The sequence below is a fragment of the Marmota marmota genome, unplaced genomic scaffold (assembly GCF_001458135.2).
Source record: "Marmota marmota marmota unplaced genomic scaffold, marMar, whole genome shotgun sequence".
NCBI lineage: Eukaryota > Metazoa > Chordata > Mammalia > Rodentia > Sciuridae > Marmota > Marmota marmota.
This window is the reverse complement of record NW_026000057.1, coordinates 15,396,327-15,512,796: the sequence shown is the minus strand read 5'-3', so window position 1 is coordinate 15,512,796 and position 116,470 is coordinate 15,396,327. Positions and strand designations below refer to the sequence as shown.

The 116,470-nt window shown below is 36.3% G+C and overlaps 3 protein-coding genes and 2 pseudogenes across 5 annotated transcripts; 1 reads left to right on the top strand and 4 right to left on the bottom strand.

The window, feature by feature from the left end:
• Window positions 1-14,694: 14,694 nt before the first annotated feature.
• LOC125619873 lies at window positions 14,695-14,793 on the bottom strand (annotated as a pseudogene).
• Window positions 14,794-31,901: 17,108 nt separating this feature from the next.
• LOC107141122 (cyclic AMP-dependent transcription factor ATF-4-like) lies at window positions 31,902-35,635 on the bottom strand (the record flags this gene model as incomplete). The annotated part of the gene is made up of 2 exons (XM_048813845.1): window positions 31,902-32,492; window positions 35,628-35,635. Coding segments are annotated over 2 exons (504 nt in total), but the record flags the coding sequence as incomplete, so codon positions are not given.
• Window positions 35,636-43,594: 7,959 nt separating this feature from the next.
• Gask1b (golgi associated kinase 1B) lies at window positions 43,595-103,269 on the top strand. 3 transcript variants are annotated; one of them, XM_048813567.1, is made up of 5 exons: window positions 43,595-43,764; window positions 44,982-46,125; window positions 69,258-69,472; window positions 95,847-96,073; window positions 100,297-103,269. In XM_048813567.1, the coding sequence occupies exons 2-5, from the start codon at window positions 45,216-45,218 to the stop codon at window positions 100,502-100,504; spliced, it is 1,560 nt and encodes a 519-aa protein (XP_048669524.1). In that variant the 5' UTR covers window positions 43,595-43,764; window positions 44,982-45,215; the 3' UTR covers window positions 100,505-103,269. The 3 variants fall into 3 exon arrangements, with proteins under 3 accessions (XP_048669524.1, XP_048669525.1, XP_015340006.1); XM_048813568.1 differs by having other exon boundaries at window positions 43,595-43,851; XM_015484520.2 differs by lacking the exon at window positions 43,595-43,764 and adding an exon at window positions 44,084-44,299.
• On the bottom strand, window positions 85,724-87,741 carry LOC107141289 (60 kDa heat shock protein, mitochondrial-like). The gene has a single exon (XM_048813565.1). The coding sequence runs from the start codon at window positions 87,696-87,698 to the stop codon at window positions 85,977-85,979; it is 1,722 nt and encodes a 573-aa protein (XP_048669522.1). The 5' UTR covers window positions 87,699-87,741; the 3' UTR covers window positions 85,724-85,976.
• LOC107141089 lies at window positions 90,126-94,897 on the bottom strand (annotated as a pseudogene).
• Window positions 103,270-116,470: the final 13,201 nt, after the last annotated feature.

Sequence of the window (116,470 nt, the reverse complement as noted above, 5' to 3'; positions counted from 1 at the left end):
AATGTGAAGCCAGGCTTGAGGATTATATTCTATATTTATATTATGTTCTATATTTCATTGCCTGTAAATTGCCTGAAGAATGGTTGAAAATGTTGACATCTCTACATAGATTTTTAAGAAACATTGCTTTAGTTCTCTATTGTCCAATATTTAAGTAGCCACTGCAACATGTGGTTATTATTTAAATTAGAAAAAAAAAGTAGAATAAAAAAAATCCAGTAATTCACTTGCATTGGACACTTCAACTGCTAAAGCCATGTATGCAGATTATAGGACATTTCAATCTTGCAAAAGCTCTACTGGAAAGCATTGTTTTATACGGGCCCTGGGAGTGTGTAGACAAAGTCCTAACTTCACGTAGGTTTCAGTTCAACAAAGGACACAGACATGAACTTCAAGTTCAAAAAGGGGAAGTACTAAGTTCTATCCCAGTCTGAGTTTAAGGAAATCCTCTTTGAAATTAAGTGATATTTAACTGAGACCATCCAGTAGTTGTTGATGGTTATGCAGTTCACAAAAAGAAAAACCAAACCAAACCAAACCAAAAAAAACATTAAGGACCATTCAAAGATGAGGTATCCTGGAGATTTTGCTTTCAATATTGCTCACAGTCATAAACTACAGTGTTATAAACTAAGCAGATGCAAAGTCAAAGTATTATTTCATTTTAGGTATTTAAAGAAGCTAAGACTTTTCCCTTAAAGGAAATGATTAATTTAGCAGTTCAGAAAGATTTTGAAAAAATAACATCCCTTTAGCAGGTGGACATACTTACTTAGCACATCTCTGTTTGTTGTGCTTTGCAGATATTGTATATTTTCACAAATTGAAGTTTTGTTAAGCAAGTCTGTTGATGCCATTTCCCCAAAATTATGTGCTCATTTTGTTTCTATGGGTCACATTTTGGTAATTATCATAGTATTTCAAACTTTTTTTTCTTTTTCTTTTGTACTGGGGATTGAAACCAGGGGCACTTAACCACTGAGCTACAATTCCCAGACCTTATTTTATTTTTTATTTTAAGACAGGGTCTCCCTAAGTTACTTAGGGCCTCACTAAGTTGCTGAGGCTGGCTTTGAACTTGTGATCCTTCTGCCTCAGTCTCCTGGGCCACTGGGATTCCTGGCATGTGCCATTGTGCCCAGAAAACTTCAAATTTTTTTCATTATTCTTGTATCTGTTATGAGATCACTACTGTGATCAGTGATCTTTGATGTAACTATTGTAATTGTTTTGGGGTACTATGAACTGCAACCATAGAACACAGGCAGATTAATTGATAAATGTGTGTATTCTGACTGCTCCAGCATCTGACAGTTTCTCTCTTTGGACCTTCCTATTCCCAACAATATTGAAATTAAAGCACTTAATAACCCTGTAATTGCCTTCAAGTGTTCAAGCAAACATAAGAGTCACATGCCTCTCATTAAAAAAACAAACAAAAACCAAAAAGAAAAAACTAGAAGTAATTAAGCTTAGTGAGGAATGCTGGTTGAAAGATCAGATAGGCTGAAAGCTAGGCCTATTGTGTCATACAGTAGAAAGTGAATGCAAAGGAAAAATAGTTGAAGGAAATTAGATGGGCTACTCCATTTGCATTTCTTCCTTTAAGAAGCGTTTCTTCAGATCTTTTGCCAATTTTTAATTGAATTACTTATCTTCTTATTGTGAAGTTTCATGAGTTCTTTATATGTTCTGGATTTTTAACATCTTTCAGATGAATAGTTAGAAAATATTTCCTCCCATTCTGTAGGTTGTTTCTATATTCTTTTATGTTCTTAGTTGTGCAGAAGCTTTTTAATTCAATGAAACCCCATTTGTCAAGTTTTGCTTCTATTTCTTGTGCCTTTGGGGTCATCTCCAGTAAAACATTGCACTGAGGAAAAATTATTGTCTTGAAATAGTTCCCCTGTCTTCTTCTAGTAGTTTCAGAATTTCAAGTTTTGCATTTAGATCTTCCATCTATTTTGAGCTGAATTTTATAAAAAAAAGTTCTCAGTATCTTTAAGTCATTGGAGAAATGCAAATCAACACTACAATGATATTTTATCTCATCCCAGTTAGAATGGTCTTTATAAAAAAAGGAAAATGCTGCCAAGAATGTGGAGAAAAAAGAACTTTTATATGCAGTTGGGGGGAATATAAATGAATACAGCCACAGTGGATAATAGTATGGAGTTTACTCATAAAATTAAAAATAGAACTGCCATATGATCCAGGAATACCACTCCCAGGTATATATCTAAAGGAAATGAAATCAGCATACCAAAGAGATACCTGCATGTTCGTATTTATTGCAACACTATTCACAATAGCTAAGATAGGGATTCAGCCTTGTACCCCTCAAGAGATGAATGAATAAAGAAAATTCAGCCAAATTCAGAGAAGAATCAAATCATGTCATTTGCAGGAAAATAAGTGGAACTGGAAGCCATCATGTTAAGTGAAATAACCCATATACAGAAAGACAAGTACTGCATGTTCTCTTTCATATATGGAAGCTAAAACAAAGTTGGCCTTAAAGTACACTAGTGACTACTAGGAATTGGGAAGGGTGGAAGAGGGAGGGACTAGAGATAAGGATTTGATCAGTTCATGCTATCTGCATGTAAGAAATACCACACTGAATCCCATCCCAAAAAGAAAATTTAAAAAGTGCTGTTCCAGTGAAAAACAGAATGGTAAAATGAAACAGCTTTACTGCTGATATGGAGACATTTTAGCCTCCATATTTTTAAGTCTTATTATTTTTAGTGGTCTAAAAATTCTAATAATTTTAGCTTTCTAAAATTCTAAAATTTCTGGTCTAATAATTTCAGCTTTCAACTCTTATTATTTCAAGTCTTATTATTTTTAGTGGTCTAAAAATTCCCACAAGCCAAAGCCTAATTCAGAGAAAAGCTCTAACTCTCTTCAAGTCTATGAAGGCTGAGAAAGTTGAAAAGGTTGCAGAAGAAACATTGGAAGTTAGCAGAGGTTTGTTCCTGAAGTTTAACAAGTCATCTCCATTAAAAAAATTTTGCAAGATGAGCAGAAGGGCTGAGGCAGAAGCTGCACCAAGTTATCCGGAAAATAAGAAAATCAATGAAGTTGGTTACACTAAACAACAGATTTTCAATGAAGACAAAACAGCCTTATCTTGGAAGAAGGTGCCACCTAGAACTTTCATAGCTAGAGAGGAGAAGTCAATGTCTGGTTTCAGAGCTTCAGATGACAAGCTGGCACTCTCATGGGGGGTTAATGCAGCTGGTGACTTCAGGTTGAAGCCAAAACTCATTTACCATTTGGAAAATCCTAGGACAGTTAGTGTATTGATTTGCTCTTCTTGTGCTCTAAAAATGGAAAAGCGAGTCTGGATGACAGATGTCTGTTTAAACATAGTTTACTGGATATTTTAAGCTCACAGTTGGGACCTATAGCTTAGGAAAAAAAAATCTTTACAAAATGTTACTACTCATTTACAATGATTGTGGTCATTCAAGAGCTTTGACAGAAATGTAAAATGAGATTGTTTTCATGCCTACTAACATAGCATCCATTCTGTAGTCCATGGATCAAGGAATAATTTCAGCTTTCAAGTCTTATTATTTAAGAAATACATTTCATAAAGCTATAGCTACTATAACTCACCACTTCTCTGATGGAATTGAAAACTTTCTGGAAAGTATTCACCATTCAAGATGCGATTAAGAACATTTGTGACTCACAGGAGGAGGAGGTAGAAATATGAACATCAAAAGAGATCAGAAGACGTTGATTCCAACCTTCATGGATGACTTTGAGGGTTCAAGACTTTAGTGGAGGAAGTAACTGCATATATGGTGAAACTAGCAAGATAATGATGAGGAGTCACTGGTTTGAGATGAACAAAGAAAGGGATTTCTTGAGATGGAATCTACTCCTGGTGAAGATGCCAGGAATACTGGTGAAATGACAACAAAAAATTAAGAAGATTACACAAAGCTTTTTGATAAAGCAATGAGTGGCAAATTTTGAGAAGAATGACTCCAATTTTGAAAGAAATTCAAAATTGCTAAAATGCTAAAACACAGAGAATGCTACTGAGATATTGGTGAGAAAAATACCAACTGATGAGGCAAATACCATTGCCACCTTATTTTAAGAAATTTCCATAGCCAGCTAACCTTCAGCAGTCACCACCCTGATCAGTCAGCAGACAATGGCATTGAGGTGAGACCCTCCAATAGTAAAACAATTACTACTCACTGAAGGCTCAGAGGATCATTAGTATTCTTAACAATAAAGTATTTTTAGTTAAAATAGGTATGTACTTTTTTTTTTAGAGATAATACTATTGAATACTTAATAGGCTGCAGTAGAGGGTAAGTATAAACTTAATGTGCACTGGGAAACTAAATAGTTCATGAGACTCACTTATTTGCAATATTTGCCTGATTATGGTGGTCTGGAACTGAAACCTCAAAAACTCTGGTGTATGCTTATAGATACACACATATACCAACATGCTTCCACAGATAAAGGGCCTTAAATCTAATCTAGAATTGTTTCACTCTGTAAACGGAAAAAGCCTCAAAGATCATGTGATTCATTATTGCTTCTGACTCACATTGAAAAAACAGATTTCTACTGTTGAGGATTTCCTAAAATCTGAAAGTGAGTTGGGGTTGTGTCAGATCTGGGAATATTTATTATTTAATATCTCAGTCCAGTGCTTTGTACATTATGCCACAGAGGAATCCAAATATGAATAACATTGCTTAAATTTTTTCTTTCAAATTTTTTTCATATGCATTAATGACTAAACATAAAGGTCTACATATTAGAAGAGTCCTAGAATGCACTAAAGGATTCGGGTTCTAATTTGGGCTTTATCTACTAACAATATTTCTCTATAAAAGTAATTTAATTTCCTTAAACCTCAGTTTTCTTATATTACCATATTAAATGTAAGAAATGTGATCGAAAGGGACCATATATATGATTAAACCATTAGGACTTACGGTTTCTGCTCTGACATTTGAAGAGCTTGAAAGTCAAGTCTTCACTCCCATCATGACAAACCAAATCAACAACTTCTTAGAGAAGTGAGGTTATGCCTTGAACCACCTTCCTGAAAAGTGAGGAGATAAATGAATACAGAGAATTGTTAGAGTCTGTAAACAAGTCAAAATAACACCTGGCATTTTGCCAGGGGAATGTTAAAGTTCGTAAACAAGTCTGGATGGTGCCTGGCAAAATGTCAGAGGGAGTGGTTTGAGAAGTAACAAAACCGAGCCATTAGGTGCAGAGATTCCTTATTGGTTGACTGATGTATCTAGTTTATGCTAATTAGATAAGCTGTGTGGAATGTATAAATACTGCTCCTGTCCTGCAATAAACGGCTCCTACTCCTGCTGTATCAACGTACACAAGTTATTCGTCACCCTCCGCTTATTTTGCCCAGCCAGCCGGGCTGCGGCAGAGAATCACAGCTTATCAGAGAAGCAAAAGATGCTGGAGCCAGTAATAGGGCTGGGGAACATAAAAAATAATCATTAAAATGTGCAGGCAGACTGTGGACAAACTAAGAGTTAAAAACTCTGAGAGGGTAGGGTCCGGCCTTAGTCTCACTTTCAGAAACCCCATCAGATTCTGAAACTGAAGATAGGAGAAAAATTTCTTCCTTCTGCTACTAGAAAGAAACAATGAACCATTTGAAATACATCCACAGTGTTTTGCTTTCTGAAACAAAAGCTTACCTGCAAGGCAAACTTCACCAGAACTTTATTGCAATTATAAAAAGGGCAATTCGACAAAGCAATCCTTAGCAAGAAGAGTGAAGCAGGTGGCATCACAATACCTGACCTTAAACTATACTACAGAGCAATAGTAACACAAATGGCATGGTATTAGTACCAAAATAGATTTGTAGACCAATGGTACAGAATAGAGAACACCGAGACAAACCCACATAAAGTACAGTTATGTCATACAAGAGAAGGGTGCCCAAAACAAAACATGTATTGGAGAAAAGATAGCCTCTTCAACAAATGGTGATGGGGAAACTGGGAATCTGTATGTAGCAAATTAAGAGGTTTTATCAGAAGATTATAAAAATATTATCCATTCCTCAATATCTTATGACTACATCAACAGTGCTCAAGTATAATGATTGAGAGAGCCTTAAGACACAGACTCTATTTAAGGACAAGTTTGTAAGAAAACTCAAAGACAACAGGAGAGAACAAAGGGAAATTAGAGGAAATTTAAAATATAGACCTGAAAAGATGCAGCAAGTATAAATAACATGCCTAACTTTCATCCAGGTAAACATAAAATATAAAAGTCTATATACTTTATTTCCTATTATCTAATAGCTGGCTATCATGGCTGGCTTTCAACAAACAATTGCAAAGCATGCTATGGGCAAGAATAAAGTTTGACAAAGCAAAACAGATTAAGGTATGTCGGAGAATTTGGAATGATTGGTCTGTACATTTAAATCTCCATGATTAATATGCTAAGAGATCTATTTGAATAAGTGGACAACATGCAGAAACATATATGTAGTATAAGCAGAGAAATGAAAACTCTTGAAAGCAAAAACACCACAAAAGGATCAAATATAGGTCATGGGAATACCAAGAGGAAAAGAGATAAAGAAACAGAATATATTTAAAATGTCAATGGCTAGGAATTTTCCAAACTTAATGCCAAACACCAATCTATAGATCCAAAAATCTCAGAAAATATCAGATGGGATAAAGAAAAACCTATATTTCATTTCCAATTGCAGAAAATCAGACAAAGATAAAACATGAAGCTAGAGGAAAAACTGCACCTTACCTATAAAGGAATAAAGATAAGAATTAAACAGACTTATTGTTTGCCTGGTTAGGCAAACAAAGAGGAGGTAGAGTGAAATATTCAGATGTATTCAAGAAAAACTCTACCAACCTAGAATTCTGTGCAGTGTAATTATCCTCTCAAAGAGAAATGAAGACTTCTCCAGACAAGCAGTAATGAAGGGAGTATATGACCAGCAGAACTGTCTTGGAAAAAAATGTTAGAAGAAGGTCTTCATGTAGAAGAAAAATGGTAAATATCAGAAACTCAGATTGACATGAGGAAGAATAGAAAAAAAAGAATAAGTAAAGATAAAACTATATCTTGTGTTTTTCTTTTTGTGGTGCTGGGGATTAGAACCCAGGGCCTTGTGCATGCAAGGCAAGCACTCTACCAACTGAGCTATATCCCCTTGTGTTTTCTTTACTGATCTGTTTTTCTTTACTGATCTAATTGTTCAAAATAGTAATAGCAGCAATATGTTGAGTGATTTTAGTGTATAGATATGTGAAATGAACAGCAATAATGCTTCAAGGGACAGGAGGGAGACACTGGGAATAGTTAATTAGATGGCACATGCACTATTTGTGAAGCAGTATGGTGTTATTTAAAAGTTGACTTGGACTATTTAAAAATGTCTACCACAAACTCTAGGGAAATTCCTGATTTAAAAATAGATGCATATTGATATTCAAGAGAAGAGAGAAAATGGAATTCTATAATAAAATACTCAATTAAAACTAGAGGAGTCAGAAAAAGAGAGGCAGATAAAAATGCAGAGGAAGAGGAGGAGGAGGAGAAGGAGAGAAAAGAAGAAGAAAAGAAACAACTACAACAACAACAAAAGAGTAACAAAAAGAAAACATTTACTCTATTGGAGATGTTATTCCAACTCTATTAATAATCACTTTAAATGTAAATGGTCCTAGTACGTCCATTAAAAGACAAAGACTGACAGAATGAATAAGATACAGAACCCAACTATATGTTGTTGACAAGATGTCCACTTTAATTATAAAGGCTCAGATTTAGAAACATGAAGAAACATATACATGACACCTTTAGCCAAAAGAAAGATGGGGAACCTATTTTAATTTCAGACAAAACAGATCATTCTAGGAGACTATTAGATATAAAGAGGGCCAGTATATCTTGAAAAAAGAGTTAATCCTCCAAGAAGATGTGAAGGTGTATGAACTTTACAGCCCAATGTCAAAATATGTAAGAAGAAAACTGGTAAAACTGCAAGGAGAGTGGTTATAATGAGGGTCATCACTATTCCTCTGTTTGCAATCAATGGATTCAGAAGGCAGATAAACGTAAGGATTTAGAGACTACATCTAGGTCTTATACCTTATACACTGATCAGACCCAATGCACTGTACAACAGAAAGAGTGAACTCCAAAGTAAATTTTGGACTAGAGTGAAGAATAATGTAACAATGTTGGTTTATCATTTTCAAGAAATGCACTTTTTTTTTTCCTAAGAATTGAAGCAGGCTAAGGCGAGATGCTAATAATAGCATAATTGAAGGGGAGAGCTGTATGGGGGCTCTTTCTTATCTGCTCATTTTTTTTGTGAGCCTAAAACTGCCTTGTAAAGTAGTCTATAAAATATTGTTTTAAGTTTGAGATTGTTTTCCAAGGGTTAAATTATTTCTCAGCCTGGGGAAATAAACCAACCAAATCAGTTACCTTGTTTCATCTTAATCCCTATCTCTACCTCCATCTCTATATGTATATAATTTTCTTATTTATTTAACTATATATTTAAGCCATTTGAGAATCTTTTTAAATAATTTATGAAATGTAACAGAAGCACTTATAAAGTAAATAGTCTACTGTCAAGTTATATTTTATTCTTTTCTATAAAATCAAAGCCAATATTTTTCACATTTAATCTCTGAACACCTGTTTATCACCTTATGACCTTTTGGGGTATATAAGTGTGGAAGTTTAAAAAAAATTTTTGACTACTTCCTTTCCTCCCTTAGTTGCTAAATTAATTTACAGACTGAATGATCTTGCTTCATATTTTGAGGATCTCTCATTATAATGAAAAATTATGAATTATATTCCTGCTGATTCATTTGATTATGTAATCATGCATGTTGTATTTAAAAGAACTCTTCTTCAGTTTTTTGTTGAAAGGAAGGAATCAATTTAACACATAATTTTCTTTATTCCTTCATTTTTTTCCCCAAATAGGATCCTGCCAAAATTTCTACAATGATTTGGTATAGGAAAAAAATAGTCACTGCTCAGGAAACTGTTCCTTAGTCCATAATTTATACCATGCATCATCCTACCCAGGCACTAGGTCAAATATTTCTCACTGTAAGTCTGATGAAATGAAGTTGAGACTGTTGTTGCTATCATTGCCCATTTATAACTATAAGCATAGAAAAACCAAGAGAGGTACCAGGGAATACTCTATTTTCCTGTCTTTATAATCAAAGTGTTCTTTGGTTCTTCATAGTGGCCAGCATAAATTATTCCATTAATAAAGTGACTACTTTCTTTGGCATATCAATAAATCTTTCTCTGTGTAGGTTTGTCTTCTGCTTCCCCTCATGCAAAGAACAGAGTTTCACTCTTAACCTTGGTTCCACAGTTGCCAATAGTACATATTAGTTAGGTCTTGTAATCATTTGCAAGATTATGTGATTTTTCTCTTGGAGAATATACTGTGTTTTCCCACTCAGGTTGTGCTCACTCTGATCCTTGTTACTGGTTTGGAGGCAATGAAAAGAGAAGAAAGACATCTTGAAACAAGAAGCATTACCTTCCAGGGAATTTGCCTTGAGTTCTCTAAAGGCATCCAGGTAAGGGGAAGCTATAGAGAAGGAGATGCTTCTGCCATCCTCAATGGTTCAAAACACCTGGAAGTTTAGGATTTTCTAACTTGTCTCTCTAGTTGTCCTTGTTTCAGGTTACATGGTCCCATTGTTCCTGTTGGGGTCCTGACTTGAACAAATGAGACCAACCTCTGAGATCTGTGACAACAGCTCTGCTACTATTACAATTCCATGTTGGACCTGGTTTCCACATCTGCTTTGTGGATGCATGATGTAAGAATCCCTTTTCTTTTATTCTAAATTTTGAATTGTCAGTTTGCTAATCTGTGTCTTTTTTCTTTTTTTTTTTTTTGTGGTGCAGGGGATTGAACCCAGGACCCCAGGACCTTATGCATGTTAGGCAAGCACACTACCAACTGAGCTATATCCCCAGCCCATGACTGTAATTTTGTTTATTTATCTGCAGGGATACCTACAGCTATTAATAAATACCAGCTAACTGTAATATCTTTTATTATATAATTTTATATATATAATTTTCAAGAAGAGTCTTATCAAAGAAGCAAACAAATCTACCAAAAACAACCTGATATTAGGAAAAACATGCTGTTTTAGTGAGAATTGATGATGCTATGTTAAAAAGTGTTCCTGCCCTCAATGAGAGCATTTTTTCCACGCAAAATGTTTTGCAATGAAGGGTTACTCCAACAATTAATAACATTATCAACTCTTGTTAACTTTTAAAAATAGGTTCACAAAAATTTAAAGCTTCATTCCTTAAAAAGTTCACTATTTTATAATAAGCCAAACCAAAGAGAGTGTTAATCACCTATTTTGAGCTTAAGGAAATGCTAATATTGTTTGGGAATTTATTTGTACAGATACCTCAATATAGAGGCCTTGAGATATATTTGAAGGATGGCAAAGAGGTCACTTATGGCTGGATCTGAGGTGGTAAGAAGGAGAATAGTAGAAGACAAAGTTAGAAAGGTCCTGGGGGGTAGGCAGGATGAGAAGACTTGTGGGGTATCAAGAAGACTTTGGCTATTCCTCCGAGGGAAATAAGAAGTCACTGAAGTGTTTTGATCACAGGATGCATATTAATTATCTATTTTTTGTAACAAATATAGCCACCCAAAACAGTAACATGAAAGAAAACTAAACATGTATTATCTCCCACAGTTTCTGTGGGCAAAGAATTGGGGATGGATTGGGTAAAGAGTTGTAGTCAGATATGGGCTGGGGCTCTCCGCATCTGGAGATGTGAGTGGGCCTAGGGGAGGCACCTCCTAGGTGGCTTACTCATGTGAGTCCTGAGCTGGCTCTGGCTGCTAAGAGGAGCCCTCAGTTCCTCTTCATCTGGGCCTCATCATAGGACTGCTTGTGTGTTCTCATGACATGGTGCTGGCTTTACACAGGGTGAGAAGTCTAAGGAGAATGTCATTGTCCTTTGTGACCTAAACTCTGAAATCACACACTTTCGCTTCTTCTGTGTTCTATTCATTGACAGTTTGTCTCTGATTCAGTGTGAGAGGAAACTGCATAATGGTGTGAATACCAGAGGGTGAGGGTCACTGGAGGCCATCTTGGAGGCTGACTCTCAGGGAAAAGAAGGGAGAGGATTACTGGAATGATGTCCTTGCATGGACATAAATAGCCTTTGTTAGGCGCCCAGAGAAGCCATCAATAATAATAGCAGTTACAGGAAGTTGGGAAGATGTGGTGGTAGGAATTTGTGTACATTCTCTTCAACATTTTTCTGCCTCTTTGTGAAACAGGAAATAGATCATAAGTTGAGTGAGGACCTGGAATGAGGTATTAGAAGTTTGTAAGAATTTAAAAATTTCCTATAGCTTTCAAGTGATACAGTGGCCATTCTCACTAAACCTGCTTGGTCAGATTATCAAGGAGAATAAAACCCTTTTTATTATTGTTCTCCTATAAGTGGCTCATTCTCTCTGTTTCATTATACATTTATTTTAACTCTTAGTTTCAATAACTTTTTATGTTTATAGCATGGGAACTTCTAGGCCATGAGTATCCTTTGGTTTGCAATTAGACTACCTTGTTAATGCTGCTTATAGAGCAGAATAAAATATAGAAAATTAAGGGTACTCACAGGAGGCAAAATATTTAAAAAAAATATGACATAGTCTTATCCTCTCCCAATCAGCCCAAGATCACTAGGGACAAACTGTAGACCAATTAAGTTAGGTTAAATGAGTCATTGCAATATGGATGACTACACATCACAACTGTGGGGTGCCTCACCAGATGAAGGAAAAGAAAATTAATACAGAACATTGTGAAAGAGTGCAGTTTAGACACAGTGCAAATGAAGTTGTGTTTTGATGGACTCAGAGCAAAGTAAAGTTATGTGTAAAGTGGGTCAGCACTAGTTCGGGACTGCAAAATGGAACTTAGGTTCTGTTTTCTTGGAAACTACATTGAGAAGTAAAATGTTGGGCTGGGGATGTGGCTCAGTGGTAGCGTGCTTGCCTGGAAAGTGAGAGGCCCTGGGTTCAATCCCCAGCAACACACACACACACACAAACACACACACACACAAGTCAAGTGTTTTATCCAGGGACACTCTGTCTCTAGGCGACTATATATCAAGGACAGCTTCACTGTGTCATAATGACTTAATTTCTCTAGAGGAGAGTGGGGCATTTAATTCTTACTAAAATAATTTCAAAGAGCAAAATTGTTTCCAATAGTTTATGATTTCACAGAATAAAATTTCTCAGTAAGAAAGTAGTAGCTTTCCAAGAATTGGATTGCTAAGGCATTTTATGTAGTGTATACATGGGAAAAATGATGTGTTGAAATAAATCTGTACATGACTTTATCCACAGCTCTGACTCTGGACTGATGAATGGCAGGGACATTTTTATTTTTTTAGTCCCAGAAAGTCTTCACTTACCATCGTTTAAAATATTGATGCATAAGTTACTCTCCCTTCCTGAGAAATCTGAGTCACGGCACATAAACAGCTTGTGTCTCACACTTTTAATGCCCAAATTGCAAAGCCCCCTGCAGCATGTTTATCAGACCTCAGCATCCAAGTGTCTCAGTTAAGCTTGCCAGTTTCCAGAGGGAAGTCTCACACTCCCATTGTGCTACTCTCATGTTCTTTCTTGTTCTAAGCTTGCCCTGGCTAAGACGACTGCCATCACAGTAGTCTGAAGAAGGCCTCCTGTTGCTGCAGCTGGTGGAGAGTTTGCCACTCCTTATGCCCAAAACTGCATCTTTCCAGGGGAGCAGGGCATTGTTGGATTCTATAAGAACCTCAGACAGTCTCACTACAATGTCATTTGCACCTTGAAGCAGTGTGCTCATGTTCTCTCTCAGTAAAGCTGCTTCTCCTGTCTTCTGCAAGCAGGCCTCAAAACTTTTACACAAAACCAAAACCAAAAGCAAAACAAACAAACAAAAAAACACACAGAGAGAAATCAAAACAACAAACAAAAATCAACTGATCAAACATAAAGAAGGAAGACAAGAAATGATATTTCATTTCCCAGAGATCCTGCTCTGATTCTGCTTAGACAATGATCAGACCGCAACCCTTAGCCCCAGCACTTGTTCATTAGTCTTTGGTCAAAAAATAAGGGCCTACCTTAAATTTGAATAAAGATCATCAATTTTCTAAAAAAATGGGAACTACCTATTAAGGTAATTTAGAGTCTCCATGTTATTCTTAGAGGGGTGAATGTAAATTATTGCAGCCATTACCAAAATCAGTATGGAGTTTCCTCATAAAACTAAAAATTGAACTGATATATAATCCAGCTATACCACTTCTTGGTATTTATCCAGAAGAATTATGGACAGAATACTTTGACAATGTGTGCATACGACATGTTTATCAGACCATGATCATGAGATCATGATAACCAAGTTGTAGAATTAGTAGAGATGTTCACCGTTCAACCAACAGATGAATGAATAAAAAAATGTGAAATATATATATATATATATATAATAGAGATTTATTCAACCATAATGAAGAATGGAATTGTGTTATTTGCAGGAAAATGAATGGAACTGGAGAGCATTATGTTAAGCAAAATAAGCTAGACACAGAAAGACAAATATCATATATTTTTTCTTAGATATGGAGGATAGAAGGGAAAAAAATAAAAAGGGTGTCATGAAAGTAAAAATAAAACCAATAAAGTATAGGAAGGGGAGCACAGAGGGGGGAGAAGAGGCAAGGAGTAGTGTTGGCGAGTACTACTGACCAAATTATTCTATGTATAGGTATGAATATTCCACAGAGAAGCCCATTGTTCTGTATAATTAGTATGCACCAATAAATAAATTTTAAAAAGAGTCTGTCTTTAGAAACCCACAACCCCCCCCCCCAAACCAAAAAATAACAACAACAAACAAAAACCTCTCATCCTGTCATACTTAAAGGTTTTACTTGATTTTACTCATTAAAATTTTTAAATCTCTTAGCAAGGCACTTACAGTCCTAGCTACTTAGGAGGCTGAGGAAGGAGGATTACTTGAGCACATGAGTTAGTTGAAACCAGTCTGGGCAACATTTTGAGACCCTGTATCTAAAATATGAACCAACAAAAACCTTAGAACTCTGGAGTATCATCTTAGTGAGGGTATTCTATTGCAGAAGTAACCCTTAAATGCCTCCAACAAACATATGTGGCCTCTCTCACTTCGCTTGTTGTCATGACCATGTGATTTTCTTTTTTTATTGATTTTTAAAAAATAAATGACAGCAGAATGCATTACAATTCTTATTACACATATAGAGCACAATTTTTCATATCTCTGGTTGTATATAAAGTATGTTGACCCGCAATTCGTGTCTTCCATACATGAACTTTGGATAATGATGTCCATCACATTCCACCATCCTTGCTAACCTAACCCCCTGTCCCCTCCCTTTCCCTCCACCCATCTGCCCTATCTAGAGTTCCTCTATTCCTCCCATGCTACCCCTCCCTACCCCACTCCAAGTCAGTCATCTTATATCAGAGAAGACATTCGGCATTTGTTTTTTTGGGGATTGGCTAACTTCGCTTAGCATTATCTTCTCCAACGCCAGCCATTTACCTGCAAATGCTATGATTTTATTCTCTTTTTAAAAAAAATTTTATTATTAAACTGATAAGAACAGATACTACACTTGATCTTAGCCAAAAGGCCGAGAAGCGATAGCTGTGAACAGTGGTTTCAATATTGAGTGCTTAGTGCTTCCTGTGCTCCCTGGTAGCTGCATGAGAATGGTTTGCAGAAGAACAGTGTGCTGGCTACTGCAATTACCCAGCTGGCTCAGTGATGCTTGGAATACAGTACCTGTGAACAGCCTGAGTTTTCTAACCCAGACTTTCTGGGTCTGATTTTTCAGGGTCATCTAGAGCCCTATTAGCCTCATAAAAGCTCTCAGGAAGAAAGATTGCCTTTTCTTGAAGATCAAAGTCCAAAGTCCAAGGGCTCAGAAAGAAAGGGATTTGGGACAATGCCAGAGATTCTGAGTAGCCTATTTTATGACCTCTGACAGGGCAGCCATTTATGACTGTGCAGGTTGTATACTCTGCACAGATTCAGAGTGTACCATTCATATCAGAGTACACATGAATGTTGCCTCCTGAATACAACATTCCTGCTCTTTCCTAGTTTCCTTTCAAGAAAAGACTATAAACTCCATGACTCTCCTATAATCCCAGGGTTCAAGAAGAAACAATGATTAAGGCTATATCAGGCCCTTTATCTCTCTGGTCTCACCTCTTTTGCAGCCCTCATCCAGTCCTAGGTATTCTTTCCTCATTCTGCTCAAGAGGTAGCATGGAGGGGTAGATATAAGGGAAGAATAAAGTCTCTGTCATGCAGCCACCTTGGCTTGCAAGTGCTCCCCAGACTTGTACACCATACCCCAAATGATACCAATATCTGCTCAAATAAAATGATACATAGAAGCAAAAAAATATTATTAGTTGTTCAAACCATTACAAAGCTCTTGACATATCATATTTCATACATATGATTCAAGTGGGTTATGAACTCCCATTTTTACCCCATATACAGATTGCAGAATCACATCGGTTATACATCCACTTTTTTACATACTGCCATACTAGTGTCTGTTGTGTTCTGTTGCCTATCCTATCCTCTACTATCCCCCCCTCCCCTCCCCTCCCCTCCCATCTTCTCTCTCTACCCCATCTACTGTAATTCATTTCTCCCCCTTGTTTTTTTCCCTTTCCCCTCACTTCCTCTTATATGTAATTTTGTATAACAATGAGGGTCTCCTTCCATTTCCATGCAATTTCTCTTCTCTCTCCCTTTCCCTCCCACCTCTCGTCCCTGTTTAATGTTAATCTTCTTCTCATGCTCTTCCTCCCTGCTCTGTTCTTAGTTGTTCTTCCTTGGAAAGCTGGGAATGGAACCACCATTTGACCCAGCTATTCCCCTTCTTGGACTATTCCCTAAAGACCTTAAAAGAACATACTATAGGGATACTGCTACATCGATGTTCATAGCAGCACATTCACAATTTTATTCTCTTTTATTGCTGAGTAATATTCCATTGTGTATATATGCCACACTTTTTTATCCATTTATCTACTGAAGGGCATCTATGTTAGCTCCACAGTTTAGCTATTGTGAATTGTGCTGCTATGAACATTGATGTGGCTGCATTACTATAGTATGCTGATTTTAAGTCCTTTGGGTATAGACCTAGGAGTGGTTCCATTCCAGTTTTCCAAGGTATCTCCATACTGCTTTCCATATTGGCTGCACCAATTTGCAGTCCCACCAGCTATATGAGTGTATCTTTCTCCCCACATCCTCACCAACACTTATTGTTGTTTGTCTTCATAGTAGCTGCCCATTCTGACTGGAGTGAGATGATATCTTAGAGTAGTTTTGATTTGCATTTCTCTAATTGATAGAGGTGATGAACATTTTTCTATAGAACCCTAAAGAAAGAAATCAAAGAAGACCTCAGAAGATGGAAAGATCTACCTTGCTCTTGGATAGGCAGAAATAATATTATCAGAATGACCATACTACCAATAGCACTATACAGTTTTAATGCACTTCCAATCAAAATCCCAATGGCATTCCTCATAGAAATAGAAAAACAATCATGAAATTCATCTGGAAAGATAACAGATCTTGAATAGCTAAAGCAATTTCTTAGCAAGAAGAGTGAAGCAGGTGGCATCACTATACCAGATCTTAAACTATACTACAGAGAAATAGTAACAAAAACTGCATGGTATTGTCACCAAAACAGACTGATAGACCAATGGTACAGAATAGAGGACACAGAGACTAACCCACATAATTATAATTACCTTATATTAGACAAAGGTGCCAAAAACATGCATTAGAGAAAAGATAGCCTCTTCAACAAATGGTGCTGGGAAAACTGGAAATCCATATGCAACAAAATGAAATTAAACCCCTATCTATCACCATGCACAAAACTCAACTCAAAGTGGACCAAGAACCTAGGAATTAAACCAGAGACCCTGCATCTAATAGAAGAAAAAGTAGGCCCTAATCTTCATCATGTGGGATTAGGCTCCAACTTCCTTAATAAGACTCCTATAGCACAAGAATTAAAATGTAGAAATAAATAAATGGGATGGATTCAAACTAAAAAGTTTCTTCTCAACAAAAGAAACAATCTGTGAGGTAAATAGAGAGCCTACAGAATGGGAGCAAATCTTTACCTCTCATACATCAGATAGAGCACTCCTCTCTAGGGTACATAAAGAACTCAAAAAGCTAAGCACCAAAAATCCCAAAAAAACCCAAAAAACAAATAATCAATAAATGGGCCAAGGACCTGCATAGACACTTCTCAGAAGAGGATATACAATCAATTGACCATGTGATTTTCTTCAACCCTCTTCCACAGTCAATGGATTTACAAGTGAGAGTCCTATCAAACCTGTAGTGGAAGGACAGAGAAGGGACACCAAGGATGCTGATGAGAGTGTCATTGATGAGATCCAGCAGAGGCACTAAAGGTGGAGAAATAGGTGAGGAAAGAAAGGCATCGATGGAAAAGCCTTCTACAAGAAAGCCCTCTCAATGGTGCTGATAACACTGCTCATAATGAATAATCACTGGAGCATCTACTATGTGCAGGCCTTGCAGAAAGACCTTATCTTGTTCAATTCTTAGAACCACTTAGTCAGTTACAAGCCCTTATAGATTTTATAGATGAGGATGCCAAGGTTCAAGGAGTAACATGCTCAGATCACATGGCTTATCAGTGATAGTGCTAGTTCTTAAAACAAAATCTCTGATTTCAGTGCTTGTTATTAATTCTTTATTTACTTTCTGTAATATTGTGAGATATATGCCTTATTAAATAGAATTGAAATATACATACAAATATCTGAAGCAGGTAAAAAAATATCATGTGTCTTTACCTGCATGTTCAGTAGTTCTCTAGGTCTGTATCACCCACTGCCAATCAAGTACATCTTGCATTTTTTTGTTTCTCATTTTTGAGTTTTCCAATTTTTACCCTGTTTCTACTACCTTTATACTTTTCAGAAAAAAAATTCATTTTCAAACTTAACATTCTGAATTCTCCCTTTAGGATTTCATCTGGAAATATTCAATTTCATATATCAACAGTAGGAGATAGCTTTAGAGTTGCCAAATAATTGCAAGGAAAAGATCAGATCTGCTTGAAAAGCTTTTCAGCTATAAGCTCTGAATATGATATGGGAAGCTTATTAGTGAAAATATATTGGAAATTCGACCCCCATGTAGGTCAGAAACTGAACACAGGCAACAAATCCAATATGAAGATACAATGTGGCTCCTTTAGTTTTATTTTATATAGTTGATTTGTTTTTTCTGTACCCCTGCTGATAAGAAGAAAAACTGTTAACTTTGGTTGAAAGCTTAGTCCACTGTGCTAATTTAAACAAAGGCTTTATTCAGTATTCAGTCTCTTTTGGCGAAAATTAAAAAAAAAAAAAAAACACAAAACACAACTAGTGCTCAGTTTATCAAATGACCTCAGAATTCCCCAGTCATCTCCCTCAGATAGTGGCTCTGTGTATGGGGGAAGGATATGTCTTAAGATTATGAACACAGATGAGTCAGAGTCTTAAGATGCTAGATGCTATGTCTTTTGAATTCTCTACCTTTCAGGACAATGTCCCATCTAATTTCTGTCTCTGCAGCTGGCATTCTTGGCTACTTCCTGACTCTTGCCTTTTGCCCTCATCATTGCATGGAAACTGTCAAAATCACCCATGGCAGCTGTGTTACTAAAGCCAATGATTAATTCTCTGTCATTATTTATGTGACTTTTCTGCAGCATCTGTCGCAGTTGACTTCTCCCTTCTCTTTGATGTTTTTCACTCACATGGCTGCCAGGACACCAGTCTTCTGATTTTTCTCCCAAACTCTGAAGGTTCTCCCATCTATCTCCTTGGATGGTTCTTTCTTTTATTCTTGACCTCTAAATTTTAAAGTTTGCAGACTGCTTTTCTGAAATCCAGTCTTATCTTTCTAAGAGCTTACTAGTATCTCAACTTGGATGCCGGAGAGAAAACTGAGATGTACCCCCAAACTTGCTTGTGCATAATTTTCCCTTTCTACTGGCAATTCCATAACCCCAGTTGTTCACATCAAGGTGAGTCAACAGTCTTTTCTTTTGCCTTAAGAGGGAGAACATAGATTAGGATTTTTTTTTTCTTAAGATTCTGCCTTTGCAGTTTATAACCTTTTCCTTTAATTCATGATGTCTACCTTTCTAAAGTATACATTATAATGTGTAAATTTTATTTAAAAAAACTAGAAACCTAGGGGCTGTAGTTGTGGTTCAGTGGTGGAGCACTAGACTAGCATGTGTGAGGCCCTGGGTTTGATTCTCGACACCGAATATAAATAAATGAATAAAGTAAAGGTCCATCAACATCTATCTATCTATCTATCTATCTATCTATCTATCTATCTATCTATATCTATATCTAGATATAGATATGCAAAAACAACAACAACAACAAAACTAGAGACCCAGCCAGGCACAATGGTGCATGCCTATCAGCCCAGCAGCTCAGGAGACTGAGGCAGGAAGATCACAAGTTCAAGGCCAGCCTCAGCAATTTAGTGAGACTCTGTCTCAAAATAAAAAATTAAAAGGTCTGGGGATGTGCTTCAGTGGTTAGCACCCCTGGGTTTAATTCCATTACCAAAAACAAATGAACAACAACAAACAAAAACAACACAAAGCGCCCCCCCCCCAAAAAAAAAAAAACCAAACAAACAACCCAAAAAAAAAAAAAAAAAAAACTAGAGACCAGAGTAACTTTGGGATAAAAGTATATGCAGAATTTGAAGTTCATAGTCTAAGACCTAATTCATCTAAGTCAAATTCAAAAATTGTCTCATGGATTTGAGTAATAATTTCATGTAATCACATTGCCTTAGCTTTCTTTTGGCTCTTCATATGATCTCACTTCAACATGTTTAAAACACCGTCTCCTTGTAGGTGACACCATTTGCTACGTTTGGAATTTCTCTGCTTCTTGCTCTAACTTTGTGACTTTCTTGAACATCATCATTTTCATACATGACCCAACCTCACTCACCCCCACTGGATTGGTTTAGGGATGTCAACATGGTTCAGCCAATTATTTCAAAACTACAATTGATTGATCCATTAGGTGGACACAATGCAGGTCAATTACAATCCTTCCTTAAATTGTCTGAACTTGGAAGCATAGAGAGTAACATACAGTTCCCCTCTGGAGATAGAACCGATGAGAAGCAAAACTCAAGAGCTATTTGTGACCACATTTCCAACTGTGTGAAGGAAAGAAGTCTGCTGTGATACCAAATGAAACCAACATCCTGAGTGTTACAGATGAAATGCAGAGGACTAGACCATGGTGATATTTCTGTACCTGGATCTCATTTTTTTCCCAAGGTCCATTTTTTTCCCAAGGCCTTTTAGCAGATGTTAATGAAGAATCTTATGCTTTATATTGTGGAGAGCCATTGTTAACTAGCTTAAGTGGGGGGTGGTGGTGGTGAACAAATTTATTTTCTTATATGGTTGGAAAGGATATCAAAATAGCTAACATAACCAAAGCAATATCTTCAGTAACCAGGTCTCCATTTATACCTATAACTGACACTTACTTTTCTTTTTTGATCCATCCCTCATTTCTGCTTCTCTTAGCTATTAGTTCCAGTCAGAATGCATGCTCTTAGGCATGATCCTAAATGGTGACCCCTCAAAACAAAGCCTCTAGGGGATAAGTCTGTGCTAAATTACATGTAAAAGTCTAAAAATGGCTGATTGGTGTAGCTCAGGTCACACGTCAACCTCTGAACCAACCCCCTGGCCAAAAGCATAGGGTATGGCAGTCATATGCTATTTCTGTGGCTATGGGTCAGTGAGACATACATGAACTAAAAACAGAAGTGCAGGACTGTTACCACAAAGGATATAATACTCTGAGGATACAACACTCTAGCTACCACAACCCACTACACCACTTTTTGTTGGTTTAATTCTTTCTTGGTTTCCTTGCCTAAATTTTCTGCCTAATCCAGTTAAATTATTTTTTCTCACTTGCAATAAAAGTCCTGAAGAATACACCCTTTCTTATCTGTCTTTTTTTTTTTCATAGAGTCCTATTTCCCTGGATGTCTCTGTTTGCTGAATCACCCTAGTTAGAAATGTGAGAATCTTCCTTAATTTCTCTGCATCCCTCCCTCTCCATATCCCCAAATGTAGAAATTATTATCAAGTTTTGCCTATTCCTTCTTCTCTGTATCTAATCAGAAATTCTATGTCAGTCCAAACCTTACAATATCTCTGCAACCAACCTCATTATTCCATCTCTGCTGTCACAGTGGTTGACAATGCCTTCACCATTTTTGCTTCATATGACTCCTTAATTATTTTTTCTACTTTCAGTCTTGCTTCTTTGCTATCTTCCACCCTGTGGTAAAAATAAAATGATCTTGTTATCTCCCTGAATAATATTTTTATCTTGGCATCCATTGCCTTTAGAATAAAGTTAAAGTTTTTGGTGATGGGCACAAGACCCTCTGTAAATGTTTACTAAGATACTTAACTTGTCTCATAATATTCAGGTCTCAGCATCTGGTTTCATTTGTGTACCTTTTACCTTGCTGCTGTGCCATCTTTGTACTGTCCCTTTGAGTCATTGTTATCCTGACCCTATCCTCTAATCTCATAATTAGGTGTCTTTTATTTGCTCTTATACTCCTTGATATCCTGACTCCTTCTGCCTTTGATAGTAATCAGGTTCTCAACTGCATATTGTATATAAATCACTGTTGGAGCTTTTAAGAATGTCATGTTTTCTTGGCCCACCCCACAAACAGTGTATCAGAAGCAATTTTTAAAAAAATTACCTCCTAGAGATTCAGAAGCAGATGGTTTGTAGAAGCAGTCATTTAGCCAACACTGTGTTTGAATATCTGCTCCTGCCTGATACCAGAGTTCTCTGATGATGGTTCTTTTTACTGCCTGGATTTCTTCCTGGAGCTACTCCTGAGAAGTCTTCTGATTGGCTGGTATGACTTTGAAGTCTCTTCAGATGTATATCCCAGTCATCTCTGCTCTGGACCCTTGTGCTAGAATGCAGAATCACCTATTTCAATTGTTCTACTCTCCTATAGTTATGCAGCCCCCTCCTTATTCTGCATCTTTTAATTTATTCTGTCCTTCTTGTTTTATCAGCTATCAATCTCTTATTCAGACTTAAATAAATTTTCCTGAATACTTTGGGTATGTCTCCAACCATAAATTGTCCTTCTCACTTGGCAACCTTGAACTGCCATTGCTAGATGTACACTAGCACTTAAAAATTGTTGTAATTGCTCTAGATGGTTCTCTACTGCAGTGAAGGGCAGATTGTGTGTATCTCTTTCAACTTCATATTTTAAAAAATCTCATTGGTTGTTTGAAATTGGATATGTGTAAATATTTGCACCACAGAAATAAGGAGACTCAGAGAATGTAATTTTTTTTTTTCCTGGAAGACTGTTAAACATTTATCAAGTACCACTGGCTCCAGTAGACAACGGAACTGTGGTAGCTTTAGTGCCAGCCTGTGCTAACAGGTAAAACCCCTGCAGTTAACAGCGCACATCCTGGACTAACACCACCTGAAAACACAGGTGAACTGAGCCTGACAGATGACTAACTAGTGGCTCTAGACCTTAAAAAAATCCAAAACTAAGGTCCTAACTCTGCTCTAAAACTATTCTACTCTGGCAATGATCCATCTCAATTAATTCACTGAGAACTTGCACAAGTCATTTAAGCAACCTGTGTATCGACTTTCTCATCTGTAAAAAGGACATGTTGATAGTCTCTATCTCACGGGGCTGTGTTGAGGATTAAATGCATTGTGAATGGTAAAGTGCTTAGAATAATGCCAGACACAATAATGCTTTCCTGAAATATTATGTGTTTAAATAATTGCTGAGACCCAAACCATTACAGTCAGCCTTTCCTCCATCCCTTCTCTTACACATCATCCCTAATCTACCAGGAAATCTTTTTCCTTTGACATTCAAAATATGTATCTGAATCTGACCTCACTTTACCACTTCTATCATGACCTTCCTGGATCAAGACTCTGTCATGTCAATCTGAATTAACGTGATGGCTCAAAGATGCTTTCCTTACTTTTACTCTTGTCTATCCACAATCTTTTCCTAAAATAATAAATAAAAGTGATCCTTTCTGATCACTTTTAGACTACGTCTACTCCTTAGCCAAAAACTCTCCAGTGGTTCCCCATTTCCCTAAGGGCAAAAGTCAAAATTCTTACAATGACCTTGTTTTAGTTAGCTTTCCTTTTCTGCTATGACCAAAAGATATGACAAGAACAATTTTAGAAGAGAAAAAGTTTATCTTGAGACTCACAGTTTCAGAGGTCTCAGTCCTTGGACAGCCAACTCTATCCTCAGAGCCTGAGGTGAGGCAGAACATCATGGTGCAAGAGTGTGGCAGAGGAAAGCAGGTCTGGACATGGCCACCAGGAAGCAGAGAAACAGAGCTCCACTCAATAAGGATAAAATATACGCCCCTAAACATACCTCCAGGTACTTACCTTCTCTGGCTATACCCTACCTCCCTATGTTTAGCATCCAATTAATCCCTATCAGGGGATTAATGCACTGATTAGGATAAGGTTCTCATAACCCAATCATTTCACCTCTATACTCTCATGCATTGTCTCCCATATGAGTTTTTAGGGGACACCTAATATCTAAACTGTAACAGACTTAACAAAACCTTGACTCAACTCTGAGCTCTCCTCTGACATCATCTATGATATTCCTTCACTCAAGCTAGTGTGGTTCTCCTACCCTTTCTGGAATGAATGGGTGAGGGTGTATCATAGGATCGTTACAACAAGAATATACAAGAAAACAAGAACAGGCATGGGGAAAGCCACGAGGACAGGGGTGGAGGTTATGGTGTAAGTAATAAAGATCAAAAAGTAAGAGTCAAGAGACAGCGGGAACAGTTTAGGAATTTTGTTCAAATTATAACAGGTAAGAACAAGATCTGTACCCAACCTTTTGGAAATAGTCCTAGTATGAAGAAGACAATAAAACAGCTCCAACAAGAGCCCTACAGAGAATCTGGCAACCTTTAGCAACCTTCAGTCCTAGGGATGTGCCAAATGTGGTCTGGCTTTGTTGCAGAGGTATTCAGTGGTAGGAAGCTTGTGAATGTTTACATAGAAAAAAGGTTATTTCCAAATTTGGTGGTATGTGAAAGCGCCTCTATTAATAATATAGATCTGCTTCTCTTCTAGAAAAACAATGAGATGGCTTAAGATAATTGAAAATTTCTTAGGAACAGCTGGGATGTGGTTAGGACAAAGAGCAAAACTGTGGCAGCTAAGAAAAGTGGGAGCATTAACCTTGATCTGGCTCATGGATAGCCTTCGTTTTCACTCAGAGACAGAGAAGGCAGGGACCAAGAGCAGACATACAGAGTGTCATCTTTAAAATATAGCCTTGCGCTAGGGGTGGAGCTCAGTAGTAGAGCACTTGCCTAGCATGTGTGAAGTCCTAGGTTTGACCCTCAGCATTGGGAAAAAAAGAGTATAGGGATAGAAATGCAAAACAAAGAAGCAGATAATAAAAAATGAAACAAAACCCAAAACAAGTATGTTGATCACTCAGTTTAAAACATTGGACTAAAAAATCCCATAAAAATTCCACGACAATCTATGGGGTGGAATCCCGACTATTCATTCTGTAACCTGTCTCATCTCCTGCCTCTTCCTTTTTTTCTGGTACTGATCTCAGTTTATTGACCCTGTTCCAGTCTGTACATGTACCTGTCCAGCTTTGTTTCTCATCTGCTCATTGTTTCCTTCCTGTTCCTAAGATTCAATACTCCATTTAGGATTACTTGGCAGTGGCTCTTCTACTCACTACATCTGCTTTGCTTAGGTCCATGTGCTTTAGGTTCTGGTTGACAAAGTTGACTCTAAGATTATAATCTTCCCTTTTCCCATCCACTGGCCCCTGTGTAACATGTATCTGCCTCATCCTGGTTTCTTCTAGATCACATCCTTGGGTTAGTTCAGTTTACTCTCAGAGATCTACAGAGTATTCTGTGCAAGCATCTCATGATGTGATAGAAAATGCTGTCATAACATATCCAGTCACCAAATAAAATATCCTGTTGTGCTGAAAAGGCCAAACCTTAGTCTTACTATGAAAATTTGTTCTACTTGAGATTTAAAACCAACTCCACTTAGAACTAAATTCCATGAATTTAGAACCAATTATTGACCCTCGATGAATCAGTTCTAAAACATCTCAATAAAGGTGATAAAAAGTTTGGTGATGGATAATTTCTACTATGTGTGTCTGTTGCTTCCCTGCAGAATGCCAGTGTAGCCCCTGTACAGCTGTTGAAAGAGCAGAAGCTAAGAATATAGCAACTGCAACTGTCTCCAGAGAAAATCCCTTGGGTGACAGGAGCTGCCTCATCCAGTGTTGATTGGTAAACTACTTTGTTTTTCCCTCATTAGTCCACCTGGATAAGATTTCAAGTCCCAATTTTTGTGCATGGTAAAACTGGAGGAAAAGATACTTCCTTCCACAAAATCACCATACATGGTTCTGGGAGAAGGGCTCCTAGTCTGTGGCTTTGTGCTTTTGAGTGGTACCAAATAAAATTATTCTCCCTCCAACCTTTCAATAACATCTACCTTGTGACTTTGCATTTTTAGTCAATTCAAGCATTAAAATGTTTCTCCCCCTCTGATTAAAGCATTATTTCCAGATGGGAGCTCTGATACATTTTCTCAGACAAGCTGTCAAACCTATGCTTCATCAAGTATGCCTTCCTCCAGTAATGACTTGCATCTTTTTTGAGTAACATATCTGCAGACTTGTGAAGTACAGGTAGGAGGTAATATGTTAGTTCCTCTCATCAAACTGCATTGATGTGAGGCTCTAGAGAGGCATTGGATTCTGTTTCCATGGCAACTGCTTCACTGCTCAAGGGGAAAACAGGACAGCAATTGAAGTCTGTGTTAATGGCAGCTCTAAAAATAATCAGTAATGTGTTGAAATCAAGTGAAAGACCTAGGAAGCAATAGGTAAAAATTATAACCATGCAAGGTGGGATTGAACAATAAGGTATTGTACAAATATTATTACAAGTATACTATGCTTCAGGAGTTACAGGAATGGTTGGTGACAAATATATTTTCAAAGAGAATCAAGTATTCTTCTATTTTTTCATTCATTCAGATGACTGTTGAATATGGATTACATGCCATATTGTAATGAAGAAGGACCTGAGAATGTAGAGCTGAGTCAGTACTGTCTCAGTCTTCCAGAATCTCATGGTTTATTGGTGCACTATGCGAGAAAATCCACCGTGATTACTATAGACATTTTGTTTGCCTATCCAAGAGACATTCTAGCCATTCTCCATTGTTTAGCAAGTAGGAAACTAAGGATTTGTGTGGGATTGATCACACAGTAAGCTCCAGGGATGCTTAAAAATCATTTATAGCAGGTAAGTCGTATAGCAGTGAGAATGTAGACCAAGGTACAAACCTGGATGACACTCTTATCTGTAGAACTGACTTTGGCACAAAGCTCATAAACCTTTGGGGCTTGTGAAATATTTATCATCTCCTTTGCCTGAACATGAAAGAAGGAGACTACAGTGTCTGCTGCTTCAGGAAGTCACTGTGTGATCAAGATGTAAATCAGTCTAGGGATGAAGCCAGAACTTGGACAAGGGCAAAGCCAAGAAAATCACAGAAAAACATAGCAAGACTTAACTGCATGGAAACTTACTGTGCTTCTGGATGGTCTTGTGACATTAAACCAGTAAAATTGCTTTTGGTGGAGACTTGAGTTGAGATTCGGATGTTTTCTGTTGCCTGAAACAAGCAAAACAAAAAACTTTCAACTAATAACCTTAGAATGGCTTCCTGTGTTGTGAAACTGAGAATTCAGCTTAGCTGTCTAGCATAGCTCCCGATTGTCCAACTCTATGTAATTGTCAGGCTGCTGGTAAAATGGGCCTCTTTTAATCCAAGCTCTTTGCATAAGTAGATTTATTATGAATCTAAGAAAGGTTAAGTTCAAATGCTCCTTGGTCACTCTGCATCTTTTGGTTTGGTGTGGGAGTAGCAGCTATAGTTGCAAAGTAGCTTCTGGGCTGTGCCAGCTTAAAGGTCAGTCTTAAAGGTGCAGTGGTGTCTCTAGGTTGTGAGTTGAGTGAGAGTGTATCTTTAGCACTATTTCTACATTTGACTGACCTCCAGTAACAGGTCCTGGTATACCCAACTGAGTATTTGTGCCTCGTCTTTAACCCCAAAAAGAAGGATATGAAATCCTCCTTGCTCTCCTCTTTGGGAACTAATAACAAGGTCTCATAACTAATATAACATCACAAATCCCAAACCTAAAAGAGTGAAGAAAATAGGTGAAACCTTGATGAGCTGGAGGAGCCATTTATGTGTGTTGTGTGTGTGTATGTGTGTGTGTGTGTGTGTGTGTGTGTGTGTATGTTGGGTATAAGCATACTGAGCTATATTATAGAGCTACAATTTTCTGGGGGCTTAATCTCTGACAAAAAAGTCACCTGGTTGAGAAACTGGAGGAATTTAGAAGAAGCAAAATTCTATAATTAGTTGTGAAAGTGAAAGGAAAATTTCTAAACCTCAAAAAATAGTAAAAAAACAGATTTCAATAAGCTATATTAAAGACTAGATTATTTTTCTATCCTCTTTAGAGGTATTAAAAATCATTGCCATATTAAGAACTTATCAAAGAATATCTGCCAAAAAATATAGGATAGATATTAGCTGTATCAGGGAGTTATTTGATAATATTAATAACAATAATTTTAAAAGTTTTTGAATTGATGTTGTTCGTAGCATTTGTCAACTTCTAAAAATGTGTAATTGATTTTTATGTCTTTTCTAGTATTCATTTTAAGATACAATTTTGTATTCTTTTAAATTTAAATATAATCTCCTAACTTGTGTAACTGTCAGACCCACAAAATCTGAATATGCCCCTTGTTTGTATGATTAGGTTATCTTTAGTCTTCTTCAGATGAGTAGGTTTGAACTAAAACTTCTCTTTCTAGCATTTTCCTGCAGTCTTTGGGAAGTAGGAACATGGTCAAGTACTTGTATATGTTTTCTTTCAAAACCATCTGCCTTGTTAGGTACATGGTCTGACTCCTAAAATGCAATAGGCAATGTTTTTACCCACAGCTTTATTACTGTATGCATTAGTTTCCTGGAGCTGCTATAACAACTTACCACAAGGTAAGCAGCTAACAACATTCTGTCACGTTTCAGATGTCAAAAATCAAGGTGTCAGCAAGACTATGCTCCTGATGAAGGCTCTAGGGAAGAATCCTTACTTGCCTCTTCATAGATTTTGGTGGCTCTAGCAATCCTTTGCATTCCTTGGCTTTTAGTTGCACTACTTTGATTTTACATTGCCTTCTTTCTTGTGTCTCTGTACGTTCTCTTTTTATAAGGATATCAGTCATTGGATTTTGGACCATTCCAATCCAGTATGACCTTAATTTGCAAAGGCCCTCTTTGCTAATATGGTCACATTCTGAGATTCCAGGTGGACAAGAGTTTTTAGGAGACATTATTTAAACCAATACAGTACATAACAGGGATGTTAAATACCCAGACGGAGATGGAGGATTCTCACTGTTCCTATTCCATCTTGGACTCAGCCAGTTCCACATAGTAGGGCCTACACTCCACCGGGTTTCAGTTTTAAGTACAAATCTTTGCATCAGATGAAAATTTCTGAATTTCAAGGGATTGAAACTCAATTTGAGCTTATCAGGCAAAAGTGTATATTTATAGGCTTACCTTAAGAGTGGAAAAGGCAGGGAAGATGGAACATAGAACTAAGGCCTTTAATCTGTGTCATTTATTCTCTTCCTTTTCCTTTACTTATTTTTGAAAACTGGCTTCAATTTCCTAAACTGGCTGAGATAATGGCCATTATCAGTTTCTGGCTTCATGATTAGAAACTCATGGATTCATGACTAGAGAGTGAACATTTTGAACTTAAGGCCATAATGAGAAGCCTAATATTACAAGCTTGAATGAGGTTCCCAACCCTGGACCAATGGTTGAATAAGAGTGAGGTCTATGGTTTTTGTCATAGCTGAGTCATATCATCTTTCTCACATCCAGGGGTGCAGTGACGTCTGTTTCCAAAATAAAGGAGGAAAAGTGTTAGGTCAACAAAAGTTAGACGGCTGCTATCAATAAATTACAGTTCCTTTCTCCATTCTCTCCTTAGTCCTTCCTCTTTCAGAGCATAGGGACTGGATTAGAAATTGCATGGATCTCAAAACAAGTAATTGTTAAAGCTAACAAAAAGTGAAAGAACGGTGGTTTTGCGGTGCTCAAAAGCCTTTTGTAAACAAAAACAACAACAAAAAAAAAAACAAAACTGAAAAAGCTGAATAAGACAAACATTGTCACTTGAAAGTTGAGTGACCTAAATTTTAATCCTTGTTATATCTCTAAAATTATGTGATCTTGAACAAGTGACTCACCTAATACTACTTTTTCTCACTGTCAACATGTTAGGCAATATATAAAAGTCAGCAGGAAAGCTTTAAAAACAGTTTAGGAAAATTTCTCTTTGAAATGGTAGAATGATCTATATCATCTGATAATGATTCTGACATAATAAAATCAAATGAGAGAAAATTTTGAAGTGAAAAGGTCATTTAATTTGAATTCAAGGTTTCTGATTCTGGCTGTGCCTGGTCTGACTTTCCTTAGGTAATTTACCTGTATAACTCTCAAGCTGTTCCCTCTATAAAAATCACTGAATTTTATTAGTTCATTTCCCAGAACTCATCCAGTTCTAAGATCTTTTTTTTTTAAACTACAATTATACCTCAATTGTTCAAATTTTATTTTGTTTCCATTTTACAAAATGTTTGCTTGTGGCATTTTTTGAACATGAAATATTCTTGGCCATTTTCTTTTCAAATATTATTGTTGTTCCACTTTTTCCTCTCCTTTCTTTCTGTGTCACATATAGATCTTTTCACCATGTATGATGTCTCTAATGCTCCTTTCTCTTAACATACTCTTAACTGTTCATGTGTCAATTTGGTCGTTTTTCTTTTGGGCAACTTTTCAGATTACAATTCTTGTTCTAGCCGTATCTATTTTGGTTTTTAGAAAGTTAAAAATATGAGGTGTTTAGTGGTAGTGTTCTTTGTAGTTAACTTACATTGACTTTGATGATTGTCTTGCATCATTGATATCTTTTAATGTTGGAAAATTTTTTGTCATTGTCTTTTCAAATGTTTCTGCCATATTGTTTTTCTTGTTTCTTTTGGACATCTAATCACACATACCATTGATCTTTCAACTATACCCAGTGCTTTTCTGCAATAACCAGTTCTATTTTTTTCTCACACTCAGTGCTATTTATTTTTCTCTTTGATATTTAACTTTTATATTTTCTAGGTCTTGTTTCTGATATCACAAACCTTGTATTCTGCTTTGTCAACTCTGCCGAATTTTTAATTTCAGATTTTAAACAATTTTTCAGATTTAGAATGTCCATTTGATGATGTTTCACAAGTTCAATATTCTGTTGAAATTCTTTCACTCCTCATTTTTTGTCCATACTTTCATAATTTTTATATATTAAACACATTATTTTAAAGTCTGAGTTACCTGAGCATCTCTATCTCTCTGTTTAAGCTATTATTTCTATTTTATAGAATGTGAAAACTAAGAAATTTCATGAAAAATTAAATCCTTTGTAGAATACATAGTATAGTTTAAAATCTTGAAAAAGAACTCCTATCTCAACCATCATATCTCACATATAGTCAATGAGCATTATTTCTCATTTTTGTTGAAGAAAATTACCTGTATTAAATGTACTGAAAAGAAACATCATTAAGCACCATTAAATGAAGAATAACTCTAAATCTCTTCAATCTATTTGCATTCATTAACTAGCACTCTAGGGTAAAAATAATTATGGCTTTTGTTATGGCTTTATATTCCTTTAAAATACTGACTAAAGTAAATTTCCAATTTGGGGACAGATAAGAACTAATGCCATTTAGTTTTAACAGGATTTTAATCATAAAGCTAAAGACATAAATGACATTATCACTTAAAAGTTACTCCACTTTACTTCCTGTTCACCATTGAATCAGACTCTCTTACATTAATTCCAACAGAAAATCTAAGAAATTCTTGGATCCACCTCCAAAACATATTAGGTAATACCCTGAAAAGTCAGAATAATGGCAGAAGAACATCTTATTTTAACTTTTGAGATAATAACACAAAAATATTCTTTTTGCTAAGTAGATCATTACTACTTTTAACTGTGGCATACTATAATATTTGAAAATTAAAATAAGCAAGAGAAAACCATAATACGCTCGAAATAAGACTGTATTGAATTTTCACAGGCACAGTTTCAAGCAAGACTAATTAACCCTCATTATTCACTAGGACTACTTCATGTAGGGCAGCTTACAAATAAGGAAGACTTTACAAACAGCTCTCACTTCAATAGGTCTTAAGATAAACATTCTATTTTTTTCAATAGTTATATGGGTACCACAAAGATACATCTTATCACTACTACTTGAAATTTCTTGCTGTTCTTCATGATTTCTTCAACTTTTTTTTTAATAGTGGATACACAATTTTCTAAAAAGTCTGAATATTCTCAGTATAGCTCATCTCTCTTTTTTTTTTACTATTACTTTAACTACAAAATAATTTATTACAACACAGCTTCAGCACGAGAGACATATGTACAAGCATAGCACTCCTGACTACCCTACTGAAGGACCCTTATTTCCCCTTTGCCTTGCGGACCTCTTCTGTCAAATCTTTCAGATATTGGATCTCCTTGGCCAGAGAATCTGCCTTCTCTTTCAGAGCCTCATTCTTCTTTTCTAGCTCTTTACACTTACCAGTAAGAGTTTCCTGTTGTGCCCTCTTCTTCTGGCGGTACCTGGTGGCTACTGTCTTGTTTTGCTCCATTTTTTTCAACTTTTTATCCATCTTCTTACCTTTTACTTTTGCTATAACCATTTTATCTCCAGGAAGGTCATAAGCTTTGGGGCAGTTAGACCCACAAGGGCTACCTGGAGATGGCAGGCTGACATTAGCAGAGCCTCTGGAGGTGGAAGGGCTATGCTGAGGAGAGCCCAGGTAGGATTCTGGGTTCATACAGATGCCACTAATATTATCTGAGGGGGCATCTTCCTCCTTGATACATTGAGGGATCATAGTACCATAAGCAGCAGAGTCGGGCTTCCTCTCTCCTTCAGAAATTTCCACTTTGCTGCCTAGCTCTAAGCTAAAGGAATGATCTTGAGTAGAAGAAAGAACCCCAGGGGGAAGGGAAAGAGGTTGAAAGAATGTGAAAGGGGCAACCTGGTCTGTTTTTGTTAAACTTTCTGGGAGGTGGCCAATTAGGTTCACTATCTGGGGTGGGGGGCGTTCCATATTAGTCTCTTGGAGTAGAGGGGCAAAGAGATCACTGAGCTTCCTGAGCAATGAGGTGTTGGCGGGAGACTTGATGTCCCCCTTTGACCAGTCAGGTTTGGGGGCTCAAGAAAGCCTAGGTCTCCTAGATGACTACCTGGAGGTGACCAAGCACTTCAAACCTCATGGATTCTCCAGTGACAAGGTGAGCTCCTCCGAATGGCTAGCTGTGGATGGGTTGCTCAATGCCTTAGTACTGCTCATCTCTACATAAAAATTGGAGTTCTCCACAAATTAATAATATGCTTGGCAATCATCCTTTCCTTTCTAGTGTACAATCAAGTAAAGTTGTGCAAGTCAGAAGGGGGGGGGATGTTTTCATATTTCACATAACTTTAAAAAAGTTTATTTCATAGAACTGTAGGGGTGCCAGCAAGATAACTTTTGAATGATACTTTCAGTTGATCACTGGCATCCCACCACCTCTGCCACATCCTGGGAGATGTCAGCAACTTTCACAGGCAGCACAAAAATGAGAGTCTTTCAATAGAGGTGGCCTATGGTGCTGATAAATGGCAGGACCCCGGGAGTCCAGTAGCTCAGTGCTGGAAGTTGGCCTGGAAGTCAAGGTGCATGCACAGGAACAGGAAGTGATGCAACAGGAAGTGACACAAATCTCTGTGGAGGCTGATGCACAAGATTCATGTGCAGGCTGAAGGGCAGTATGCTGACCTCCTGGAAGACATGGCAGATGACGCATTGGTGTTTATTTTATTTATTTATTTTTTAATTTAAAATATCTTTTCCTTTCTGTTTATTTTGGTTATTTGCTTTTGTTATTTTAAGCTTGTTTTATAATCAGTTTTCAGATAAAGACTCTGATATTCCCACAAAAAAATGTTAATTTTTGTTTTTTAGTAATAAAGGGTTTCAGTGGATGACCTGATCCAGTCAAGACTTGATTTTAAGCTTTGTTATGTCTGACCTATTTCATTTTTGCTAATTATAGGATGTGATCATTTCTAGGACATGTCTTTTCCCAAGTCTCTGGGTTTAGCAAGTCTTCTCCACCTTGATTTCTATTCTTGAATTTCCCCAGTGTCCTTCAGCTGCGGAAATCATGGCATTAGCGTTTTCTGTCTGCTGTTTTCTATATATTTCTTAGAGGCTTGCTTTGTCATAGCTCAGATGTTGATTAACAATTTGAGGGTAAGCTGAGTGCAGAGATTTGGGTGCTTTCCCATATTCCTTTCACTTCAACAGTTTGTTCCTTAAATCTCAGCTCTGTTAGAATCCTTAACTCCAGCCCCTTTCCTTAGATGTATGGGACTGCTGCTTTCTTCTTGGGTTTTCCTCACTTTCACTACAATTTGGAAAATGCCTTGAGGAAAATTCCAAGGTCAAGGTTAATACATCTTGTATGCTTTCCTTTCTCAAGGATTCTAGCTGCTCAGTGTTACTTGGCACAAGTCTCTAATGCCTTCAGAGGATTGTTTATATGTTTTTCCAACTTTTAAAGTTATTTTTGGTAGAAGAGTTAATTCAGTATATGTTACACTCATGGATCCAGAACCCAGCATTTTATTCACTGAATTTTAATTTCAAAAGTTACTTTTATCATTTCTAAATGTTATTTTTACTGAAGGAAGACAAAGTGAACATGCGAAGAGAATTAAAAAAGGACATGGTACATGTTGCAAGCATCCTTTGTCTTCCTTTAAATATTGTATATGTGCATCTATAGTCGAATTCTGTTTATCTTTTTCTTTGTACAGTTTTTTATAGTAATTTTTATGTTCATCTCATATAAACTGATGCCAATTTGTGGAAGTTTTAAATTTGAGAATCTTTCATTTTTAGGAACTTGCAAATGATTTATTAGATGCATTTTTCCTTATTCATTATGAGTCTAGGCTTAAAATAACAGAGCTTTTGAGAATTTCAAGACTGGCACACTGAAGCAAAATTTATACATTTTAATTTTGAATTGTTTTCTCCATGGTAAACTTGAAAAGTAATAAAAATGTTTAATAACCTTAGATTCACCAAGTTTCTCCCTTATAAGCTGTACCTACAGAAATTCCAAGCCCATCTTATTAAACATTTTTGTTTATTTTATAAAACATGGATTTTAGAAGGAAAGCTGTTAGCTCAAGTTCAACCAAATTTAAAGATTTTTTTTCTCCCCCCGCTTTTTTTTTTTTTTTGTACCAGGAATTGAACCCAGGAGTGTTTAACCACTGAGCCAAGTCCCCAGACACCCCCTTCTTTTTTTGCATTTTATTTAAAAACAGGTCCTCTCTAAGTTGCCTAGGGTGGCTTTGAACTCATAATCCTCCTGCCTCAGTATCCTGAGCTGCTGGGATTACATGCATGCCCCCCATGTCTGACTAGGATTTTTTTTTCCTTTTTGAGGAAAAGGAGAATGTCTTTTTTCCCCTAAGATCCAGTGAGCAATATGTGAAAATAAGCTTTGGTTCATTTAAAACTTATGACAGATTGATGAATGAATTATTTATCAACTAAAGTGAATTATCTACACAACTGTTTAAACCATTCCAGTACTGTCCCTTGGTAGATGACAAATTGGTTATGATTAAAATTATTGTATTTGAGGCTGTATATAGGTATGATATACTGAATTATAATTAAATAAAAGGAATTGAGACCTGAAATGGGATGTTTCTGTGAGGTATGGGCTCATTCTAAGGGTGGTAGATGGGGGAGAAGTTGGGGAATAGAATAGAGTAGAAAGTGTTAGCAGAAAGAGACCACAAATCCCTTGACTGCTAGGCCATTGTTTATCTCTTTTACTGCTATATCCAAAGTAACTTGACAGTCTATCACACAGTAGTTGCTCCAAAAATATTTTTAAAATACTTTTTTAGCTGTAGATGGACACAATACCTTTATTTTATTTATTTTTATGTGGTTCTGAGGGTTAAACCCAGTGCCTCATACATGTGAGAGGAGCACTCTACCATTGAGCTACAACTCCAGTCCCACTCCAAAAATATTTGAACTGAAAATATTAAAGATGGACTTCAAGACATAACAACAAATACCTCTGTCTGTGATAGACTGCCACATGTTTCTCCATAATAGGAAGAGATATTTCTAGGAGAACTGGCTAACTAAAAAGATCTAATAATTGGTTGACCTCTCCCCTTATCAATGGACTTGAACAACTGTCGATCTCTTATTTTTGGGTCATAATAAATGAATATTTATGAATCCTAATTTTCCCTTCACAGTGTTCTTTCTGATAATAACAAAGTTAACTTCTTTTCTGTATGATGAGGGCTTTCATGTATTCATGAATTTCATGTATTCATAATAAGGGCTTTTATATATTAATTTATACAACATTCATATAAACCCTATGAGATAGGTGCTACTTAAGAATAGTAAAGAATAGTAAAATTAGTATTAATCAATCTAATTTACTACTGTTGTACTAAATATTTTTTGTTTTGGTAATATTGTCAGAGGCCTAGGTAAGTGTGTATAATCAGCCTGAAGAAGTCAAACCACCCCAGAGGAAATTGTCTAATTTCTGATCTACACTTAATATCTTTTTAAACAAATTCCCTGGCTTTCCCTTACATTGCCAAGGATCCACTTTACTATAGTTTCATGTACATTACCATATACCAGTTCTAAATTTCAAAAGCAAATAACCAAAGATTTGCATTCAAATTAGCATGCGAGATACACTACACTTCTGATTATCTTTTAAGTCTTTTAAGTATAAAAGAAGATGGTGAAGCAAATTCTGGATAATTTGCTGCACAAGTAATTTAGTAAGTTGACAACTATTTCATGAACCTGAAATTGTGTGCCGATCAATTAGTTTTATCTGTCAATGCCTTCTTGTGGTTTCCTTATAGAGTACTTAGGTATCAGCAGCATCTTTGCAAGAAAATGAGGACAAGTGAATGAGCAATTTCTTACAGACTATCAAACACTGCAGAAAGTGTTTGATATGTAATGAGTAATTTAATTATTAGAATCACTCTGTGAACTAGATATAATCCTAATTTTTCAGATGAGAAAACTGAGCAGAACGTAGCATATTGTGTATTCTTTTAACCGGGTTCTCATGTGAATAAATTGTGTAATTATTAAGAGATGATTAATAACCTTAAAATACTTGTCATTTCAAATATAAGTCAAATATAAGGCATCTTTATGGATGCATAACTGGTGATGGCCTGTAGAGGTTTGATTTCTTCTGGCAGTTTTCCTGAGGTAGTTCTTCCACCCAGCCACAGTGCGCCAGGTTTTTATTCCACAAGCTGTGAATTGTAGTCTATCTTAAATTTCTTCTTTCCCAAGCTAAGATTTTTTTTGTTTACAGATTCTCAATTGAATTGAATTGAATGCAAATTTATGGTCATAAAGACTACATTGTCTGGCTATTTCTATGTGGTAAGCAATTAGTGCCAAAATAAAACAAGGAGTTGCCTCTGAGCTGGTGATTACCTTAGTCACGAATGGCTTCATTCCCTAAAGAACTGAAATCCAATGTGCATTCTTTACTAAAGCATTGGTCATTTCCTGTGGAAAACTAATTGGGGTGTGTTCTATTTAGAAAAATGATATATTCATTCTTACAAAAATATTTAATTTTCTTCTGTTGTACTCTTTTGTATATTTTCTTCTTTTTCATTTTAGAACCTACTCTAGGCTTCTAACCAAAAGCTTTTAGGCTTATAATTTTTGGCTATGCTACAGGCTTCATGACCATGGGAACCTGATGACTGCCCTTTGGAAAACAGTGTGATTTTACTATAAAAGGCATCTTTATGGATGCATAACTGGTGATGGCCTGTAGAGGTTTGATTTCTTCTGGCAGTTTTCCTGAGGTAGTTCTTCCACCCAGCCACAGTGCGCCAGGTTTTTATTCCACAAGCTGTGAATTGTAGTCTATCTTAAATTTCTTCTTTCCCAAGTATCTATACACCATGAACTTGCTCTGAGAAAGGGGCTTGAGTCTGTAGGGCTGGGTATGTGAGGGTGGGTGGCTGGACAGAGTATGTGATATTGACACATTGCATTTTTGTCAATCCAATGGCTGAAATGTCAGCAAAGAAACGAAACTCTCACAAAGAGGGTTAGGTTTAGAACAACAATAGATAAATTGCACATGCGACTTTAAATCTTCTTCTTCTTCTTCTTTTTTTTTACTTTTTCTATCCTTCCTCTTTTGGCATTTTCCTGTTTTCCTTTTGGCTGGCCCCATTCTTCTTGGGTTTTCTCATTTAGGTAGTTGTTTTCACACTTTTGATCACCTGGAGGGCTTGAGACAATACAGGTTATGGAGTGTTTCCTCCAGAGTTTCTAATTTAGTAGATCCGAGGTGGTGATGGAAGATTTGCACATTTTACAAATATCTAGGTGCTTGGACCCAAAGCATCAGCACTACTGATGCCTTGAGAACCACTGGTCTAGGGATTAGGCTTTATCTCTTAAAATTTTCATTCATTCATTCAGTATTTATTGGGATACTACTGAGCTAAGCAGTGCCTTAGACATTGAATACCTTTCATGGAACCCACCTTTAGTGATTGGCATTTAATAAAATTTTAATAAATGTTAAATGTCTTTTCCATCTATATTTCCCCAAATCTGACTAGCTTATGGATTCCAAGCACTGTTTAGCAGGAATGATTCAAATTGTGCTGACTCTTTCTCTTGCATGAAATGAGACCTCTAGCATCTCAATGAAACATTCAATTTTATCTCAGGGATGCCAGAGCTTGTCACTCATGTGTTTATAACCCTAGTTCTAGTTCCCATGCATAAGCCTCCCTCACGGCATGTTTTCTGTCAGTGCACCTGCTTCAGGGCAACTTACTACTGAACCTGCTGTTGCTGCTGCTGCCTTCTGTGGGACCATGACTTTCATGTTAGAGTGCTACCCAGCATGCTCCCAAAGTAGCAAACATAGCAGTGCCTGGTTAGCGATGGAGGGAATAAGATGCTGCCAGACACTGCATTCCATTTCCTCACCTGAAAATAAAAGTATGCTGCTGTTTCCTCGGTATCTCACAGAATAATATATGAAAGTATCTTTCTCACTGTCTTTCTATATTTTGTGGTACTTGAACCTGTTAGTTCTGGGTAGGTGGGAATGGGTGGTTGGAATGGGTATGTGATATTAACCCATTCTCTCTTTTCTAACCAGTTTCCCTGTTGATTCATAAAATATGTGCGTGGTTAACATACTCCCAAAAGTTATCTGATATGCCATGTAGTTTGAATCATACAGGGTGACACAAAGGAGTCTCAAAACTACTATACACAAATGAATAAAAGATACAAACTTCTCTCTACCTTCTTCTCTTCACTTTTATGGTATTTATTTATAACTCCAAGGTATTTCTAATGTGCCAGATTTAAGCTGGTACAACCAGGGGTCTGTTTTAGTAAGTTTTTTCACTTCTGTGACTAAAAGGACTCAACCAGAACAACAGAGGAGGTAAGTTTATTTAGGGACTCATGATTTCAGAGGTCTCAGTTCATAAGTGGCTAGCTCTCTTCCTTGGGGCTCAAGATGAGGAAGGACATCATGGTGGAAGAGTGTGGCAAAGGGAAGCAGCTGACATGATGATCAGACAGCAGAGAGAGAAATTTCCACTTGTCAGATACAAATGTATACCCCAAAGCCATGACCCCAATGTCCCATCTCCTCCAGCCACACCCCACCTGCCTTCAGTTACCACTCAGTTAATCCCACCAGGGGATTAATTCACTGATTGGGTTAAGTCTTTCACAGCTCAATCACTTCTCCTCTGAACCTTCTTGCATTGTCTCACATATGAACTTCTGGGGGACACCTCACATCTAAACCATAACAGGGGCCTCCTTTCCTTGAAATGTAACACTACAGCTTATTTTGTTTTGTATAAACTGTACCTTAAGTGAGGAGAAAAGAGAGAATTTGCTGCTTGGTGCTAGTAAAGATCCCAAGGACTGAGACAGATTTGTCTACTACAATACAAAGGCACAAAACACTGCTGTATGTGTTATTCTCTCTAGACCAAAAATGACCAGGGACCAGCATGTCCTCTGTGTGCAGCTTGGTAGCAAGAATGGCAGGCAGGGGAATGAGGACTCAGTGCCCTCTTCTGCCCACTTGCTTAGTTGTCTAGATTGTTTGGGGGCGCTGAGTGGAAGCTCAGGCCAACCACCAATCTACCTATTTTACTTTTAACTCTGTGATGGCTGTATGAATTATTCTTAGAACTATGAGAAAATGCTAATAATTCTCATGTGAATAAATTGTGTAATTATTAAGAGATGATTAATAACCTTAAAATACTTGTCATTTCAAATATAAGTCAAATTGTTTGTTACACTTTTTGTCTATTTATTGTTTTACCCTCTGTTCAGTTTCTGGTCATGTGGCAGAATCATCCTAGCACACATTTTTAAGGAAATTGAACAGACATTCCTAGGGAGATGAGGCTAACTGGTTTATTGCAGGAGATTTCCATACTGGTAAAAGACAAGGAGCCTCAGTATTCTTTTAACCGGGTTTAAGAGTAGAGAGGAAAGAACACCCACACAAGCAAATGCAGGCTCTCATCCCCTGGAGTCATTCCTACTTGTTGCTTTCTTGGTCACATATCAGAGATTAAGCTATGGCCCTCAGTGTTGCTTCATGGATTTATAGCTCTGAAATAGGTGAACTTCTAAAGTGCTTCTCCTACTGCAAATGTATGTATAGATCAACAGGAAAGATGTCCTTAGGGTGAGCAATCATGAGTCATATGAATATGCACATATTTTAATAAAACAATGCTATATGAATTCTTTTACATACAGTTTAAATACATAAACCAGGGAGTATTATTTGAAGCATTGAAAACTCCTTGGTATCATTTAAACACCTTTATGACAAAAGATTATTAGGAGAAGGGCTTTTCAGTGGCAGGACAGGGCAGTTTGGTGCTATCCAGGCCATATGTTAGAATGGATAGTAGAAGTATTAGCAAATTTCATATGGCACACAGGACAGAGGTTATATTAGGCTAAAGCTGGGATTATTGTTCTAGAAAGGGGTGTGGGTTTAGAGGTCAGTAGGGTGGTGAACTAGGGTCAGGGACACAGTGGAAGTTTCTGATCAGCATAGAACCAGGTTTCCATCTGCAGGTTTGTAATATGCATAACAAGCATGGTCCACAACAACAGGGGAAAACTTAGTACTCAGCTTTCCAACAATTGGAGAACTTATATATTTTTCTCACTTTCTGAATGGCTTTCAGCAGGTAGGCAAAGTTGAGCCACACAGCAAGTGATACAGTGGGTGGGGAATATGAAGGCTTACTGTCTACTAGTCTAGGACTTTTCCCAGGCTGAAGGCAAAACAGCCTTTACCACACTTGGGTCTTAAAATTGGAAGTCTTGAAAGATTTACAGATTTCATTGCCAGTGAAACCTAAGACTTATCATTTTACTGTAAAAAGAGGCTAATTCACTTTGGGAACAAGCTATTTTAGCTCTTAGAATAGTGAACCATCACCCTGAACATTGTAAGTTTTTAAAACTATGAATTCCTGGGGTCTACTCAGATCAATTTAATTTGAATCTCTGGGAAAGTATGTGGCCTAGGCAACCATATATTTTAAAAGTTTTCAGTGATTTTTTCGTTCTTTATCTCTAAAATTTAATTTTAAAACAATCAAACTAATATGGAGTATCCATTGCAAATAAAAGATGTAGAAGACTTTACTCTCTTCTCCTCTTATAAACATGAATACAATTCACAGAGTATAAACAATATAATATGAATACTGGTTTATTCACCAAATCTTTAAATTTTATTGAATGACAAGATATATATGAAAATATGCAAATGTGAAGAAATAGCCTATTACCACAACCCCCAGTCCTCACTCATATTGCTTCTTTGTGACTATTCATTCCTTCCTCTTAAGATGTATTAGAAACTCCCCAGGTAAGTATAATGAGCTGTACCCTGTCTTATTATATTTATTTATTTATTTTTGTATGGGGGATTGAACCCAGGGGCACTTAGCCACTGAGCCACATCCCCTAGTCCTTTTCATTTTTGATTTTGAGACAGATGTGTTAAGTTGCTTAGGGTCTTGCTAAGTTAATTGTCTACTTTTTGACCTTTTTTTTTGTAGATGATTTTTATGGAAAGTTAAACTAATAATTTCACCTCTGAACATTCCTCTATTAGTACAGGAGCTTTTAGGAGACACCTCATATCTAAAACATAATATGGGTATACATATATGTATATGCCTATAACAATGACTGAAGAACCTAGAAGAAATCTAAGTGTAACTAGAAAAGTCAGGGAACCTGCCTGAGATTGCATCCAAGGGTACTAAAAGAGCTACTAGGGACTGGGGACTTAGCTCAGTAGCACAGCATTTGGTAATCACTTGTGAGGCTTTGGGTTCAATTCCCAGTAACACACACTCCAGATCAGGTTTGGGCAGTGGGAGGAGTGATAAAATTGGATAAATTCCATTCTTGTTCTCAATTCTACCAAAATACCTTGGTGTAGGGAGAGTCTTTGAGAAGTTCGATAAGGTGTGTGGATTGTGGGGGAGATAAACACTTTGCTGACTATTCCAAATGACCCCTCCCTTGCCATTATCTTATTTTAATCATTACGAGAAATCCATGGGCTGAGTGCTATTATTCTTCTTCCCTTAAAGATATGGAGACAAAAGCTCAGACACATATAATTACATATCCCAGGGCACCACCTATAGCAAGTGAAGGAGGAAGGAGAACTTGAAGCTGGGCTTTCTCCTCTGCAGCCCATTTTCCAATCATCATATGCTTTAGCCTCCTCTGTAAGAGGAGGCAATGTATTTCTTTTTTTCTAATAGAGACATTTCTGAGGGGATTCAATCAAATTTACCAACTCAGACAAATCTACCTGCTTTCTAGTCATTTCTCTACTTAAAAAGTTGCTTTAAAAATAGTTGGAGGAGACTTCTGCTTATCATCATCTGGACTTTACCAAAGACTTTTTATTTTTTATCTTTTGTGGCAGTAGGAGTGGAACCAGGACCCCCACCTACCAGGTAAGTGCTTCACCACTGTGCTATAACCCCAGCCCCCCCTTTTTTAGTTATAGGTGGAAACAATGTCTTTATTTTATATTTATGTGGTGCTGAGGATCGAACCTAGTGCCTCACACATGCTAGGCGAGCGCTCTCTCTGAGCCACAATTCCAGCCCAACCCCCAGCCCTTTTAATTTTAAAAGATTCAGGTCATTTCTTCTTCTAAATATGTGAAAATTATAAGCTAGTTATGAGAAGCAGCTGTACCATGGTTTCTTTTCAAGAAATTCATATTTACTCTCTAGAAAATAATTCTGTGCTTATGGAAGTGTGTGCTTTAAAAGTTTGGGCTCATACGGAAAATGGCTCTGATACCTGCCTTCTCTTGAAGTTAGTAAAAACCTTCAGGTACTTCTAGGCTACTGTCAATATTGGAATTGTTCTTTCCCTTTTCAGTAGGAGAAATTTTAAAAAGGAAAAAGGTCTGAGTTTAAAAAAGCTGAAATAACAGTCCTGTTATAATTTGTGGGTTTTTTTTTAACCACTTTGACATTTTCTCTTTCCTTCTCTACCTATTCCAATTCCTAGCACTTCTTCTTCTTCTTCTTTATTTTTTCATTGTAAAATATAGAACTTTTAAGACCTTACACCATGCTGTAATCTCTTTCTCACTTTACTTCCCAGTGTCACAACCTTTATTTTAGTTTTCCTTTGTGCCTTTTTGACTTCTGATTCCCTTTGCCATACAAGCAAATAGAATAAGCCAAAGTGAGAGCCCAAGGTCATCAGCACCCCCGCCTTTGTACCAAGACATGCAAACAACCTAGGCCAATCCCTAACCTGTTTTTTTAAAAAAAGCCTCCAATCAGAGAGGCCCCATGACTGCTTTTTGTGAACTGCTGCACCATGTAACTGCTCACTATAAATGTCTCTCCCTATCTCTGCACTCTTATCTCACTGTTCTATTTCTCTCTCATTCATAGTAACCCTTTCTTAGCTTTTCTGATCTTCTAGACCTTCTCTTCCCTGAACTGGGAGACAAGTGCTATTCTGCAAATGGCCAGGATGGTGAGGTAAGTGCTAGGTCCTGGAACCCTGGTGCTCCACTCTCCAGAAACGTGGGATGGACAGAGGGGCAACGGCATTCTTCATTTTACAAGGTATTTATTCAGTATGGGCTGCTCCACCAAACTAAACAAACACTCCAGATACTTTTTAACCTCACAAGACTGACATTTCTGAGTCTGTTTGCAAACAGGACACTAGAGGGCTCCCAGAGGTTAAAAATAAGCGGAAAGTTGTTAGAATGAAAACTGATTCTGTACGGCATTTTTTTTTTTTTTAGAATATAAAATTAAAGTTTATTTTTCAAATCTTCTTTACCAAATCCCTGGATGTCTGAAAACGTCAGTAGCTAGTTTACAAGTATCCATTTTGCTTTGCCATCGGTGATTTTTGAGGGAGTTTTAAAGCTGAGCTGAAATGTTTGAACTGTGGAACACTCTTGACCATGAAATATGTTCTACTTACATGCCTCAGCCTTTAGAAGTTCTTTGCATTAGAGTCAGGGATTACATTCTTCCTGGAGCCAAGCTTGAGTCCAGCTGTGTAAGTAAGATTGCTTACGAGTTTCTTCTTTTCTAATAATGTGAAGAGATTGTACTAGAGATTCTTTTGTTTTCTTTCAGCTGACTTTGGTGGAAAGAAAATAAATGAAAAGTAGTTGGATTTGTGTCTGGTGTGTTTGTGTGTGACTGAATAAATGTAAGTGCTCCCGTGCTGTATAGACATTTATGGCTTTATATTATAGTAACATTTAAAATAAGATAATGGAACACATTGTGAAGAAAAATCTGTATAACATTAGATTAAGATAATATGTTCCTGAGTTTGAATGTTAATACTTTGTGCTCCTGCCTAATTAGTTAATGCATGATTTTTGAAAATAATGTAGGATAGCTATAAATTTTTAAAAGCCATCTGTCTTAAGTTATTTCTGCTGTGCAAAAAGGAAAAGCCCAGGTTGGTCAAATTTTACTGCTTTGCTTCAGAATCAAATTAAAAAACTCTAGCTACAAGTCATAAAATATACTTGGATTTTTCGTGGCTTGTTTTCACAGCTTTAAACTGAATATAAACCTACACATCTATTTTGCTTTCATTTTTTAAACTTTACGTATTTAGTGGTAAAACTTATGGAAGGAAAGGGTTACTTTTTTCTTTCCTCTTGTAGAGGAACTGAAATGGTTTGAGATGTGACTCAGTTAACTCTGTTTCCATTCATTCCCAGAATCAACTCTCATTTCTCCTTGGGGAGGTTGATAGAAGTTTAAAAGGTTTGTTGTGGCGAGTGTCAAAAACATTCTCAGCTCTATCACCAAGACTTCCCTTCCACTTCAACCCACTGGAGACCACTTAGATAACCAACCGGACACGACAGCTGAATTCAGGAAACCATGCATCGTATCAGCAGGAGCCAACTGCAGACCTTAAACTCTGTTCAACATGTGGATACAGCAGAGAAATGACCTGTCCAGACAAGCCAGGGCAACTCATAAACTGGTTCATCTGCTCCTTGTGCGTCCCAAGGGCGCGGAAACTCTGGAGCAGCCGGCGTCCCAGGACCCGGAGGAACCTTCTGCTGGGCACTGCCTGTGCCATCTACCTGGGCTTTCTGGTTAGCCAGGTGGGGCGGGCCTCAATCCAGCACGGACAAGCAGCCGACAAGAGGCCACCTCGCAGCCGCGACTCTGCAGAGGCATCCTTTCCTGAGATCCCCCTGGATGGCACCCTGGCTCCTCCTGAGTCCCAGGGCAATGGGACCACCTTGCAGCCTAACGTGGTGTACATTACCCTACGCTCCAAGCGCAGCAAGCCTGCTAATATCCGTGGCACTGTGAAACCCAAGCGCAGGAAGAAATATGCAGTTGCATCTGGTATCCCTGGTCAGGAAGCATTGGTTGGACCATCCTTTCAGACACAGGACGCTGCAAGGGCAGCTGATGCTGAAGTGCTTGGGTATGCTCAGGGAGGAAACCTGGCCAAGATTGGAGAACCATCCTGGAGGCTGGTGCGGGGCCCTGGAGTCCGAGCTGGGGTCTTAGACTTCCAGTTGCCCAAGGCCCGAGAGAGCAACATCAGGATCTACAGCGAGAGCGCCCCCTCGTGGCTGAGCAGAGAAGACATCCGCAGAATGCGCCTGTTGGCAGATGGTGCGGTGGCGGGAGTCCAGCCTGTGTCCTCAAGGAGTGGTGCCCGCCTGCTGGTGCTGGAAGGGAGCACAGCTGGCTCACTGCCTCAATGTGGCCCTAGCCCCTGTGGCTTGCTCAAGCAGCCATTAGACTTGAGTGAGGTGTTTGCCTTCCACCTGGATAGGATCTTGGGGCTCAACAGGACCCTGCCATCTGTGAGCAGGAAATCAGAGTTCATCCGAGGTAACAGATTCACATGTTTCGTTATTTGCAGCTGTTGGGGATTCGGGTTCCTTTTCCCTTTTCCCTTACTTTTTTTTTTTTTTTTAATGATTTCTCTCCACCCACGTTTCACATTTGGACAGCAGCAGCAGCAACAGCGTGTCTTTCCATACGCTTGGCATTCATTATTTTCCCAGCCTGGGAGGATATGAGAGTTCCAGAGAAATGCTGTGCTGGACATGCAAGAGTAAGCCCACACTGTGTAATCTTTGCTCTCCATTTCCCTGCTGCACTTCCCAGTGGCTTATTAAATCTAATTAAAGCCAATGGCAATTTGCATGATGAGGAGAGGAAGCCAGGGTGGAGCGGTGGAGGCACAAAACTTGCTGACAGTCAGGCATGTTATTATAAGATACTGTGAAAGTAGAATTTTTTTTCCTTTGGAAGTTTTTAAAAGTAAGAAGGAAATGAGTTATCTTTCTTCAGTAGACAGAATCTTTTCAAGAGGTCCAGAGCCAGACCATGTTAGACTCAATGGCTTGATTTTTTTTCTCCAATGGATTTAAACACTTTTATTTAACAAATAAAGAAAAAGAAGCAAAGACATTTGATGTTGTTCAGCATGGATACTAACTAGCCATTGGTTTCTTCAAGCTTCATGATGTGGTTTATTGAGTCTGATTTACCAGATTATCTCTACCTGGGAGACACATGTTTTGATACATTATAGGATAGGTAGCCGATTAACTACAGTTGTAGATGAAAGTATTGATCTGTGGTCATGCCACACCACATAAAGGATATTCTCTGAATGTTGAGGTTATTCCACGATTTGAATCCAAAATACAGCAAATCAGTGGCTTGTGTTTGAATGCAGAATCATCTCAGAAGTTCTACCTGTGAATCCAGGTTGACCTAAGAGGCTGAGAAGGGCCCCAAAGAGATTGTAAACTTGAAGGATGCTCCCTTTCTTCCTGTTAGCATCACCTTTAGCTTTTCAGGAAGGTTCCCAGGGAGCTTGGAATGGAACAAATTAAAGTTATTGGGGGTAGCTGAAAACCAAACCACTATTCCTTTGGCTTTGGGATTATAATTTAGTTTTAGAATGGATATTTCTTGACATACTAATGATTTGCTTACTGGCCTTCCTTACACTGCTTCATGGCTAAATGTTCAGGATTTACAGGTACATTTTGATATCTCAAGTTCATAAAGTGGTTTCCATAATTATGTCAATGTTGTTCATATCAAATATTTAATTTAATGTTGGTAAAAGCTAAATTTTGTTGAGTGCACCATTTACTATGCTCTATGCAAATTGATTCATGTAATTCATACAATCATGGATCCCTATAATTCTCATAATGATTCTATGAGGTAAGTGTTATTGTTATTCCGCTTTATTGATAAGAAAATTGAGACTTATTCAGGCAAAATAGTTGGCCTCAATTTACACACCTAGTACTCGGCTTCACTGCAATTGAAACAAGGTCAACAAACTTCAGAACATAACCTCTTAACCAGTAGACTTAGGTGATTGTATAATTTGTTTGTCAGAGAAAACATTTGGCATTTGGTTTTTAGGGATTGGCTAACTTCACCTAGTATTATATTCTTCAGCTCCATTCATTTACCTGCAAATGCCATGATTTTATTATCTTTTAATGCTGAATAGTATTATATTGTGTATACATACCACATATTTTTATCCATTCATCTACTGAAGGGGATCTAGGTTGGTTCCACAGTTTAGGTGTTGTGAATTGTGCTGCTATAAACATTGATGTGGCTGTGTCCCTGTAGTATGCTGTTTTAAGTCCTTTGGGTATAGACTGAGGAGAGGGATAGCTGGGTCAAATGGTGGTTCCATTCCAGTTTTCCAAGGAATCTTCATACTGCTTTCCATATTGGCTGCACCAATTTGCAGTTCCACCAGCAATATGAGGGTGCCTTTTCCCCCACATCCTCACCAACATTTATTGTTATTTGTATTCTTTATAGCTACCATTCTGATTGGAGTGAGATGAAATCTTAGAGTATTTTGGTTTGTATTTCTCTAATTGCTAGAGATGTTGAACATTTCTTTCATATACTTGTTGATTTTTTATTGATTTTATTTTTTAAATACACGACAGCAGAATGCATTACAATTCTTATTAAACATATAGAGTACAATTTTTCATATCTTTGTATATAAAGTATGTTCACACCAATTCATGCCTTTATACATGTACTTTGGGTTTTTTGCATTACAATTCCTTTTATACATCTATACCACCATTTTTCATATTGCTGTTTGTATATAAAGTATGTAGACACCCAATTTGAGTGTTCATACATGAACTTTGGATAATGATGTCCATCACATTCCACCATCCTTGCTAATCCCCTGTCCCCTCCCTTTGCCTCCCACTCCTCTTCCCTATCTAGAATTCATCTAATCCTCCCATCCTCCCCCTCCATACCCCATTATGAGTCAGTCACCTTATATCAGAGAAAACATTCAGCATTTGTTTTTTTGGGATTGGCTAACTTCACTTAGAATTATCTTCTCCAGTGCCATCCATTTACCTGCAAATGCCATGATTTTATTCTCTTTTATTGCTGAGTAAAATTCCATTGTGTATATAGGCAACTTTTCTTTTATCCATTCATCCACTGAAGGGCATCTAGGTTGACTCCACAGTTTAGCTATTGTGAATTGTGCTGCTATAAATATAATGTGGCTGTGCCCCTGTAGTATCTTGTTTTTAAGTCCTTTGGGTATAGTCTGAGGAGAGGGATAGCTGGGTCAAATGGTGGTTCATTCCCAGATTTACAAGGAATCTCCATACTGCTTTCCATATTGGCTGCACCAATTTGCAGTCCCACCAGCTATATGAGTGTACCTTTTTCCCCACACATCTTCTCCAACACTTATTGTTGTTTGTCTTCATAATACCTGCCATTCTGACTGGAGTGAGATGACATCTTAGAGTACTTTTGATTTGCATTTCTCTGTTGCTAGAGATAATGAGCATTTTTTCATATATTTGTTGATTGATTGTATATTATCTTCTGAGAAATGTCTGTTCAGGTCCTTGGCCCATTTATTGATTGGATTATTTGTTTTTTCAATGTTTAACTTTTTGAGTTCTTTGTATACCCTAGAGATTTCTATCTGATGTGTGAGGGGTAAATATTTGCTCCCAGGATGCAGGCTCTCTGTTCACCTCACAGATTGTTTCTTTTGCTGAGAAGAAACTTTTTAGTTTGATTCCATCCCATTTATTGATTCTTGGTTTTAATTCTTGTGCTATAGGAGCCTTATTAAGGAAGTTGGGGCCTAATCCCACATGATGAAGATTAGGGCCTACTTTTCTTCTGTTAGACTCAGAGTCTCTGGTTTAATTCCTATGTCCTTGATCTATTTTAAGTTAAGTTTTGTGCATGGTGAGAGATAGAGGTTTAATTTCATTTTGTTGCATGTGGATTTCCAGTTTTCCCAACACCATTTGTTGAAGATGCTATCCTTTCTCCAGTGCATGGTTTTGGCACCTTTATCAAATATAAGATAATTTTAATTTTGTGGGTTAGTCTCTGTGTCCTTTATTCTGTACCATTGGTCTACCAGTCTGTTTCAGTGCCAATACCATGTTGTTTATTTAACTGTTGTTCTGTAGTGTAGTTTAAAATCTGGTATAGTGATGCCACCTGCTTCACTCTTCCTGCAAAGGATTGTTTTAGCTATTCTGAGTGTCTTATTTTTCCAGATGAATTTCACTCTTGCTTTTACTATTTCAATGAGTAATGCCATTGGGATTTTGATTGGAATTGCATTAAATCTGTGTAGTGCTTTTGGTAGTATGGTCATTTTGATAATATTAATTCTGCCTATTCAAGAGCAGAATCTTTCCATTTCTAAGGTCTTCTTTGATTTCTCTCTTTAGAGTTCTGTAGTTTTCATTGTATAGATCTTTTACCTCTTTCATTAAGTTGATTCCCAAGTATCTTATTTTGTTTTGAGGTTATTGTGAATGGGGTCGTTTTCCTTTTTGCCTTCTCAGAAGATTTGTCACTGATATACAGAAATTTTGATTGATTGTATATCTTCTTCTGAGAAGTGTCTGTTCAGTTCCTTAGCCCATTTATTGATTGGGTTATTTTTTTTTTTGGTGTTTATCTTTTTGAGTTCTTTATATACCCTAGAGATTAGAGCTCTGTCTGATTTGTGAGTGGTGAAAATTTGCTCCCAAAATGTAAGCTCTCTATTCACCTCATGTATTGTTTCTTTTGCTGAACAGAAGCTTTTTAGTTTGAATCCATTCCATTTATTGATTCTTGATTTTTATCTTGTGCTAAAGGAGTCTTATTAAGGAAGTCGGTGCCTAATTTGACACGATGGAGATTTGGGCCTACTTTTTCTTCCAATAGGTGCAGTGTCTCTGGTTTAATTCCTAGGTCTTTGATCCACTTTGAATTGAGTTTTGTGCATGGTGAGAGATAGGGGTTTAATTTCATTTTTTTGCATATGGATTTCCAGTTTTCCCAGCACCATTGTTGAAGAGGCTGTCTTTTCTCCAATGCATGTTTTGGTGCCTTTGCTTAATATAAGATAACTGTAATTACATGGGTTAGTCTCTGTGTCCTCTGTTCTGTACCATTGGTCTACCAGTGTATTTTGGTGACAATACCATGCTGTTTTTGTTACTATTGCTCTTTAGTATAGTTTAAGGTCTGATATTGTGATGCCACCTGCTTCACTCTTCTTGCTAAGGATTGCTTTAGCTATTCTGTGTCTCTTACTTTTCCAGATGAATTTCATGATTGATTTTTCTATTTCTATGAGGAATGTCATTGGGATTTTGATTGGAATTGCATTAAATCTGTATGGTGCTTATGGTACTATGGTCATTTTGATAATATTAAATCTGGTTATCCAAGAGCAAGGGGGATCTTTCTATCTTCTAATGTCTTCTTTAATTTCTTTGTTTAGTGTTCTGTATTTTTCGTTGTAGAGGTTTTTTGTTAGGTTGATTCCCAAGTATTTTATTGTTTTTGAGGCTATTGTAAATGGTGTAGTTTTCCTTGTTTCCCTTTCAGAGGATTTGTCACTGAGGATATACAGAAATGCCATTGCTCTATGGGTATTGATTTCATATTCTAGTTCTTTACTGAATTCATTTCTTAATCTAGAAGTTTTCTGGTGAATTTTTTTGGATCTTCTAGGTATAGAATTATATTATTGGCAAATAGTGCTAACTTGAATTGGTCTGTCTAATTGCTCTAGCCAGTGTTTCAAGAACTATGTTTAATAGAAGAGGTGAAAGAGGACATTCCTTCTTGTTCTAGTTTTTAGAGGGCATGATTTCAATTTTTCTCCATTTAGAATGATGGTGGCCTGGGGTTTAGCATCGATAGCTTTAACCATGTTGAGATATGTTCCTATTATTCCTAGTTTTTCTAGTGTTTTGAACATGAAGAGGTGCTGTATTTTGTTGAATGCTTTTTCTGCATCTATTGAGATGATCATATGATTCTCATCTTTAAGTCTGTTGATGTGATGAATTACATTTTTTGATTTCCATATATTAAATGAACCTTGCATCCCTGGGAAGAACCAGCTTATGGTGCACTATCGTTTTGATATGTTTTTGTATCTGATTTGCCAGAATTTTGTTGAGAATTTTTGCATCTATGTTCATTAGAGGTATTGGTCTGAAGTTTTCATGTGTCTTTGCATGGTTTTGGAATCAGGGTGATACTGGCCTCATAGAATGAGTTTAGAAGTGCTTCTCTTTTTCTATTTCACAAAATAATTTGAGGAGTATTGGTATTAGTTCTTCACTAAAGGTCTTGTAGAACTCAGCTATGTATCCATCTGGGCCAGGGCTTTTCTTGGTTGGTAGGCTTCTGATGGCATCTTCTATTTCATTGCTTGAAATTTATCTGTTTAAATTGTGATTATCATCTTGATTCAATTTGGGCAAATCATATGACTCTAGGAATTTTTTGATGTCTTCAATATTTTCTATTTTATTGGAATATAAGTTTTCAAAATAATTTCTAATTATCTTCTGTATTTTTGTAGTGTCTGCTGTGATATTTCCTTTTTTATCAATTATGTTAGTAATTTGAGTTTTCTCTTTCCTTCTCTTCATTAGCATGGCTAAGGCCTGCCAATTTTATTTATCTTTTTCAAAGAACCAAGTTTTTTTTTTATCAATTTTTTTCTTTTGATTCAATTTCATTGATTCAGCTCTGATTTTAATTATTTCCTGTCTTCTATTAATTTTGGTGTTGGTTTATTCTTCTTTTTCTTGGGTTGAGATGTAATGTTAGGTAATTTATTTGTTGACTTTTTCTTCTTTTAAGGAATGAGCTCCATGCAATGAACTTTCCTCTTAGTACTGCCTGAGATTTTGATATGTTATCAGTGTTCTCATTTACCTCTAAGAATTTTGTTATCTTTTGCAACCCATTGTTCATTCAGTAGAACATTATTGAGTCTCCAGGTGTTGGAGTACCTTCTATTTTTAATTTTTATTTTATCATTGATTTCTAATTTCATTCCATTATGACCTGATAGAATGCAGGGTAGTATCTCTACATTTTTATATTTTCTAAGAGTTGCTTTGTGGTATAATATATAATCTATTTTATAGAATGATCCATGTGCTGCTGAGAAGAAGGTGTATTCATTCATTGAAGGATGAAATATTCTATATATGTCAGTTACATCTAAGTTATTGATTGTATGTTGAGTTCTAGGTTGTATATTGAGTCTCTTTGTTCAGCTTTTGTTTGGATGATCTATCCATTAGTGAAAGAGATGTGTTAAAGTCACCCAGAATTATTTTGTTGTGTTCTATTTGATTCTTGAACTTGAGAAGAGTTTGTTTGATGAATGTAGATGCTCCATTGTTTGGGGAATATATATTTATAATTGTTATGTCTTGTTGGTGTATGGTTCCCTTGAGCAGTATGTAGTGTCCTTCTTTATCCCTTTTGATTAACTTTAGCTTGAAGTCTACTTTATTTGATATGAGGATGGAAAACCCTCCTTGCTTCAGCAATCCAAGTAAATGCTGTGATTTTTCCCAACCTTTCACCTTCAATCTGTGGATGTCTTTTCCTATGAGATGAGTCTCTTGGAGGCAGCATTTTGTTGGGTCTTTTTTTTTTTTTTAATCCAATATGCTGGTCTATGTCTTTTGATTGGTGAGTTTAGGCCATTAACATTTAGGGTTATTATTGAGACATGATTTGTATTCCCAGCCATTTTTGTTATTTAACATGACTTGGTTTCTCCTCTGATTAGGTTTTTCTTTAGTGCAGTCCCTCCCTCTGCTGATTTTCATCATTGTTTTTCATTTCCTCTTCATGGAATATTTTGCAGAGGATGTTCGGTAGTGTAGGCTTTCTAGTTGAAACTTCTTTTAACTTTGTTTATCATGAAGGTTTTTATTTCTTCATCAAATCTAAAGCTTAATTTTGATAGATTTAAGATTCTTGGTTTGCATTTATTTTCTTTAAGAGCTTGGTATATGTTGTTCCATGATATCCTGGCTTTGAGGGTCTGAGTTGAAAAATCTGCTGAGATACAAATTGGTCTCCCCCTATATGTGATTTGATTCTTCTGTATTGCATCCTTTAAGATTCTAACCTTATTCTGTATGCTAGGTATTTTCATTATAATATGCCTAGGCATAGATCTGTTGTAATTTTGTACATGGTGTCTTGTAAGCCTCATTTGATTTTCCAATTCATTTTTAATGTTTGGGAAATTTTCTGATATTATCTCATGAAGAGATTGTGCATTCTTTTGGTTTGAAACTTGTGCCTTCCTCTATCTCAATAACTCTTAGATTTTGTCTTTTAATGCTGTACCATAATTCTTGGATGTTCTGTTCATAGTTTTTTACTATCTTCACTGTGTGGTCAACTTTATTTTCCAGATTGTATTCTTTGTCTTCATTATCTGACATTCTTTCTTCCAAGTGATCTAGTCTGTTGGTAATGCTTTCTGTTGAGTTTTTTTTTTAATTTGGTTTATTGTTTCTCTTATTTCAAGGAATTCTGATTTTATTTTTGGAGTGTGTATCTCTTTCTTGAAGTAATCTATTGCTACCTGTATTTGCTCTCTTATTTCTTTGTTGGAGTGATCAATTTTTGCCTGTATTTGTTCATTTAGGTCATTCTTCGATTCAGAGATCATTTTAATTATGAACATTCTGAACTCCTTTCCTGACATTTCATCAACTTCACTGTCCATAGGTTCTGTTATTATAGTGTCCTGGTTTATTTTGGGCATTTTCCTCCTTTGTTTTTTCATGTTGCTTATGTGTCTTCCTTTCTTGCAGTGTGTATCTGAGATACAGTTTCTACCCAGTAATCTTGTAGTTATCCAAGCAGATTATCTGTACCACACCTTGATGCTGGGCTTCCAGACCCTGCAGGTGTCCCATGATGGATGTGACTGTAACCGAAGGTGGTGGTGGCAATAGGGGAGGTAACATGAGATAGCAGTGGAGGTGTCCCAAGATGGATGCAACATCTTTCAGAGATGGGGTTAAAAGGGTAGGCATTACACTGGTTTTGGGATGCAGCTCCAAGATGCAGTTGCTTCTAGGCCCAGTCTGTTGTCAAAAGGTAGAGGATATTATGTGGGAAAGTCTATGGCAATGTCTGCAGTGGCCTAAGATGGAAGTGGGTTAGGCCTAGGCTCCCAGGTTTGGGAGTGGTGATGAACCTGGACCTACCCTGGGTCTGGGTCACACACAGGTAGGCAGAGACAGATCTGGGCTGGGCCTGAGCTCCAGCAGGTGTCTACTGGTCAGAAAAGGTGGTCCTGTGCCGGAGCCTGAGCTCCAGTAGGTGTATGACTGTGATGGGATGGACCTGGGCTTGCCATTCATTTTTATATTATAAAATTTTCAAAGAAGAAAAAGTGAACTTTTGGATATATCTCAAGGCTAGATAAACTGATATATCCTTTGAGCTTCCTGAGGACCCATTTCTTGGATGGAAATTGGGAGAATAAAGTAGTAGCTAGGAGCCTGACTCTGGACTTGGATTTCCTGGACTTGCATTTTACAGCTGTATTACCTGGAAATGTCAGTTTCTCTCTTTGCCTCAGTTTCCTCAGCTTGACAAAACTGCCTACCCTGTGAGGTTGTTACTTAGCTCAGACATGGACAACACTTGGTTCTTGGCACAGAGTTAACCTTCAATAACTCTTGGTTAGGGTTGTTACTATACTAAGCACAAAAAGGACCAAGTTAATTAAATTTCTCACATAGCCTTCAAACCTCAAAGACTATTTCTTTATGTTAAAAAAAGACTGAAGCCTTTGTTTCTTGACTGCTTAATTAAGATTTTTGTTACCAATATTCCTTTTAGATTTCAGATATTTAATTCTGTGCTCTTAATTTCCAGCATCTTAGAGAATAAAAATTCAATTTGAAGAAGGGGTTTATAAATGGAGTGTTCCTCTTTCCATTCATAAAGTAATGGAAATGATGGAAATAAATCAATAAAGTCACAGTGATGTGACTCAATTTGAGTTAAATCTCCAAGATTACACGTCAAACAATATCAGACCTTCCTTTGTTTTCTTTTTGGCATCTTCTCCCATTTAGTTATTTAGAGTCATGAACTCAGGCCAGTTTCCTCAAGAACCTATGATGATTTACAGACAGTTTTAAACACTCTGCACAATATAATTCTATTCATTTAGACTGCTACTGTTAGGCAAAGTACACAAATAGACCATTTCTGGTCACTATGTAGACAATCATAGGTTCTCAGTACCTCTCTCTACCCACTTTTTCCTGGACTCTTCTTGATTTGTGTCTTTTTTTCTCCCAATTTGCATGAAAGTATGATTTTTTTCCAGAGCCCTCCTACTTTTCTCTTAGTCCAAGCTTAGCTTCACGTAAGCCTCTCTGTCCACCCAAACAGGAGATCAATCTTATCTATCACCTATTTGTGGCTCATTCTGTATCATCATATTGCATAATACACATTTTTATCATAATTGCTTGTTTAATCATCTTTTCCTTACCACTAGTCTCCAGGTACATAGATATTACCTGTATTCTTTATTGTTGTAATTCTGGATCCTCATGGAGAATCTGGTACATAGTAGGTGAGATATATATATATATATATATTTTTTTTTTTTTTGGGGGGGGGTTACCAGGGATTGAACTCAGGGACACTCAACCAGAGCCACACACCAGCCCTGGGTTTGAACTTGCAATCTTTCTGTCTCAGCCTCCCTAACTTCTGGGATTACAGGTGTGTGCCACCGTGACGGGTTCAATAAATATTTCAAAGAAATGCAGAAATGGATTCCAGCTCCCAATACTCAGAACAAGTACTATCATTTTTAGTCTGAAATCCAGGCTGGGATTTCTCCTAGAAGACTCATTAAAATCATTCAACATTGTGGAGGTAATGACAAATGTCCTTGGCTGCCTCCTTATAATGCTATGGTCTGTTGGCATTGTACTGTAGTATAGTTTGATAATGGGCTTTCTGTAGAAGGAACAGTAGGATTTAATTTAGTATATATTTATTTGATGATCTGGCTTGATATAAAAGTATATCTTTTCATATCAGGGAGAACAGGGAGCCAGCAAATTCTATAAGTAACATGGACTAAATGTTGTTTCTGTTCTTTGGCTTTTAATGTTTATGAAAATCAATTCATGACCATTACAAAAAAGGTAGCTGGTCTAAATTGCAAAATGAACATTAACTGTTTGAGATACCTCAGTTTATCTTTCCAAAATCCTATGCAGTAGACATGTAAAATCATGTCATTTAGAGATAAGAGAATGGCAAGCAGACTGCTCACATTCACACAATAAGTTCAAATTCTTGAGTCCACCAAACACTCATTTTCTAAGTTCCAAGTCTTTCCTCTTTTTTTTTTTAATCAATTTGCTTCTCACAAAACATCTTTTAAGGGGCCATGGAGTGTGTCTTCTTTCTCCATGATCACAGCCTGTTTGTATATCTGGTTATTAATATAGTGATTCAGATAACTAATAATGATGTACAGACATAGAATATGGGCACCTCTCTTCTCAAGGAGACAACAACCTTGGTCATAACTGAGAACTACTGAATGCTATTATGTACAGGCACCATTCTATTCTAAGATCTTTGTTTCTGTTATCTTGTTAAATCTTCATAAAATTCTGGAAGGTGTACCTAGGTATCCTAGAGCCTGGAGGCTCTATGACAGGCATTTTGTGGAAATAGAAATTGAGGCCTAGAAGAATTAGGCACCTTGCTCAAGATCTTACAAATTGCCTGGATATTAAAGGGATGTATGTGATATAAATGGAGATATGGGAGAGAATCAAATGCTACGATCTGAGTGTCTGGTTTGACCTCTGCTTCTCAGGTTAAACTTTTCTCCATTGATTCAGTCTAAATGTACAAATAGACCAAGAATCCCTATTTCAGATGCTTCCTTACTTATCTTGGGTTATGACTTGATAAGTTTTGGAAGTTGAAAATGCACTTTATGTACCTAATGTTTTAGTCAGCTTTTTTTTTTTCTGTCACCAAAAGACCTGACAAAAACAACTTTAGAGGAGGAAAAGTTTTTTTGTGGGGGCTCATGGTTTTAGAAGTCTTAGTCCATAGATGGTCAACTCCATTCCTTGGGGCCTGAGGTAAGGCAGAATCTCATGGAGGAAGGGTGTGACAGAGGAAAGCAGCTAGGATCATGACACCAGGAAGCAGAGAGAGCTCCTCTCACCATAGACAAAATATATATTCCAAAGGCACACCCTAAGGGGCCCACCTCCTCCAGTCATCTCCTACCTATGTGCAGTTACCACCCAGTTAATCCCTATTAACAGATTATTTCACTGATTGGCTTAAGACTTTCATAACCTAATAATTTCACTGATAAACTTTCTTTCATTTTCTCATACATGAGCTTTTGGGGGACACCTTATATCTAAACCATAACACCTAACTTACTGAATAGTGTAGCTTAGCCTATCTGATCTTAAAAATGATCAGGCAGCCCACATGAGCTTAGATGGGCAAAATTATCTAACACAAAGCCTGTTTTATAATACAGGCTTAGGCACACACAGAGATGGGCATTTTGTGTGCATTATGGGATATGGAAATCAACACACAGTATGCAGAAATGCTAGCAATGCAGAACACTGTGGAGTATCTGCTGTCTGTCTTGGTGATTGTGTGGCAGAATGGGGTGCATTGCCACTGCCCAGAATCACAGCTGAATATACATGATGTGTCATCATCCCAGGGAAAGATCAACATTCAAAATTCAAAGCACACTCTTACTGAAATTTGTAAGTTGGATCATGGTAAGTTGGAACTGTCAGTATACAGTCCATCTTCAGGGTTTTTATTTTCTTAATTGATAAAACTGATATAGGTGATCCAGTTATCACAGTGTCTCTAGCTAAGGTTAGTCTGGGGCAAGTTCTTGGTTTTATGATGATGAATTCTAGATGATTTTTCTGGATATACAAATAGACATTTGAAATTGGTGGTCTAACCAGTTTCATACTTTGTACCAGATCATTTTCTAACAGGTGTTACTCCAAAGATATCCTGGAAAAGAAATGTATACTTGGGGAAGGACAAGGTTGTAATTAGGTAGGGAGTGACAGCAGTGTACCACAGTATGAAAGCCAGCAATCACTGGTGCATATTCTCAAGCTCTGTGTATCTGTAAGGCACATGCAAAACTGAAATAAAGCATCAAGTGTCCTTTGTTTAAAAACAATTCCATATTTTTTTTGCAATTGGATTCAATTGTGAATCTATAAAGAATATAGTGTTATGCATCAGATAGTGACTATACTATATTTGATGTCTTTTGTCTATTATGCTCTAATAAATCTGTATAGCAGATGTTACTATTATTTTAAATACTGGAATGCTAAGGCTCAACAAAACCATGAAAATATCCCCATAACCTAGCTAACCAGCAGAGGAATGGCAATTTGTATCCTACTATTTCATATACTAACATCTCAACCTGTTGCTTCTATTAGCCCACACCATTTCTTAAATATAATGTGGTGTAATTATGGGATACTGACAAAAATGGCCACATTTTAGCATGGTGGATTTTGATTTTACCAGTATGCCAAGATTTATTTTTAATTTCTTTTTTCAACTCAACAATATAACTTTGCTAATTTTCTTACTCAAGGGACTCTGAACACTGCTACAAGTAATTTTTTTTAATGCAAGCCAATGCTCCAATACTTAACAGATTTCTTTGTTTACCATAAACAACCATATGTATGCAAATGTGACTGAATATATCAGTTTGTTTTCTGCCTTTCTGTACTTGTACGAGTCTCAAATCATTGCAAAAGCCACCAGACATTGTGTGGTGCTGATACATTTGGATAATCTTTTTGAACAAAATAGATGAAAGTATTTGTTTAGGAGAAGACAAAGCAGACTATGTCCATGTAAAAGTCAAGAGCATGAGAAAAGAAAATCCAGTACCCTTCTGTGATCCTTGATTTAGTATCTTTGCCAAAGCTTCCTTTATCGTTTTCATAGTCACAGTAATGTGAATGAATCTCGGGGGACACCATTTGGGTAGCATTTAAGCATTGTACTATTTTTCATGCCCAGCATGGAAGATGCATTATGTATATTTTATTTTTAGGAGACTGCTTTATTGCCACAGAACTGTCATACTGAATTAAGGTAGCCTAGTTCCAGGAATTCTGTATGGCAGGCTGCTTTGATGACAAACTACAGGCACCCCACAAACTTCCATTTAAATTCATTGTAGATCCCAAGTCGCTCACTGTTTTCCAAGTTGCATTGCCTCTTCTTATTATAGAGTAGGAAAAAGACACTGTGTATTTTTCACCGTTTTTTCAAGTCCATTTGAGCAGCATTGTGAATTCTGGATGGAGCAGTTGCCAAGGCCGAGGGATGGGATGGCAGCTTGGCAGTTTATAGTTTCTGTCTTTCAGGTAAGGAGAGAGTCCAAAAGGGAGCAGGGAATTTTGAGAATAACTCAGATACCCCTACTACTTAGAAACATGCTGGCTTCCAAATCTTAGAAATCTTTGATGCATCTGCAAACTTTCTTAAAATATTTGTTTGGGGGTATAAAAACATGCTTAATTTTGAAAATTGGGATTGAAAGCATATTGTATTCTTTATCAGAGAGGCCCCAAGGCTATTTCTTTAGCAATAAAATTGAGCTGGTCTGCTTAATACTTGCATTCATCAGTGAACAAAAGTCTACTGAGCATCCATTCTCAGCAGCCTCTGCCACAGTGAAATCTTGTTTGCTCACTACATACCTTTATGGACAAACTGCGGGAGCCAAGCAACCTTCTCTGCTGTGCTTCTGGAATTTGTCCCTTGATCTCACACATGGCTGGGAGAGAAGGGGCAATGAATGGTTGTCACAGTACCCACAGTGTAGAGAATGTTTGTGCCTTAACTCCACACAATCTGTTTTTTTTTTCTATACATCACATTTATCTTTATCACTTTAACATATATTTATTGAGCACCTGCTATGTCCCAGACACTCTTCTAGTCACCAGGATTGCATAAATGAACAGAATAGTCAAGAATCCCCACCCTCGTGGAACTGACAGTAATGGGTGCTTAGTGAGTTCAATGGCCTGAGGGGAATCTTACTATCACTGATTTCAGAATTTACTCAGTACATCTTGAGCTCAAGGACATGACCTCTATCAAAGAGGACTGACTCTGCTGCAGATCTGGCTTAGTTTAAAGACCAGGAGACTGCTTTATTGCCACAGAACTGTCATACTGTACAGTAGGACTTCCTTTCTAAGTTAATGGGCAAATATTACAATTTTAATCCAATTCAGTTGCAATCAGTTCAGGAATAATGACATTTACTTTTATGTGTTAGTAGAAACCACTGTAGTTTCTAATTTGTATAGTTATGTAGTTAAAGGTGTGAACTGGCAATGTAGGCTCCCTGAGTTTGAATCCTGATTCTCTCACTTCTGCTTTGTGACCAGAAGCAAGTTACTTAACTTTGTACTTTTGTTTTCTTCATTGGTATAATAGGGATGGTGATAATAACCTTACTTAGATGTGTTGTGAGAATTGAGTTAGTATGTATAAAATATTTGTAACAGGGCCTAACACATATTCATAAGAGTTACCTTTTATTTTCATTCAGTTTGAAGCTGATTTAGCTCTTTGTGATATGTTTCTTTAGATTTTATTAGTTTATTTATCTAAATTGATGTTTACTTGCACTAAATAAATGGGCACCAAAATGTTTTATTTAAACAAAGTTCTTGGAATAATGAATAGCAACCTCTCAGTTGTTGAGTGCTAAGCACTTTACATTCATTATCTCATTTAATTTCACAACAGTCCCATACATCAGATATTCTTGTATAGATTTCTGGTAGGAAACCTGAGGCTTGAAAATTTACATATGTCCTCCAAAGGCTCACAGGTAGTGCACAGTGGGGCTGCGCTACAGACCTGAGTTGGGAAGAGTCAGTAGTCTTACTCTTTCTCACTGTGCCTTACTGCCTCCCATTGTCCCTCACATCCAAGAATTGTGCCTGTGGCCTTTCCCTGTTAATCAGACACCCAGATTACAACCTGCTTTCCCTCATTTCTGTAGTCTAATTCCTGAATATGTCTCTGATGTCTTTAACTCTTCTCTGTCTCATGATAGTGACCTTGGGTCAGGAGGTGAGAGGCAGGAGGGATGCTCCCACCACTTTGATTTTCCTTGTTCTAAGTCTTATAGAATTATGGATACATAGGAATGAATAGTTGAGCACAAGATGGACTGAATGAGGACACGGAAACATCTCTACATTCCTGGATAAGTTTTTCAATTTTTTCCTCTAATCCTTCTCAATTTATTTACAGTAAGACCATTGAAATCACAGATTTCCAGGATGTCACAACAACAAAATTTTTATTCTGGGTCAACTGGTCATTGCCAAGAACATTGTGGGGTTCTGAAAATTTTATTCATTCATTTATCAAATATTTTGAATGTTCACTCTGGTTTAGATATTGCTCAGGACTTAGAGATGCAAAGATGACTAAGCAGTGGTGTCTGTTTTTACAAGGCTCCCAGCTTGGAAGACAAGAGACAGCTAAGCAAACCCACCATCCTAGAAGGGTATGATAAACTCCTCAATGGAGATATTTTTAGGAAGGCCTGGATGCCCAGAGAGCAAGCAAGATAATTTAACCTAGATTGTATAAATAGACTTTTGGAAGGGGTAATTGGCTCTTAAAGATCAATGTGGGTGGAGTATGAGAGGTGACAGTGTAGGCAGAGGAGAGAGAATAGATTGGAAAACTTGTGAAGGAAGCATGTGTTCAAAGTTGCAAATATTTCTGAAAAACTGGAAATTGAGGTTTGTGGGGATGAAGTGAGATAAATCTATGGTAAGTAGAGAGTGAGTTATGTTTTATTTTTATGTAAGGAGCACGAACTTCATCTTGCAGGTGATGAGGAATCACTGGAGGGTTTGAAGAGGGGAGTGATGTAATTGGGCTTTGCATTGTAGAAGGTTGCTCTGGTCAGGAATTCATGGCTCCTTGAACTACAGTAATACATACTAAATCCTGAAGGAATAAATCCTTCTAATATACCCATGACTTTGTCTGCAAAGATTGCTTGTTTCTGTATTCTGGCATAGTCATCACATCGTCACCACCCAAAGTCAAATTTGATTCCTGTTTTTTTTTTTTTAAATGGAACATTGAGACCGGAAGAGTCTGGAAGTTTCCATTTATATAGCAGAAGTCTTTTGTAGTGGATGTCCAGGTCAGGCCTAGAAAGTAGAAGTTCTGCCCATTAGTCAAAAGTTCAGAACAAAGAAGGATACTCTTGGTCAGGCGTGGTGGTGCAAGCCTGTAATCCCAGCGGGCTGGGGAGGCTGACACAGGAGAATCGCAAGTTCAATGCCAGCCTCAGCAAAGGTGAGGTACTAAGCAACTAAGTGAGACCCTGTCTCTAAATAAAATACAAAATAGGGGTGGCTCAGTAGTCGAGTGCCCCTGAATTCAATCCCTGGTACTAAAATAAATAAATAAGTAAATAAATAGAAGGGCACTCTGTTTTTAAGGTAGAGCTGATGGTTTAAGCATTTCACTGTTTCACTGGGTTGTCAAAAGAGCCTGCCCAGGTGGATTTAAAAGATACTTTTGTTTCATCTTGGGGAAATTAGTGCCTTTGTGGAGACAAGTAATAATACCAGAAATAGAATCAATGACTTGTGACTCCTTTCTTAACTCTACTCACCCCAAACCAACTCTCAGTTCTCTTTCAGCAAATGTTCTTCCCCTTATGAACCCTGGCGTCTGACCACATCTTGAGACACGGCATTTCTGGATCTCTTGGTTTAAACACAAGAGCTCCATCTTTAGTTCTTCACGTGTTTCCTTCAAAACATTTGTTCACCTGGTGGACATCTGTGTGTACCTGTCTATTCCTACTCAACTCAAAGGCTTTGAACTTGACTGAGAGTAGGACCTTATAAGGCCACATTTTTAACACAGCTGTCTGAATTTTTTCTATCCCAAACCTGAGAATCAAGCAGGCCCAGATAGGTAGCAAGGAATGCTTGTAGATCCTTATAAGTCTATAATACCTAATGAATAAATGAATAATACCTAATAAATAAATGAATTAACAACAATACATAAAATACTGAGAATATATAAAATTTTATCTAATTTTCAAACTCACTCCTCACATACCTTGCATTAGTCTTCTGCTCTCCCTCATACTTGCTAATTTGCTTATGTTCACCAACCTCATGCCAAGAGATCTTACTCTGCTTTTTCATACTTCAGTCTAATACTTCTTTAATTGCCAAAATCCTATCATGGTAAATGTTTTAGTTAGATTTTTTTTTTTTTTTTTTTTTTTTTTTTGCCACAGTGACTGAAAGACCTAATAAGAATAATAAAGAGGAGAAAAAGCTTACTTTGGCTCAGGTTTTAGAGTTCAGTCCATAGATGTTTGACTCCATAGCTCTGGGCCTGCCATGAGGCCATAAACAGAAGGTTATGGTGAAGGAGAGCACCTAAAGATGGGGCTACATTAAGCAGAAAGAGAGAGCTCCCCTCACCAGGGACAAAATATATACCCCCAAGGCATGCCCTAGTGACCTATTTCCTGTAGACACACCCTTCTTGTCTGCAGTTATCATCTTGTTAATCCATGTCAGTGGATTAATCTACTAATGAGGTTACAGCTATTGTAATCTAATCATTTTTTACCTCTGAAATTTCTTGCATTGTTTCAAAAATGAGCTTTTGGGGGATATAACATATTCAAACCATAATATAATAAGCATAGTAGAAAAGGAGAGCTGATATTACTTAAGGGATCCCTTAACACTTAGATGCCTGCCACAGTATCGTGAGGGTTGATTCAATGTTAATAATTGCCTTTTCCAAAAGGAGACCTGTAGCATTGAAAAATTTCCCTCAAAGCATTGTTGATAGTTGTGATGGAGCCCAACAGAATTTGTTTCCTATAGCAAAGATGCTCCTCATTTTGTCTAGTCTTTGTTTTCTTTAATGAGTTTTAGAAAGTTGTTTTCAAAGAAGGTGAACCATCTGAGCTGGAACGTCACTTCCTTTATATCTTGGTCAGGGGAAGTCTTGGAAATTGGTCCATACAATAAAAAGGACTTTTGATTTCAGAGCTTGGTAAATTTTTACTTATTTTTGCAAAGTAACAAATACTGACAGACATTTAGCCCTCTGCCCAACATGCTTAGCATTCACTTATAGTGCAACGAAACCAGTCAGCCAATGTTCAAAGTGAAGGGCATTTAATAAATCTAGACAAAGAAGATTGTGCAAAGCCTTTATTCTTGGTTAATTTTCATGTTCATCTTTTCAGAAGGATGTCTTCTTTGTGCTTTTGAATAAAAACATGACTTGAGAGAACATCAAAATTCAAGGGAAATATTCAGATATCGGATAAAAGTTTTACTGGCAAGTCTCATTTTTTAAGACAGCTGTGTAACCTTTAATTCACATGAACACTCACATATCTTTTAAAACCTGCTTTCTCACCAAACTGACAGTTAGAATTTTATCTCTTCACTGTTAAAATTTCTCCAGAGAGTACAGTACTGCATCATTTTGACAAACCTGAATGTGAAGAGATGAATGGTCCTCATCCCCCAAACACTTCAGGGCAAGTTGCTTTAACCAGATACCTGTTTTCAGAGGTGATTTTTCTGTCATCAGTTTAAATCTATCAAAGTTCATTTAATTCTTTTAAAAGCCATATTTCATATAAAGTGGAGTTCTCTTCATAGTAGTGAGTACTTCTCTGTGATCCTGAGCCATTCTGACTACTACTATTCCCTGCAAGGGCTGCACATACTCACATGTAGCAAGAATACCTGGGGAGGAATGTCTGCACATTGCTGTTCTCCCCACGTTCTTCATATGCTTTGGAAATCCCTTTCCTGAGGTGCACAGATTCCTGCCAGGCCAGGAAAGAATGTCTTTATGTGGTAGTCAGCATTCAAAATATTTTGCTGAGGGGACATGGATGGTTATAGAGAAAAATCACAGGATATTAATTGAAAAGCAATTATTCTTTCAGTTGAACATCAGCTTTGGCAGTTTGAGAACAATTTTTAATTGCTAGTACAAAAACTGTACCACTCAAAGAATCTAATGAGGGCTGGATGTGTAGCTTAGAAATAGAATGCTTGCCTATGTGCATAAGGCCCTGGGTTTGATCTCCAGCACCCACTTTTCCCCCCCAAAGAAATTTGCTGTTCTAAAGTAGAGAAATGGTAAAGGAACCACAGTAAACTCACATTTAGTAGGGAATGTAGGCTAAAGATGGCCTAGTCCTTATTTTTATTTTATGAATTAAGAGTGGTTTCTGTAATTTTAAATGATTGAAACATATCAAGAAAGTAATATTACTATTACACTTGAAAACCATATGAACTTTCAGTTTCAGTGTTCATAATAAAATTTTATAAGATAATTCCAAGTGGTAATTTTTCTTTGCATATATTTTGTTTCTTTTCCTTGGTAGAAATGTACACTCCATGAAAGCAAAAATGTATTGACATTTATCTTATTTATGTGTTTAAATCCGGGTTCTAGAACACTAATGGAGAATATGCTCAAGAAGCAATAAAGATCAGTTGAAGACTGATGCATTATGTGACTGTATAATGTATGTATGTGGTAATAACCACCACAGAATATATCTGGGGATGCATTTATGTTAGGCACCAGGTTAAAAGCTTTATGTATTCTTTTTTTTATGTTTTTCTTCTTATTTGATACATAAAACATAAAAATATACATATTAATAATAACCATGTAGTGTTTTGATATATTTGTACATGGCATAATGTTCAAATCAGGTAAAATGTATCTATCATATCTGCCATTGCACAGCTGGTTGACTATAGGTAACAATTATATACTTCAACAAGTTAGAAGAAAGAATTCTGAATGTTTCCACCATGAAGAAATGAAAAAAGTTAGAGGAGAGGATTTTAAATGCATGAACTCATTTAATTTCAACAAGTCAGTTATCAGCCCCATTTTACAAAAGAAAGGAGCAAGGGTTAGAGGGATTATATAACTCATCTGATGTGACAAATCTAAGTGACCATAATTCAAAAAGTCTGTTGGTTTCCAGAATTTGAGCTCCAATCATAAGCTATTCCTTTTTCTTAAATTTCTAAAAGCTTTTTACATATTCAGGTGAAAAAGAAAGGGATAGGAAAATACTGGAGGTAAATATACACATAACAGAACCAATTACTGGGTTGTAGATGGTTTTGGTTTTCTTAGCTGTACATTTTTATGTTTTTCCACATTTCCTAAAATGAGGGTATTTATGTTTAGTTACTTTTACAATAAAAACTGGATATTTCTAAAGGGAGAAAGAGCCAAGGCTTAAACTGTTTATGCAGAGCATTTCCTGTTCAGCTGAGGGTCTTGTGTGAATTGCTAAGGAAACTCTGTGGTCCTGTTTGTCCTGTGTATTGATCTGTGTTGTTGAAGTTCAGTATTGGGTTTCAATTCCTTTTGAGTACTTCCAAGCCCCTAGAATAGAAAGTACTTTTTGAGTATAACTTTGGCGGAAAGACACTGATGGAACTTCTTGGTGTTTATTTATTTATCTATCAGTGCTGGGGATCACAGTAGGGTTAGAGAAGCATTTTTTTTTCATTTCTAAACTGTATAAAGAATGAGAAGCCTTATTGAAGTCATCATAAACAAGAAAGACCATCATGGGGCACACTGAATAAATACTTTAGGCTTCAAACCAGTAATGTCATTCCCAAGGCCCTGTTTTAGCCAAATAAAGTCACAGAGATGGAGTTGAGAGGGCAGGGCTCTACCACTGTGTCCCAGCCCCCACCCTCACTCACTGGTTCTCATCTTCAGATACCCCAAGCACAAGTCTTGGAAAGCTGAGTTGTGTTTTCTATTCATATTTAGTTACAGTGATACAGACCTGTCTGCAACCACACGCTGGGCTGATTTCACCTGGAATTTATTCTTTCTCCCTTTTCACTGGCACAGTATTTGAGGTCCACGTATTTAACATGATTTTATATAAGAAAACAATTAGGTCCCAGAAGCTCTGAATCACTTAATAAGGTACAAAGACATAGAAAGGAGAAAAAGAATCTTATAAGTGAAATTCCCTAGTGATGGCTCATGTTTCTTTCTCTGTTTTCTCTTAATTGTGTGTCAGTGACTGTTGGCATATTTTGTGCAATTCAAGGGATGTTTCACATGCCCTGGCCTCAATTGCAAAGTGAAGGGAGAGCAAACTTCCTTTTAAATAAAGCTGGAATGTAGGTGATTAGAACGATTAAGTGAATGCAATTAAAATTATGGAGGGTAGTATGGCACCTAATGCAAGAATGGTTAGTGAACAAGACTGTTTCTTATAGATAAGAATGTCAGAATAAGGCCAAAAGGTGGTGAATTAAAAGTTTCCAGCAAACAATGAATGAAGCTATAGGTTGAGAACATCTGAGGCTATTTAAAAGGGCTTTTAAAAATTCCTGGGGCATGTCTGGACATTCCAGCCACAATTTCAGACACCTCCGTTGTTCAGACCTGTTAAGTATGCTTTTTCAGTTCTTTGTAACTCAGTTTTTTTTTCTTCCAAGAGCATCACACTGATTTTTGAGTTATAAGCAGAGCTGTTCAACTCCATCTCTTTGTGACTTTATTTAGCAGAAATGGGGCCTTGGGAATGATGTTATTGGCTTTAAGACTGAAGTGTTTGTTCAGTGTGCCCCATCATAGTCTTTCTTGTTTATGATGACTTCACTGGGGCTTATCATTCTTTATACAGTTTAGCCATGAAAGAGATTGCATCTCTTCTATGAGGAGTGAGTGAGCCTGACACAATTTGACACATTTGAGAAAAAATCGTGTGTGGTTATATACATGAAGAAATGACATTTTAAAAAATATGCTTTATGAGATTATGTGTGGATAAATGATCCATTACCCAGAGCACCGTCGGGCTTACACTATTTCTATCAGAAAACAAAATAAATAAATAAATAAACCTCTTGCTTCTTTTTTTTTTTTTCCTTCTCTGGAGATTATAGTGATTGGTGTGGACCATACAATTTCATTTGGAAATTTTTGACTTCTAAAAATTCTTTTTCTTCCTGACATCATAATGTGGCCTCAGAAAAATAAGACAGTTGTTATTACAAATAGAGAACAGCTCCACTCAGACATTGAATAGACAATTATAAATGTCTGGATTCTTTCCTTTTCTGTGGTGGCTGCTTTTAGATGTGGAATAAAACCACATTAGCCAGAGGACGTTGTTATTGGTGGTTAGTGACCTATTCCTGCCACATCTATAAAATATCTTGTTTAAAAAAATTTTTTTTCATTGTCTAACAATAATTTTCCACTTTGTAAGATTTGTAACAGGAAGCATCATTGCGGTATAAAAAATATTGAAATTTTAGAAGACAAAGGGACCATAAAATATGATGAATCAATCTCTTGCATTGGACAGGTGAGAGAGTGAGGCAGTGTGAGTGAATATCCTGCCCTAAGGGCAACCACAGGGTCAATAACAGGATTCTGAAAGTTTATTTGTCCATCTGATTCCACAGATGGCCGTCCATGTCCTATCACTCTCTGGGACTCATCTTTATCTCCAGCAAGTAATGATACCCATTCTTCAGTCAAGCTCACCTGGGGAACTTATCAGCAGTTGCTGAAACAGAAATGCTGGCTGAATGGCCGGATACCCAAACCTGAATGGGGCTGCACTGAAATCCATCACCATGAGTGGTCTAAGATGGCGCTCTTTGATTTTTTGCTACAGGTAAGTTTATCAAGCCAGCAATTGGTTATCTAAGACTGACACTTAGTTATATAAGCCTGACCCTAAGAAATTTTCAGTGCCTGGAGATTTTATGAAGCCAGAGCTTAAGTTCTATAATGCTGTATTTGGCGAGTGTAGTATGCCCATTATGAAATCTTACATTCTTTTGGGACCTAATCATAAATGTGCCTTGGTCTTTTCATGAGTTTGTGAAGAGGCAATTTACTGATCATCCTGCAATAGTCGTGCTCATCATAGCTACAATTTATAAGACTATAGGGAGTAGTCTTATCCATTTGGAAGGTGAGTAAACTGATGTTTGGTGCCATTCATTACCTCATCCAAGTTCTCACAAGTACAGAAAGCTAGAGCTGGGATTCCCTGGGACCTGTTGGTGGTATCAGTTTATCTGCTTTCCATCATCCCACACTGTGTTTCAGCAGCCATCTAGCTTACAACCACCAATTCCCTTATTTTCTTTTCAGTATTATTTTTTGGAAATATTTTATTAGTATTTGACATTGGAAAATGATAAATGTTGACCATCTATGTAACTGGGTGACTCTTCACATATAATATGTTACTTGTAACTATTCTCTGTTTCAATGAAGATTTCATGACTCTCTCTCTACTCCCTCATTTTGATTACTGTCTTTCCATTCTCCCAGTTTTTAAAAACTGGTTTTTCTGTTGTTGTTCTGTTAATGAGTATCTCTGGAAATTTAGGACTGTAGGACATTTGCAAAACATTCTCCTTCTGATAGTTCCGTGTGTGTGTGTGTGTGTGTGTGTGTAAAAGGAAGGGATACAGAGGCCAAAACTTAGGAGAAAGCTAGCATAGTGCAGAGTCTAGGAAACAGGAACTGTGATGAAGGAGAGAAGGACCTCTGGAGTCAGTGTTGCAGAGTGACCCATGAGAAGTGAGCTGGGAAGCAGGTGAGGAGGCAGCCAGTGGTCACCAAATACTTCCCCCTTTAAGAGCAATTGGAGACCAGGTGTGAGGCTTAGACTGGTTTTAAATATTTCATATGAATTATCTCATTTTTCTATTTTATTAACATATTAGCTCTGTGATCCAGTATCTTCTCTCCATTTACATGTAGAGAAACTGAGGCATAAGTTATTATCAAGAACTATGAAGAGTGGGGTTTTACTTGGTTTGCAGGTTAACAGCCTACCATAGCCTACCACAGTTTAATAGATGGTATCCTGTGTTGGAAACGCATGATTTATTACTCATGACACAGTGAGTGGTATGTGCCTTATGCTTTCCTTGCTCTTCTAGTTCCATGGGGGTGATGCAGAATGGTTGTGGTGAATGTTTCATATAACGTGTTTGTGTCAGTGATGAGGAATCTGAAGCAGAAATGCCACAGAGAGAAATACCTTTCAGTAGTTACCTAACTTGTTCTGTGTTATATAACCAGGAATTTCCTAAATAAGATCTCAGCAAGTCTAGCTAACTCTAGATTATGTATTCTTTACCTTCATTGCATAATAATTACTAAATTATCCTTGGGTTAATGAAACAAATTGGTATGATAAAATATAATAACAATAAAATGTGGTACAAATGAAGAGACTGAGGGTTAAGAAGGTAAACAAACTTACTTTGAGGTCAGATATTTGGGGAAGAAGTTAGCATAAATGTTACAGTTCCTGAAAATGATGACTGGAGGTATAAAGGAGAAGAAGTCTATGAATCAAGTAGCAAAGTCTATGGATAGTAATGGCCTTGAAGTTTGAAACTGATGAACTAACCTGTAATGAATAGATAGCAAACTCTGGTTGAAATACTTTAATGACATATGTTTTTATTCTGGGACCCTCAATTAAATCTACCCTACTGCCTTCATAATTCTCCTTTCTGTCAGAGGAAATTATTACTAAACCAATAAAACATATTTATGCAATATTTACTATGCATAATAAGGGCCAGGGGTGTAGAACACCAAAGTCGAATATGATGATTATTCTCTCTACCACACTCCAGGTTTTTAAAAAAGTATTTAGTTGGGAAAATATAATATATGAAACAAATGATAGCTCCATTTAAGAATGATTGGCTGAATATAAGTTTTAATTGTCCTGAGGTCAAAAGGGGAAGAGTACTTTGCCATCAAATAGCTAGTGAAGGAAGAGGAATTAGAGTAGGATCATAGGGCTCTCATAGATAGAATAGGGAAAGCAAGAGGGAGAATATAGGATTGGTGATGCCCATTTAGTATTTAAGACATTCTATATATAACATTTGAAGTGGAGAGTTGCTTTAGGGAGCAACAGTGCTTCCTGCCTCAAAAGCTTATGATGGAACATGAAGGAAGAGACCTATTTTCACAAGATGATCTTCTGTTCATTACACGGCCTGTGCAGGAATAAATTCCAGGTAATCTCATGGATGGATGTGGGCATGTGAAATCACTATGATGAATTTTTAACAAAGAAAAATATTTCAAATCCCTTGAAATAATACTTTTAATAATCTAATATTCATAGAACGTTTGCTATGTGCCAGGCACTCTCATAGGCACTTAGATTCTAAACACTAAAATGATAACATATATGATCCTTCTATCCACCCTATGATATTAGTACTATCATTGTTAATATTGTAAAGTTGTAGAACCTGAGGCAAAAAAGAAATAGGTAATCTGATCAGGGTTACACAAGTAATATGCAGTAGTGGTAGAACTTTGGCTTAAGAAACAAACTCCCTTGTGCATGTATGAATATGTAAAAATGAATCCTACTATTATGTGTAATTATAATGCACCAGTAAAAAAAAATTAAAAGAAAAACTAAAACAAAACAAGAATCAAGCTCCCAAGCAATGCTGCCCTCTGTTCATTACATGGGGGAATAATAACTTCATAATTGAATTTTCCAAGTCAAAAAATTTGGAATCATATAGGTAGTCCTGTAATACCCCCTCATCTATTTGGTGACCAAAATCTTGATATCTCTTACCTCCATCTTCTTTTGTTGTGGGGCAGGTCACTCAGAAAACACACCAAGTCCCAGTCTTTCTTTAGCCTGCCAGCTGGTGACTGCCCCCTACAGGACCCATAACTGTCTCTGCAAGGAATGGCCCAGAGCCTGAGCATTTTAGGATATTTACAGGCAAAAACCACACCTGGGTTGACGTAGCTGCAAGCAAACAGGTACAGAAACTGAATTGGGCAGTTAGCGAGACAATACAGTGGGTACATTGGTATTTCCCATGGGACTTTCCAGGTTGGCATAGCAGCAAGCAAGCAGAAGAGAAGTGGGTTAAAATGACCCTAGTTCAGAACAAGTTAGAGAATGATTACTAACATCTAGACAATCAATCTCTGACAAGGTACATTTCCCAAGAAAAATGGAAACCAAAGAGAACAATTTTACATTGTATAAGAATTGCTATTTTGTGTTGCCAAGTATGTTATGCTAGGTAACTATTAAGGGATACAGAGGTGGGGCTTTCCCAAGGGAGAAACATTTCTTACATGATATGGAGTCTCAGGGTAAAATGGAGTCTGTTTGGTCATTGCCCATATAGCCTGGCCCATAACACTTTTAGGAATAGATATGCCCCTGTCTTATTTTATGTGTTGCCCTTTCTTACCTGGATGACTCCCTACAATTCACTCAAACTGGGAGCATTTTCTAATTCCATGAGTAAGGTATGAAAGTGCCTGTTTCCTTCTTTTTTTTGCCAACTCAGGGAAGTGGAAGGAAAATTAATGTTTTTGTTAATCTTATGGACCAGGGGTTTGAGGCTTGTTTATAAACTTTTAGTTTTTCATGTTGAGTGAGATTGAGAATATCATTTTTCAAATATGTATTTTGTTTTCAGTGAACTGTTTGTTCAAACCATTGCCATTTTTATTTCATTTTATAACTTTTTCTTATTGTTTAACAAAAAGGTTTTATATCTTATGAAAATCAGCCTTGATCAGTCCTATAGGTCTGCAGTAGTCTGCTTTTTGTCACTATAACAAATACTTGAAAAAAATCAACTTATGAAGAGATAAAGTTGATTTTGGCTGACTGTTTTACAGATTCCAGTCTATGATTGATGGGCCCTGTTGCGTTGGGCCTTTAGTGAGGCAGCACATTATGAGAGAAATGAGTGGTAGAACTTGTCTCATGGCTAAGAAGTTAAAGAGAAAGAGGAAGAGCCTGGGATACCATAATCCCTTTGGGTTCACATACCCAGTGACTTGAAGACCTCCCATTAGGCCCCACTTTTTAAAGGTTCTACCATCTCCAAGTAGCACTACCCTGGGGACCAAGACTTTAAAAATATGGGCCTTTAGCTGGTATTCCAGATCCAAACTCTAGTGATTCCCCAGAATAATTTTTCTTAATTTGTTGTTTATCTTTTGACTCATAGATTTTACTCCAAGGTGTTGCACTATTATATAAGATCACATCTTATTTGTATTTGTTTTGCCTCTGTATTTAGCATTATAAAATGTTCATAGAAATATACTAATTGAAAAACTTTATTGGACAAATGAGTGCATCAACAAATAGGTCATTTTTCATGGTTTCATGGTACATAGTTATTATTTTTTTACAAAATACTCTGTCTCATCACTGACACTGAAAAATTTTATTTGAATGTCAAAATATATGCTTTTTTCAATGATATTCAGGAATGTATTGGATGGATTTTGTGAACAATCTTAGACAAATTATCCCCAAAGCAAAGTAAAATCACTTCCTCTGTGATACTCGCAAGGGCTGGGGAATACAGAAACCAGTTGTTACTTTTCTGTATACAGCATTCTTTTTGTTTCACCCAATTAATGAATCTACATTCACAAAGGCTATGCATGCCATTTACTGGCTCTGTAAAATGTGAGAGACAAGTAGTCTTTTATTCTTGAAGCTTGGGGGTTATAAACTGCATAGACTAAAATTCTCCACTGTTAGGAAGACAAACAGAAGGATTCTAGAGAATGTTTGAATTTCTAAGATTTGGTCAAATTTCTCAAGATTATATAAATTGACAGGAACAAATTTGAGATGAAGACGATTGTATTTTGATCTAAGGGACATTGTAGTATGATAGTTAATGTAGACTCTGGAGCTGGTCTATAGGTTTGAATCCTGAGTCTGTGCTAGTAATTCCTTACTTGAGAAGTTGCTGTAACTTCCTTCTGCCTTGGTTTCCTCATCTGTAAAAATAGGATGGTTATAATGCATATATACAAGGTTATTGGGAGGATTAAATACTTTTTTACACATAAAGCATTTAGAATAATGCTTGGTACATAAGGTTGCAAATAAATTTTAACATTTATTAAACAAATTGGTCATCCAGAAATAAGAGTAGCAATAAATAAAAATTAAATAAGCTATTACTTTTATTTTTTAAATTGCAAGTCATTCCCAAATAATTTTATTTTTTAATTCTCTTATGGTTTTTTATACCTATGGTAGGTCTCAGTTCATTAAGGTTTAATTATATTTGACTAGTCTGTCTTCTCCAGTAAGCTGTGAATTTCTCAAAGGTAAGACCCTGTCTTACATTATATTTTCCAAGAATACATTATTATTCAATGAGAAATTAATGGCTGTTCACAGAGAGGATGAACAAAACCATATCCTGGAAAATACTTGCTTCTACCATCAGCAAAGAGAATTACATAGTTCTTTCCACTTGAATTTAATAAACTCTTTTAGGTTCTTATTTGTTCTAGATACTGAGCAGTTTTACTTTTGGTGATAAAAATATGAATGAGACCATCTCTCTGCCTTCAAGAGTTATACAATCTAGGTATAAGAGACAAATAATGATACACTATATCAAGCACCATTATTAAGTCTAAAATTTTGCAGAAAGAAATAAGGTGTTGTCAATTCTTGTGGAATTAGAGGTAAGAGAATGTGAACTGAGAATATGACACTTTGACACTTAGCGTGAAAATGAAAGAACACATGGAAATTATGTGAGTCCAAGGGACAGGAAAAGAGTTTTAAGAGAGATTGATCCTAGCAAAGAGCTAAAAGTGTGAAAAAGTTCATTGAATGGGAAAAAATGATGTTTACAGAAACTTCCTGTTTCCTAAAGGTAGTTTTGTCTCAGATGGTTGTGAGTAATAAACTTATGTTCATATATTCAGCAAGAAACCACAATATGAACTGGTATGCCTTGTCCCTTAGAGTGGTCTCTTTTCTGTTACCTCTCCCTTTCTTTTAACATGGCTTGTAAAGATTATTTCCTGAATCTAATGAATTTGATTAAGGAATGTTAATCTTTGACCTCTTCCCTTCTCCTTTGATCCTATGGGTTATTTTTTTCCGTTTAATACTAGGATAAAAATAAAAGTTAAAATTTCAACCAACTCTCTTTTAAATATGAGGAAACTTATTATTTTTTTTCCTAAAATGATATTTGTTTCTTCAGGAACATTCTATATGTTAGTTAAAGAAAGATTCTGATTATGGCCTTCTTGGTACATTATGAAATTCTCCCAAGCAACCCTCCCTTTCTCCCTTCTGCTCCATGATAAGAGTCTCACTTCTAGCTTTCAGAAGCCAGTGAAGAAAAACACAGACAGGGGCTCTGTCAGCAAGAGGCATACTGCTTCAGAGTCTTGGACATTAGGATTTCAAATAGTTGGGTCAGTCTTATTGTTTCACAGAACTAGAATATTGCCAATCGAAATGACCTCCAGCTATGTACTTATTGATTGATCCAAGCAAGAAACTGCTATCATTGCTCATTTATTTCCCAGTGAACAATGAGAGATGAGGTAGTCAGATAATTTCTTGGCTCCGAGTAGCCAAGAGATTCTGGATTTAGCTTTGGCAATATTGGTCAGCTTGATGAAATGGCTGGGATCTGATGAGCAAAGATTGCTGAGGATCAGAGGGTTTAGAGAATGAAATATTTCTGCTTTTTACTTTTTTGTTGAGGTATCTTCCCAATTTCTTTGTGTGGAGAGAATCAGAGAATCTGAGTGGTTTGCTTGGTTACAGGGAGTTTCTTACTAAGGTAAAGGATCTGGGGACGGTATGATTCTAGGCATCACAAATGATAAACTTAAAACTTTGCAGGTGTGGCCATGCTAAGCACTGAAATGTATTTTAATTGTTATAGAATTTTCATTGTACACAACAAACTTTGTCCTTTGTCATAAGTGAAATTGAAAATCATTTCAATATTGATGATGCTAGTTAATAAGATCATGTTATTTCATCTAAAAAGGCCTAAGAAGACCTTTAAAATTATGACACCATCATTTCATTCTTCTGAGTATTGCTTACAATAACCGAGCAAATTGGCCCAAAACTTTGATATTTATTCTTATGAGACGAGGAAACAGATTATTGCAGAGAAAAGGGTGTAAATTAAAGGGCTACAACATGCCAAGAAATTGTTGTTATTAGAGAAGGATTTGAACTATTTTAATTTTAAATCCAATATTTGTCTTACTTTTTATTTAATTATATTTTATTACAGTAAGTTTAATATATAATACTTCATTTTTAAATGAGTCATCGCTTTTGAGTAAAAAGCCACAAAGGTTATAATTTCTATGCATGTATAGCTAAACAATTTCCTTTAAATAGCATTTGGTCATTTCAGCTGCTTCAAATTGATGTCTGGAAGCAAATCTGTCACCTCATCCCCTAATGATTTGCCCTCTTGACTTACCTATTTCTATTCATGACATTTCTATTTTTAAATTTGCCAGGTATGAAAATTAGAGTCACCTTTTAATCTTCCTTTGCTTAGTGCCTCATAGTCAAGTAGCAGCAAACTTTGACAGTTCCTCATAATCACCCTTGTCATATTTTCCTTTTCATTCTTATTAATGCTACTGGAATTAATAAGACTTTCATCAATACAGTCAGAATGTTGTAGGAGACTCATAATGGATCTCCTTGGCTGTAGTCTTCCTCATCTGCCATTTAATGTGCAAATCATTCTCAATTGATCTTTCCTTCTTCCCTTTTAATCACATTGCCTTTGTCAAAACAGAATCTCCAAAGACTTCCATTTGTTTGGAAAATAATGCATTAAAATTATTATAGAAGCTTAGTGATAGAGCATATGGTTAGCATGTGCAAGGCCCTGGGTTCAATCCCCAACACCACCCCCCCAAAAAAAGTGGAAAAATTAAACATAACAAGATATTATGATGAGCTCTAATGTACCTATCATCCAATTGCAACAATCATCAGCTCATTACCAGTCTTGTTTCATCTCTACCCTGTCAAATTCCTGTGCCCATGTTAATTTGGAGCAAGTCATTGACATCAGGTTATTTTATTTGAAAATATTTCAATATGTATCACTAGAGGATGAAACATATGAGTACATTATTACACATAAGCACATTATAATACCCCAAAGAAAATGTAGCAACAATTCCAGTCAAATATGTATTTAGTGGTCAGATTCTTAATTATTTTATAAATGCTATATATTTCAGTTTACCTGAATCAGAATCAAATTAAGCCTACCCCTGTGATTGGCTGGTCTGTCTTTTAGCTTATAGAATACACTTCTCTTACTTTCCCCCAATTCCATTAACTTATTGAAGAAACTAGACTTTTGTTTAATGGAGGTCACACTCTGGATTTTGCTGGTTGCACTTCTTTGGTGACTTTGTTTTATTCTCATGTATTATATTCCATTATTTTTTCCATGTACTATATTCCAATATTTTTTCCATGTACTATATTTTTGTCTTTATTCCATGCACATTGATGTTAAATTTAGAGACTTGATAAGATTTGCCTTTATTTTGTCAAACCTTCATAATAGATAGTGCTGCATTCTTTTATTAGGACACAATTAATATCCAGTTAATCATTTTCATGATATTAACAGTGACAGACACTCACAGTGATCCATCAGTTCGGCAGGCATTGGAAAATGGTGATAGCCTCATTCTATCCTACTTCTTCACTATTAGTTCATTTATTATTTTTCTTTGAAGACAAATTTTCCCTAATCTCCTGTTTGATTATCCAGTAGAACTGTTTATACAGAAAAAAAGACAATTACTTTTAAGAAATGCTATAACCTGACCTTTTAACTTCCTTTCCATCTTGTCACCATTCCTTTGCACTGTGTGTGTGTGTGTGTATGTGTGTGTGTGTGTGTATTGTAGAGCATGGTCTATCTGCTGTCACATTCCTGGCGTATTCTCCACTGCAGCACTACTCCTGCAAAGCTTTCTGGGACTCACTTAACTGGATTAAGTACCCTTCTTCTTCTGGACATCTCATATAATTTTAAAATAAGTTTATATTGTATTTAATTTATAGAGAAGTGACAGAATATTGCACATGTAAAACAGATATGAGTTCAAATTCCAGCTTGTTTAATAGTAGAGAGTTCATAATTTTTCTGAACTTTAATTTATTATTATTATTATTATCATTATTTTTTTTTTGGTGCTGCAGATTGAACCCAGGGCCTTATTAATACTAAACTACACTTTACCACTAAGCTACAATCTATTCTTTTAGTGGGAGAATAATTCTATCTTCTTTACATATTTATTATGAAAATAATATAAAGTAATGCACACAAAGTACTTATAATGCCTGGAAGATATCAAGAACTCAACCAGCATATCTACAACCGCTCCATGTATAAAGATTTGAATTGCATATATGTATTTATATGTATATATAACTATCATAGCTATGATTTTCTGAGTCTTCAAATATGGAAAGCCCCTTAGTAGTAGGGATTATATTGGTATTTCTTTGAATTTTCTACAGTGTAGGGATGCCTATTACAGCATCTGGTGCTGCAAGAATCCACAAGACCACATAAGATCAGTTTCCTTGGACCTGTCATTCAGGTCAGATTGGGACAGAGACTGTCATTTTTATACAGACAAAGGAACTGCAGAGTACTTCCTTAAGTATTTATTAACTGTGGGGTTCTCAGCCTACAGAATTTGCAAACTCATTTGAGATTTTATTCCTAGATTCTGTTACAAGGTTTCTATTCCTTTTATTCAGTCATAAAAAAATACCAAAGCATAAGAGTAACAAAACAAATACCATATTTCTCCTATCCAGAATTATTCTGTCAATGTTTTTTTCATTCTTGCATTCAGAGATATAATAATAAGTTGAAGTTCCCTTTGACTCATGTCACCCTCTGCTCTTCTCCTGCATTTTCTCCCCACAAGTCATCCCTCTAATGAAATCTGTACACATCTTTCCAGTCAATTTAAAGATCATTTTGCATGCATGTATGCATGAATCCATGCATAATAAGTGGATATCTGTGTGTATTTTAAAAATTTACCTACTGTAAAGGCAATTGACTATGTATTTTTCTTCAACTTGCTGCTCCTAGGAAAATCTTAGTTTAGCCAATATCTAGTTTGGTTATGGCAGAAATAAGGGTGTGGTAGGAGGTAGATAATAGAGAAAATCTATTCCTGAGAACATATGTCTATAAGGCAGCAGCCAAGAAATATTCTCCAGACTATAACCAGAGTCTTAATGTGACAGATACTACAGATTATATATTTCTTACTTTTGGACATTTTAACATCATATAAAAAGCTTTGTTTGGCTTTGTAGGTGTTTAATTTGAGTAGTTTGCTTTATAATTATTTGTTCTATTTTTTTTTCTGTTGGCATAGTTCAGTACTTCTTATTTTACTTTATAAACAAAACCAGGAATTATGGACATACAGGGAATTGTTTAAGGGATTCAATTAAATTAAACACATCTGAATGGAGGGATTTCTATGTTCTATCTGGACAATTTCCACTTAGTCTGTGGGACTGTGTCATTATTTGAGATTTTGTAACTTGTCTTTTGAATCTGACAAAATGTCATTTTCATGCCTGGGAACCAGTGTTTCTCAGTGTGGTACCTTCCCAGCTGTTTTCTTTATTGATCTGCACATCTAATTCCACTTTAAGTGTCTACAGAACACATTCTGTTTCCACATGGGAATTCCTTTGGATTTAACCTTTCAAACAGCATCTGATCTAGGAATTCTGAAACATCTCCCTTTGCAGAAGTTGACCTGTTTCCTTCTGAGTGTTAGGCCTTCTCAAAACCTTGGGGAGATTAGGAAACCAACATTAGAATTATATGGGTCTATACTTCAAAAGGCAAATGGTTTTCCTTTTTTATGGGCCTTAATGGAATCTTCTTCTCTGGTGCTCAAATTCCCTTCCAAAATATCACAGTTTGGGAAAGTAAATACAAAGGCATTGACCTGTGAATCTCCCTTTTGGGCTTTGACATTATTTTTCTAGTTGAGACATGACATTTGGGGACCATGTTCTCTCATTTCACAGATTTTAGCTATTTATTTGAGTTTTCATGCCGGGAACTTCGAAGAGAAAAGGTGGTTTAGCCCCACTGAGCTATGTTTGACATAGAGACATAGCTTGCTAGCTAACTGGTCTCTGCAATCAAAATGTACTTCTCTGGAGCCCAGCATACTTTCTTTTAAAAGCTGCCCGTGAATCAATGCATGTCTCTCTTGTTAAGGAGCACACAATTCTTCAGGTATTGGCTTCCAACATGGAATCCTTTAGAACGTTGTGCATTCCTTTTTAAAAACATTTTCCTAAAATTTTTAATTGACACATAAGACATGTTCGTACATTTTTGGATATACAGTGTGATATTTTAAAAAATATGTAATGACCAAGTAAGGTATATGGAATATCCATTGACCTTGAACATTTATCATTTGCTTCTACTAGCTATTTTGAAATGTATGATTAATTGTTGTCAACCATAGTTAAACCCTACTGTGGTAGAGAACATTGTAAGTTGTTCCTCCTATGAGTCTTTACACCCTGTACCTATTAATCATCTTCTCTCCATTTTTCCTCCCCCCCCATACTTCCTAGCTTCTGGTAAATATTAATCTACTCTCAACTTCTATGACATTAACTCTTTGACCTCCAGATATGAGTGAGACCAAATGGTGTGTTTCTTTCCATGCCTGACTTATTTCACTTACTATAACATCCTCCAGCTCTATCCATATTGTGTAAAAATGGAAAATGACAGAATTTAATTTTATATGGTTGGATAATGTTCCATTATGAATGTGCACCACATTTTCCTTATCTATTCATCCATCAGACACCTCAGTTTGTTTCACTCTTGGCTATTGTGAATAGTGAGGTAATAAACATGGGAGTGCAGATATCTCTTTGACATACTGATATTATTTCCTTTGGACATATACCCACTGGTGGGATTATTAGATCATATTGTTGTAAAAATTAATATATTTTTTCACTTACTGTTTACATTAATTTTCAGAGATTATTGGCATTGATTGTTCTAAAGCCTCATCTATATAAAAAGTAGACTAGGAAACTGGTCGACCTTGGTCTTTGCTCTTGTCTCTGTCAAAGGAATAAATAAAGTGGGATAATATAACATAATAAATCAAAGTGCAGCACATATTATTTAACTATATATTATTTTTGTTTATTTCCACTCTTCCACAAATATTTTAGGCGGATCAGTGCATAGTTAGTACATATTAGTCAGTAAGTCTAAATACATATAGCTGTTGGAGAGATCACAGATTTGAGAATGCCTGTGGGATTCTATGTACAACCATTTGAGATTCAAAGATTGTTTAATACATTACTTAAACTAGCTTTGAAACTGGCTTTCTCACTACCTGTGCCATTAAACCATAGACTGAAACCAACCATGGGCTGAAACCAACTTTACTGGTATGTTACAGGGAAACAGGAGTTTAGTGCATTGGCCCTCTAAGTACATCTGCAAGGAAGCAAATTAAATGATGGGAAAAACTGACTTGATAGTGTTTCCACAGGAATACCTGGGAGGGCACACAGATATTCCTTAGTTTTTTTTTCATTCTCTCTTTTCTACTTCTATATATATTTGGCTACTTTTTAAAAAAATTATGGTACATTATTGGCTAATGAAGAAGTAGACTCAGAGTGTGAAGAGTTAACTGAGAGTTCACCCAGTGCAAAAGTGGGATAAGGATTCTGTTAGTCTCATTCTCTTCCCAATCACATTTATGTTGTTTATGGACACAATTTACTAAGAGATATATGAACTTTAAGGAATCATTACTGTTGCATGGGCAAATTGAATGGGACTGTTTGTAGCAGTGTGTGTGTGTGTGTGTGTGTGTGTGTGTGTTTGCCTTTTTTAGGATTCCATGAAGTCAAAATTATTTTCATAATAATACTGAAAGCCTTTTTTTTCTGTTTCCATTGTACTGATAGTTGCACTAGTGGGTAAATCTGTTGATGTTTTAGCATGAATTAAGACAGACACTAAACTACTACTAGTCATTACAGTCTTGTTTACCACTCTACTCACAGGGAAAAAACACATTAGCTAAATGCCAGATTCACTTAGGAGTGTCCTTTGTGAACAATAAAAAACATTAATATCACTAATGGTAAACATAAGTATATATCATTTTAATATCCACAGTGATGAGAGGAATGTATGAAGCATATGTATTGTATCTCTCAGTGCAATGTTTGTATTGAAAAAAAGCACTCATGTGATTATTGGAATTTAGAGCTTATATTCCATTGTAACTTGAAATAAAAATTTTGTTTCTCTTAAATTTTCTTTGGAAAGTATACCAATTTCCTCTGGAATATGTTAATTATGATGAAATGTAATTTTTTAAAAATATTTTTTAAAATTCTGTTTATTCTTAACATGCCAAATAACCCCCATAAATAAATTCTCTTTAGGAGTCCTTAATGATTTTAAAAGTGTCCTGAAGTCAAGAGTTATAAACCATTGCCCTCGGTTGACTTTTTATGAATAGGATCCCCTTTGTCTGTACAGTAAGTTCTTTGTTACTTCAAAGGTATTACATTTCTGTGATTTTAAGATTCTGCAATTTTAAGATTTTTGAGATTTGTTTTATTTTATTTTTTACAAGAGACTGTACAGGGGGAAGCATGGCTTATGGCCTAATTAGACACCTTTTAGTAGTTAGCTATTTGAACTATGTGAGTGAGCTCCCAATAAGTGAGCCAAATAAAGCCAGTATTCATTCTTTCATTTTCTTTTTTTTTTTTTAATATACCTACTAAGTTTGTTAGTTAGTTCAAATACCTACTAAGTTTGTTCACTTTGCGAAATATGATGCTGGTCACTGGAGAGGAAACATAGAGAACCATAATTGGAGGCATTAGTCTGTAATCTCCATGAAAGCAAGAACACGGTCTTGTCTACCCAGGGAGGCAGCAGGGTAGGTCACCCGGATGTCTGTAAACATTGGTCCTCATTGGTCACTTGTTTCTTCCTCTAGGCAGGCTGCTTACCCTCTTTGAACTTTTTCTTCATTTGAGATATGGTTAAAAAAAAAGATACATGCCAGTTTAGATTATTTTGATGATTAGAGGCTTTATATTATGAAGTACATCAGCATTTTTCTGGAATGTCTTAGCAGGTTACCTAAAGGACTTTATTTTATAGCAACCTGTTAATTCAAGGAACATATAAACAAGTACATCTGAGAATGGGAAATTCTATATGATATGTAAAATAATTTTTGAAAAAAGTTTAAAATTTATTTTTAATAACCCAAAACTAATCAGTGTCAGAATTAATTTGTTTATTAAGAGAACTGAGTTCCATGAAAATGCATGCATTTAAATAGTTATTAGATTTGTTATATTAGATTTTGTTAACTATAAACAGAGTTGCATTTTGCTATAATCATTCAGTTTGTCTTAACTTTTGTTAATTTCCTTTTAATAAAATCCCTATTATAGGAGAAAATAAAATTGATGAAAATTCCATGTAAAACCTATGTAAAAAACTGGTATGTTTTTTAACTCACAGTAATGTCAATTTTTTTGACTCACAGTAAGTTAAACAAAATATAAGTTTTCAGGGATAATTTCCTTTCAGATATAAATGAACATGATTTTTAGCTTAATTATAAACTTATTTAATGACAAGTTAAAAATAATGTTTCACTATATTGAAAGGAAACATTTTATTATGATAAGCTTGTTTCATTCCCATTTAATATTTATTTGCATAGTATAAATTCATTATAAAATTAGAATTTCATAAAATGTAAAAATTATTGTTTTAGTCTGCACACTCTTAAAATCTTTACAGGAAGGTGGATGTGCCTTTGGCAAGAGGTTATTTTCATGCAGTTCTGTTTGTTCAAATTATAGAACATGAACTTTCCTTCCTTAAAAATAGATTGCCACTTGCTTAGTGATTCTATCTAGAGTCTGTGGTATAGTGATGCTTGACTGCTGGTACTTATCCAGATGAGGTGTGGTGTATGGGTTTAAGTACTGTGTCCACAAACCAGATCCCCAGATCCAAATATATCGTAGCATTAAAAATATTTGTACTTATCCACAAAGAAATACCACTGTGACTTAACTTGTGATTCAGTAATATGAAAAAAAGTAGAGATTCTTCCTTGAATTGGTACATATTGATATTTATTTTTAAATGTGGAATCTAGAGATAGAGCAGCACAATGATTGCTGTTTACAGAAGCAGAGGACGGGGAGCCTGTGGTTTTTGCTAGATGTATATGTGGGAAGTAGATTATTTTTACTTTTCTCTTTGTTCATCAACTGCTCTGCCAGTCACATTTGCATGGTTACTACTGTAACAGGCACCCGTTGTCATGGCAGCACGGAACAAAAATGATATCCATTGTTTCATGAGGTGAGCATTCCCAAGTGATCCAGGTGTAGGCGGATCTGTGGGCTTTTGCTCTGTGTAGCTCACAGAGTGGCTACATCTGTATTGACAAGTACAGGGGACTGTGGGACTTGTGCAAGGTTGCTCTTCCCTATGACCTGGTGTACTTTATACATTCATTAGACTACCAGGATTCAGCTCCAATTCCATCAGTAACCTTGTAACCATACACTGATGTACATCCAGAAAAACTCATGTACAAGGATTTTCCACTATGAGTGATTAGCTGATAAACAAACAAACCTATGTGGTTTTGCATCTCCACATGCCTTAGGTGGTGCTGAAGAGAGGATCGTGTTTTTGATTTTTGGCTTTGTCTTTTTTTTTTTTTTTACTTTAAACAAATTTTTATTACACAAAGGTTCTCACATAATTGGATATTTCTCTATTTTGTACACGATTATTCTCCACAGAAAGGCTGCTTCTGAACTTCTCATCTGGTGATGGCAAGCACTAAAATCCTGATTTTAGCAGAATAGTAGTAGAAATGCCTCAATGATTTAAGTTGAAAGCAGTACATTGGTACATGGCTCTTGCACCCAGTATCAGGAATGTACAAATGTCTTTATTCAAAAATACAAAATAAATTATTTGTAGGCATGGACAATGACAGCAGTAAACCATTATATACTGTCAACTGAAACCAGTAACTGATGGTGATAGTGATTTTCTTAAACATCAACCAGCCTTTTCTTCAGTCATTCTCTTCAACTGACTTCTCTGAAGTTATTGGTGAGGAACCCTGCCTTGAGCTTCCTGTCACAGTTCATTAATAATGGTAAAGCACTATTCTGAGAATTAGAACATGCCACCTCCCATACCACCTCCCATTCCACCCATTCCACCCATTGCAGGGTCCTTTTCTTCTTTAGGAATTTCTGTGACTACGACTTCTGCTGTAGTTAACAGAGAAGCAACTCCAGCAGCATCCAATAAGGCAGTTCTTACAACCTTTGTTGGATCAATGATTCCTTTTTCTACCATATTCACAAAATCTCCAAGCATAGCATCATAGCCAACTTCTGAGGAACTCTGCAGAATTTTCTCCACTATTAAAGAGCCTTCAACACCTGCATTCTTAGCAATAGTCATTGCAGGAATTTTGAGTGTTCTTTTAATGATTTCTATACCAATTTTCTGATCTTCATTAGCTGGAGTTAGTGAGTCCAAGGCTGGAATGCACCGAAGCAGAGCACAGCCCCCACCCAGAACAATGCCTTCTTCAATGGCAGCTCTCGTAGCATTAAGGGCATCTGTAACTCTGTCTTTCTTTTCATTCACTTCGACATCACTTGTCCCACCAACCTTGAGCACAGCTACTCCATCTGAAAGTTTTGCCAGTCGTTCATTCAGTTTTTCCTTTTCATATTCACTATTTGTCGTTTCTAATTGCTCTGTAATTTCTTGAATACGCTTTTCAATTTGAGCTTTATCACCGTTTCCTTTCAAAAGCATGGCATCATCTTTGGTGACAATGACCTCTCCAACTTTTCCTAAATCATGAGGCTGAACATCTTCAATATTTAGGGTCAAACCCTCCTCACCAAACACTGCACCACCAGTAGCAATAGCCATATCTTTAAGTTGGTTCTTTCTGTTGTCACCAAAACCTGGAGCTTTAACTGCCACAACCTGAAGACCAACTTTCAGCCTATTCAAAACAAGTGTACTTAGAACTTCTCCATCAACATCTTCAGCAATTATGACCAACGGTTTACGGTGAGCATTGGCAATTTCAAGAGCAGGTACAATGGACTGGACGCTAGAAATTTTCTTTTCACTCAACAGAACATAAGCATCCTGGAATTCACATTTCTGACTTTTTGATGTATTAATAAAGTACGGAGAGATATAACCTCTATCAAACTTCATGCCTTCAATAATTTCTAATTCATCCTCAAGTGTTTTTCCATCCTTTACTGTAATCACACCCTTTCTTCCAACCTTTTTCATTGCATCAGAAATAATGTTGCCAATTTCTTTGTCTCCATTTGCAGAAATGGTAGCAACCTGAGCAATTTCTTCAGGAGTTGTCACAGGTTTAGACTGCTTCTTGAGTTCAGCAATTACAGCATCAACAGCTAACATCACACCTCTCCTGATTTCCACAGGATTAGCACCCTTGCTAATCTTCTCGAAGCCTTCTTTGGCAATAGAGCGTGCCAGTACAGTAGCAGTGGTGGTGCCATCCCCGGCCTCTTCATTTGTATTATTGGCAACATCTTGAACAAGTTTAGCTCTAATATTTTTGTATTTATCCTTTAAATCAATTGACTTTGCAACAGTCACACCATCTTTTGTTACTTTGGGACTTCCCCAACTCTGTTCAATAATTACCGTTCTTCCCTTTGGCCCCATTGTAACAGCTACAGCGTCGGCTAAAAGGTCTACACCTTGAAGCATTAAGGCTCGGGCATCTGCACCAAATTTTACATCTTTGGCATAAGCCCGAGTGAGATGAGGAGCCAGTGCCCTAGACACTGGTCTCATCTGGTGAAGGACTGTGGGTAGTCGAAGCATTTCTGCGGGGCGTCGGCAGGGAGTGCACGCGGCAAGGCAGACCGTCTTCAGCGAGTGAGGGGGGCTTTGTCTTTTTGAAATAATTAAGATAACTGTTGAAAAAGTAACTGTTTTCTGCATACATTCTTTAAACCAAATGAGATGTCCAATGAGGTAACTTGGATTCAAAGGAGTTTTCCAGAAAACTGCTAATTAGAGAGAAGAATTTCCTTTTGTTATTTCTGTTACACCTGCTTGTTGTGTTTTTATCAGATGCCTTTTCATGCAAGGCATTATGTTGGACTCTCCTCAAGATATGAGAATTCATAATCCATGGTTGGTGAAATTAAACCCACACAAAAAAGCTAACTAAGTTAAGTGATAAGCATAGGCAGTTCCATTGATTACCCTGTTTATTTATTTTTAACTGTTTTTTGCTCCATTTGCTGGAATCTACTTTAAAAAAAAAATCTATGCCTTAGATGGGCACGGTGGTGCATGCCTGTAATCCCAGATGCTTGGGAGGCTGAGGCAGGAGGATCATGAGTTCAAAGCCAGCCTCAGCAAAAACGAGACACTAAGGAACTCAGTGAGACCCTGTCTTTAAATAAAATACAAAATAGAGGTGGGGATGTGGCTCAGTGGTTGGGTGCCCCTGAGTTCTATCCCTGATGTGCCCCCAAAAACAAACAAAAAATCTATGCCTTGATATACCACCATCATTTTGTTAGCCTGACCCTTCCCCATAAAAGATGGTGCTTTGGAAAAACTTTGTAGATAGGCAAAGATAATGTGACTTCCAACTTTCACTAGATTTTATTCAGTAAAATACACATTTATTGAATGCTTAGTATATGCTAGGTTTTGGATGAATTGTTAGATTCTACCAATTACATATTTTATCAAGTACTTAAATTTTTAAAAGTACAACTTTCTTTCTGAAGGTGTAATTTTTTTTCAGGTAAATGTTTAACATATTTTATAATGAATTTTACTTTTTCTATTTCCTCGTTTTTAAACAGATGCATTATAGTTGTACATATTGATGGGATTTGTTAGATACTCATATATGCACAATATAACAATATAACTTGGCCAATATGACTCCCCAACATTTCTCCTCTTCTCCATGTCTCCCACCCCTTCGTCCCTTTCCCTACTGGTCTCCCTTTGATTTTTAGAAGATCCATCCCCACCTTTGTTTTCCTTTTTCCTCTCTAGCTTTTGCCTATGAGAGAAAACATGCCACCCTTAACCTTCTGAGTTTAACTTATTTTGCTTAACCAGCCCTCTCGTTCCATCTGTTTTCCTGCAACTGCCATAATTTCATTTTTCTTTATGACTGAATATTTTCCATTTCGTGTATATATACCAGATTTTCATTATCTATTCATCCATTGATGGACACCTAGGCTGATTCCATAGTTTGTTGGGAATTGTGCTCTGAAGGTGCAGTTTTTAACAGTAAAAACAAATTGGGAAAAGAAATGTGTAGAATCTTAATATACTGACTTAGCAAACTGGAAATACACTTACTTACGTAAACCTCCAGGTATATACACTCACTCAGACCTTAAGGAGGCACAGGAAAACACAGGCACAAAAAATATGCAGGTTTATCTAATTTTAACCAACATAATGAAAAACGTTTCGATAATGGAAATTTGCTGTTAACAAGAACATCCTCATTTTGTTCTATCTTCATCTTCCAAGTATGTTTTGCTTTAGTTTTCATTTTTTTTTTTTAAATTTTCACCCAACTCCCACTCTCTTGCCTTCTCCTTTTCTTCCAGTTCTACAGGAGAAAATGAGAAAACTTGCAGATATAACTATAGTTAAATTTTTCTTATGGGCACAATGCTCACAATCATCTTTTGCTCTGCCTGCCTGCCTCCACGTTCCCTTACTCCTGGCACCATTAATCTTGTGCTGTACAAAGTGTGATCCAGGGATGCATGCCACTTCACACCAGTCCAGGATAAGATAAATACTCATATTGCAAGTAAGCATTCAGAAACTTCAATACCAATTTGGTAGAGCAATTTTTGTTGACGGAGTCTATTTTTTTTTTTTTTAGTGTTTTGTATTGTTGAACATTTTATTTCTCTATTTTTTTTTGTACTAGGGATTGAACTCAGGGACACTCTACCACTGAGGCACATCAACAGCCCTATTTTGAATATTATTTAGAGACAGGGTCTCAGTGAGTTGCTTAGCTCCTTGCTTTTTGCTGAGGCTGGCTTTACACTTGTGATTCTCCTGTCTTGGTCTCCTGAGCCACTGGGATTACAGACTTGCACCACTGCACCTGGCCTCATTGCTCTAATTTTTACTGATTAATTTGTTAAAACAAATTAATAGTCCCACGGAGAAGCATCGGTCTAACATACTGTGTCTACAGATTTCTTACCTTTATGCTTTTACCTGTTTTCTACCTAATACTTAATACTCAACTGTAAACCTGTCCTTCCTGAGTTTTTCCTTGAATGCCCACACTGAAGTTCTTTGTATTTCTACTAAACCCCATACAACCATATTTACTGAATGTAGTATAATTTAACATTCAGTACAAATGTACTTGCTTTTTTGGCAGTATTGCCTGGGAGACTCCAACTGAGAGATATACTCGGGATAGATAAATGCATGGACCTCAAAGTCATGTTCATCTGGGTTTGAATCCTGAGTTCTGTCCTTTAAGAGTTGAGAGTCTTGGGGAAGTCAACTAGCCTATTTGCACCTTAGTTTCCTTGTTTATCAAATGGGGCTATCTGTAGAACCTATTTCTTAAGGTTACAATGAAAATTAAAAGAAACAATACATGTAATGCTTTAAGTATATGGTTTCTGTGCATACTCAGCACTTGATATATGGCCACTATATTTTCCATTATTAATATTAATGGCACAGTTAGTATATTTTCTTTTCATTTGAGCAGTTTTTAATTGAAAGTTGTATATAAGATGCATTTATTCATACTCATTTCAATGATTTCTTCCTTATATCTGCTCTTTCCCTTTCCTATTTGGTGAGATTTGGCTTTCCATTCAAGGATCTTCTTGCATCTTTGTCCAGTTTTAGCCTGGTGACAACCACCTTGCTGGGATGAATGAATACATGGATGGCTGTACCATTAACCTTTTCCCACTACACCTATTCAATATTCATGCCATATTTCTTCCTGTAAACCTGGACTACTTGCCAATCTGCTGACCTTTATAGTGTCCTCCAACAACATAAATTTTACCATCCTTTCAGATGGGCAGGGATGAAGCCTTGTACTTCTGCTTCAGCTCTTTAGACAAGGGGGAAGATCTATCTTCCTGCAAGTGTTAGGAGGTGTATTGAAATGTCTCCGTTGGCTCTTGCTTTTTTCATAAGTCACAAAGCCATTGAACTTTATTTTGGTTATTGCTATTTTGGTGATGGCCACAAAGGGAAGAGCTAATATATTTTATTACCTTTATTCAGGCATTTCCTGAAGTTAGTTGTTTAATCACATTGTCTTGAGGAAAAAGAAGCTATAAAGAAACTAACCCAATTACTTGATTGACTGATTTTTGAAAACACAGCTAGAATAGGTGGTGTGCATATAGTTTGAAAGATATAGTTTCTGCAGATTTCTAATGGGTCTTGTTGAGCCAACTCCTTAGAGCATGGGTGCCCTCATTTAGACACTACAAGAAAATCATGAATCACTTATAAGACACTTTTTTCCTATAGGCAAAACTGGGACTACCAAAGGAAAATTGGATTAAGAAAAATAAATTTCAGAAGGAAATATATCTAAAAATATTCCACTGGGCTCCTCCACCCCAATTGGCTGAAACACCTGGATTTTTATAAGTATAATTTTAGCTAGAGAAACACTGAAAAGATACATTTTACTAAAAGAGAAAAGAATGATTTTTCTGGAAAATTGTGGTTGGCAGTCTTCTTCAGATGTGGAAGAGCAATTTTGCAAAAATATTTATTTGTTTTAAAGAATAAGATGTAAATTCAAGTACTGCCATGCTGGTGACTAAAATTCACAATTGCTTAAGTGACAAAATTTATACTCAAATTTCCTTCTTTGTAGGATAATTAACAGATAACAGAGGCACAAAGATACGAACTACAGTGCTTACTCTTGTAATAATTAAATGAAATGATTGTTTTAATGTGTGCACTAAACAAGTATATTAAAACCATATTATGGATTCATAGCTATGTAGGATGTGCTTTATTAGGCTTTAAAAAATAGGTAAGCCATCTTAAATGGAAGCAGGGATATGTTCACTATATAGCTAAAACAACTGCCAACCAAAATGGTACTGAATTTAAGGAAGTGATTATAGTTTTGTGGTGAATTCATTTCTGGTGTATTGAATAGGAATTCAGAGGAAGACTATTAAAAATTCTAAGAAGAGTTAGCATGATTTAAGAGGCAGACAAGCCCCTTGCTAGACCATGGCAATTATATAAAGACAGAATTTAGTACAGTTGGAGGATAAGATAAACAAAGTAAGATTATTTGAGACCTCACAGTCTTATTCTATATCTCTCCACTGTGCACACGCGCGCGCGCACGCACACACACACACACACACACACTCAACATGTGAGCATTAACATTTTGTAGAAGAGAAGTTGAGCTGAACACACAAATTCATTTTTAATGATAATGTCTGTTAGACATAAATGTCACAACAGTTGGCCAGACAAATGGTAAAATCATCACAGACTGTTGAGTGATTCAAAAGTAGATCACAGAAAGAACTTTACAGTGTACTGTAGGAAACAATGTAATGTTGGTGAAGCAAAACAAACAAACAAACAACAGCAAAAAAAAACCTGACATCAGTCTTTTCCACTGCTAACTTTTAATATTTTCATGTAGTTCAAAGTTAGAAATTTACAGCATTTATAAAATTATTAAAGGTTAGGACCTAAATGCTAAAGCTATTGTTTAACATCAATATATTTACTATACATGGCTTTTGCTAGTTTGGGCCTGAAATACTCCATAAAGACCCATGTGTTGAAGGGTTGGTCCTCAGCTTGGTACTTTTGGAAAGTGGTGAAACCTTTAGGAGATGGGCCCTAGTGGTGGGAATTTAGGTCATTGGGGTTGTGCCATTGAAGGGGATATTAGGACTCAGTTACTTCTTCTTTCTCTCTTTTGCTTCCTGGCCCTGAGGAGAGTGGTTTTGCTTTACCACATTCTCTTGATATAATATGCCACCACAGGCTCAAAGCAGTAGGTTCAACAGACAGTGGACTAAAACCTCTAAAACTATGAACCAAAATAAACCTTTTATTTTTATAAATTGATTATTCCTGGTATTTGTCATAGTGATGAAAAATAGACTAACACAGCTTTTTTGTAGAAACAATACAAATTAGCTATGTGTCCTAGTCCTTTCTCCACCACCATTAAATCAACAATAAAGGAGATTAGGGTTCAGAGCTGTTGTAAAAAAATTGGCAGATTTTGTCCTTAAGAGTTAAATTCTAAACCCATACATTTAATGTAATAGATCTTGTTGTTTTGATCAAAATTTTAAAAGATTTTTCTTCATTTACAGATGTCAAATATAATTGAACATAAACATATGGTGATGGAAAAATTTTATAAAGATTCTTTGGTAATGATTATTAATGTTTATTTAAAAAGGCAGAATTGGGTAAGAAGCTGCTTTTAGAAAAGTTATTTTTTTATGTTCTCCCTGACCTTAAATAGTTGTTAATCAGATGCAGTGTCTTTTATAATTTGATTTCTCTTTTATTGAAAAGCCATGGTACTACATGAAATGAATGAATCATTTGAGGATAAGAGGCTAAATAAATTTTCCTAATAGTTTTAAATTTATGCTTTTGTTTTTCATTCCATATGCTCTTCTAACCTATAGTGATTTGCTTGGGAAACCCTGGCTCACCCTGTGTAGGCTCATGTCAAACAAATGCACTTTAATCAATGGTGGTGACTTATTGTTCCCTGGAGTGGTTATTTAATTTTGCAAACTTCAAAAACTGGGCAAATGACCTTTCTCTGTTTTCTAGATGTAAATGAATTTTTTATCAAAGCCATCCTTTGAGAACAGTAACTGTGACCTTTTGGTTAGGTTTATGGCCCTATAGATGAGCTGCTTGGAAACAATCTCTTATTACTTCTAAACAAGCAATGTACCCTCTTAAGCTGTCCAAATGCTCATTTGCTCATTGACCACCACTGCCATATATGATAAGCTTTACTTAAGCTTTGTAGAAAATTGGGCTATAATAGCTTCTCTTCCAGTCCCTGCTCTTCAAAGCATGAAATTTGATACAAAATTTATTTACATTCAGAAAACAGAGAGGAAGGTGATTTGCCCCATTTTTGCAGTTTGCTGTTGTAGCAAGAGAAAGGTAAATGACCACTTCATTTTCTTTGAAAAGTATGAAGGTGAGGAGGTGCTGGCCATAGGGAACTTTGGCCTTGTTGTCCTGTCCACTGATGAGCTATAGTAGATGTTCAATCATTGTTCATTGAGTTTTAATGTAAGATCATTCCAAAGTAGGCTAAATTTTGGCACTCTATTTCTGTGTCACTTTCTAAGTAGCTGGCCTCCCACAGGAACCAGCCCCATGGGAGCTGCAAAAACACAGAAAGAGGAGAGAAGCATGGGAATTAAATACCCAAAGAATAAAAGTGTCAGTGTCTGTGTCTAGACATCTTTCGAATTATGAGCACAGATAGAATCTTTGGTCTCAAACATTCAACAGAATGTGCTAGGGGAAAATTGTGGAATTTTGGAAACAAACAGATCTGTGCCTATAGCCTAACTCTGTTACTTACTAATATTCTACCCTGGGCAGGTTACTTAACCTCTCTGAGGTTCAGTTATTCTTATAAGATGGATGTATTGCCTTTTATTTTGGAATCTTGTTATCTATGGGTGCTTCAACAATATCAGAGTTTCAATTTTTTTCCAGGTTTGCTTTAGTCAGACTTCCAATACTGTAACAAATACCTGAAGCTTATAAGAGAAAACGTTTAATTGGACTCACAGGTTTAGTGAGTTTTAGTCCATGGCCAGTTGGTCTTTTGCTTTTTGGGTTATGGTAAAGCAGTATATCATGGATATTGCATGGCGAGGAAGGGTCTGGAGTCCCAATATCCCCTTTAAGGGTCCACCCTTATTGATCTAAGACCTCCACTAGGCCCATCTCCTAAAGGTTCTACCTCCTCCCAATAGTGCCATGCTGGGGACTAAGTCATTGACACATGAGTCTTTGAGGCCACTCAGAGTCCAAACTACAGCAGGTGTCTCCTAGATGCTTGCATCAGGGCTGGAAGGTATACAACATTTTCATTAATCTTCCTACCAACTATGCAATGCAGATTGTACCATTTCCTTTATACAACAATTAAATGGAGAGATAGTATATAGAGGAATCTGTACAAGATTGTGGAGCTAAGTGTGAGAGCAGAGAATTGACTTTAAATTTACTTAATTTGTAGGTTTATTTTACCCTGATTCATAAAGATTTATTTTTCTTTTCATTCCCCAAATGGAATTACACAGTTTTCTAATTAATCTGTTTATCCTCTTCTGAAAGGTGGCAGTTCCTAAAACTCAAAGTATTTTAATGGTTTTTATTATTGCTCACTTATTCAGAATCTACCACCACATAGGCAATGGTTTTAGTTTTCATTATTGGGCCTAAGATCTTTCCAGTAGGTTTCTTCTAAATTATTTCAGATTAGCTACTGAAATACTGAAGTCCAATGTAATACGCTTTTAGGTCAGTGAGATTTTGAATAATCCTACCTGAGGAAGAAAGCAAGATGTTACCTCCTGGATAAGTAAAAGTACAATAGTGTCTTGTCTTTTCTGAACAGAGTCAAAATCCTGCTGGCCATAAGTCTACATGTGATGTCAGTGGGAACTTTGAATACTCAGGGTGGAGATGCCTAACTTGGATGATCTGACTCTGGAGCTATTAGCAGAAGCTGGAAATGCTTACAGCCATGGATGAGTCAGAAGGCTGTGAACCCTGGACTTATTCTGACAGTTGTATTTAATTGAAGGATTCTGGCAAGTCAGCTATTCAGACAGCACCAGCTCTATGGAAATCTTCTGACTTTCCCAAGTTTTATTTTATTTCTTACTCAGCTTCTTGGATTTTGTTTCTGTTTTCCATTTTCAGATTTATAATCGCTTAGATACAAGTTGTTGTGGATTCAGACCACGCAAGGAAGATGCCTGTGTACAGAATGGATTGAGGCCAAATTGTGATGACCAAAATTCTGCGACTCTAGCACACATTATCCAGCGAAAGCATGACCCAAGGCATTTAGTCTTTATAGACAATAAGGGTTTCTTCGACAGAAGTGAAGATAACTTAAACTTCAAATTGTTAGAAGGCATCAAAGAGTAAGTTTGGTGTGGGAATAACATCCTCTGGATATGGCATTTATGTTAAGTAAGTGGTAAGGTTATGAGAAAACTCACACCATATGTCTGATAGCTTTAACCGTTGAAAGGAACTGTGAATGTGAATCTGGGAGTGGTGATGTGGAGAAAGGACGGATGTCTAGAGTGCATTGGGGCATCAATTAACAACCTGCACGGTTGTGTTGCTTGGTCCTCATTATGAAAATCCACATGGGTTAAGTTGGGAGACTGCAGGATGCCAGGAATAAGAAATGGCCAAGGAGGAATAAGCAGGTGGCAGAGGCTGTGTTATTAGGGCATGGAATAGGACATGGTGGGAACTAACAGATATGCAGATATTGCCATGGCAGGATGTCTAGATTCATAATAAACTCAAGTGAGTTTTATGAAGGCTGTGTAAAATTAAAGCCAATCTGGTGTGTAAGGTACAATATCCAAGGGACAGCTGGATATTTAAGTTTAGGTAGGAAGCTTTTTTGGGGGTGGGGGGAGTTGGTACCAGGGATTAAACCCAGGGGTGCTTAACCACTGAGCAACCTCCCCAGTCCTTTTTATTTTTGATTTTGAGACAGGGTCTTGCTAAGTTGCTCAGGGCCTTGCTAAATTGCTAATGCTGGCTTTGATCGGGTAGGACGGTTTTGGGGAAACTTGAAAATCCTTTAAATAGACAAAGATTTTGGAGGAAAGTGTTTGACATCTAAAAGGGAGGGCTGATGAGAACCCGATAAGGGAACAAGTATAGCTATACTCAGGAATGACCAAGAATTTAGGGGAGACCTCAAAAATCTGATGACATTTGGCAGGACTTAGAAAGAATGCAGGGTAGAGTGGGGACATATGTGGAACTAGAGAAAATGAATTCTGCTTTGCAGAAGTTAAAGTTAAAATACAATAGGAAGGTGGGTATAAGCAACGCATATAATACACACGTGTGAAAATGTCACAATAAAACCCATTATTTTCTAGAATTATTATGCACTATTCATTGTAAGTAACAACATGATGGGCGCTTATGGAATACTTGATCTTACATTTATTTGAAAACAAGGAATTGACACACTTAATAGTGGCAGGAACCAGCTATAAAGTTTGAGCTATTCAACCCTAGCATGGAAACTGATTATATTTCAAGGTGATGAGAGATTTCAAAGAGAACCATCTTCTCTTTGCTTCCTGCCTTGGTCTAAAATCAGATTGACTAGGACACTGAGGTAAGTTGGAGACTTACAAATACAATGATACTTTAATACAATAGTAATTCTGTGAAGTTAAGTGACTGCTGGAAAGCATACCAGCAAGTCTGAAATTGAGTTAAGCCTGTCAAAGTGGCACATGACTGAATCCCAGCTATTCTAGATGCGGAGGCAGGAGGATATTAAGTCTGAGGCCAGCCTGGGTCACAGTGAGATATCACCTAAAAAAAAAAAAAAAGAATATAGTTGAAGTTAAAACTCAGTTCTTCCAAATCCAAGCCCAATATTTTTTTCTTGTAATAATATGTGGTGTTCATGCTTGGTTACTATTACTTTTCTCAATAAAGGTTAAATGGAGCTCACTGATAGAGAGCTTGCCTACCATACATGAGACCCTGGGTTCAATCACCAGCACTGCAGAAAACAAAAGCCGAAATAAAACAAAACAAAAACACCTAAAATTTCTTGTTTGTAATACTCTGAAGCATATTTTGATTATTCTTCCTGAACTCTAATACTTAGGTAATGTGGATTTTATATACTTTAAAGATTAAAAGATTTTATATACTTTAAAGTTTAAAAAGTGAGTTTTGTGAGACCAATTTCATGAGGTTTTGCCATGTTACCTATCCTATTGACTATTGATACTTGTTCTTCAAATTATTTTATTTTTTATTTTATTTTTTTGCACCAGGATATGAACTCAGGGGCACTTAACCATGGAACCATATTCTCAGCCTTTTAAAAATTTTATATTTTGAAACAGGGTCTTGCTAATTTGTCTAGGACCTCCCTAAGTTGCTGAGGCTGACTTTGAACTTGCGATCCTCCTGCCTCAGCATCCTGAGCTTCTGGGATCACAGGCATGGGACACCTTGCCCAGCTTCATGTTCTGTTTTTGTATTGAAGGTAGAATATATGACAGATTCTATTTTTTGAGTGTCTAAACTAAGGAAATTTTATGTATAGGAAAATTTACATTCCTAAGACATCACTTACTTAATTGATATTACAGGACCTAAAATTTCTTCTCAGAATTAAAAGTTCTTGCAGAATACACTCCATCCACTTTAAACATTCATGTAGATATAATAGTCTAATTTGTTTTTTTCACAGAAAATTTAACTTCAAGTGTATTGTGAGGAGCACTGGGTTTACAGCTAAATCTTTGAAATATAATTCATGCATTGAGAAGTTAAATGAAGACTTCACTAATTCCAGATTTATGCATTGAATATTCCTGTTAATCAGTGTAATGCAAAGGCCAGTGATATTTTTGTTTTCCTTTATGAAGAGGATTAGTCACTAAAGAGACTTATGGTTTTAACAGTTTCATCTCATATATTCTGCCACAACTAAATTAGTTGAAGGACTATAGAATTTATAAATGGATTATTAATACTTCATAGAGTAAAAAGGCTACTCAATTAATATTGTAGTCCACTAGATCATATAATAAATGTCTCAGGAAACTCAGAGCATCTTGTAAGCATTGTTTCATTCATTCCACATGTCTCAGAATTATTAAGCATGCTTAGCTCTGGGGCCTTTGGTTTTCAGGTAGGATTAGAATGGCTAGAGCCCGTAGATCCCTTGCATCCATACTTCCCATGTGCCATTCCTCCTGTGACTCATCAAAAAGAGGTGGCCAGGCATGGTGGTATATGCCTGAAATCCCAGCACCTGAGGCAGGAGTATCGCCAATTCAAAGTCAGCCCCAGCAACTTAGTAAGAAAAGGAAAGGGCTGAGGATGTGGCTCAGTGGTTAAGTGCCCTGAGTTCAATCTCTGATATTAAAAAAAAAAAAAAAAAATGGAAGAGGTCCTTAGAAGGTCTGAAATTTCTGGCAGTGTGTACTCTTTAAGCGAGTAAGTATTCTTGCTATAGTTTTAAAGGTACAACTGAATTTATTTTAAAATTACTATTAACCCTAATATTTTATAATACTTTTGTCAACATTTTAGTGAAAGCTAGGAAAGACCAAATGGGATTTTGTACCCTCTTAAGGTAATGCAACAAAGACCCTACCAAGCTGGCCTTAGGTTTACCCAGAGAGATGTCTTATGCAGTGACTTGGCTCTAAAACTTGTGTCACTAAATTTATTTGAAAAACATTTGTGTAAGTCAGCTTTCCATGACGGTAGTAAATACCAGAGATAATCAATTTATTAAAATGAAAATTTTCTTTTGGTGTATAGTTTTGTAGCTTTCAATCGATAACCAATTGGCTCTGTAGTTTTGGGTCTGTGGTAGCCCAGTATGTCATGGTGGGAGTGCATGGAAGAGTAGTCCCATCTACCTCATGGCTAAGAATCTGAAGAGAGAGGAAAAGGAAGCGGGCAGGACCCCACTATCTCCTTCAAGGTAGCAATCTAAAATCTCCCACTAGGCCCACCTTTTAAAGGTTTTACTATCTCCCAATAGTACTACCCTGAGGACCAAGCTCTTAACATATGGGTCTCTTAGGGGACATTCTAGATCAAAACTGTGTCCAACTTTAACACTCCACTAAATATAATGCTCCCAGTAATCCCAAATGTATGTAGTAAAATGAGAAAATTTCCTCTCTCAGTTGTATAACTTCTACTCTTTGAGAACACTTTACTGAAACTGTCAGCACTTTGCTTCTCACATTTTCATACATCAAATCTCACCTTGTCACTTCTGAGGATGCTGATGAAATGGAGCTCAAGACTGAAGAAAGTATTTTTGCTTGTCTCAAGGAAACCTAATTCTGTGCCACTCTTTGCCTACATACAAATGACCTTAAATAAGACATTAGTATGTCAGGTTCTCAATGGGTAAGGAAATTCAGTTCATTCTAAACACATGCTTCTACTATATTATTATTAAGAGAAGTGTCATCTTGGCAGTGACAAAAATGTTTTGGTTCTAAAGGTATCATTTAATTACGTGATCTATGGGGGATAAATGAATGGCAGGGCAATTGGGAAAGGACTCATATTTCTAAGCAATTACTAAGGATGAAATATCACGTTGTCTTTTCAGGTTTCCAGAATCTGCAGTTTCTGTTCTGAAGAGCCAGCATTTACGGCAGAAACTCCTTCAGTCTCTGTTTCTTGATAAGGTTTACTGGGAAAGTCAAGGTGGTAGACAAGGAATCGAAAAGCTTATTGATGTAATAGAACAGAGAGCCAAAATTCTTATCACTTACATCAATGCACATGGGGTCAAAGTGCTACCTATGAATGAATGACATAAGGGTCTTCTGTCTACAGTGCTGGATATGTTTATGCATTTTTGTTTGTTTTGAAATCAAGTACATCAACCTCAAGTCCTCCTAGGAATGAAACAGTATATCTGAATATAAAAACCTAAAATTAATTTAACCTGAGCACTATATGCAGATTTTAAATGGTTTAAAAATGCATACAGCTCAAAAATATTCATTTATATTTTTGTCTAACATGGCATGTGTGTCTCAACATCTGGCTATGGAAGAGTTCTAATTATTATTCCAACTAATTTGTAAAAGCATTTGTCATGTCACTTAACAGAGCAGTATAAACCAGAGACACTGACTCCTTTAATAAAATATATTTTATGCCATTTGACTTATCTGACCAACTACGAATGGGAATGGTTCTTGAGGTTATTCTGTCTCCAATAGATGACAATCCTGGCACTGCCCAGAGGCAATTCTACATTGGGAAATTGAGGCACATGATCTGTGAAAGCAGAGGAGGCTCTAAATGTATTCTAAATAGAATGATGGATGAATTCCAAAACCACCGGTATATTTTCTATAGCATCTAAATAATCAGCCATCTTTGAACAGTAAGAATAACATTCTATTGATTTTTTTTAAAAACTTACTTTGTTGTCAGTATGGAAACATCCATATCTGACAGTGTTATATGTTGGTTAGCTTTGCTTTCTCAGTTTTGACCCAATTTATGTTTAGTGTTTTAGAAATTAAACAATTCTAAAGTCTGATGTTACCTATTTGAAAATACACTTAGTATTTTTTCAATGAATACTTTAAAAACCTTTGTCATTTTACCAAGGATATAATTTCTGTATATTTTATTAATAATAATGATTTTGTTCTATTATAATTAATCTGATTATAATTAATCTGATTTAATTATATTTAATCTGATTTAATTGATGTTGCCCAGATAGTGACAATAGGTCTAAATACAGAGTGAGTTTAAATTTATTGTCTATTTTATTTCAATATGAGAAGTACAAGCAAAATAAATTAAAACTTTACTCTGATCAGTTCTTCTCAATGAGAACACATAACCACAACTAAAACAATGAATTTGGACAATATTAACCCGCAAATAATTACCCCAAACTTCCTCTGTGAACTCTGTAATGAGTTTGGAAGGACTTTGACATAATTGTATCCATCTGTTGGGTCTTCATGTTCCTGGAAGTTACCCAAGATCATCTTGTATCATAGGTACTCATAAAGAGGCTTCAAATCTAGAACAAATCATCATTTCCCTCCCACTCTCACCATCCTGCTCCTTACGTAAAAATTGATTTACTGACTGGGATATAGTTCAGTGGTACAGCCCTTGCCTTGGGTTCTATCCCACAATGTCAAAAACAAACAAACAAAATCAGAAAACAAAGCCAAAAAAAAAAAAAGCAAATAAAACTAATACTAAAAGTTGGTTTATGGGGTTTTTCTTTCCCCAAATATTTCAATATACAAATTATGAATGTTTACAATTAATTCTATTGTCTCTTTTCTCAGTTCTGTTATTCTAACATACAGGACGTTTTCTGTATTCTCATCAAGGATAACTCAATATCATTGTGAATTAAAACCATTAAAGATATTAGATTATAGGCTGGATTTTAAAAGAAGAGCATATGTATAGATTTTAATTTATAAAAATCTATAGAGTAAATTATCAAAATAGGATGTTAAGCACAAAGAGAAGATGGACCAAGGAGAGAGGGATCATTTGATTACCAATTTATAACTTGTTTAGGCTCATCTTCAAGTAGTACACTTAGCATCCTTATTTGCTGTATCTGTCCTCTGAAAGTTGATCTCGGATAATTCTTCTCTGATTTTCCCCATACAGCAGAGGGAGTACCTCTCTCTGTTCCCACAAATTCATAGTACTTGTTGGTCCATTGAGTTCTTACTCTTTCTGTTCTGACCCTGCTGTCTATAAATCTTCTCTCATAAATCATTCTCTTAATAGAAGAATTAGCCTAACACAAGTTTGGAGACATTGATGTGAAATAACTTTTTTTTTTCAAGTTGTCTTATACCTAGTCTTATCAAAGTGAAATATCTGCAAATAGGGTTTTTAAACATATAATTTACCATCTTAACCTAAATTTGTGATATTGATGGTATGAATTCCAAGCTCCTTAGAAGCTATCTTTAATGTGGTCTCAAGCTACACTGCTGCTTTCCTCCCATATGTGAACCTGACTGTATTTGCCTTTAGTTATTCCAAAATATCTAATACAAAATGAAAGGTCCAAGAACACATTTATTTTAGCAACATTGGAATTTTAACAGTGTATTGTGCTTTATAATCAGTGAATAATTCATGATGTATTATTTTTGAATAATGGATAGCTAAAGGCTAAGCTGTTAATTCTAATAGGTAACTTTCTTCTTTTCTCTAATTGAAACAATGAGAACACTTTGTGCATTTCAGATGCACGCAGATTATGCTGTAATCTGGTCCTCATAAGCAATTATGTGGTTTATTTATAACACTATAACAAATTTAAAATAGAATAATTTACCATGGAAGACATGCAAAAACTTACTCTGTATGACATTTCTTTAAACTGATGATAAGAAAGTAAATATGTAGCTTAAAAATCTGTAATAAAACATTAGATAGTAAAGATGTGTGCTATTTTTTGGTAAGTGGGTTCATTTTCTTTTCTGTAGATGGGTTAATTTTCAAAAGCTGAATATAGAAGAATCTTTGTTACCTTTACTCATGAATAAAGAAATGATTGAACAATCAAGACCTGTACTGAATAATATTTGTGTGTGGATATATTTGATATCATCATTAATGATCATTATACTTTCTCTTGGTGTGTGTGTGTGTGTGTGTGTGTGTGTGTATACTGAGGCATAATATGGCAAAGTGACTTTCCCCAATTTATACAGATGTTGACCTAGAATCTACAGTGCTGGAAATGACATAGAAAGTTAGAACACCAAAACTTTCTCAGAGATTTCATTATCTACCAAGACAAAAAAAAAAATTCTAACTTCAAGCATAAGGGTATTACAAATACACACTCATAAGTAGTGATAAATTTAGGCTATATTTTTGGGAACCTGCTGAGTTTGAAATAAATAAGGAAGCTACCCATTCTTTGAAACTTGTGAAAATCATATTGCCCAGTTGACTGAACATCTCCCACGTGTTATGCTGTGTGCTAGACAGTACAGATGTTCAAATGAACCAGGAAAGTTTTAATACAGTAACCATCAGATAAGACCTGTAATTAGGTTTTAAGTTACACTCTTAGTGGCAAAAGTATAGGAAAGCAATTCTTTTGAGGAATGTCCAGGAATAGAAATTGCTTAAGTCAGGTTTTAGTCACTGTTGGCAGACTGCATAGCTCTGGGTCCAAGGTAAGGAAGAATATCATGGTGGAAGGGCATGGTAGAGGAAAGCAATTCAGAACATGACAACAAAATGCAGAGAGAGAGAGAGAGAGGTGGAAGCCTCCACGACCCCAACTTTATAACTTTGCATTCCTATAGAACCAAGACTACATGGTTGATATTAAGAGCTGTCATCATATTGAGCTATATCCAAGTCTCCTGGGACTATGACTCAACAGCCTCTAAGTACCTGGGCAACCAAGCACAGTGAAATAACTTCCTGGGTCCCTGTGTAGGGTGTTCAAATTCTTAAAGGAATTTTTACTTTTATACTCTTGAGCCTGAGATGGATAAGGTCTTGCCAATTCCTCAGGTGCCTTCAAGCCATCTTTCCTATTGTTTCTTGGTAAAGTACTTAGCATTTTTATTGACTGTAATTTCTTCAACAACCATAGCTATTTAGCTCCAGTTTCACTTGCATTTTTTTCTGATCAAACTTCAAGTTTTTCAAATCCTTCTACTCTGCTTTTTTGCTCCTGATTATCACAGTAAACTTGACTAGGAGCTGCCAGCAATATACATGTCATGGTCTGAACACTGTACTGCCCTGAAATTTCCTCTGCCAGGTCAATTAGTTCATCACCTTTAAATTCAGTCACACAGAAAGTCTCAGGACATGGGAAAAAATGTAGACAAATTCTTTACTAGAATGAAACATAAATGGCCTTTAGTCCAATTTCCAACAGATTCCTCTTTCTCATCTGAAACTTCATGAGCCCAGTCTTTACTATCCACAGTCCTACCAGCATTGGCATTCAGGTTTTTGAACCCCCACTTGAATCACACATTAAGCTTTTCTTATAACAATCTAAAGCTTTTACAGCTTACATCTCTAAACTTGTCACAATTCGTATCTCCACAAATCAGGTCCCAAGGTTTTAGAACCACATGGTCATGTTAGTCATAGCAATGGTCCCACTCCTGGTACCAATTTCTGTTTTAGTCTGTTTCTCATTACTGAGACCAAGAGATATGACAAGAACAATTTAGAGGTGGATAAGTTTATTTTGTCTTGTGGTTTCAGAGGTTCAGTGCATGGTCAGTTGACTCCACAGTTCTGGGCCTAAGGTGAGGAAGTACATCAAGGTGGAAGGGTGTGGAGGAGGAAAGCAACTCAGAACTTAGTAATGAGGAAGCAGATTGAGAGAAAGAAAGAGATAGCTCTGTTCACCAAGGATAAAATATTAACCCCCCTGTGACCTACTTCTTCCAGTCAAACCCTACCTGCCTTGGGTTACCACCCAGTTAATTAATATCAGTGGATTAATCCATCAATTAAGTTGTACCTTTCATAATCTGATCATTTCACCTCAAAATTCTTGCATTATCTCACATTTGAGATTTGTGGGGACACCTCATATCTAAACCACAACAGAAATTATAAGACTAGAGGGTTTTTTTTCTTTTGTACTCAGATTAGGTGTTTCACTGTATCTGTAGTCTATTTTTGACTACTAGTATTCAAAATGATAATTCCAATCATTTTGTGGCTGAAAAAATTGACCTAATCACTTTAATATCTTGTGTGCATCTCTGTGTTCCAGTATGGTAGTAATGGGAGACAAAAGTAGATATTTGTAATGAATACCATGATTATTCAAAAATGCGTTAACTTAAGTTCTGTGTTGTACCAGTGGCACTAAACTTTTTATGAACTCTGATTCACTTTGAGAAGCTGGTTAAAAGTATAGCCTGTCTATATAATTCTCCATATAATTTCAAGGATTCCTCAGATTTGTGGATACCCATTTATGGAAATCTTTCTTCCAGGATCTTTGGTTTCCCAGGTTAAGCATGCTTGCTTTCCAGTGTAGTTAAGAGGATGGGAAATTTCATTATGCAATCTAGAAAAATTTTTGCTTATTATATTTTGTTTTTATACCAAGCTGGAAACTTAAGTTTGGGCAAATAATATTTAATTAAAATACTTTATTCACCAGTAGAATTTGAAGGATCATTCACTTTAGTGATACTTAAACATTTGCAGCCCATGCTATTAGTTCCCAAACTACTACCATTTATTCAATATGGAATCCTTTCAAATTTATTTTTGATTAATGCTTTAAGTTATTAAAAAATTATCAGCTGACTTATTTGCCCTGATTTATATATTGGTTTAGAGTTTTGGAGAAGTTAATGTATAGTATTAAAAGAAGTTACTTCATTTACTGCTTGGAGTTTACTGAATATTACCATAAAGTTCCCACTTTTTATAAAACAATTTCCTAAATAAATACATGAACTTTTGCCAATGGTTTACTACCTTGACATTTATGCAAATAAGTATATGTAACCCTTTCTTACTGTGGCCTTTTAAAAAAAAACAAAAACCTTCACTCTTAAAGGAGTTGAGTGTCTATACTCATTTCACCTTTTGCCCCCTTTCCCATTTACACACAGCTGTCTTATGTCAAAATATGGCATCTTCCCTACTTTTTAAGCTCTTTAGTCTCCTGGGATAGGGCCCTGCTGTAAGAAAAGTCTGATTCAGAGTTGTTGGCAGACTTTTGTTTCAGAATCTAAAAATGCACATGGTCATTGAATGAAGTCACATAAATTCTTTCTTGCAACACCATTGCATGTGGTTACATTAGTATAATTCTTTTTTTCTTTATGGAAGGACACCTTTTTACCCTAATGGTTTAAACATGTATTTAGTTTGTGGATAAAAATATGTACAATTATGGGCACATTAAGAAATCCCTATGTATCTTCTTGCTAAAAAAGTAATCTGTATATCTTAACAGCACTTGTCAAGATTTTCTAAAGCTTTTGTGACAGAGCTAAAAAATAAAGAAAACCTCCCTTGTCAGTGGCTGTAATCACATACTGCAGAATAGCTAGCTGTGCTATATTTCAAAAGGCAAAATGGGCTTCAGAGACTAGGACCAGTCACTAAATGAGACTGAAACAGCTGTGATTTTGTTGAATGTGCCAATGACACCAGACATTACTTCGTTTATAAAGTACCCTATGTTATTGGCTCAACTTCTGTTTAGGGGAATAAGAGATTATGTTCTGTATCCTCAGTTTGGGCCCCCAGGACTATTAAAAATTGAGGTCAATGCTTTTTTTTTTGAAACTTGATAGTACTTTATAAAAACTAGATCATGATCCAGATATCCTTTCTAACTCTGTGAGAATATGTTCTGATTAAGCTTGCAAATTTAGTTTTTTAAGAGAACAATGGAATAATTTATAGTTTCTCTTAGATGGATTCAATAGTCCTGTGTTTGAATCAGGTAACAAATCACCCTTAAAGTATAAGACATTCCCAAGAGTTTTGATGACTATTGTGACAATGCTTATTTGTAGCTAGTAGTGTGTCATTTCTTTGTCTTACTGTATCATTTCCTTTGTCAGTTGCAACACCAAAATTATTATCTCAAATACAGGAAATGTATAGTATTAATTCATGGAGGAGGAATATGACAGCATCCAAAGTGACAAATTCATATTAAAGACAAAATTCCTAATTAAACCTTTAGCACAGACTTTCTCAATATCATCAGTAGAGATATTTTGGACCAGATAATTCTTTGTCATGGGCAGTTCTTGTGCATTGCAGGATGATTAGTGGCATCTCTGCCATTTATCCATTAGATGCCAGTAGCCACAACCTGTCTAGATGTGACAAATGAAACGGTCTCTAGACCACGCAGAATATCACCCGGAAGGCAAAATCATCCCCCAGTGAGAACTCAGTGTGGTAGTTTAGATATGAGGTGTCCTCCAAAAGCACATGTGTGAGGCAATGCAAGAGAGTTCAGAGATGGAATGAATGGGTTATAAGAGTCTCAACCCAATTACAGTGCCTTAATCCACTGGTATGGACTAATTGGAGGTAGCTGTACACAGGTACGGTGTGACTAGAGGAGATATGTTGCTGGGTGTATGCTTTGGGGACATATATTTTAGCCCTGGTGAATGAACACTCTCTCTGTTTCATGATTGCCATGTTCTAAGATGCTTTCCTCCTCCACATTCTTCTGCCATGATGTTCTGCCTCACCTGGAGCCCAGAGAAATGGTGTTGGCTGTCTGTTGACAGAGAACTCTGAAACCATGACTCCCAAATAAACTTTGCCTCCTCTAACCTTGTTCTTGTAAGTTCTTGTGGTCATAGAAGGAAAAAAAAATTAAAAAAAAAACCACAAAAAAACCCCAAACCTAATTAAAACACCTGGCCCATTGAGTCCCTCATAAAAGGCTAACTTTTTGCTTTCTTTCTTTCCCCTTACATTTAGTTTGTGCAGATTTTCTCTGTTATATTCCTTTCATTAGGATTTATTGTCACATTGAGGGACAGCAGCAAAAGCCCTGGGAAACCTGATGGTTTAAGAAAATGGATTATTGAGAAAGGTCAACTAAGGAGCATTTTGGACTCTGAAATAAGATTTTTAGGTGAGGAATAAATCTGGGAGCACATAATAAAATAAATGACAGAGGGTAAAATTTTGGAATAGATTATAGTTGCTGATAAGAATGCTTGAAAATCTGTGCTTTATCATCCTCTGTCCCAGGGCCCAGCATCTGCCTTTTTTGAGAATATGCCTTAAACATAAAAAAGCTATACTTTCGTCAGGGTCTCAACAACCTTGTGGAAACCTCTTATGAAAAAGGATCAAAGAAGTGGAGGGTATTCCTCTACTATCCAGAGAGTAAGAGAGCAGTAAAATATAGCAAAATAGAATTGTTCTGCCATGATATAGTTAACAGCTGATGGGCGCTGCAGAATCACACTAATTAATGAAAAGGAAGGATAGATGAGTAGTCATAACAGGTTTTAGTCTGTTTTCTGTCACTGTAATGAAATACGTAGGCAATTAACTTACAAAGAGAAAAAGTTTGTTTTGGCTCCTAGTTATGAAGGTTCCAGTTCAAGATTGAGTGGTCCCATAACTTTGGGCCTCAGGCAAGGGAGACTCATCATGGTGGCAGTATGTGTCAGAGAAGAACTACTTATACCCTGAGAGAATAAGAGGAAGAGACAATGAAGAGAAGATTGGGGTCTCACAAACCTCCCCAAGGGCATGTAACTTAAGAGGTCCCATTAAGCCCCACCTTCTCAAGGTTTCATCACCTCATTTCATCAATGGCACCATTCTAGGGACCAAGTCTTTAATACATGGTCCTTTGGGAGGACACTTATCCAAACTATAACAGTAAGTTAAATAATTCTGCAGTAACAAAATGAAATCACATCTCAGTGTCTTAAAAAAAACAAAGTAGATATCTCATGGTACATGCTCATCATAGGTTAACAGGAAAGATTTGTTCTTTTGTGAACACCCAGCTATCCAAGCCTATGGAACAGCCTGGCTGTTTGTATCTCTGTGCCTGAACTCAAATACAGTCTGAAGGCACTTCCACCCACTAGACAGAAGTAGCCTTGAAAGAAGAAAAATAAACTAGAAATATCTTGTGCATAACATTAGTAATTATAGCATAAGGTGGAAGTTACAGGTGGTGTCTCAGATTATATTTGAGAGAAATGTAACTTAAACTCGTGTTTTCCCTATAGATTTTTTCTTGCAGGAGTCCTCTACCCTCACTTCTGTCAAGGCTTCCAGGCCATAGTTGATAGGGTCAGTGATACCCATGTGACTTAAGCTGGGCAAATCAGGTTTTTATTCATCCTTGTTTCCTGTTATAATTGAATGAATCAAAATTGGGCAGCTGACTTGGAAGTGGACCTATGGAATATGTCACTCAGAATTTTAGAACTGGAAGATAAGAAAAATAAACTAGAACTGAAGACTAAATTAATAATATGCAAAATTACCATGGTTTAAGCCTTGTTTTTTTCTCTATGTGAGTTTGTGGAAGTTAATTGTCGAGATGGAGTGAAAGAAGAAATATAGAAACAGAAAACCATGGAGGATATGTTGAGAAAGACAGATATACCATGTGGCTTTTGATTTCTTTGTACAGTTGAATTGGAAGTGTTTTCCAATTCTTAGTTTCCAGAAATAACTAAGTCCTCTTTCACAATTCACCTTTTTTGCATCAAATTTATCTAGGTTGATTGTTTTTCTTATATTTGCAGTGAATATAAAAATCTATCACTAGTTCCCAAAGCAGTTACATTTTTTTTAAATTTCCTTCCATGACAAATAGAGAAGTTTGTGCTCTTAAATTTTCTCCTCCCACTTCCCCTTCTACGTAATCATTATCATTCTTCCATTGTTAGTATTCTTAATATTGACCTTTTGTTTTTCACTTTGCCATAGGTATTTTAATTTTATTGGAAGAGGTTTCCTGCCTACAATCAATTATAGCTTCTTCATTCCTAAATATTTTGTTTTTCTTCATTTATCTCATTGTTGACTGACTTTGTTGTCAAGTGATTTTTACAAACATACTAATGAGTACCATAATTACTGAGCCTTGCTCATTTGGGAATAGCATTTGGTTATCTTTATGTATGTAAACCATAGTTTAGCTGGTACAAAGTTTGGAGTCCATATTTTTATTCTTTAGCCATTGTAGCACTGTCATCTGGCATAGAACATTTCAGATAAAGATTTCAGAGTTTGGGGTTGGTGGTGTAGCTTAATGGAAGAGTGTTTACCTGGCATGCATGAAGCCCTGGGCCAGTTCCTAACACTGACACACACATGTGTGCTCACACACACTCACAATTTTCAGAGGTCATCCTCATTTCCTCCACTCTAACATTTCACATGATTTGCTTTTCCAATTTTGACCCTCATTGAATTCTTTCTTTATTTTCAAATTTTAACAAATTCAAAAGACATGTCTTAAAATTGGTAATTTAGCATTTAATTTACCATACTTATGTTTACCTTAGTTAAGAAATATTATATAATATATAGTTGAACATATTCGGCTCTATTTTTTTCTATTTTCAGAAGAAGAGAAATTTATCATGTATGTATAGAATCTGCCTCCAAATAAATTGTGTTTTCCTTATTTACTTACTTTTCTATATTTTTTTCTTTACAACCTCTACTGTTTTCTCAAATATCATTTTTATATTTCTGACTCTATTTCCTCAGCATCTATTCTACTTCTTCTTCTAATTAAATTTAGTTTCTCTAATTATTTTCCTGTATTTAAGGTTTCTTTTTGTTCTCCTCACTCAGCTTTCATTTTTCAATGCTTTTTAAACTTTTTTTTAGAGCTTCATAGTTATACATCACAGTTGGGTTCATCCCATCAAACACATGCATGCATGAAAATCAATTTCATTTCATGATTTCCCCCTTTTCCTTTTTTATTGATTTTCATTTCTTTTTAAAACCAGGTTTTCAGAGGATTTTTCAAAATTTATTTGAGACTATAAGGAATAATTTAAAATTATTCCTGAAATTATGAAAATTGAATTTAAATTAACAAAATTAAAAACTAAGTTCCTCAGTCACTCTAACAACATTTCACATGTTCAGTCGCCACATGTTTGATGGCTACTGTCTTGTCTTGTCACAGAGTACAGACACAGAACGTCTTTATGTGGTAGAAAAGTCTCTTGGCCAACTCTTGCTCTGGAGCTCAGAATCCCTGCATTTTTGTGTTGGAGAAGAGTGTGCAATTTCAGGACATATCTGCAGTTACTGTTTCCTTGTTTTCTTTTTCTTTCTTCCTACTTGCTAGGTAGCATACCTGGGTTAGAGTTTGTTTTCAGAATTATAGGGGAGAATATCTCTGCAGATCCCCAACTGTGATGTATAGCTATTCTCAATCAGCCTTCTTCCCATGCTCCTCTATGCTGCAGAACTGGATTCCTACTGTTCCTAGCTCCATCCATTGTTAGCCTCTGGTCAGTGAAGGACATTTCGTAAGTACTTAGAACCCTATCCCTTATTTTCAAAGAAATCTACTCAGGGCTTTAGTGTATGGGGAATATGAATATACTTTTTTGTCTACCTGCAGTTAGCAGAAATTTTATTATAATTAGCCGATATTCTCTTAATGTATTTTGCTGGCAGCCATTTTGTAGTGTAATAAGTACATCATTCTTTCCCATAGTTTTGTCCTTGTATTCATTTCAATGATTTCTTCCAAATGATGTTACACTCTTTTTTCCTGTCATATTTTATTGAGTTGCTATTGTGAATTCTTCAGGAAGCCAGGCAGGTGATAAATGTAGTGTTGGAGTCAATTGGAGTGTGTGTTGTGAAAAATGGGTAGGGAAGACATGGGGAAGTATTTTAGGAAGGCTAAAAGTTACTTAGCCATGAAATTAATCAAGAAATGAGGTAGGATTTGTCTAATTTTGAAGTGTTTTTCGTGTAATTGTGTATCATTGCCTATTTTATGATTCAGAAGAAATTTACTAAATTCTAAGAAAAATATTACTAGAGGAGGCATATTCTTGAAATATTATGTAAAACAGACTGTTTCAGGTTTTAGATATATTTTCTTCAGTTGTGGCTAAGTCTCTAAAAAGCATATCTTAAGGAGGTAACCTGAGAACAAATCACTGAGAAAGTTTAAGAAGGACCTACACACACACACACACACACACACACAAACACACACTCACACACACATACACACACATACATACACACCAAATTCAAATGAGGAGTTATATTGTTTTTCCTTTTTAAAAAAAATAATAAATATGTTAATATCTTTCCACAAGATATAAGTATAAACCAAATTACTTACTGTTATTGAAATTGGAGATCTGAATTCAGGTTGAGATGCCCCACAGCCTCAGAAAAGATTCTGAAAAGATTTCTACCTCAGGATTGTATGGCCCAAGTAGCTCTCATCTAACTCAAAAGAGTTACTTGCTAATTGATTTCTCTAGGGCTTTATCACTTCATTTGTGTAACAAATGTTCACTGAGTGCCAACTATGTGTCAGGATTGCTTTAGGTCCTGTGGTTTGTCAGGGAGCAAGCAGTAAGAGAATTTATCTTTAGCCACTTCTTTTCTTCAGGTTAATGTCTGTATATCTGTGGGATAACAGAAATCAGGAGCATTTGCCAAAAATCATGCAAACATAAGACCAAGTTTATTATAAAGAGTTCCCTCACCATTCTTTAAATATTCTTGTTTTAAACAAGAAACATTAATTTTTAGACACCTTTATGTATAAAATCAAAATTTCTCGAGCAGTATAAAATATCTATAGTGGCTCTGGCCAACACATTTTATTATCAGGAATTGTGTGTTTTGTACAGTTTTACATTCTGGTCTTCTTCCCATTTTATCTTTGGTAAGAAAAACTACCCTATAAATCATGATAAAGACTACAGAAAGAAAGAGTTTGGATTTTTGCCAATCTTGGTAGCAAACTTTCAAATCAAGGAAATGTTCTCAAAAACAATATTTAAATAGCAAAATGTTCTTCCCTGAATGAAATGGATGACATTTTTTGAAGAGGAAGACTAATGGAAACTAGAGAACAAAGTTCAGGAAGCCATCCTCTTTGAGCTGGCGTCCCTTTCTGGCAACATAATCCCCTTCAAGGGCCTTCACATCCCAGATCTCTTTCTCCATTACTCGAAATCCTCTTTTCTTTCCACTTCATTTTTAAGTGCATTGCAAAACTGCTACTTCCATTTTATTTTTTTTCTAGAAGCTTCTTTAATGCAATTTTTAACTACTTTTTGAAGCAACTTTTTGACAATGTCTTATATTTCATTTCTGTAAAATTGCTTGCTTTTTCCCCCCCTTTTCAATAAATGCGGTGTTTTCTTCTCTTTACTGGAACACTGAGAGATATAGCCTTTAATAGTTTGACCATTCTCATGTTCCCCACTTCCCTTCATATTCTGGCAAAACTTTCATCCTGTATTAGTGCTGTCAAGCAAAGGTATAACTTTGTTTTTACTTCTGAGGCAAATGACACTCATGCCCTTTCTGAAAACCTCCACTATCTTTCAACCCTGTAAGAGTTTCTTATATAAACATTGGATGTCGTTTAATCAAGAGAGAGAGAGAGAGAGAGAAGAGAAAATAATAGAAACCTGGACATAATTGGAAACCTAGTTATTTGGGCTCATCTGGCATATATTTTTTATTCACATTCTAAAAATGATTGCATATGCGATCTAGACAGTTGTGGCATGGAAAATGTGGTATACATCCTACCTTAATAATATCAGATACTCATATCAGGGAGGCATAGTATGATGCATGATGCATTCCAAAAATATTATTTACTTTAAAAAATATTTATAAATTATAGCTTTATATATTTATGGGTTACAAGGTGATGTTGTGGCTTTTAAATACTATACTGAATGATCCTATTAGGTCAACTAACCTATCAATCACCTCAAACTTTAATCTTCACAATTACTGTCTGAGAAATTTTTAAAAAATGGAAGCACGGAGAAGTTAATAATTTGCCTGAAAACAAACAGCCAGAAAGTGACCAAACTGATTTGAAGTCAGATCCAAATCTGCTTGACTTCATCCCTTATGCTTATGATGATGAGGATATGTAAGTTTCCCAAGTGCTTTCTCTATCCCATCACACTGGCTTCCCTGAAAGAATTTGTGTTTCTTACACATTGTAAGATAAAATGAAGCCAGGTGTTTCAGTGAAAAAATAGACATCTGATAGAGTCATCTGCAATGTGTCACACGTTTGGCTCTACTCTAGTATGTGAGATGATGATCTTCAAGGTTCCTCAATAACAATACCCGATATTTAAAAGGATTATCATATTAGGTCATGTATTTGGGCTTCATGATTCATAGGAGATGAAAAGAGTTTCAATTCTCAATTGCAATCCCAATCCATTTGTCATGATGCTGAGTTACGCAGAACTAGGGCGCATGTAAAATAAATACCTCTTTCTGTTCCAAGCCTCAATGAGCATTTTTCTTGATGCATTTGGATTCCTCGGGTAAGAAAATCACAATGTAAAGCCATTCTTTACATTTGATGTTGTGAGTTTGAACAAAGGGCTGTGGGACTGCTATGGTGTGAAAGCTGGCAAAGTTCACAGAACAAAGGCAGGCAAAGCCCCCTTAAAATCACAGCATTCCACTTCATTTTACTTTGTGTTGTTATATTGAAAGTTGAATTTGCTAGTTTGCAAGTAGATATAATGGCCAGTAGAGCTTTGGTCAACTGATTAGTTAGTGTGTTTTAAAGCAAGCTATTGGCCAAAACAAAGAACAGATTTAAACTCATAAAACATCAGCTCTGTAAAGGGAAAGAATTCGCACTTTCATATATATAATTATTCTCATGATCAAAAAAGTGATACTTTATTTGATATTGCTGCTTTGATTGGAATTTTTACTTTTTACTTTTTGGTATTGTCTTTGTTACAAGTTGTAGGAGTGACACCACCCTTAAAAATAGCATTTCTTTCTCAATACACATTCACCCACCAATATCTATTTGCATTCTTATTTAAAATTTCAGAAATTTTATATTAAAAAATTTAGGGAAGATTTGGAGGAAAAAATACATAGATCTCCTTTTGTAGGCAAGCAGAATTTTTAAAGAATACTGGGATTCCCATACAAACATTGCATTATGAGCAGAAAGTAGTATGAAAGCTTAATGTTGACAGGCTTTCTGTGTTTACTTTGTGACACACAGAGCAATATGAAACCCATGTCTGCAATCCAGTTCTGTGTGGGGAGAGAAGATTCTTTTTCAGAATACTATGTTCATTTCTACAAAGCCACTTTACAGGCAGTAATTTTGGGAAGAGAAAGCTCCATATATTCTGTCTGACCAGACATGTCCTTGTATAGTAATTGATTTATTCTTATTAATGTTCTTTCCAATGTCATCCAAAAAAGATTTGACACACCTGGTTTCCAGCTAGAAGTAGCAAAACATTTAAGCTATAAAAATGTTAATGATGATCACTGAAAACCTAAATTCTGGACAATGGAAAGAAACTAAGAAATAAAATGATTATTCTGAAGAAATTTGGTACTGGATATAGGAACTCATAAAACATACGGGAAAAAAATTGAGCAAGTCACTCTGGACTAGAACAATAAATATGATGAACATCTCGGGAGAAAATGTCTCCCATATTTCAGTTACACAAAAGTTTCACCAATTTTAACCTTTTTTTTGGATATAGAGCAAAATTATATTACGTATTTATATAATAAGACATATAAATTTTACTGCATTATATAATATATACTATTAAACATGCACATTTTGTGTTTATATATTAAATATACTTATATATGCCTAATATATATTTAAGTGAATATGTATATAAAAATGTATATAATATATGTATATGTATTTATATGTCTACATTTTAACATATATTAATTATTTAGTTATTGCATGTAGCTTATTCCATATTATATGTTTAATTCTTTCCACCTAAAACTTAAAGTCCTTATAAATTCAATTTAATATTGAAACTTTTTGGCTATTGATTACTTATATTAAATTTATGGAGGCTATTAGCCAATTTTTTCAACAAATATTTACTGAACATCTGCCATATTTCAGTCCCCCCAAAACAGATATAGTTCTTGATTTTTTGAAGTGTCCACTTGAGTTAGAATATGTACAATCAAATAGAAAATTACAGCTGAGTATCATGAGATAACAAGGAGGAATGCTACAC

What these genes read in the sequence shown, in the direction of transcription:
- Gask1b (XM_048813567.1), top strand. Translation starts at nt 45,216, where the DNA reads ATGACCTGTCCAGACAAGCCAGGGCAACTCATAAACTGGTTCATCTGC. An exon ending in GAAATCAGAGTTCATCCGAG is followed by an intron (nt 46,126 to 69,257) that starts GTAACAGATTCA and finishes CTGATTCCACAG; the next exon opens with ATGGCCGTCCATGTCCTATC. An exon ending in TTGTTAGAAGGCATCAAAGA is followed by an intron (nt 96,074 to 100,296) that starts GTAAGTTTGGTG and finishes TTGTCTTTTCAG; the next exon opens with GTTTCCAGAATCTGCAGTTT.
- LOC107141289 (XM_048813565.1), bottom strand. Translation starts at nt 87,698, where the DNA reads ATGCTTCGACTACCCACAGTCCTTCACCAGATGAGACCAGTGTCTAGG.